Source organism: Periplaneta americana, chromosome 13 (genome assembly GCF_040183065.1).
Source record: "Periplaneta americana isolate PAMFEO1 chromosome 13, P.americana_PAMFEO1_priV1, whole genome shotgun sequence".
Taxonomy (NCBI): domain Eukaryota; kingdom Metazoa; phylum Arthropoda; class Insecta; order Blattodea; family Blattidae; genus Periplaneta; species Periplaneta americana.
Window position 1 is genome coordinate 100903335 of NC_091129.1, and position 144179 is coordinate 101047513.

The window sequence follows — 144179 nt, forward strand, 5'->3', positions numbered from 1 at the left end:
AGAACAAAGATACATATTGATTTTTTTAATATAAGAACTCTCTAGAAACCCCAGAAAGAGTAAGTTACATACTCGTGCTCAGGGGGCATTCCACATAAGTTAATGTTAACACATTTTATTGAATAACAGAGTAAAAAGTAATAAAAGAAAAAAAGAAGAAGAAGAAACACATATCACAATAATTGAACTTTAAATTTTCTCTGTTAACAGTAATTTTTAAATAGATTTTTTCAAATAAGGAGCATTAGCAAATTGTATGTTTGGGAATTTATCTATTGTCATGTTATAAAGTCTTGGTTATATGCTACAGTTGTAGTACATTTAGGAACTGTCAAGCATATGTTGTCTGATCTTTTGGTTTTGTATGTATGTGAATATAAATTAAATATGTTTTGGGTTTCCATGAAAGAAATCCAGTAATACATTGTTAAAAATTTCATGGAGATAAAATTAAAAATGAAAATGTAAACTAGTTTTCACTCACACACAAATTAACAATTTACACAACAACTTTGCTTGATTAATCATAAATACACAACAAAAAAGTGCTTATTACATAAGTGAAAGCTCGTAATATTTAAAAATGTTTTTAATGTTTTAATTTTTTACTTTTAACCTAATTTGAGCTATTACTGATTAATATCTGCTCTACTTATAACTTGAGTTAATATATTATAAATTGTATGTATCTGATGATGTTGCAAGTGCGACGAAAACGTTTATACAAATCATAAAATATGTAATATAAAAGGATTTAATCCTTGAATATTGTATAAGTCATTGACTGGGACCAGAAAGCGTTGTTATGGGTATTATATGATTTTTATCTATTAAAATGTTTGTAGTATTACATATGGACAATGTTGTAAGTTTGAAAATAAACTTTCTTTATAACCTATGATGGAATTATTGTTCTAGTTTTTAACTTGAGATGTCTTCTATCTCAGAAATTTAATCTGGTAACCCTATTAGTCTCAAACTTGTTAACTAACAGGAAATTCTGTCCACCTTCAAGCTGGCAGAAGTAACTTTGAATAATATCACATTAGAATATAGCTAAAGAAATATTTTCAGTTTCAATGCGCCCCAGTTGTAAACTGTAGTTTGAGGGGTTTAATTGAGTTGATTTTTGTTTAGTTATTATTAAAATGGGAAGAAACTTAAAATTGGTTTTTATTTTTTCCATGAAATATGAACTCAAATCGTATTTTATTAAAAATTTGGATTTCGCCACTGATGAAATTGCTTTTACGTGTCCGTAATATAACTGGTTTTGCTTGTAAGAAAAGAGAAAATTACTTTCCCTCTCGAATTATTATTCCCAAGGGCTGCTCTAAGCATATTTTCTTCAAAATATTGTTGAATTTTTTATTTATTTATTTATTTATTTATTTATTTCTTTCTTTCTTTCTTTCTTTCTTTCTTTCGTTCTTTCTTTCTTTCTTTCTTTCTTTCTTTCTTTCTTTCTTTCTTTCTTTCTTTCTTTCTTTCTTTCTTTCTTTCTTTCTTTCTTGTATATCGTGATTTGATGACATAACTAATCCATCGGAACCGCCTTGTTTTATTTTGTCTACAGTACCTATCTGACTTTTTTACATAATCGGAAAATGTCTTCATATCTTAAAAAATTTAAAATCATGATTTATTTAACGACGCTCGCAACTGCAGAGGTAATTTTGTCCCGCAGGAGTTCTTTTACATGCCAGTAAATCTACTGACATGAGGCTGTCGCATTTAAACACACTTAAATGCCGTCGACCTTGGTCGGGGTCGAACCCGCAACCTCGAGCACAGAAGAGCAGCGCTATACCAACTACGCTACCGAGGCCGACTTCATATCTTAATATTGTCCATTTTTTCATTAGCAAATCTTTCATTACTCCAAAAATATTTCGTAATATTTTCTTTTCTAAGGTTTCTTTTACAATTTTAGTTGAAGTCTATATCTCAGAAACGGAAGTCATAAGTTCTAAGAAGGAAAAAGAGCATTTCCGAACTTACATTTGTAAGCTGTAACGCATTTTCATGCTTTAGATGTTTCCGCAAAGTTTTAACGTGCCAGTACATTTTAGTTACATTCCATATTTTTCTTCTTAATCCCTTCAGTCCGGAATTTAGGGAAGAGTCGGGTAGTATCGGACATCGGGTAATATCGGACAGTGCGTTTCTTTCATCTACCACCATATGGTAGTACCCGAACGACATGGTTATGTTTCTCTATGCGACATCACAGAAACGTAACCATGTCAATCAGGTACTATCATCGTGTGGTAGATGAAAGAAACTCACTGTCCGATACCACCCGACACTCCCCTATATTTAAAAAAAATTGAAAAAAAAACTGGTCACATAATCATTCTGGGGATCCAAAAATCTCAAATAAAATCTTCACAGAAAATTAAAATTTTGGAACAATTTTGACTCCTGGGGCCCCAAAATTTAAAATGCTATTTTTAATTCAGGTGTATAAATGTTTTAAAAATAGTTTTCTCCATTTTTATCACGTTTAATTGTTCATGCTATTAAAAAATAATCGAAGACATTCCAAAAAAGACACTATAATGTACATTAGGCCTGAAGGGGTAAAATTGTTTTCTTTCATAATCGGCCCGGATAATCTGGACTGGCCTGTAATTCAGGTTGTAGGCCTACTGTAACAGAAACAAACATTGTTCTTAAAACTGATGTTCTGCTTAAGATTACTTCACTTTAAAACCATATAAATTTGTGGTGGAATTTTACGAGGCTTTTACTAGTGTTCCTCCCGCCTCGTACCCCTCCCTCCCCAGGCGCAGTACCCCAGGCAGTATCCCTCTCTTTCTGTCGCTCTCGCTGCTCCAGAGTGAGCATCTCCGCTCGCTCCAGAGTATATGCGCAGCTGTCTGAGTGTGTGAGTGTGTTGGTGAGCTCTCTGATCGTTCTCTTCGATTATAGACCATCGGGGCCGTCTTGGTTTCGTCTAATAAATTCATTCATTAATTTGTCCTCACTCCAATAATACGCAAGGAAATGGCTGCCCACAGTTTCGCCATTGGGATATTTACTGTGTTAGTATGTATACAAACAGGTAAGTCCAACTGTTCTCATTTACATAATATTGTACATGTCATTTATACGTTCGATTTATGAACTGAAACCAAAGCACCAATGCTTACATTTCATTGTGAATGATATAAATATTACACGATTATTTTCGTTATGTGACTTACTCTGTGTGTAATTGAATTACTGAACAGTGTTCCGAAATTGATTGATTTGTTACACTGTATAACACAATTTTACTTTGTAATTATGCGAAGTACACGGGAAAATTTGTGGTGGCACAAAAATCGATCTCATAATTTTGTAGGAAAGAGAATATAATATAATTTTTTTTGCACCCATCACATCAAATTTTTTTTCTGCATGTTGCCCCTCTTGTCTTTGCACAGCGATTTCTCGTGAAGTATTTGACGGATTACTTTTGTATTGATTTTCTACAATAGTCGACTTCTTTTGGAATTATGCACATAAAATAACGTTTTAAATATATAAATAAATAACATAACTATAAAAATGCAAAATAGCGATCTACTCTGATTAACTGCAAATATTTCAGTACCTGCTGGACACAAATGACCACATGAACGCAGAAACTGGAATTTTATTCACTTTTTATTTAAATTTCCTTTTCGTCAAGTTAAAAAAATAAGAATAGTGTGTAGCAGTGAATTCTCAATCGAGAGGACGGAAGAGCAGCTAATTGGGGACCGCGAATAAATTATTATTATTATTATTATTATTATTATTATTATTATTATTATTATTATTATTATTATTATTATTGTTTTAAAGATAGTTCTATAAACATTTAACATCCGATTATTTTTCGTTAAATAAAAACATAATTACATTGTTTTCTTTTGAAATTGGTACAAAATTCCACATTACCAGGTTCTACAGTCTACTCCACATCTTAGGCCAGAGGACCGCACTAAAATAATGTGAGGAAAAGAGAGGACTCGTCATCAAAAACGTTGAGAAACACTGCTTTATCTAACATGTTTTCTTTCCTAAATGTCTTGCATTTATTTAGTAGGATTGCAAAGGTGGTACCATATTTTTTAACATTATTTCACTTCTTCACAATAAGAAATACATAAACGGAACAACAATGTGATGTTATGAACATGTCGATTTCAAAATCCTCATTAAAATAAACTGTCAAGGTAGAGTATTGACCGGCCATTGAAGGAATATTGTACTATATATATGGAATTATCAATACATTAACACATTTAAATGACGTTATTATGAAAGTCGCCATATTTTCTTCCTGCTATTACGATGAAATACGATCCACTTCCACTAGATGGTTCACGACACGAGTAGCAGGGTTGATAACACCGTGCAAACGAAATAATACTAAACGTGAGGAATTTTACTACAGATGTGTAGTATTATGTGACAGGTTAGGTTAGATTAGGTGTGTATTATGTGAAAAGTTAGGTTTGATTAAGTGTGCAGTATTAGGGCCTATATGAGAGGTTAGGTTAGGTTTGATTAGGTGTATAGTATTATTACTATGTTGGCAACATTGAAACCCACTGTCACATTAAGGAAATATGGCCGTATTCTTAATTCACGTACGACATTTTCGTATATAAGTAAGGTACGTATTTAAGGCGGGTTGGGTGGCCTTACAGGTCTCCCAGTGATCACATCAATTTCTAATAATCAATACTATAAATCCAAGGCATTTTCAAGGTATTTTAGCAAGTTCCTATAGTGGTCGGAACATAAGTAACCTTCACCCTCTTCTTTACGTATCAGACATAGTAACGTCTTCAAACATCAAAATTAGCCTGTATTCTTTTCCTGGACCGTCAAATTACTCCTTGTGCACTAGGTTTATAAAAAAAACTGTCCCCTTTAGACGCCAGATGGTGTACTGTAGTCAGCACCCTCTCCGATCGGTTTTGTACCCCCGGGAAAGACCCAGTACTAAATTTGACAGGATACGTTCTGGATGTTTCGTAACGAGAAAAATCGCCCTGCATCTGGAGTTGAATACATGAATTTCCAGTCTGTACTTAGTTGCTCTGTCAACTGAGCTACTCCACCGCCCTGCTTTATGATAGCAATCCACACCTGTGGAGTAACGGTCAGCGCGTCTGGCCGCGAAGCCAGGTGGACTGGGTTCGAATCCCGGCCGAGGCAAGTTACCTGGTTGAGGTTTTTCCGGGGTTTTCCCAATACGAGCAAATGCTGGGTAACTTTCGGTGCTGGACCCCGGACTCATTTCACCGGCATTATCACCTTCATTTCACTCAGATGCTAAATAACCTGAGATGTTGAACAGCGTCGTAAAATAACCCAATAAAAAAATGATAGCAATTTTTTGGTAGTCGTGTTCCATTTGGTACTTCATACTTTGAATCAGGATGAAGACTGCAACAAATTTATGGAACGATATTTATGTAGAACGTCCCATTTAAAAATTATAACTTTGTGTTACTATGAATTTCTGTAACTACCAGTTTAATTGCCAACTATACCAGACGGTAGCCTTGGCAACCCTATAACGAAAATACTTTTACAGAACTACCTATATGTACTCTAATTCAGTATACTGAAAAAAACTGACACACTATTATCATTTTTCTTTCTCTTATTAGCTTTCATTGCTTCTTTACTTGTAACTTTATTCTGTAAACTGCCATGGTTTGTTTTTTTGTGTACTTGTTTACTTTTTTCTTACTGTGTTATCTTTCATCATCTATTTGTTCTTGTATTGTTTTGTATGCTTTGTCTAATAGCAGCCTCTAATTTGAGGAAGCTCTAGTAAATAAAAAAAATAAAATAGATACAGTACACTAAAATACTTACACTTGTTATGGGAAAGTCTCAAAGGTTATGGAACACACAGTGTATATGCAGATATGTGTATATATGTGTGTACACTGTATATAGAAAAAAGGTATGTCAAAATTTGTAGGGGATGAAAATATGTTCTATGAACATAGGTCAGGAAACGTTTTATTTTTTGTTAGAGTTTTTTTTTTTTTTTTTTTTTTTTTTTTTTTTTTTTTTTTTTTTTTTTACCTTGTATGATGCGCAAGGTATTTGGTGTAGAATATCATAGCTATCGCAGGCTGTAACATCCCTAAACCAGAACATTCTGATTACTGTAGACGCTCGTATTTGGCTATGATTACAATGCAATTACAAATGGAAGTAGGATGGTGTGGAGAGTGAGGGTGGGGTGGAGGTAATGTTATAACTCGTAGTTCTTAAGTTCACAGCCAGTATTTTTTATTCGATCTGTACGACATCGTAATCTTGTCATGCAACTCAATTGTTAGACATTCTACAGAAAAATAAAATAGCTTGCGCATCATACAATGTAAGCAGAGTTTAGAAAAATAATTCTAACAAGGAAGTAAAGCGTTTCCAAACTGTAGTCAATATAACGTATTTTCACTTTCTTCAGGCGAGAAATGTTTCTCTAAAGTTTTGACATTCTTATTACATCCCATATAATGATGATGATGATGATAATAATAATAATAATAATAATAATAATAATATTTATTTATTTATTTATATTTAATGTGCTGTACAACAGCCAGTGGCCAATTACAGTTCAGCACAAAGAATATAACAAAAAACATAATACAAAAGTAATTATTACACATAAATACAGTTACAATTAATTACAATAATGACGATGAATGGATAAATAATGGATGACTTTAAAATACATAATAATAATAATAATAATAATAATAATAATAATAATAATAATAATAATAATAATGAAAGTATCAATTTCGTACGAAAAGATTTAAATGACTTACCAGTATTTGAAATTAAATGTATACTCGTACTATAAAATTCTTATGACTGCCTTTTTTAAGAAAGAATTTTGCAGAAATAATGACATTCAGGCGCAATAGGTTTTATTAGGCATTTCAGCCATGTGCCTAAGCATTGTACATAGGCCTTATATCCCGCGCTGCTTCGAAGTATAAAATGTCCCACCTCACATTTCTCACGATCAATAACTTGTGAGAACCACCTGCTTGGAATGAAAATAAATTGGACGACTTCAGTAACGTCACTTATCCATACATATTTCACTATGCCCGTGCCTGTACAGCATAGTCCAAGATGTTCACGAGTATCTCCATATTGGACAGCTTATTATTATTATTTTTATCATTATTATTATTACTAGGCCTACTACTACTACTACTACTACTGTTACTACTACTACTACTACTACTACTACTACTACTACTACTGTTAGTACTACTATTGCTGCTGCTACTACTACTACTACTACTACTACTACTACTACTACTACTACTACTACTACTACTACTACTACTACTACTACCAAATACCTTACTATAATAATACCGGACAGCTGTATACTAGCAGCATTGACGTGAGTGCGAAATATCACGGACTTGACATCTAGCGGGGTGGAGTGGAATTACGTCCACAAATACAAATATTAATTGAATAGTACCGTATTTAATGTAAAATTATTTTATATCAAAGCTGCATATTATGAGAAATATTGCGTATTTTTTCTTTGCTTTAGTGAGACAAAATTAATTCTAGCATTAAGAATGAATTTACAATAACGCTTTATAAACCCATTGCTGACAACTGCAAAGATAAAAATGGTAGTAATATGATGCTTGTAATAATTAGTAAAGGCATGTGGACAACAGTAAAACTTAATTTGCTAAAACCTTAAAATTTCCAGTATATTTTAACTTCTATTCACTTATTAGGTTTAAATAAAAAAAAGCTAATCTTTATTGTTCTATGAACACAGAGACAAAGGCATTAGGCCTAACAAAGAATTTTGATAACTCACATTTTATGACCTCTCGGAAATCGAAAGTACAATTTGAAGCAATTTGTAATACTGTAATTGTAGCAATTATAAACAGCAGATATACACCCTGACATTTTAACACAGCACCAATTAATAAAACTATTAACTAGCGCAGCAACAATATACATTGCAGTTGATTACAGCTTGTTTCGCGAGTATCTCCACACCGGCCGCCTAGGTAGCAGCACCAGCGTCGTTCGCGCGCAGAACTGCTAGCTGTCCGGTATTATTATATTAAGGTATTTGCTACTACTGTTACTACTACTGCTACTGCTAATGCTTCTGCTACTACTACTACTACTACTACTACTACTACTACTACTACTACTACTACTACTACTACTACTACTATTACTAGAACTTTAATAACAATGTAAATTATTTGCTATTATTAAACAAGTAGTATAGAAACATATTTAATCCATCACTGAAAACAACTCTAAATCGAATCAACAAAAAAACGCTAGACAATAAGGAATAATACGTATCTAAATCAAAATGTAATAATATTTCTCATATTGAACATACGTTGCTTTTACACAGGTTTTACCAGTTACATGCGTCTAATAGCTTTTAGATATTTTTTCATAAACGTCTGATCTCGATCTTGGTCTTGTCTTGCCTCTCTTTTAGGATTAAATTAATTTTCGTTTCTTTTGAATTGTCAACATGTTGCTTAATCTTTTATATTAATTTTTTAAACCCAGAATCTGCTTGTTTAGCATAATCTGTAAATATCCATCACCTTTCAGGGTCTCTATTTTTCGCTAACGGTGTCCTGTAATTCTGGATAAATAAATAAATAAACGAGTGAGCGAGTGAGTGAGTAAATAAATAAATAAATAAATAAATAAATAAATAAATAAATACATAAAGTACATAATTAAACAAATAAATAATTAAATAAATAAATAATTAAATAAATACATAATTAAATAAATAAATACATAATTAAATGAATGAATGAATGAATGAATGAATGAATGAATGAATGAATGAATGAATGAATGAATGAATGAATGAATGAATGAATGAATGAATGAAAGTCCAAGAGTGGTACAGACTTTCGACATTAATAAAGATGACCAGAATTCTATTAATCTGTTCTAGTTGAAATAATTTGTACTGAAAGACCACATCTTGTAGAGTGTAAATACAGATGATGTATCTCTTTTGACATTAATTAAAGGGCGTGACATGAACTGTGAACTGTATTATATAAAGTACCGAGCAATACTAACAGTTGTTTAATTGTTTTCATATTCTATCTGTCCTTGATGATAAGATAATAATGTGTTATTTAAGTAATTTAATTTTTTTAAGGTTAATGCCTCTGATACATAAGAATTTCCAGAATAATATTTTTATAAACATGTTGGCCTAGTAACTCAATTGGTAGAACAACTTTCTGTGGATTAGTAAGCCTTGGGTTCATAAACCCGATTCATGTAGGAATTATTTTTTTCTCTTTATCGAAACTTCCATCACGGCCCCAGGATTTACTAAGCCTCCTGTCAATTTGAATATCAGTCTTTCCCGAGGGCTGAAGACGGAGCGTGGTGCCGACCACCTCATTCTCGTGTCGAGGTTATGAAAGCATGGTGTTATGCACCTTCGTGGTGTCGAAAAATTGACCCGAAGTACAATCCGCGTTTTAACAAGTGGATATATAGCGAGATATTTATTTAGTAGACTTTAACAGTTTTGTCTTACACAGTGTTACAGCTGATCAGTCAGTTTATTGTTAGTAAAATAACATATACAAAAATACAGTCTTAATTCTTCCCTGAAGGAGTAAAAGCTCGTGCTCAGGGGTTATCTAAACATATACTTAACACAAATAACGTTAATTATTTGGCACAAAGTGGGCAAGGAAAAAAAATTATAGGAATAAATTAACTTTAAAAAATACAATTTTAATTTTAACAATTTAATTAATACAAATAAATATACATATTAAACCTATATAAATATATATATATATATATTCTTTAAAAATTAAATTCCTGACGCTATTTTTGAAATTTCTGATACTAAAATTTTCCAAATTTGGGTATTTTTCAATTATTTTATTATATAATCTTGGACCAAAGTAGGTACCATGGCTAAGAGCTGTGCTTGTGAAACACTTTGGTTCCTCTAGTTGTATAAAATCGGATCTTTTAGTTCCATATTTACGATGATACAATTTGAATTTATTATACAATTGTTCTATGTATGTGATAAATAGGGATAGAAGTTCGGACACCGAACTTATGAAGTTAACTACGTCGTGTGTTATACAAGTCATGTTGTTTACATCAGCTCAGGGTAGTACAGAGAATTCTACAGGGCACTGCTATGCTTGAATCAAACATTGCTCAGTGTAACCATACGACTAAAACAAATAGGGTGATAACCAGACTTCGGTCCTGGGCACAGAAACGCATGAAGTTGAGAACGTACGGATGATAGTGCTGTGTTGGTCGAGTGGAGTGGGAGATGGAGCGCGCCGTTACTTCGTATCTCAACATGTAAACAGTCCGTCACAGTACGGCACAGAATATATTTCACCCTGTACAGATGCAATATACTGTATACAGTACATTCCTAGTGTAGACAATAAATGTGTATCATTAAAGTATTAACGTGAGTTGTAACCTTCAATGAGGTGTCCCTAGGCAGAAGCCTGTTACACGTACCGCAGCCAAGCAGCAATACACACAATGATAGTGCACACTACGGACCCACCTGTGCTGTTGTAGTCACTCCTCCACACGGGTCATGACGTCATTTATACTCCGTGTACTCTAAACCTCATACTGGTTACTCTGTGTCCCTAGACCGAAGCCTGGTTATAACATACATTTACGAAAGAGACTTATTTCCAGTGGCGTAGCATGAAATTTTGAGCAGGGGAAGCTAACTCAAGTTGTCTTTCATGTACATATGAGAAAACGTATTACAAAAATATAGTTTTCAAATAAATAGTAGTCAATGTCAAGTCAGCAGTCTAAGATTGGTTGGAACATCGTAACATCAATAAGGCATGACCTGAAATGGTACGTAGTAAAATATGATTTCACTGTTTACACATACAGTATCTCTAACAAATAGACACGTTTACGTATAACATTAGCTCACTCCCTGTCATACTTAGAGAAATCACAATATTAACGGTCAATAGATGCAGTATTACTATCATTACGTAAGTATGCGTCTGTGTTTTGGTTATGTCCTTCATTGACAGCAAGGGAGTCGGTCATTTGTTTTCTAACTCACACTTTTGTTCGTAAGTCAGTCTTGATAATAGAATTATCCTAAAAAATTCAAGTAAATCGGTGTCAGGAACTGTTATTTCACTCATTATTTATTATATCAGCCACAGTGCAAACTAACACTTCAACTGAACACAACTCACGAAAGGGATAACTCGGAAACTAAATTATTTTTAATGTAAAAGCTAGCTTTTGCGAGCCTTGCGACCAGGGTGGTTTAGTTAGAAAGGGATGGAAAATCTGCGGGGTGGATTACACAGAAGAATGAATGAAAGAAACCGGTCTGCTTGGAAGCTGGTGTGTGCAGGCTTCTTGTTTACTGCTGCATCACGAATCATCTTGAGCTGCCGCATCACAATATTTAACGCGTAAATATAAACTCTATTAAAATTAATAAATAATTTTGTTCATATACTGCAGGTTATTATGAAATTATTATTAACTGGGGAAGCTGAGCTTTTTAGCTTACATTGACGCTACGCCACTGCTTATTTCATTCTCTTTGCAGGAAATGGTGATACATTTTTAATAAAAATTAATTGTGTACTTTAAGTCCTGCAATGTACAACTGTGTACATTCGTAAATTGTCAAATATAAACCTGTTTCGATTGTCACTCAAGCAAGAAAATGTTCTTTCGACATCACACGATGTTATTGATGCGAATTTGAAGTCGTTTTTATTTATTATAATGTTGTGTATTACCTTGTGTCTGTTCCCTATTTAATTCATATTGCACTTCACAGCGTTTCGAATATGCAGGATTTTTTTTCAAAACATTCTTCAGTCTTACTTTAACTCTTTTATTGTTACCAACAGCTAATCGTATACAATTTAAAGTTATTTCATAACACGAAGGTAAGTATTGTGTACGCATGGTTGTTGGAGTAGGCAATTATCTAGACATGGCCCCATACGTTTCAGTGATGTGTTTAAAATGTGGATTCTCAAGTTTTTTGGAACGCAATATTTGCACATATCAGCATCAAACTCAAGTCATAATAAAAAGTAGACTGATCCGAAAACGAATCACTAAAGAATTTAGACGTTCGAATGTCTTTTAAAGTTACAATCTTTTCATAAATCATGACGTTTATTAACTTTTTGTCTAACTTACACACTTTACACAATATTATATTTTTGTCCTTGGCTAAAAAATAATCATCTCCGAACTCTTTTACAATCAGAGGCAAAGTTGCAGATTTTATTGGCGGCATTTTAATACACCTTCACAGTACCTTCACTAGATCAAAACTGAATTCCTTACTAAAAGTTTACTTTTTAAACAGAAAATAGGCGGCATGCTGTAACGAAATAACCTGTTAGAATGCAGTAAATAATAGAAATCCCGCACCCATTATACTTCGAATGAACAGAACTCCCTTCATGTGACATATTTCATTTTGCATACGAACCTGAAAGTACATCAGTAACGTAACTAACTAACATCATCCTATTATAACTTGGCCAAGGCCAGTGGAGTCCTGCAGTCTGGAACCGTGGCGCTACTGCTCCTGCGTTCGTAATACCGCATCGCGATAGTTCACATTACGCCCGCGGCTCCACTCGCCTTGGTCGAGTAATACTAGTGCAATGTTTCGGTGTCCAGACTTGGTTCCCTTGTGATAAAAGAATTTGAGTGTCCTTGGATTTGAGGTTACTTTGTGAAGGTTTGCAGCTAAGTTCTTGAGGTACCGATATCTGTTGTGCTCCTGAATTATGCATGTGGTGAGATGTTCGGCTTTCTGGTTATCTTCTTCGCATGGACATTGTGGGGAAAGCGTTGTGCCAAGTTGGTGCAGATATTGCTGGAATTTGCCGAGGTTTGTTAGAAATTGAGTGAGGAGTGAGTTGGGAGGTTTGTTCCCTGGAGTGAAAGTTCGGAAAGAATAATTTAGTGTGGAAGGCTTTAGGAGCGAATGTGTACGACTGATTCCAGAGCTTTTAGTACTCGCAGATTTTCTTTTTACACAGCTTGCGCCATAGACGTGGCAAACCATCTGTTTAATGCTGCCTGTCTTATTTGCTGTTGATTCGTATCCCGTAGTTATCCACTCCTACAAAAACGTGGGACTTCCAAAAATTTTTATTTTCTAAATAAATCATTGTAATTAGAACAAAATATCATACTTTATGTCCAATGCACTGTGATATCACTTGTAAAAATACGGAAATTTTTTCACTGTATATACTGAAGGTCGCCATCTCTATCTCTGTCTGTGAAAAAACCCTTTGAACAGAATATTTGTATCGCAATTTTTTTACGAGTATAGGCCAGAGCGGATTAATGTGTCAGTATTCCGGATCAATAACACTGTCATTTTGCTACATTGACATCAGGTCTCTGTGGTCCAGATTTGATGGCCTCTGTGTATAAACCCCTTCCCCTTTTTCGTCTCCCCTTAACTCTCTTTATTTACCTACAACGTTATTACAGACCGCAGTACTCTGCTGTGTTGTACAATGAAACCAGCTCTTCATTTATTGTTTACATACTGAAATTTGTAGACTATACTGAACATGACTCGAGCGTCAGCTACAGAAACAGCGGACAGAGTTCGATTCCTGACAGGCTGATCACACCTCCATGGGGGCTAGGTGTGTATCCTTGATTTATGATTTCTCTGTGTAATTCCCAGGCGGTAGTCGTACACTATGCTAATCAAGTGATGAACGAGGTGTGCTATCGTGAGTGTCTGTATCTATTGGATTGATAACCTCGAGAGAGCAGAATTCGAATCGTTGAACATGCTTGTTGATGAAACGTGAATTGATGTTGAAATGGAAAATTTCATGCCGACTTTTTACAACATTTCAGTGGTTTACCGTCGTGTTCATCGGGCACAGCTTTGTCGAGTGCGCTACTCCGTCGGAAAGGTGGCAAACCTACTGCAGGGAGATGGTAGGATGACCTGAGAAATGTTGACGGATTAGTGTGGATTGAGAAGGAGTTGGGTCGTAGCCCTTGAAATTGGTAGACACCGCGGATAAGAGAAGGACTAGCGCAGCGGTCATCAGCATAGTGCACCCTCCGGCTAGCGTCCCTTACCCGCGGATAAGAGAGAGACTAGCGCAGAGGTCATTAGCACAGTGCGTCCTCGAGCTAGCGTTTCTTACCCGCGGATAAGAGAGACACTAGCGCAGCGGTCATCAGCATAGTGCACCCTCCGGCTAGCGTCTCTTACCCGCGGATAAGAGAGAGACTAGCGCAGCGGTCATTAGCACAGTGCATCCTCGGGCTAGCGTTCCTTACCCGCGGATAAGAGAGGCACTAGCGCAGCTGTCATCAGCACAGTGCACCCTCGGGCTAGCGTCACTTACCCGCGGATAAGAGAAGCAGTAGCGCAGCGGTTATCAGTACAGTGCACCCTCGGGCTAGCGTCTCTTACCCGCGGATGAGAGAGGCACTACCGCAGCGGTCATCAGCACAGTGCAACTTCGGGCTAGCGTCTCTTGCCCACGGATAAGAAGGCATTAGCGAAGCGGTCATTGGCACAGTGCATCCTTGGGCTAGCGTCTCTTACCCGCGGATAAGAAGGCACTAGCTCAGCGGTTATCAGTACAGTGCACCCTCGGGCTAGCGTCTCTTACCCGCGGATGACAGAGGCACTAACGCAGCGGTCATCAGCACAGTGCAACCTCGGGCTAGCGTCTCTTACCCGCGGATAAGAAGGCACTAGCGAAGCGGTCATTAGCACAGTGCACCATTCGGCTAGCGTCTCTTACCCGCGGATAAGAGAGGCACTAGCTCAGCGGTCATTAGCACAGTGCGTCCTCGGGCTAGAGTCTCTTACCCGCGGATAAGAAGGCACTAGCTCAGCGGTCATTAGCACAGTGCGTCCTCGGGCTAGCGTGTCTTACCCGCTGATAAGAAGGCACTAGCGAAGCGGTCATTAGCACAGTGCACCATTCGGCTAGCGTCTCTTACCCGCGGATAAGAGAGGCACTAGCTCAGCATTCATTAGCACAGTGCGTCCTCGGGCTAGAGTCTCTTACCCGCGGATAAGAAGGCACTAGCTCAGCGGTCATTAGCACAGTGCGTCCTCGGGCTAGCGTCTCTTACCCGCGGATAACAGAGGCACTAGCGCAACGTTTATGATCACAGTGCACCTTCGGGCTAGCATCTCTTACCCGCGGATAACAGAGGCACTAGCGCAACGTTTATGATCACAGTGCACCTTCGGGCTAGCGTCCCTTACCCGCGGATAACAGAGGCACTAGCGCAACGTTTATGATCACAGTGCACCTTCGGGCTAGCGTCTCTTACCCGCGGATAACAGAGGCACTAGCGCAACGTTTATGATCACAGTGCACCTTCGGGCTAGCGTCTCTTACCCGCGGATAACAGAGGCACTAGCGCAACGTTTATGATCACAGTGCACCTTCGGGCTAGCGTCTCTTACCCGCGGATAACAGAGGCACTAGCGCAACGTTTATGATCACAGTGCACCTTCGGGCTAGCGTCTCTTACCCGCGGATAAGAGAAGCACTGGCGCAGCGGTCATAGGCACATTGCACCCTCCGGTTAACGTCTCTTGCCCGCGGATAAAGGAGGCACTAGCGCAGCGGTCATTAGCACATTGCGCCCTCGGGCTAGCGTCTCTTACCCGCGGATAAGAGTCTGCACTATGGTATATCCATGGCTGCTGGCAGGTATCCTCGCTCCCTCTTCCTACTGCACAACGAGGCATATTACAATGCACTGCCTACCCATTATCCATTTCAGTGAGTGCTGATGACCACTGCACTAGCGTGCACTCGTGACTGCTGACGGGTACGCTTCCTACCTCTCTCTTCTGCACGACGGTGATTATTGCGATACAATCCTTACCCGTTACCCACTTCAGCGAGTTCTGACGACTACTGTTATAGAGTTACGAAATTGTTAGGATTCTTTTCATCTATATACAGTATGTTATACGTGGTGATGTCAGAGGTTTTGAATACTCCATGAATTCGGTGTCTGTCCAGCATATCGATCGGTGTTGTATTATTCAGGCCTTAAAACTGTCCTTGTGTTTTCTCTGCCTATTCTTAGCTCAAACACGCTAGTTTTTACGAAGATAACTTCTCTGTTATTATTGACGATGCAGCTAAGATTTACATAATAATGTCTTCTCTAGCCCGACATTTATTGGTTTTCTAACGAAGTACACAGATGATTAAAAGAGCTATAAATGTCTTCTACCTTACGATTTGTACAAAGGGTTTGCGTCGCATTTTGTCAGAATAAAGTAAGTAGAGGGATACCAAAATAAATGCAGCTAGACTTTCTGGCTCCAAAACAGTAGGCTATTCCGTGAGTAAAAGATATGATAAAAATTAAATTAGCCTCCATTTTTAGCACTGTGTTCGGCTGTATTTCTTTTACAAAGGTAAAAGACTTTAACATAATAATGATTATATTATATTATGTTATATTATATTATATTATATTATATTATATTATATTATATTATATTATATTATATTATATTATATTATATTATATCATATTATATTATATTAATATTATATTAATATTATAATAATAATATTAATACTAATAAATCACACGTTACCTCCGCTGAGCTGTTCCGTCCGAAATAAACTCATTTCATCTTCTTGGTGGTAGTACAAAGTTTAAAAATTCTGTCGACTTGAAGTTCATTATATTTCATGAAAATTAAGTTTACATATATTAATTTTTGCCAGTTAGAATATAGTTTTCTTCTCATGCCTACATCACTAACTTTTTTTTCTGAGGGTGTATTTAGAAACAAATCTTATGAATTTAGCTTCTGCGGTTGCCGCCTGTCTCTTGTCCGTTATGTTTATTTCCTAGTTTGTAATGTTATTAAGCATTTCATTCTTACTGACTCATTTCTTGAGAATCTTCATAAGGTCGGAAATGATCTCAATTTTGAGCAACTTCTCGGTTAGTCTTCAGGATTTTTTTTAACTATTTGTTCTCTATTTATAATAATCTACGAGTCTACTGACGTTTACCGTAAAAAAACACACAGTCTGTTATGTTTTAATACTTTTAAATTATTATTTTATTTCTTTAGATAGCAAAATAGTCGATAGTAATAAATCATCTTAGAATTTTACTAGAACTATTTAGTCCTCAGCAAATAGCATTCAAATCACCTTTTTTAATATCCAGGCCTAGTATTAGCAACGCTTCACGTATGTATTTCAAATGTTATGCAATAGTGCTTCATACAACCTATTGTTTTAACACTAATTTGATAACGTAGCATTTAAAAATGCGAAGTGTCATCCATCAATACCACATCCTACTCTGGCAAAATGCATGTATTCTAAGCTGACGGAATTTCAAATACGTATAAAGCATTGCAGATCAGACATTGGTAATATAGTTTTGATTTTACAGTATGGATGAAGACCGTTGACATGTTTTTTTTTTCTCTCATATGAATTAATTTTGTCCGAGTCAAGTCATAACATTTTAGACTATATATATTGAAAGATATTCCTTGTATTGTACAGTACTTCACACTATGGATGTGGGAATAAAAAAAATTATCGTGTTCTTCTTATCTAGCAATCGTAGTGACATGATTGTGGAGTAACAATTAGCACACCTGACCGTAAAACGAGTGGGCCCGGGTTAAAATCCTGGTTGGGACAATTTACTTGGTTGATGTTTTTTCCGAGGATTTCCCTCAACCAACTAAAGTAGAATTGCAGGGTAACTTTCGGCTTTGAGCCTAGGATTCATTTCGTCATCATGATTACACTTCTCCGCTACCGAACTTGGACCCCGTGGATATGTGGTCATTCGTTGTTGGTGGTAGTGCTATGGACCGTGGGCTCTCCACTGGGCTCATGGTAACTCGTGGGACCGGAGATAGGTTAGGCCTACGCGGACAGCTAGAGATATCATGTAAGCCGCAGGCGAATTTGGAGATGGCGCACAGGGGGTTCTATAGCTCGGTGGCCTCTGAACACGCTGAACGTCCGATTTGTAATCACTAGGGATGGAACTTCGGACACCGAACATAATATGAGCTTAACTACGTCGAGTGTTATACAAGTCGTGTTGTTCACATCAACTCAGAGTAGTACAGGAACTTCTACTAAGCACTGCTATGCTTGAATCAAAATATTGCTCCGTATAGTTAGGTGACTAAAATAAATAGATCATAACACATTTACGAAATCGATTTACCTCTTTCTCTTTGTTGCAGAAAATTGTAATAGATTTTAAATAAATATGAATTGTGTACTTCAAGTGTTACTAATTTTGTTGCAATGTACAACTGTGTACATTCGTTAATTGTCAAATATGAACATATTCCATTGTCACTGAAATAATGTTTGTACAAAAAAAAAATATTCTTGCGACGTCACATGATGTCAGTGATGCGAATTTGAAATAGTTTATACTCCCTCTGTTCCAAAATATGGTATAGAAAGATATAATTAATTCTGTTCCAAAATATGGCATACATTTGTTAAAGTTCTCAGTAATATAATGTAACTTTAATACATCTTATACAGGGACATCATTTTATTTTTACTAACATTTTTAATATTAACCTGTCTATCCCTTTAGAGATCCGGAAACACCGCTTGCTCCCCCCTCCAAGACTGGAGTTCGATGATACTGGCGTAAAACACAAATCACTCTACTAGGTATAGGAAGGAAGAAAAGTAGTTCATCCATTTACGTAAACTAGGAAATATCGCGATTTTGAGTTTGATAATTTTCATTAGGTTTTTCTTTAATCAAAGTACAGCACTGTATTAAGAATAAGTGTTTTTACTCACGAAGTGAGTTATCCATGCGAACGTATTCATTATGCGGTGTATATTATACTGTCTACAGCACATTAGCGTACAATATAGAGAAAGAAGTTAAATTGAAAAATAATCATAATATGAATATTTAAACACAATTTTGAAAATGGTGGCCGTTCATTTCGATACAGGCTTCAGTTCTTTTGTGCATATTATCGCACTATAGACTATTGCATCTAATTCCAATTGCCAGTTTCGTCCTTCGTACTAGTAACTCATGTTGAAATAATTATGTACCTACTCTACGTACTGTGAATTCAATCTTCACTTCTGCCCGACCCGAAAATATAAAATTACTCAGACATGCTATCTACTGTCCGTCCAAGTGGTTATGCCGCAGGATTGTAGAAAGGGAGGAAATCACGTGACAATTAATTACTTAACGAGGCCCTTTTATTTTAGTTAAATTAAACAGCTGTATAATATTACGTAGACGTCCAATTCCTAAGAGAAATTAATGTTTTCAGATAAGAGCTAAGACAGCCCAGCTTTTACAGAGGGGCGAGCAGAAGCAGGTGGGGGAAATCGGGATGCGACGTAGGCAAACGGACAGTACCTGTGCGAAAATATGATTCAATATTGAAAGCTCTTTCGTCACTGGAAAACGCGAACATATTTCTGGAACGTACTATACTCAGTAACTCAGTACTGCTTACTATCTGCGGTCTTGCTTCTGTGTGGAGTTGGGACTTCCTTAGTAGAAGGGGTGGGAGTGAATTACATTCAAAAACTCAGGTACAATAAAAATTGAAGTAAAAATAAAATGATGTCCCTGTAGATACTTACTTATTTGATAAATTAACGTAAGAAAATAATAAAAATTAGGTACATTTCATTCTGTGTGATGTCAAATTAATAAAATAAAAAAAAAAACAAACATTGTTTTGAGAGAGGCAAATTAACATTAAAACTGCAAATAATTACAACCCTTGACTGTTGACTCTTAGATGTTTCTGTTCAAAATTGGCTGGGTTGATGCTACATTTTCTGCAACAGAAACACCATTTGATTTTTGTTCATAACGAACTATTTAAATATTATAGTTTGATGCACTACAGAAGATTATAAAATTCACAACTGCAATGTCTGATAGTCTCTTCACTACTGAACAGAATACCACACCGCGAAACATTTCGTTCGCGCATGCGCAATAATCAAACTTGTTTTGTTTGTTACTATACAGTACCTTTTTTTTTTTTTTTTTTTTTTTTTTTTGAACGGAGGGAGTATTTATTATAATGTTGTGTTTTATCTTGTGCCTGTTCACAGTGCTTCGAATATGCGGATTTTTTTTTTCAAGGACACTCTTCAATCTTAGTTTAACCCTTTTATTGTTATCAACAGCTGGTCGTATATAATTTAAAATTCTTTCATAACACGAGGATAAGTACTGTGTGCGCATGGTTGTTGGAGTCGGCAATTTTCTAGACGTATTCTTTTCAATCATATGTTTACAATGTGGATTCTCAAGTTTATGGAACGGAATATTCGCACGTATCAACATCAGATACAAATCATAATAAAAAGTGGACTGATCCGAAATCAAAGCACTAAACAATTTCAGATGTTTCATGTGTCTTTTAGAGTCACAATGTTTTTGTAAATCACGACGCTTTATATCGTACTATATCTTCATCCTTGGCTGAAAAATAATAATATCCGGACTCTTTTACAAGCACAGGCAGAGTTACAGGTTTTGTTGGCAGCATTTTAATATATCTTCACAGTACCTACCTTCACTAGATCACAACTGAATTCCTAACGAGAGGTTTATTTTTTAAACAGTAAATAGGCATGCTGTGTCGAAATAACCTACCTATTATAATGCAGTAAACAATACAAAACCCGCACCCATTAAACTTCGAATGAACAGAACTCCCTTCACGTGACGTCTTTCATTTTGCATACGAACCTGAAGGTACATTAGTACAGTAAACAGCTAACGTCATCCTATATCCAGAGATTCTTAAACCTGTAGCCGCCTCTAGACAATGTTTTGGTGTCTCAACTTCGTTCCCTAGTAATCACTCAACCGTTTATAACGATAATCCTGCAGGTTTGTTTTAGTTGGCTTGCAAAGCACAGAATAAATGAAGGGTTCAGAACCATAGTGGGCCAAGCGCCATTTACTAAACAAGGATTAAAATGAAGTTATTACCATAATTCAATGGAAAAATATAGTAGGTAATATAAAGTATAAACATTCAAACTAAATTATATGTGAATCTTCATTAAACTATTTATTTATTTATTTATTTATTTATTTATTTATTTATTTATTTATTTATTTATTTATTTATTTATTTATTCTGGTGTAGTTAAGGCCATCAGGCCTTCTCTTCCACAACACCAGGAATACAAATACAATAATAGAAATAAACAGAAAAAATACACTATATACTAAGTAAAGCTACACAAGAAATAAAGAGAGAGAGAGAGAGAGAAAACACTATAAACAAAGTAAAGCTACACAAAAATATACACAGGTTGCAGTCACACAAACTATGGTATTCACTTAACTTTAACTCTTTCTTTCTCCGTTTTTAATAAATGGCGCTTGATCCACTATGGCTCTGAACCCTTCAAATACACATTACAATACAACACCATTTGAGTTTAGTAATTTATCTGTTGCAAATACTTCACGTTGACATAAATATATCATATTTTTAGAAAGCCCTGCAGGCTTGTAACACAATATTCTCTGCTCTCTGCAGCCAACTTTATTTTCTGTTCTTTTATAATTTATTATATTTTTACGTTTGCACACAGAGTAAAAATTGTATAAAATAACTTCTGATTAATATAATCAAATAATTTGCTAAATATGAGATTCAGTGGCTGGAGGAAGTGGATAAAACAATGATAAAAGCCACTAGTACTAATTAAGACTGTTATTTCCATGTACAACTATCACGACCTCGAGGCACGTTATCTGCTGACATGGATGAATGAGTCTAGCGAGCTCTATAAATGTTCAGATAAACTCAGTTTAATGTTTGACCGCCTTGCTTAAAATATTCATACATTTCCAGTGCCATAATGACAGTTCATACTCTGATATAGAAATGAGTGAAATGAAATTATTTCAATTACGTAACTTTACGCCATTATTTATTTTTTTTTTTTGTTGTAGAGTCTATCGCATTTCAATACTCTCTTTCACTCTTAGAATGCGTGTCAATGTAAACAAAAAAACAATTGTATCCATCCGCCAAAACCAGACACATCAGCCAAAAAATAAATAATGATCCTTCGTATGTGTATTGTTTAACACATTGTTATGGTTAGGCCTATTTTTTTTTTTAATATTTCAAGACAGCTCTTAATTAATCTGTAAGTCAAAATATACTGTATAATCTCCGTCATTAATAATAGATTTTCGATTTCGTTTCATGTATTCAAACCCTTTTGTCCGGTTTCTTCAACCTTTGTTAAAATGCACATAACATAGCGTTAATTAACTGTAAATTAAAGGTATAAAATCCTGTTAAAATATTACGTTTCTTCAACTTTACATTTCACATTTTAACATTCTGTTTGTTAACTCTCTGTTAGGACCAGAGATTCTAGAGTTTAACCATAACCTAACTAAGTATAGACTCAATTCTGTTTTCTGAACTCTGACAATTTTGATTCTCACTCTTTTCCGTTGTTTGATTCAGAGAGGATAGAAGACTTTCTATTCTCTCAGGTTTGATTTCTGCTTCTTTCCGTCGTCTGTATCACAGTAGCGTGGAGTGGCGTATTGGTATTGCTGTTGTGAAATGGAAAACACTGGAACAAAAAGAAATCGTGGGACTAATTTCGCTTCGTTCGAGAGAAGATTTCTGCTGGAAATAATTTCGCAGTATAAATCAATTAGGTATTGAGAATAAACAAACAAACGGATGTACGTCGAAAGCGAAATTGAAGCTTGACAGAAAATAGCCTATACCTTTTGTATAAACTTCTGTTCAGTCAAATCATTGAAATCATCCGCTCTGTTTATGTATTCATGGATATAATTTCCTAAACAATCAAATATAGAAGTTCAGCATTTAACGCACCAGCCATATTGAATACTTCTAGGTTAACAGAGGGTTAAATGATTTAACTGCATGAAATTGAGTTGTTAAATTAACATGGGTTTTAACAGCCTGTTAGTACCAAGAGTAGTTGAAGAAATGCTGCAACTGTTAATTTTACAGTTAAAATGGAATAACACACTGTTATAATTTAACAAAGATAGAAGAAACCGGGCTTTTCTCTTTCAAAATATTTTTACTGAAAGGTGGTTTCTAATTCCAGTTTTTACAAGATCCATGCAACTAAATCCTCGCTCACAATTTACAGTATGCGATGGAATTATATAAATCAATTAGAAGAAATTGTTCACTTAACTTACATGAATTGCACCAACGCTTTGAAATCCATTCCTGAACATCTATTGTTCAATACCTTTTTGAACATTGTTCACGCCATTAGCATTTCATTTAAATTCAGATTATAGTTCAAGCACATTTCTGATTTCATTTTCTTCATTACCATCTTCGTTTCAGAAGTCCAATGTGGTTGCCGCATTTTTACACATTTACATTCAAAGTTTGTTGCATTTTTAGAAGTCGAGTAGCAAAATGCGACAAACGCGACTGTGGCTTAAACCCTGGTCTGAGGTTAGCTTATCAGTGATTACAGAAAACCTCCTGGAAGGAAGATTTTCTTAGCTGGAGTGAAGAAGCCTTCGCAGAGGGAGGTTACCACGAAAGAAATCTAGATATACGGGTTTAACAAAATACTGACAACTCTTCAGTGAAAACGTCTTTGCTGAAATCCCCATAATAGACTCCTAAATTTAATGTTTAAATTTTATCAGTCATATTAGTAAAACAGTTTCAAATGTATCACTAAGTTGATTAATGTTGTATTTACTTGTATGGTTTAGTTTCTATGATCAAAGATCAGAGGCCCGTATATGGCGCAGCTGTGCTGTGACGCCATTCTTAACCGGATAGTTGTGGAAACCACCTAACCGAGTCGGTTATAACCCGCTCACACCGATAGACTTGCCTGTCGAATATCTTGTTATGCGATGTGATTGTAACGCAAGCTACAAATCCGTAACATGTAACGTCCACAATACTTCAAGTCCCCCCCCCCCCGCTCCCGATATCATTTTTTTTTTAAATTGAGGACTTTAGTTTGAAGTGAATTTATAATGGCAGACAGATTAACTATTTCATGTTCCCACGTTTTATGTTTGCTACTATTGCACTTCATTAGAACCAGGTACCCAGCTTCGAAGCCGTTAGCCCTATGAATTTACAGCGTATTTATTATCCCCTATTATCATATTACAAGATTATCTAATAAATTAGCAATTTGTTTGTGATAGTGGAAGACAAAGTGTGGGGAAAGGGAAGAGGTCCGTGGCCCATTTCTTTTAGGGCTCATCCCGACATTTGTCTTATTACTCAAGGGAAACCACGAAAAAACCTTGAGCAGGATGAGGTGTCGTACGAGCCAATTGACTTCATTGGGATCTGTATATAGCCTATTCAGGAGGAAGGTTGGCTTTTAATCATAATTTAAAAATACAAATACATAAAAATCAATAAAAATATTTACAATAAAACATTTACAGTACATTTAGGCAGCCAATAACGTGATGACGCTGAAACAGAGAAATAACATTATTAGTGCAGCAGTTTACTTATGTCTGTCTGTCGAGTCATGTCGTTGTCAATTTTCAATTTGATTTGCGTCTTCTACGTTGTCATTCCAAGCTAGAGGGTGTAATACGCTCTTAGGTCTTTTGTGCTTATCTAAAGCAGGGTTGTAGTTACCCAGGGAAGAAATTAATGGGTTGTTGCTGCTGTACGACTTGGTGTACGTGCAGAAGGCTTGATTAGAAATGTATTCTTTAATTGTCCAAATTTCGAGTTCTTTATGAATCAATCTAACGGGTGTTACTCTGAGAAGTCCTGTAATGAATCTTAGAAATTTGTTTTGGAAAAACCTGTAATTTTTTAAGAACTGTAATAGGTGCATGTCCCCAAGCAGGACAAGCATACAGTATTACTGATCTAATTAATGCTTAATATGCATACAACCACTACATACAGTAATTAATATCTTTTAATGATTTTTCCAAATTCCATCTCCATGTATTAATATTGAACCTGTCTCCATCCTGTGAATTCCTTTGGAACATGTTGTCCCAAATGCCACTTATCCACGACGGCCTTGGAAAGGAGGCACTTTTCCTCACCTCATTGAGCTGTCGATTTAATGAGTCCATTCACGTAAGTCTAGTGTAGCACTCAGTTTCGTAGAAATACAAATCTGCACGTAATAAACCTGCATACATATAAACAAACTTAGGAAATCATTTAAAATTACGTCCTCAAAAGACAATGCGTTGAAGCGTGTGTAAGAGAGAAAGTGGGAATCGACAATGGGTTAAATAGTTGGTCGCAATTACCACATACAGATTGGATTTGACACTGAGCTAAACTCTGCTTTTTCAAGTGCATTAGAAGAAGCGCAATGGAGGACGGCATATTTCTTACTCTTGAACATACATACATACATACATACATACATACATACATACATACATACATACATACATACATACATACATACATACATACATACATACATACATACATACATACATACATACATACATACATACATACATACATACATACATAGTGTTCTGCCAAATATGGCAGGTCTTTCACTGTAAACCCAGTATTCTCCGATCTTTCCGATTTTCTGCCTTCCTCTTTGACTCCGCATAATATGATACGTGTATGCAATTTTTCTTGGAAAAGGTAAATGCGGTAGCTTCCTGTTGCTTTCCACCAGTGCAGATAAATAAATTATGAAGTTCGTTAAGAAACAGGATGTGAAGGCGCTTTTTTACATATATAATTTACGTCTTTGTAATCATCAACAAATTGTAACAAGGAATTTAATAGCCGTAATTAAAATAATCTGTATTCGCATATTTTAAATACCTTGATTTATTTCATGAAATGAAGGGCTACATTGTAACGCCTATACCAATTGGAATTATCTGGTGCTGTAAAGTTGACTCGCCGACTAAACTGCAAATCCCGTCTCATCCGAAGTAAAACACAAACATGGCTGGAATTATGGAATTTGTGTGTATGCTCTGACAGCGAAAGGCTGAATAATGGTTAAGTGTAATACTATGTAAATTGAGTTACCCGTGCATCCGCAGTCACGTGACTCTCTCATTTGTTGGAATGGAAAAGTGCAGTAATATTCACCGCGGATAATGGAACAGGCTTAATTAAGCATAAGGAAGGAGTAAACCTGATGTTATCCATTTCCTTTTCCTCGTTACATGAAGTTGTAGCGACATTTCGTTGTTAAATGTCACCTACAAAATTCTGTCAAAGATAATTGCTAGCAAACCTACCCCTTCTGCAGGAGAGAGAAATGGTGGAGATGAGTCGAAGTTCCTTCGAATCGTGTCGACCATTGGGTCGTACAGGGCGAGCCATAACTCACCGTACCCTTAGATATACAGGATGTTAAAAAAGTATCCAATATTTTAGGATGTGCTAGTATGTATAAAAACAAGAAAATAATGTCTAATAAACATGGGTCCTACAACACATACTTTCACTTGTTCATAGGAGATGCTCAATGTGACGTCCATTCATGGCAATGCATTCCTCTGCCCTTCGGCGTAAGGAATTATTCACTCTTTGAAATTTACCATAACCAAAAATCTAGGGAATTTAGGTTTGGGCAACGAGCAGGCCAAGGTGTGGGGCCTCCCCATCAATTCAGCAGTCCTGAAATGTCAGCCTCGATTGCCAATATCATAAACATTAATCAAAATCTATAATTAGTTACATAAACACAAGCCATTTACAACATACAATAGAAACAGGAACTCAACAATAGAAAAATGGTCCATTGGTATACCCACAGATCCTAAACACGCGATATGACCACAGGTGTTAAAGCGTGTATAAATAATGAAGGATGGATAGAACAGAGAAGAATTCTCTCCGGCACCGGGACTCGAACCCGGGTCTTCAGCTCTACGTGCTGACGCTTTATCCACTAAGCCACACCGGATTCCAGTCTCGATCCCGGATCGAGTCTCCTCGTTTAAGTTCTACCTCTCAGTTTTCCCTTTGGTGGCCTACCCTCATGTACTGTGTCACAGAATATGTGACAGTGGTAGAATGTCCAACGCACTATGTACAGAGGTGTACTCATTACGAGTGACTAAATGGCCGGGATCCGACGGGATGAGCGCCGTCTTGAATCACTAAGTGATTACTTACGCTTATCATATTATTGTGATGTACCGAAGTACATATGATATTTCCGTGCAGGAATTCTGCGTTATCATATGATGAAGAATGGACAGAACAGAGAAAAATTCTCTCTCGTAATGAGTGCATCTCTGTACATAGTGTGTTGGACATCGTGCCACTGTCACATATTCTGTGACACAGTGCATGAGGATAGGCCACCAAAGAGAAAACTGAGAGGTAGAACTTAAACTGAGGGGATTCGATTCGGTATCGGGACTGGAATCCGGTGTGGCTTAGTGGATAAAGCGTTAGTACGTAGAGCTGAAAACCCGGGTTCGAGTCCCGGTGCCGGAGAGAATTTTTCTCTGTTCTGTCCATCCTTCATCATATGATAACGCAGAATTCCTGCACGGAAATATTATACATACTAGGTTCAAAAAGTTCCCGGAATTTGTTAGCATCATAGAAACAACGTACCTTAAACACTATTCTACAGAATTCCCTTCAAAATAGTTGCCTTCCGCAACTACACACTTTTGGCAACGCGTGTAGAGTTCCTGGAAGCAGGCCTGGAAGCCATTTTGTGAAACCCGTCTTAGTGCTCTCGTCGCGTTTGCGATAACCTCTTCAGCATTGAATCTCCGTCCTTTCAGATGACTTTTCAGACGGGGAAACAGAAAGTAATCAGGTGGTGAGAGATCAGGAGAGTATGGTGGGTGATCCAAAGCAGTTATGTTGTGCCTGGCAAGAAAATTCTTTACAATAATTGCGCGATGAGCAGGTGCATTGTCACATGCATAAGGAACCAGTTTTTTTCTACCCACTTTTCTGGACGTTTCCTTCTCACTGCGTCCCAGAGGCGACGGAGGGTTTCTACGTACAATTCTTTCGTTACAGTACGACCTTCTGGAATGAACTCATGGTGCATGAGACCCTGAGAGTCGAAGAAAACTTCCAACATAACTTTGCTTTAAGTGTGCTTAAATGCGACAGGCTCATGTCAGTAGATTTACTGGCATGTGAAAGAACTCCTGCGGGACAAAATTCCGGCACATCCGGCGATGCTGATATAACCTCTGCAGTTGCGAGCGTCGTTAAATAAAACATAACATTTAAAATAACTTTGCCTTTGGAAGTGTCCCTAGGAAATTTTTGCTTCCGAGGAGATGTTTTCGATTTCCACTCAGATGACTGTCGTTTAGGGACTGGGTCGTACAAGTAGCACCAGTTTCATTTTGTTTAAGAAATCACCATCTTCATCAGCCATACTGATCATGTCCCCAGCAAAACACAGAACTTGATGTTTGTACTTTGCTCTGTGGACATAATTACAAAATGCGACGAACAAACAAAACACTATGATAAACAATTGCCTACAACTCAAAACCAATAATTGCCATTATCAACAAACTTTAAGGAAATGACATCATGAATGTTACCAACAAAACAAATGTATAATATCCCTTGTTATATATTAATACGAAAAATGGTAGTAAAATTCCGGGAACTTTTTGAACCTAGTAGTATGTACTTCGGTACATCACAATAATGCGTATAAATAAACTTAACAAAAGAAGGAAAAACTATAGAGTGTCATATAAAAATGTTCTCGATAACGTCATAACTCGCACAAGACTAGTCTCAAAACATTTTGTTTCCAAAAAATATTTCTTGCTAAATATAAAGTATTACGTGTCTGAGTTTCTTGTCCAAAATCCCATCATTCAATTTTAGTTTCAATTATGCGTTACTTTTGAAACATTCTATATTCTATATTCTGTATATAGGCTATTATAATTTATAATATTTACCGTTTAAAAAAATCTACTTTTAAAAGTGATATAAATGGAAACTGGCCCTATATCTTGCTTTCTAGTGCTTTTCTTTTACAGGTATGAGGAACATAACCCTAATTTTTTTCGTGCACTTCACTTACAACTTGTTTACGAGATAGGTAATGTTATTATATGTGTTACATAAGACGGTCACCAATAAGCGTCACTGCTTAAGCAGCTGAACTGTGAAGCGTTTCGTATGCCAAGCATGAGCAATCGCTCCTTACATAATTCTACTGACACCTAACATGTGTGAATTTTGTTCTTAGGTGTGAATTTCTGAAGCGTTTTAGTACACAGATCTTAATTGTTTGTTGCATCATGTGTTTACAACTAAATGTTTTGCAACCCATGTTCTGAAACTACATCATAGGCCTACATTTTTTTTTTCCAATTGTGCCGCTGTTTGAGCCATTCGTTCTCTTGCAACCCAATATAATTTTGTTTTCCTTGAATAGAGCCCAACGTCATTTGTAAAATTCTGCTAATATTCTGTATTACAGAACGTAAGTTCAAATCATCTCCGGTTATTTTGCCGTCACAACATAGAATACAATGAGAACTGTCTGCTATACAATTCTACGTAAGTGCTCCTGGAGATAGTCTAGTCCGGTAAAATCAACCTGGAGAATGCCACTGATTGTTCGCGTGGTAGGTGTGGAGCTACTCGTCTGTCTTCCCTCAGCAGAATTTCCCGTTGCTTCCCTTCGGTCTTCTGACATAATCTCGCCTGAGACAACCACAAAATGTTCCCTTCACTTTTGTTAGCCTTCGAAAATACATTTTGACACACTTTTTTTGGTGTATTTATTTTATATTGATCGCTCCATTAACATAGAAAGATAATTGTTAAAAATCTCTCCGCTGTATCAAGGATACACCAACACGTAGAACACTTCACCCAGTTTCGGGAATGAAACTTCAGTTGTGTTGGTTTGAATGTTTTATTTTTGTTTCTATTTACAAATGAAGCGTATGAATCTATGATAAGAGAAGTAATTAATTAAGGTCATGCAATATATTTTTTCTCCGTATGAAGCGGCATTTCGAAATTAGTCCCAGCACACAATGCATTTTTCACTATGGTTCGCACAAAATGTATCGTACGTATGTTATCAACAGTAATCTCACTAGAAGTTTTGATTTATCTAAAGAAAATCAAAATTCGAGTGGCATTTAATTGATTGTTACACGATTAGAAGCAAGTATATAAAGATTAGAAGAAATAAAGTATTCTAATACAATAAAATAGGTATCAATTGACTTAATAAAATTCTATTTCACTAATGTTAGCTTCACCAAAACGTTTGAACGGAGTCGCCATTCTCCGTTGACTATCTATGCGTGTGTGTGAAGGCAGAGGACTACCTTGCCTGTTGCTTTATAAACACTGTTTTATCCTGTGAACACATAAAGTAAGAGATAATGTACTTCAACTTCGAAGTCGAGTTATAACCATTCAACCACCGATCACAGTTTGCGGAGAGTGAAGTCTGGGAAACTAGAAATGATGGTCAAGTATTAACGAGCATTTGAACTTCCATGAATGTAACAGTTGGTGGAGAGAGAATGTGGAAAAAGTGCTAGCAACACGTGTTGGGGAAAAAAGTAATAAAAGTTCAAAGTGACTTCTTTCCAGAAAAAGTTAATGGAGTTGGTAGAGAAGATTCTTCCCGTTTAGAAAAACTAGCATCACCATTAGGAAAAAAAATGTGCAATAAGAAAAGTCTTGGCGTGGTCTGCAAAACAGAGACTCGACTACGAACCAGGGACGTCTCTATTTGCAGTTGAATACTCTACAATTGAGTACCACTTCTTGGTTTTAATGTGATAAAGTTTCACCATTACAATGAGGGGAATACAGCATTGGAGTAGTAGAGGAACTTGTCTCTTATACCAACACAGACGAAATGCTGTCTAAAAAGTAGTCTACTCAAATATGTTAAAATTATTTTATTTGGTTCGTAGCGTTGCTTCACTCGGCCTGCAGCCTCGATTCGCAGACATCCTTACTCACAATATAAAGTACATTTTTAACACTAATAACCATTTTAAACTTGTTAATACTTTTTTCTTTATTACAGTTCAATTTCTTGTTTTCAAGGGAACTTACAGCGAAACACTCATACCAGTTAAACATTGTACTATGCTAACAATGCCATATCATGAGCAAATCTTATGCACTTTATTCTTCTTCCTCCTACTTTTACCCCTCCCATGTTCTGAAAACAGTTCTTCACCAAATCCTCCAAGTAGATGTTAAACAGGGTAGATGATAAAGGGCATCCTTGTCATATTCCTCTCTCTATTTCACTTCATTCTGACATTTCTTCTCCTATCCTGACTTTGAGTCGTTGTTTCATATAAAGGTTACTGAACAGCCTCCTGTCTTTCCGGTCGACACCTATTTTCTTCAGGATGCCCATCAGTTTGTTCCAATCCACTCTGTCAAACGCCTTTTCTAAGTCCACAAATACTATGTACACTTCTTTATTCTTCTCTAGGTATCTTTCGCCGATTGTTCGTAGTAGTCAAATTGCAACCCTTGTACCTTTTCCTTTCCTGAAGCCAAATTGCTATTCTTCCAACTGGGATCTTTTAAGATGCGAAAGAAAGCACCGGGAAGCTACCGCATTTATCCTTCCCAAGAAAAACTGCAAACATGCATGATAAGTCTTATATGTGTGAGAGGTCCTAATTCATAAACCTGTAGGTTTACTTTGTACAATACAGGCTGCAGAAGACACTAAAAACTTCATATAAACATATTCAGTAGTTTCAGAGAAAAATGCACTTAAGTTTAAAAGGTTTTAAATTTTTTTTAACTAATGGCGGGTACTTGACTTACGTCATTCACCCATATGAAGCCAGTTATGTAGACTAATTTACCGTTGCCAGAGTGCGTCATAGTAGGTGGTTTACGCTACATCTGTGATGAGATGAGATATTATGGGGATTTTTTGGTATGCCACAAGGGAACCGGAGCTCCCAGAGAAAACCCCTGTGTTACCTGGACCAAGGGCTTGCCCAACACAAGTTATAAGTCGGGGGTACACTGGGGATCGAACCTGGGCCCACAGAATTTTAAGTCCAGCGCTCTAGCCACTAGATCACAGAGGCGAATAGTTTAAAAAATCTCAACTCAGGGAAAATTGCTTTAAAAATTAGATGTATAAATTTCATGCGCCTCCATATTTAAAGAGTTTATAGTTTTCAAGAGCAACTTCTGTACATTTTTTTAAACAAAACAAATATTGGGGTTTTCACCCCAAATCACTACCCAGTTCTCTGAAAATGTGTTATTTCCGCCAAAATCTATAATCAATTCTTTGGTAACATGATAGCACTTTCTCTTTACTTTGTGTAATGAGAAAGACGCTATTATCTCTGCTGCGGTAGTGTCCTTAGCTAGAAATCCACTCTAACTAGATAGGCTACTTTTGCCGAGGTCGCACTATCTGCGATGACAGAAAGTACTTTTCCACAGGCCAAGTAATAAGTTTCCGCCGTACGCTCATTAAGCAATTTATGTCTAATCCGATTGCAATTTTCCTCGAAGCTGGACATGTTGATGGAGAGTCTCACCTTTTTACCCTTTACCTTTGACCTATCGAGTAAACTGCGACACAGCTCGGCGCCATAAACACGAAAGCTTCACAGATTCACTAAAATTCAGAACAATAAAACAGAGTTGTTGTCTTCTACTGTATGAAGAATTACTATACTAATGCTAATGTTCAATATAATTGTATTATTATTATTATTATTATTATTATCATTATTATTATCATCATCATCATTTCCATTAAACATACTTCAATAATACTTTTCATCGAAATGATTTGATCCATAACCTATCAGGATGAGGCTAGTAGGATGATGATTATGACATAGTAAGATTGGTGAAAGATGGTAGGCTAAGGTTTGTAAGTTCGATGATAATGGGATAAGGATAATGACGGAACCATTATAATAAAATAATCACAATAGTAAGATGATAATATTAGGTTAAGAATGACGATATAATAAGGATGATGTCAGGACTATGACGACAGAATGAGGATGATAACAAGACGACGATTGAATGAAGGCGATGACAGGACGATGATACAAGAAAGACAGGACGAGGATGACAATACAAGGATTACAGGACGATGATACAAGAAAGACAGGACGAGGATGACAATACAAGGATTACAGGACGATGATACAAGAAAGACAGGACGAGGATGACAATACAAGGATTACAGGACGAAGATACAAGAAAGACAGGACGAGGATGACAATACAGGGATTACAGGACGATGATACAAGAAAGACAGGACGAGGATGACAATACAAGGATTACAGGACGATGATACAAGAAAGACAGGACGAGGATGACAATACAAGGATTACAGGACGATGATACAAGAAAGACAGGACGAGGATGACAATACAAAGATGACAGGACGATGATACAAGGAAGACAGGACGAGAATGACAATAGAAGGATGACAGGACGAGGATGACAGTACAAGGAAGACAGGATGATGATACAAGGAACATAGGACAAGGATGACAGGAGGATGACAATACAAGGAAGACAGGACGAGGATGACAAGAGGATGACAGGACGAGGATGACAATGCAAGGATAACAGGAGGATGATACATGGAAGACAGGATGAATGTGAAAGGAGGATGACAATACAAGAAAGACAGGACGAGGATGACAATACAAGGATGACAGGATGATGACACAAGAAAGACACGACGAGGATGACAATACAAGAAAGACAGGACGAGGATGACAATACAAGGATGACAGGACGATGACACAAGAAATACAGGACGAGGATGACAGGAGGATGATAATACAAGAAAGACAGGACGAGGATGACAATACAAGGATGACGGGACGATGACACAAGAAAGACACGACGAGGATGACAGGAGGATGATAATACAGGAAGACAGGACGAGGATAACAATACAAGGATGACAGGACGATGACACAAGAAAGACAGGACGAGGATGACAGGAGGATGATAATACAAGAAAGACAGGACGAGGATGACAATACAAGGATGACAGGACGATGACACAAGAAAGACACGACGAGGATGACAGGAGGATGATAATACAAGGAAGACGAGACGAGGATAACAATACAAGTAAGACGAGACGAGGATGACAATACGAGAATGACAGAACGATGACGATTAGATGCGGATAGTGTCAGGACGATGATAGTGTGATGAAAGAATGATAGGTCGATGATAATACGAAGATGACAGATGAATGACGATTATAGCCTATGAGGTTGTTAACGGAACAATGAGGGTGGTGATAAGATGATAATATAGATAATAATGATAAAAGAACGATTTTAGTAGCATAATAATTGGCAGCACAGTGGTGTGCATTGATGATTCGACCACGGAACTTCGTGCACTAAAAATCCTGAAAATATGCATGCAACTATACAGTAAAAAACTGTTAAAATATGCGCTAGAAATGGAAATATATCCTGTAAGAAATATACTTTAGAGGTTTATTTAGTTTAATAATACGATATAAATGAAAATAAATTAAAATAATAGTCATCGGGCCATTTTCATTTTTATTAAATATACTAGCCGTACCCGTGCGCTCCGCTGCACGTGTTAGAAATAAATATAAAGTAATTACATAATTAAAATAGGACGTTTGATCCAGGGAACAACTTTTACAACAGCGCAAGATAATCTGCTTCGCTCATTACCCAATTTTTTTTGCATTGCATTTATTGCATATATATTTTATGTATTTTAACACGATTCAATTGAGCATAGTTAAAATTTGAATTATAAAATAATGGAATGCTAAGCTAACGTACTATTACTGCATACTAAATCAATACATTCTCGTTGTTCGTTAATTCTCTGAGATTAAAATGAGTATACATAAATTATATTATTTTAAGAAATACAGAAAACGAATGTACAAAATAGCCTATCAAATTTTCTGTGCATAAGAAGCTATTTTAATCTTACCTGTCCTCGATTTACTCAGACGTTACTGTAATAACATTATAGCATTATGTCCATCTAGAGAAACTACACTTTCCAATGGTGAAATAATAATTAATTATACAAATCGGTTAATTTAGCTTCTGATATTACTTCATACAAACACAGAAACATTCTCTGTAGGCTATGTTTAATAGCTTTCGATTGTTGATGTCCAAGGCCCCTGTTTCGATTGTTGTTGTCCAAGGCCCCTTATAGACGAAGTCATTTGTTCTTAATTCATTGCACCGTCTTAGATGGCGTTATTTTAATTTTAAAACTCATTTATCTCATTAAATATCAGTCCTATCAAAATTTTGTAAAGAGTGAAACTTATCGGAAATCATTTTTAAAGAAACTTTTGTTATGTAACACTTTTCACAAAAATCAATAATAAGCGAGATATTTCGATTTATTTAATTCAGGCCCCCTTATAACCCCCCTTTTAAATAAAGTATTTTGAATGCCATATAGCCTAAAATCTAAGTTGCAACGAACGTAATTTATATTCAAATTTTCATATAAATCGGTTCAGCCATTATCGCGTGGAAAGGTAACAAACATACAGACATACAAATAAAAATTTCAAAAATGCGATTTTCGGTTTCAGAGTGGTTAATTATATATGTTAGGACCAATTATTTTTGGAAAATCCAAAATTACCAGAAAAATTTCGGCTACAGATTTATTATTAGTATAGATTTTCTCTAGAATAAATGTACAGTATTAATTACTCATTTACCTACATTTTTGGATTGGTACATCCATAATTTTCTAACTTTCCAAATTTTTTTTTAACTTTCTTTGCTTTTCACGCAGTTATTATGGCATAAAGAACCAACGATTTCTCCAGGTTCTCTGCTGTGAAACTTCTCTTATATGTCGGAATTAGTTTAAATGCCGAGAACGATCTCTCTACATCACGTAATGTGACTCTTGCATATTTGTAAGCAGAAATGTTCCGAATTTTTGTGACTGTTTCACATTTTCCAGTCAGAATGTCAGCAATTTGAAGTATTTCTTTATAGCCAGAATTATTCTCTAACACATGCTTAAATTTTGCAGATACTGCTTTACCTGTAATCCAGGAACTGCTTCCAGTGAGTCTTTTACCTTTTCAGCAGTTTCATGATACCAACAATAGTGACTTTATTGTCGCAGATGTCTAAATGCATTTACTTTCGGTTCGATGAAATTAGAATAAAAATCTGAATGACATATAGGCGACGAGTATTTTCTACCTGACTTCTGAAATATTACACAGACATGGTTATTATGTACACAGAGCTAGCCTTAAGTTAAAGAGGAAAGCAACCCAACTCATACACTAGGAAAAAGTATCCATTGTCATCGCTGTAATTTAATGTCCTCAACAGTAATTAATTAATTATTGGTTTCATTTCTCACATAATTTTTATATTTCTTAGAAATTGTTCTTATTTTCAACACAGAAAAATTTCGAAATTAGATAATAAATGAAGCAAAACAAGGAAACATGTTAATATATGCATTTAAGTATGCAAATGAAAATATATATGCATTTAAAAGGAAAACCCCTCGAAATATGCATTTATGCAAAATAAAGTTTTTTTCATACGAATGTGAAAACCATGACTGGTAAATATCCACTTTTACTTTCTTCAATATGCCAAATCAATTAAAAAAAACAGACAACATGAAGTTCCGCGGTCTAATGATGATACTCATTTTATGAGAAAGATGATAGGGCGTAATTGTAGGATAAAGATAAAGGATGATATGACGGTTATCATAGGATAAGAACAACGATAAGACGGCGATATAAGGATGAGAGGACAATGATTAGGAAAGAATGATTGTCTGTGACGATATGGCGGTGATGATAAGATAACCACGATAGCACATCGATGATGGTGGTAGGATGACTGATCGAATAAGAATGATGGTGTCTGAAAACCACTTTGAAGATGGTTATGAGTAGACTTGTAATGTTGGGGACCGATTACAAATGTTGACTAACATGGTACATAGGTCTGGGACGTGAGTTAGTACGAGGACATTGACTTGTTTCTGCGATCGATTACGAGAATAACAAGGTGTACATAAACAAATCTGGACAGCTGTAAAAATAAATATAAGCTACGTAGCATTACGAAGATATATTTTACGTACCTTGGTTATGTGCAGAAGAATTATCATAGAATTATTCGTGGGTTTGAGTTTCCTCCTTTCCTTCAGGAGTCGACCTGGTTGGCGAGTTGGTATAGCGCTGGCCTTCTATACCCAAGGTTGCGGGTTCGATCCCGGGCCAGGTCGATGGCATTTAAGTGTGCTTAAATGCCACAGGCTCATGTTAGTATATTTACTGGCATGTAAAAGAACTCCTGCGGGACAAAATTCCGGCACATCCGGCGACGCTGATATGACCTCTGCAGTTGCGAGCGTCGTTAAATAAAACATAACATTTTTTTAACTTTCCTTCAGGATCCGTACAATTACAATGCACAACTCACATCTTCAGTGCCTCACCAAAATCCGCTGCAAAAATGTGTGCCTGAGTACCTTTAACCTTCGGCATTATTATTCAGCAGGTACACTGTTGACGCATGCTACGGTAGTGACTGGCAAACGGATATAAACTTGAAACCACCGTAACGCTCCTTACCGGTTCCCAACTTTACAAGCCTAGTTATAAGTATCAGTTACTTATTAGTTACTAAGGGCCGTATTAATAAACATTCTTAGCGCGGGCTTCGGTGGATGATCAGCGAAGTAACGTTTTTCGTATTGATAAACTAGTGTTAGCGATGTGATATGATATGAATCCCATACAAGTAACCAGTCGATAGCCGGGGCTAGTTTAGCACGCTCGTAGCGCGGGCTAGCGAAATGCCTGTGAATAGCACCCTAAGAGGTTAGATCTTTCATCGGGTAATCGTGGCAGTATTGAGACAACATATTACAAAGTATCTCCGTCTGCTCGCTTCAAATCTCACTGTCAGTAATCTTGTTTATTTTATCACAAAACTTTTATGGCGCACTTCCAGGGCAGTCCATCGGGTTTTATAGCGAACACTACACAAGTTTGCTACTCCTACATTACTCCTCACTTTTTATACGTTACGAGGCTGCCTGAAGCTCTTGTTTAATCCATAAATATGCCAGAATCACAGTTCAGTATAGGCTGAGTAAAAGTTAGCGGAGTTATCTCTGTTAACAGACCATATATATTCCTAGGGCAGCTGGATGTTAAAGCTTTCACATTTGCAGTTAATCGGAATTAATAGCAGTAGGGATAGTATTTCATGTTTGCCACGTTACTCATTTCTGTTGGAGGCTGAGCGAACTCCAAGGGCATAGTACGTCCGGAAGGATTAGAGCAGTCGTCGGCAAAACGTCAATGTAGGTGACGTCATACAGTATGAAACGCAGTCTGCCTTGCAAGACGAGGGGTGGTAGAAAGCAGAAGGCTGGGGGGAGAAGAGGACTGAAGCTCGCCCGTATAGTCCGGAAATAATTAACCGAACTACGGTTAATCGGGTTCTCCATCATAAGTTGTAATTTGTAATTGCTCAAATAAATGTTGATCCGTCAATCGGGAGCGCGTTTTACATTTAACGGGTTCCATTTTTAAATAAAATTGCTCACATATATGTTGAGCCGAACATTGAATAAACCTAGCACAAAATGATCTAAGGAGTGGATATTTTGAATTGTAGTGAATTTTCGGGAAATTTTTAGATCTGAGAAATTTTCCCTTATTTAGGCTTCTTTGAAAAGTTTCAAAATTTTACAGTATCAAAAAATTATATTCGACAACGCTTTTTTCTTAATTATTATTATTATTATTATTATTATTATTATTATTATTACGGCAAAGTACAGCCCGATTATTTAATCCTGACAGCTCAGCGACGCGAAAGAGGGGAAGTAATAGGAGTAGTGGGGAGAGTTCCGGAGTAGAGATAAGGGCGAGCGGTCGGTAAAGGAATGCAGTACAGCTTAACTGTACTGGAAACACAAAGCTAGACCGCATGCGTGACATCCGATCGCTCTGACTGCAGGCAACAGATTTACCTAAACATCCCTTGGCGTAACTTAATGGACTCGCCTGACCAAGGCGCATATTGCCGGCGATTGTCAGGACTAAACAATCATACTGTACACGTGACAATGGAGTTTTGTATAATGCGTTTTTATGGCGGTAATATGAAACCCTTTAAGTGGTTCAGAACATAACAAACATATTACATTTTCTTCTTGTGCACAACAAAAGAATTTATACTCGACCATGCCGAAATGTAGTAATTATACACCTGGTAGCAGTCCTTTAATGCATGTCATTAAAGTACACCTATTCATTAAACTTCAGGTTTTCGATTGTTCTCGGATATGCAATCGAAAGACAACTAGGGAAATGTCACGGAGGCTGGAAATCCAATACTTTCGCAGAAGGTTATGTTCTGTTACTATAATAATTAGCGTTAATTGTAAATAATATTCAAATAAATTCAATTTGTCATCTCGTTTTTCAATTCTAAATCAATTTCCAGGTTATATCAAGACTAATGTTCTCTAGGTTGTATCAAGGTCAATGACATTCGGCCTCGGAAAAAATCAATACTTTCGCGTTTGCGCACATCTCACAATTCAGGTCAGTTCCGTTCATCACTTAACATAACCATAACATGAAAACTTATGAATAATTTCAAGTTAAAAATATGGTCGAGCATAAAAAGTCGTATGAAACTTGCCTATAATGGTAATTAAGGCGCTCGTATGAAAATTATGAAACTCGCTTGTGCTCGTTTCATAAACAAACATACTTGCGTCTTAATTACTACCATTATAGGCTCGTTGCATAATGTACTATTATCTTCCCATTCTTCTATAAATATTAATTTTGCTGCACTCTTTACGTTTAATGGTTTGAAAACAGACATGCTGATCGCTATTTACAACTATTTGTCTATCCTGGAACTGTCCCTGCAGAAGTATGATGTAAGCTGCCGCTTGCTGCAAGAAATGCCGACCGCTAGATTAGAGATTTATATCAATGGAGAAAATCCATCACGACATCAGAAACTGAACCTGTTGCCTTCCAACTTGCAGCTTAACTCCTTTACAGCGATGCTACTGCGCGACCCCAGAGTGTATATTGAGTAAATATATTAATACTCTGCCCTATCCGTTTCGTTGCCACAGCAGTACTCGGAAATAAATACGAGTATACTATGGTTTCAAACATGCAAATGACGCTGCCTTCATATATATATTTTTTTTAGCGTTTATGGACTTGCAGCGCACGTTTTATCAGGAACACAAAATTTATCTGTAGCTTGATGTGGTTAACACCTCTTCCGGAAGAGGAAATCTTTTATGTAACTCTTTCTGCAGAATTACATTATCGCTTTGTATTTCTTACTTATATGCATGTACAGAGTAAACAGTAAGTATGGAATATTGTTAATAACTTCTTAAATTTTAATTAAAAAAAAGTTTTATACAAAAACTGTTGGAGATAAACCATACAATATTATGCCAGTGTTGGAACAGTTGGTTATACAGACATACAAAGTGTGACATTAAACTATTTTTAATGACACCCTAAATAAAAATTTACATATTCCGAATCACCACTAAATTTTACGTATGAATGCGTAGAAACTTTACCCATTCACCCGTTTCATGTCTTTCAACAGTTTATTAAGGGGTTAGGTACATCTTACAGCAGTAAAATTGTGGAAATATTCAACATTTTTTTCCTCCATTACTGTATCTAGTACAATAATGAAAATTAGTGCGTATAAACACTGTCCTTCTGCTATATAAAAATACTTTTACGATTAAAAAAAAAATATTTATATTTCTTTTCCCAAAATTCAGTTCACTGTGCAGTGATGAAGCGTTTCTCACATAACTCAAAAACTATCCAACATTCTGTGATGATTTTTTTTGTGTGTATTTATGCATGTCATATCTACAAAATGGTGCAAGAGCACTTTCCTACCTTTGATAGACTGTCTGATAAAAAATAAATTTATTTTTTAAAAAATGGTAAAATATCAGTATTTTCTTCGAACACAAAATAAAAATATATATATTATTTATTGAGGAATATAGTTTAAAGAGCATGATATTGTGAACATGAGTTTCAGCAATAAAATAAAAGAGAGAGAACATGAAGTTAACAAGTTTATGAGTTATGAGGGAAACGCTTCATCACTGCACAGTAAACTGCCACCATTTTGAGTTAAAAAAAAAAGTATTTTTTTAAATCATAAAAATATTTTTTTCATATAGCAGAAGGACAGTGTTTTACACATACCAATTTTCATTATTGTACAAGATACAGTAATGGAGGAAAAGAATGTTGAATATTTCGAAAAATTTTACTGCTGTAAGCTGTACATAACCCCTTAAACTTGTTTCGTGGATTGGATTGCATCTAATCCTTTATGGCCGTATACATGAGTGAAGAAATAAGTAAATAAAATTAATAAATTAATTAATTAAAAATAGGCCTATAGACTAGACGTAATTTTTAAATGTTCCTGTCCACACCTGTGGAGTAACGGTCAGCGCGTCTGGCCGCGAAACCAGGTGGCCTGGATTCGAATCCCGGTCGGGGCAAGTTACCTGGTTGAGGTTTTTTCCTGGATTTTCCCTCAACCCATTACGAGCAAATGCTGGGTAACTTTCGGTGCTGGACCCCGGACTCATTTCACCGGCATTATCACCTTCATATCATTCAGACGCTAAATAACCTAGATGTTGATACAGCGTCGTAAAATAACCCAATAAGGAAATGTTCCTTGATGTGCTAGTTTATAAGTCAGAGCACGAAAAGTGGACGAAACTCGTAATTATCCCTTATTACTTCAATGCTAAGGAAAGGAGCACGTGGAGCTTCCGTTTAATATTTACAGAATTCTGACGTCTCGTCACTGCTCTGCGTCTCGTGAGATCGCAGAGTCCTCTGACAGAAAAAGTTGGAATCAAACTAAAAAAGTGAGACTCCATATTGTTTCAAAAACCGCAGTCGTTAAGGGACAGTTATTATACAGAGTGGCGCAAAAGTTACTTTATATGTACATGTAGTAAGATCATAAAAACAATGCATGTAATTTAGCACCATCATAAATAATCGACAGTAGAAGAAAAAATCAACAGATACAAATTAAATTGGCTAGATCATGTAAGAAGAATGGAAAATTCAAGAATCCCAAAAATTATGATGCAATATAAACCTAGAGGACATCGTCGACCAGGAAGACCTTTTAGAAGACTGCTAGATGGGGCCAAAACAGGTCTACAGAGCCTAATTCGTGAAGGATGATGATGATGATGATGATGATGATGATTATGATAATGATAAATAATCGAAGTTGGTTGGTTGGTAATGGAACAAAAGGTGAACATTTAGTTTTGTATCATAGATAATCGTAGTTTTGCATGATAGTAACGAAACAAAATACAAACAGAACCAACGAAACACTGTTGCCGAGCGTAGTAGACAGTTGGTATGCGGATAATGTTAGTATCTGTTTTTTTTACACGTGCTACCAGAACTCATGATGCATGTGGACAACGTTGATGATTTCTACTCCCCATTACGCTAGAAATGTTCATGTTTATGTTCATGTTTACTTAGGTAACGTCTTTAATTATTAACCTTGCATTCATAGGACGGCGTACAGCCATTGAAATACCACCACGTTCACCCGATCTCAACCCAATGATCTTCTTGTTCTCTGTGGAGTGCGGTGAAGCACTCATTGTATGAGAGGAAACTAGAAGCTCTTGAACAGTTGAAGAGTTACACTGAGGAAGCCTTCGAGTTTTTGGACGGGAATATTGAGATGGGTCAGAGTATTCCACACAGACTCCAACTACGTCCTAATATAGGAGGGAAACAATTTGAACACAAAAAGTAGTGAAATCAATTGAGTAACTATGACAGGAAATAAATGTAATAAAAAGTGTAAAGTGACTTACGTCACTCGGAATATAAAATCAAAATAAATATAAGGAAAAATAATAAATTTAAATATTAAATTTACTCAAAGCGACTCTACTTAACTACACAGCGTCCGACTATAAGATTTAACATTTTTGTTTCGTTGTGTGAACAAATTCACGACATTTCGGATCCACGTGATGATTGTAATTTTTTATTTTCTTCCTGTGACAGCTTACAGGATGTTACACCGCCGTTGGCCATGACATTTTTTAACACTATGGAAAAAAATGAGAACTGACATTTTGTGGTGTCGTGCAGGCACTCTGAGATCGATGAACCGACAAGTTGCAGAGGTGGATGAAGTCTCGCCCTTGAGGAAAAAATTGCAGTGAATGTATCGACCACATGGAATACATTGTATTTAATTTCGAAATGAAGATGTTGGAACTGAGGCCCTACTCATCGTTATCATTCAGATAATGGATTCGGCCTATTTGCCCGTTCCGGTTACAAGTAGCGAATGAAATGTCCATATGGTATAACATATTACGGCAGTGGAAAGTAGGCCTATAGTTCGTATTCCTGAAATATCTGTTCGATCAAGTTTTGGTATAGGACTTACATGCAGTAGAGACCAGTACAGATCCGGAAAAACTAAACAAATCGTAAACATTTATGAAATGAAAACTACGGACTATTCAATGAGAAGCATTACTTGACAGAACACACAATACAGAAATTAGAGGAAATAGTAATACTCAATATAATGCTGAATTCATTAAAGACAGAAGGAAATATTGGAAAGAATATATAAAAAGAATGTAGGAAATTCGATTAGTGACAAGAGTTAAAGAGGACTGACCCTTAAGTGGGGAAAGACAAAGAGGAAACCCCTAAAGAGTGGCTGAATATCGTCAGATGAAGGTTAAACTCTGGGAAAGAAATAGGATGCACATCATACGACAGAAGTAGTAATAGAAGGGGTCCACCGCTGTGGAATAACGGTTAGCATGTCCAACCGTGAAACGAACGGGCCTGGGTTCGAATTTAGCTTCTGATCAGTACTGATATATAACAAAAAACAAACCTCCTCTAGGACGGTCTTGAACTGCAGAGAGTCATTGATAAAATGTAGCTTCGTTTGAGTTTTCAATTATTATTTGCTCCTACATATAGCATAACAGTATTGTACTGTATATGCATGTACATGTTATTGCCACACATTATGTAATACATTATTGTTTTTGTTACATTTTAAGATGGGCCATTTTCAATTGATGAAATAAAAAAGTTAACATTCATTTCATTTAGTGTTCTGCCTAAGGTCAGGTCTTTCACTGCAAACCCAGCTTTCTCCAATCTTTCCTATTTTCTGCCTTCCTCTTTGTTTCCTCAAATGATTCATATATCTTAATGTCGTCTATCATCTGATAACTTCTTCTACCCCGAACTCTTCTCCCGTTCACCATACCTCCCAGTGCATCCTTCAGTAGGAAGTTTCTTCTCAGCCAGTGACGTAACCAATTCGTTTTACTCTTTCTGGTCAGTTTCAGCATCATTCTTTCTTCACCCACTCTTTGTAACACACCTTCATTTATTATTCCCATGTCCTCTTCACATGTTCAATTCTTCTCCATATCCACATTTCAGTCGACCTGGTTGGCAAGTTGGTATAGCGCTGGCCTTCTATGCCCAAGGTTGCGGGTTCGATCCCGGACCAGGTCGATGGCATTTAACTGTGCTTAAATGCTACAGGATCATGTCAGTAGATTTACTGGCATGTAAAAGAACTCCTGCGGGACAAAATTCCGGCACATCCGGCGACGCTGATATAACCTCTGCAGTAGCGAGCGTCGTTAAATAAAACATAACATTTCCACATTTCAAATGCTTCTATTCGCTTCTCTTCACTTTGTCATAATGTCCATGTTTCTGTCCCATACAATGCCACATTCCATGCAAAGCACTTCACTAGTCTCTTTCTTAGTTCTTTTTCCAGAGGTCCACAGAAGACGCTCCTTCTTTTATTAAAAGCTTCCTTGGCCATAGCTATCCTCCTTTTGACTTCCTGGCAGCAGCTCATTTTACTGATTATAGTACACCCCAAGTATTTGAAGCTGTCCACTTGCTCTACTGCCTCATTTAGAATTCGCAAGTTTATCTTCTGTATTTTTCTATGATCATGCTCTCCTTCTTCTTTGCATTTATCTTCACCCCATACTGCTCGCAGCTGTCATTTAGCTCCAGTAGCATATCCTTTAGTATCGTCTCCTCTTCTGCTAACAACGCCGTATCATCAGCAAATCTTTTGCATTTTATTCTTCTTCCTAAAGTAGCAGGTAACAACATACTAAAATGAATTGAGTCTTGCACAAAACTAAACGCAAGTGCAAGATAAAACAAAACTTTTTTTTTGTTATATTAAATATTTAAATTGTAGAAATTGTATTTAAATAATAGTATATATGTGTGTGTAAAATTATAAAGTGTGAAATGTAAGGGTTTAAATGATTACTTGTATGTACTTTGTCTGTGAACTACAATATAATAAATATCAAAATATCAAATATCAAATATTCTTCTTCCTCCTACTATCACTTCTCCCATGTTCCTAAAAACAGTTCTTTACTAAATCCTCCAAGTAGAGTTGAACAGGTATTCATTCTTTTTTTGTTTGTGAATTTGTATTAATAGAGAATTATTTTTCAGACGTTTGAGATGGTCAGGACATGTAGCACGTATGGGTGAATCCGGAAATGCATATAGAGTGTTAGTTGGGAGGCCGGAGGGAAAAAGACCTTTGGGGAGGCCGAGACGTAGGTGGGAAGATAATATTAAAATGGATTTGAGGGAGGTGGGATATGATGGTAGGGACTGGATTAATCTTGCTCAGGATAGGGACCGATGGCGGGCTTGTGTGAGGGCGGCAATGAACCTCCGGGTTCCTTAAAAGCCAGTAAGTAAGTACGTATGTAAGTGAAACAGAGACAAGCTACTAATTTTGATTTATCTTAAAAACTATCCGCAGTTTTATGTTTATCTTCCATATACAGTCCCTTGCCTGTAATTCATTAACTTCCAAGATTTTTTTTTAACTTTTAGGCGGTTTTATGTAAATATAAATGCATTTTATTCGTCATTTTCTAGCTATTTTTAGATCATGAACATCTCCCCCCTAGAGTTAAGTGATGAGAGTGTAAGTGATGTGAGTGATAAGTGACCTAAGAACCAAACTGTGGAACATAGGAACTGAATTTGAAACAAGTGTGCGAGTTTGGTCGGCGGCGCGATGGAAGTTGTGCTCTGGCGTAGACAGCAATCTCGCCGTGCGCGCTGCTTGGGAGGGAAGTATTGATTTTACAACTCCATCCATCCCTTCTGGTCCAGCTGCAGCCTGCTCGTAGCGCCACCCGGCGCGGCGGTGCTCCTGTTCTTATACGACTGTATCAATCGCAGCATCCAACACATTCCGTCGGTCATCGATCTGATCACCAACTTCACAATTATTTGTTGAGCTGGAATTTTCATTAACATCAAAACTATTAGACGACTTCTCTTTGTGCAACAGATTTTTTCTTAAATTTGGACCACCGATCTTGACAACCCTGTTTCTGATGACTGTTTCGTTTATATGCCATTCCATTTTCTGCCAATGAAGTGTAATGCAATTTTGAATTTCAACCAGTCACAGTCATAAAAAAATTTCTTGGCTTAAAAATCGATAATGTGTTAAATTGGAAAATCATATTAAAGAAATTACCCCCAAACTAAATTCAGCTTGTTTTGCTATTAGATCTATGCAAAAGGTAGTAAATGTCAATACCTTGAAAACAATATACTTTGCATACTTCCACTCGGTAATGAGTTTTGGAATAATATTCTGGGAAAATTCCACAGATAGTAACAGTATATTTCTATTACAAAAAAGAGTATAGAATAATAGTAGGTGCCAAATCTAGGGAATCTTGTAGGACTATTTTAAAAAAACTACAAATAATGCCCATGGATTGTCAGTATATCTTTTCATTAATAGTCTTCCTCGTATGTAATCGTGAAAACTTTGTAACTAATTCAACAGTTCATAGCATAAATACACGTCAAAAATGACTTTCATACTCCAACGGCAAGTCTATCGTGCTATCAAAAAGGAGTGCGTTATATGGCAGTAAAAATTTTAATAGTCTCACTATCGATATAAAAAATAAAACTCAAAACATAAGATTATTTAGGGGCCAAATTAAAGAAGTACCTAATTTCTCACGCCTTCTATTCTGTAGGTGAATTCATGACATTCAATAACGCTTCATGAAATTGATACTAAAACTATGTATTGTACTAGTAGATTATATTGTAAATCTCGTATATATATATATATATATATATATATATATATATATATATATATATATATATATATATATATATTTCATCTAGACTGTGACTATAAATTAAGACTTTATAATAGTATTAAGTTTTTTGACTTGTTCCATATTCTAGTTTTAAAGCAATGTATGAATACCATGGAATGTTAATAAATACAATACAATACATCGCGATAAATTCTGCAGCTCGATTTATCACTATCAATTTATCACATGGTCGTTCTTTTGTTTAATCAGTGTCGCCAACTGTTTCCATGTAAATCGATGAGCATGAATCCACTGTACTAAATAAAATGTGAAATTCTACTTCCACATCTACATCTTCACTTTCTAATTCCATGTCCATTATATCTAAAGAAAATGACACTCCTTCATAACAATTGTTCGTTTAATTAATGTATTAATCAGGTTATTTGTAATTATACTATAAGATGTTTAAATTAAATTATGATTTCAGCAGATAATGAAAACGTATTTCTGTTATAACAACAAGAGAAAAGCGCAGTACATGTAATTAACATTTTAAACCTGTATTTCGCTTTTCTCAATTGGTATTACTGAATAACATTCAATTTCTTTATTGCAGTAATCGTTATTAATCTGACTTATTTCGACTTCACAATGTCTGAATAGGTTAAGTATTCATAAATATACAATTATTAACATGTCGCGAGCGAATTTTAGGGATATATTATTTTCATTTTTATTTTATTCACGAAATAGTCCTAATAATATCACTCGAGGTCTGAGATTACTATAGAAAATTGAATCATGTAGCATAGCCAAATTGCCAAATAACTTCAACGCTGGCAATCTTTTTGTCCACTGTGGTAAGGAGCGAAGAATAGCACAGTCTTTACCTATTCTGCAGTATTTAGGATATTACTCACTTCTACTCCAAAATATCTGATAACTTGCATTGAATACCTTATAATGTAGGATTTGTTAGGGATAGGGTAAACTAGGGTCTGTTGGACAGTCGGGCATGTTGGACACTCCGTAGTTTAACGTGTTACCACGCCACTTGTGGGCACCACATTCTGCTAGAAGTCAATGACGGAAGTAGTCCCACTCGTGGCTACTTCCGTCATTGATGTCTAGCTGAATGTGGTGCCCACAAGTGGCGTGGTAACACGTTAAAGTACGGAGTGTCCAACATGCCCGACTGTCCAACAGACCCTAGTTTACCCTATCGCCTTTCCATTTTCCTTTTTTTTATTTATTTTATTCAAAATGTACCCGGGTACAGTTCAGTAGATAAAAAGTTAGAACTTGCCTAAATTTTATGGAGACGTCAGTAATATTAGATAATAATAACTATATTAGAATAATATTGACGAAAAATAATACCAATAAGTATAGTAATAATATCAATTAATAATAATAATAATAATAATAACAATAATAATGGTGGCGTCCACACCTGTGGAGTAACGGTTAGAACGTCTAGCCGCGAAACCAGGTGGCCCGGGTTCGATTCCCGGTCGGGGCAAGTTACCTGGTTGAGGTTTTTTTCCGGGGTTTTCCCTCAACCCAATATGAGCAAATGCTGGGTAACTTTCGGTGCTGGACCCCGGACTCATTTCGCCGGCATTATCACCTTCATCTCATTCAGACGCTAAATAATCTAAATGTTGATAAAGCGTCGTAAAATAACTTACTAAAAATAATAATAATAATAATAATAATAATAATAATAATAATAATGGTGATAAAATAGATATGAAACATTATCATGCGAGAGAAAGCTAACACACTATTCGTATAAGCATATTGTAACCAGAAAAAGCTGGAAGTCCACGAAGAAGGTCATTGTGTTGCAAACGACAGCAACCTTCGTATTGATATTGTACGCCTAATGAATTTCTTCTTCTTCTTCTTCCCTTCAAGTATTAGGCCAAATGGCCTGTTACGATCCCACAGTTGAATTTTCAATCTAGCGCTTCTTTGGACGACCGAGAGATCTCTTCTCGTTTGGACGATAGTGGAGCATGACTTGGGATTCTATCTCTATGCATGCGATGCAGATGATTTATCCAGTTGTTCTGATAATGTTTTGCGTGATTAATTACAGGTTCTAGTTGTAATTCTTCCATTACGTCTTCATTGCGTTTGTGATCCCATTTCGTATATTCCGCTGTATATCTCATAAATTTCATTTCATTAGCCGTTATTCTGCTTTCGTCTTTCTTCCTCAATGTCCATGCCTCACTGCCGTAACAAAGTACAGGTCTCGCCAATGTCTTGTAAAGGCGAATTCGAGTATGCCTTTGTACTAGGAAAGGTTTCATAATGGTGTTAATTATTCCCATTGTTTTGATGTATTTAGAAATTTTCTGTGAAATGTCTACTTCATCGAAAAAACATAATGTGTATCCGAGATATGTAAAATAATTTATCCTTTCTAATATTTTTGAATCTAAACATATTTTGCTAGGTATTTTTCGCAGAAGGCCATAATTTTAGTTTTTTTTATTGATTTTCATATCATATTTAATTCCAATTTTGTTAAAACTAAAAATTGAACGTTGTAATTCATCTTCTGAGGATGCCACCAGTGCTAAATCGTCTGCAAAAAGTAATGAATCTAGTTGTAAATGTCTATTGAGTTGTATATATATATATGAGGCAATTGTTTCCATTCTCTAATTATTTGATTCATATAAATAATAAATAGCAACGGTGAAAGGCCGCAGCCTTGTCTTACTCTTTAAGAGTTATTCTTGAGGAGTCAGGTGTTATAATTGTCCATGCCTCGCATCTGTAAGACAGAACTGATCGGAAAAGTGTGAATTCACTCTTGTGAATTATTGAAGATTGTACATTAGGACGCAAAATTAAACTGTAAAGAATAAAATTCCTAAAGTCGTATGATTTGTAACAATTTTTGTGATAAGTGCGTAAGAATAATGTAATTTTTAGTTAAAAATTGAAAAACAAAACTGTACAAAGCAATTAACAACACATTTTTAGCTTCAGGATACTAGCCAATTAAAGAAATGATACTTCTGAATAGTTCATTCTCTATTTGTAATATTATTTTACTCTTAAAACTAAACAAAAACTGTATTTTACTAGCAACGACAAATTAATGTAACTCTGAAAATATTGAGATTAGGGCACATGTTTATATGACATTTTTTGCTCGGAATGTCTTCGGAAATAAGCTCTGTAAGTGGCGGTAAATCCTCGTGAATCACCCTGAATAATGCTAAAAGCATCGACGCGGTACCAACAGTAATAAACATAATGCAGCACCTTCAGACAGTGAAAAACATTGAGACGCTACTATGCTGGAGAAGGACTAATGAATCTCACTACCGATAACATTCTTGTTAACAACTTCGTAATTCCCATAGGAGTACATAGCACAGACTTCTCTGCACGATTTGAATGAAATCACTATTGATCGTCGCTTTATCTTTCCCCAGTAAGGAAATGGGCGTGGCTACAACAACTATGAAGGAAAGATGGAGAATACCGATTGGGTTGGTCGCAGTAATAGGCCTACTGCATACAAGTATGAATATTCGCGTCCTTTGCTGAGGGACTGAAAGTCACAATTTATTTCTAAGAGCGTGACGATGATGATGATGATGGTGATTATTATTTTATAACAGGAAAAATAAATTCGACGGCATAAATATCTGATTTTGAAGATTGAAATGTGTTCTCGAACTTTGTAAATAAACCTAGTAATTCCGAGATCTATAATAGAATTTCTTTTTTTTTTAATTAAAGCCTTTAAAGCTACTACTTGTACTTTTCTTCCAATTCAAAACTTTACAAGGAAACTTGTCAAAGATTAATCAATATTGGAAAAGATTTGTCAAATATTATTTCATATTGATAAAGATTTGAAAAAATTTGAAACTTGTGCTTCAAGTTCATTGCAACCTATCTAGGCCTTACTTACTTACTTACTTACTTACTTACTTACTTACTTACTTACTTGCTTGCTTGCTTGCTTGCTTGCTTCCTTACTTACTTACGGCTTAAGGAACCCGGAGGTTCATTGCCGCCTTCACATAAGTCCGCCATTGGTCCCTATCCCGTGCAAGATTAATCCAGTCCTTACCATCATTTCCCACCTCCCTCAAATACATTTTAATATTAACCTCCCATCTGCTTCTCGGTCTCCCCAAAGGTCTTTTTCCCTCCGGTCTCACAACTAAGACTCTATATACATTTCTGGATTCGCCCTTAAGTGCGACATGCCCTGCCCATCTCAAACGTCTGGATTTAATGTTCCTAATTATGTCAGTTGAAGGACACAATGCGTGCAGTTCTGCGTTGTGTAACTTTCTTCATTCTCCTGTAACTTCACCCCTCTTAGCCCCAAATATTTTCCTAAGAACCTTATTCTCAAACACCCTTAGCCTCTGTTTCTCAAGTGAGAGTCCAAGTATCACAACCATACAGAATAACTCGTAATATAACTGTTTTATAAATTCTAACTTTCAGATTTTTTTGACAGCAGACTAGATGACAAAATCTTCTCGACCGAATAATAACAGACATTTCCCATATTTATTCTACGTTTAATTTCTTCACAAGTGTCATTTATATTTGTTACTGTTTCTCCAAGATACTTGAATTTTTCCACCTGTTCGAAAGATAAATTTTCAATTTTTATATTTCCATTCCGTACAATATTCTGGTCACGAGACATAACCATATACTTTGTATTTTCGAGATTTACTTCCAAACCTATCGCTTTAGTTGCATCAAGTAAAATTTCCGTGTTTTCCTTAATAGTTTGTGGATTTTCTCATAACATATTCACGTCATCCGCATAGGCAAGAAGCTTATGTAACCCGTTCAATTCCAAACCCTCTCGGTTATCCTGAACTTTTCTAACGGCATATTCTAGAGCGAAGTTAAAAAGTATTGGCCTACCAAATATTACAACATTAATACGAGTATCTAAATTCTTTGGAGAATAATTAGACTACACAAAACAATACTTTTATTAGGTCCTACTTAACTGTACGGTATCCCAAAATGACGAATATTACAATTGCAATTTTTTTTAAAACAAAACATTTACAGATTAATATTCGCTTGAATCTTCTTCATTGAAATAAGCATGTGTTGGTAATTAACTCCAGATATCCGTCTTCCTTACATGCATCATTTTTCTTCATCTTATTGCGGTACTCCAGAGAACTCACAGTTTACAGGCATGAGTTTAATTCATATAATTGAATTCATTCACAAACAACTTCTCTCGGCCTGGACGCCCTATTTTTGTGCGGTTTTTAGCGCCATAATATTTTGGAATCCCATTGGTCAATTTCTTCAAAGAATTGTCAAGTCTTTGATTAATTATACATGTTCTTATTTACTTTCAAGACAATCGAAGACTTATCAATTATTGTAAGTGATTTGACAATAAAACTTATAAGTAATGACAAATCTTTAAAAGTCTTGTGAAGCATTAATTTGATCGTGTACAAGCAGCTTCAGTCAATATATAAATGCTTTCACCCGATAAAGTAGTACAGGGTTTCCATAGCAACACGCATAATAGCTGGATCGTCACACTCCTAAATGCAAGGACGGTCATTAGACCACCGGATATCCCCTATTTTTCCGCCTAACCTAATTCGCTCATTGTAAAATGACGTAACGCGTTCTATTAGTACCTACTTGAAAACGCCCATTATTGGTTAACTCTATTCAGCCAACGATTCACACATCACGCAATCTCTGATTTGTATTGTAGTATGGAAAGAGCTGAAGCAGTCGTGCCAACACAACAGAATCCTGTTCTTACTTCATCAGTCTGGCTGTTCTTATTCCTTGTATAAATTATTCCTTCAAAATTTACAATTTTGTGTACTCTCCCAAATTAAACTGTCTTCGAAAAAAAAAAGCTCTCTCACCACAAGCGATAAGAGCTGACACCACTAAAAAATTGTACTGTGACTATCACACATAAACATTGATGTGTCATTTAGGAGAGCCTTATAAGTTATCATGACGCTGATTCAGGACGCAATTATAATTTCATAAACATCAGCCGCCTCTGTTTTCGTTTCCAATCATAAACATGTCTCTAGGGAGTGCATGTTGTTTCTCAATGGCTAGGGCGTTCTTTTTCTCAGTAGAAGGCAGTGATCCGCGATAATCGTCAGTCATTTGTGATGGACAACTGGAGTATGAATCTCATTGTGTACTGTAAGAAATTTGCTCGAATATCTAATCTGTTCGTTTACTATGTTTAGGCCTGTTATGATTGCTATTATCTTTCCTGTACTTACTTTCCCTTTTGTTCGTTCCCTTCCTTTCTCTTTTATGGTCTCTTTTTTTTTTTTTTTTTGTTTTCACTCAATATGTTTATTATGCTTTGTCCAATGAGGCAGTCCCGTCATTGGGAAAGCTGTTTATAAAAAAAAATGATTCAGCAGTTGACAAGATTGCATAATTTATACAGGTTAGTACTGCATATTGTTTATATTCACATAAAATCATTGAAACATAATTAAATATTTTTTTCTTTTTTGGGACATATTTTCTCGATTTTAGCACATAAAAAATAAATATTTTCCCGATTTTTAGCATCTAAAAATGCGAGCCATAGTAATGATGCCTACAGTACTGTCACGATACACTTGTCTTAGACAGGTAATGGATCTCAATTGATACTACTTTCTCTACAGAGAGGAATTCAGTCGGAGTTCTTTGTTTTGTACGGATATGCGTTTAGAATCTATCACGTGACGTATCGCATCATTCCCAGTCGTGGTCACTAAACGTAATTCTCAACATTAAAGGTCTCCAGGTTTGGGGAGGAGGAAGAGGCATTACTTTCCTACCAATCCTTGTAAAATTAAGGTGCTTAATTTGTAACAAGCACTCCATAAAACGAATTTTGTTTTAAAATGTGATTTACTGTTTCTAACGAAACCCTTCCCCTAATGCACAGAACTTTCCGCGTCTTCTTGTATACACACAAACTGGGTCGGAAAAGAATCTTGAATAGTCGCACACAATGTAGGTCGGATCTAATAGACGACTACACTTAATTGAAAAGTCTGCGAAATGTTCCTTTGCCTCCACTTGGCCTTCATGCCTCCTCGTGGAGCTCCAGCACTCCCCTCCTGCAGTTCAAATGTCTCCTACAGCAAACATTCTCAAGGCGCCGTTGAGGAAGAGTTCATTTTCTTAGGAATTTTATGAAGAATTTAATAAACCTCAATGCAGTCTGCCCCTTCCGCCAATTGTGTGTTTTGTTGATATTTCATTAGTCAGTGAATTAATGCGACTTTGCCTTCCATAAACATATTCTACTTACATAGTGGACTTCTCCGTAAATAATTAATTGCAGCTGGCGAGTAGCAAGCCATTCAAAAATAATTCCATTAACCTGAAAATAAATATTCTTAACGTGAAACGTTCATGCTCTTCACATTCGAGAAATTTGGTTACAATTTCTGTTGATAAGGTGACGTCATTAATTACAGTAGGCCCTAAATGACTGATAAAACATAAAGGGGAACCAAATTAATGTAATTAAATTCAGTTCTTTATTCCTATCATCAACACCAAACAATGCTACTGGAGCTAAATTACAGCTGTGAGCAGTATGGAATGAAGATAAATGCCAACAAGACGAAGACCATGGTCATGGGAAGAAAAGTAAAGAAGGTAAACTTGCGAATTCTAAATGAAGCAGTAGAGCAAGTGGACAGCTTCAGATACTTGGAGTGTACCATAAGCAGTGACATGAGCTGCTGCCAGGAAGTCAAAAGGAGGGTAGTAATTTCCAAGAAAGCTTTTAATAGAAAAAGAAGGATCTTCTGCAGACCTCTGGGAAAATAATTAAGGAAGAGATTAGTGAAGTGCTTTGTATGGAGTTTGGCATTGTATGGGGCAGAAATATGAACATTACGACGAAGTGAAGAAAAGCGAAGCATTTTAAATGTTGATATGGAGAATAATGGAACGTGTGAAGTGGAGAGACAGAATAAGAAATAAAGCTGTGTTGGAAAGAGTGGGTGAAGAAAGAACGATGCTGAAACTGATTAGGAAGAAGAAAAGAAATTGTTTGGGTCGCTGGTTGAGAAAAAACTGCCTACTGAAGGATGCACTGAAAAGAATGGTGAACGGGAGAATAGTTCGGAGTAGAAGAAGATATTAGAAATAGACGACATTAAGATATATGGATCATATGAGGAGGCAAAAAGGAAGGCAGAAAATAAGTAAGATTGGCATGACAATCGCAGGAAAGAAACATTAAACTTTTACCCACAAAACTAAGCTCATAGAAGCAAGTGAAATTCAGAAGCAATCTATTCAACAAATAGAGGAATCTGCATTAACCGCAAATAATTAACTGCTGCTGCTGCTGCTTCATCAATAAAAAGTGTATCTGAAAAGGCTTTAGAATCCGGAAAATTTATTAAACAAAAAACATTGCAGAACGTTTGCAAAAAAAATAATATTGTACAGTTTTATATCATTGAAGTGTCTGTGACTTTTCAATAAATGTTTTCATATTTTACTGTGTTGTATGTTGTAATTATCTGTATAATGTTACTTTATACAACTACGTTTAAACTAAGTTTCAATTTAGAATAGTTTAATCCGTGATTTAAGCTACAATTGGTTTTATCCAAGGAAGTTTAAAGTCTTGGTTTTGTTTAATCTTTGAAAATAGTTAAACCTTTAAGTAGATAAATTCAAACCCTCGTTTAATTTACTCCATTTGAGTAATAACAAAAATGTAGGTTGAGTAAAGAAGTTACACAACAAAAATATTATTTTTTCGCACACCTACATGGAAACTGCTGTTTTTTATAACACATTATTGGTTATAAAGTTCTTCTTTGCTGTACGCGTACGACAAAAACAATGGTACAATTCACTTTTCCATACGAATACCGCAAAGTTATCTGTAGTAATGTCACGAGAGGTCTGAGATTTATCTGGGAAATCTCAGATCTCGAGTGGCATTTATTAGGACTATTTCGTGAATAAAATAAAAAATTTAAATAATATATCCCTAAAATTCGATCACAAAATGTTAATAATTGTTTATTAACGGATACTTAATCTATTCAGACATTGTGAAGTTGAAATACTCGTAGATGAATATCGATTACTGCAGTAAAGAAATTCGATGTTATTATTCAGTAATGCCAATTGCGAAATACAGATTTAACAATGTTAATTACATGTACTGCACTTTTCTCTTATTATTATAACATAAATACATTTTCATTATCTGCCGAAATCATAATTTAATTTAACAGTAACAGTGGGGACAGCTTTATACCAATGCTTATGTATTCACAGCGAGACATGTTGCTACACAGTGAAGTCATCTCTGAATAGGTAGGCCTAATTAAAACACGAATTTTATTACGCCATACGGAAGGCAGTTTGATGAAAAGACCTTATTATTACTATGCAAGGTCTTTGGGTTTGATATGCGATGATGTTACATAAATTTGAACATCTGACTTTCTATTAATTGTTTCATTTCATTCCCAAAATACAAATTTTATAGGCTACTTATAGGTTATGTTACCTGTGGGAGCAGGACCAATGTCAGCTGTGTCTTATTTCGACCGTTACAATCAGTGCTACCCGAAAGCATTTTTTATAGCTCGACAAACGCATTCTCGCTGTAGTGTGTAACGGAACTAAGGCTGCATCTATACAGTTCAATATTGCAATCGCGTATGCGTGCAATCTGGGAAGAATATTGAAAGAATCAAGTTTAAAGGTACGTTCAATTAAGATGCATGAAGATTTTGTGTCTACATGGTGCGCCGTTTTGAACGTCGTCTTCACTGCGTAAATATATTAATTAATATTAAATATCAATCTTGCATTCATTGCTTTAAAGTTGAAAGAAAAGTTTAACCGATGTAGTTGCATCTTAATGTATTCATGATCATCAATTCACGGGGAAACAGTTGGCGACAATGACTAAACAAAAGAACGACCATGCGATAAATTGATAGCGATAAATCTAGCTGCAAAAATTATGGCAAAGTCTGACTGTGATTGGTTGGAATTCAAAATTTCATTACACTTCATTGGTCGAAAATGGAATGACGTCATATAAACGAAATAGTCGTAGTAATATAAACATATGACGAAACATTATGAAAACTAGGAAAAATATCACGTCACAATATCGACACATCGTCAATTATAAACACAGAAATTGTAGTCAATACCTCCTAGTGACCAGGGATGTCAAAGCGCCTGCATTGCGTGCTCATACTACAAGCAATACAAATTCAACAAGGTTCATTTTTCAGCAAGATAAAATACAGTCCCAGAAACAAAATATGGGCCACTTGAATTTTGTTCTGTACAATCATCTGTACATCCTTAAGGAAATGTTATGCGGGTTCTTGAGACCACGCAGTGCAGGCGCTTTTATATCCCTAATCTAGTCTACTAAAAATCTAACAGATAATCATTTTATTTAGCTTTACTTACAGGAACAGAAATAATATACAAACAACTTAATGACGTTAAAACTAGACCTGGTCTCCTATAAAGACAATACTATAGCTACACAACAATCATGACGTTGTAACTAGACTTAAAGCACTCTATTATACAAGTAGAACAACCCGCTATTTCTAATCCCACTGTCAAAGCGACATAATTTTAACATGAGATTGTGTACAAGGACAAAATTATATATATGCATGTTTGAGGTTGGGAGACATTAAGCTTTCATTATAGTTGCCCGTGAAATAAGTAAATACTATGGTAAAGTAAATCCATGTGTAAGAATTAAAGTTTGAAAGAATATTGAAAGTAGAAAGCAAAGTAAATCCTGTGTGCATTAATTTAAGTGAAAAATAATAAAGTAATTAATTTAAAAATACATAACATAACATAAATCTTATCATATATATCATAAATATAATTATGTTTTATTTTATCATGTTTCGGTGCTGTAAATCGTTAGTTTCGTAAGATTTGCATTCTATAAATATTTATCTACCCTCGTTACCTAAAGTTCGACCTAGGATATTGGGAATTTGTTACCGTGTCTCGTGAAGTTCTGAGTCCAACATCATACCCATGTTATGGAACAGCTTGAGAGATTTCTACGAGCGATTCCGTATGGACAACAGCATTGGGACGGCTGCAGGGTGGCGGCAATTGCTTCTGAAAGCCTCACAGCTTTCTATCGAGTTAGCCGTGATTAATAAATTGAGTGTAATCTAATGACATAAACCCGGTCGTCACAGCATGCAAATGTTAGACCGTCTGTGCATGGGTAATACGTACGTCTCATCATAAATGATGCATGTTACACATCATCACAATCCATGAACTCTAGTGGCTTGGTCCAGCTTCTTTTTGCCTGTCATCTCTCTTAGGCTCTGGACTGCATTAAAGGGGGTGACGAGTGAAATTTCTATTAAATTTTGAAGGTAGAGACCATATTTTGAACACTTCACCATCTCGCTATAAAGAAATATTTTTGTTTTTAAGAAAATATTTTAGGTTTTAAGGGCATATTTCTGTTTTTAAGATAATATTTTTTGTTCTTAAGGGAATATGTTTTGTTCTTAAAGGAATATCTTTGTTTTTAAGGATTTTTTTTGTTTTTAAGGGAATATTTCTGTTTTTAAGATATTATTTTTGTTCTTAAGGGAATACGTTTTATTCTTAAAGGATTATGTTTTGTTCTTAAGGGAATATTTTTGTTTTTAAGGATTTTTTTAGTTTTTAAGGGAATAATTCTGTTTTTAAGATAATAATTTTTTGTTCTTAAGGGAATATGTTTTGTTCTAAAGGGAATATTTTTGTTTTTAAGGATTTGTTTTGTTTTTAAGGGAATATTTCTGTTTTTAAGATATTATTTTTGTTCTTAAGGGAATACATTTTATTCTTAAGGGAATATGTTTTGTTCTTAAGGGAATATTTTTGTTTTTAAGAGTTTTTAAGGGAATATTTCTGTTTTTAAGATATTATTTTTGTTCTTAAGGGACTACTTTTATTCTTAAGGGAATATGTTTTGTTCTTAAGGGAATATTTTTATTTTTAAGAATTTTTTTTTTAGTTTTAATGGAATATTTCTTTTTTTAAGAGAATATTTTTCTCCGTCGTTAAACAGAATATTTTTATTTTAAAGGGAATATTTGTTTTTAAGGGATTATTTTTGTTTCTTAAGTTAATACTTTTGCTTGTTTTTAAATAATGCTTTTATTTTAAAGAATATTTTTGTTTATAACAAAATATGTTTTTCTCTTTTCTAAAGAGAAAACATATTTGTACTTTTAAGAGAATATTTTTTGTTTTTAACAGAATATCTTTGTTTTTTTAAGAGATTATTTTTCTTTTAAGGAAATAGTTTTGTATTTAAGAGAATGTTTAGATGAATATTTGACATAACATAAAATTATGAACTGTAATCATCATTATTGTTATTTTTATTTTATTCTTACTATTATTGTTTTCGTTATTTTGATCACGTATTATCGCTCAATTTCTTTTTAGTGCGTATAAATGGGATCCAGAGAAGTGGAAGTCATTTGAACTTAATTTGTTCTGTGTTGCAGGTTGGGCAATCAAGTGCTACGAATGCAACAGCCACAATGATTCGCGCTGCAGCCAGGACCCCTTGTCCGATTCACTCAAGAAGGACTGCTCGGAACATTCCAACGGACTCATGTACACCATGTGCCGCAAGATCGTTCAGAACATAGACTTCGAAGTAAACGGAAGTAGGTGGCTCTGTTGTCATACAAACATCGATATGATTAAGCGTGAACTATTCAGAATTGAACTGCGGAAAAATGCATAATTCATTATGCTCTGAAAAATATGGTAACTGAAGGAAAATCGAAGTGTTAGAAGTTAACGAAACAACTTCTAATTTAATTAATTGATCGAGTGGTCGATGTTTTTCTCACAGGAAATCATTTATACGTACCGTTCGAGAAAACGAAAGTGGCCGTTTTTCTAATACCTTAGTGTGAATCGAATACTTGCGCGGTTATTCGGCAGAGCAAAGCTACAGAGACACAAAATACTTTCCTACTCTACCTCCTTGAGTTCTTTCTCCATTTCTTTATGTCACTATTTCTTTCTTCATTTTTTCTCCCTTTCTTCATTTTTCTTATTCCTCTTTTCTTTTTCGAGTCTCCTTTCTTTTTCCATTTCTTGATTTCTCTAATTTTTCTTTTCTAGTTTTTATTTCTCCTTTCTTGGTTCATTTCTTGTTGTTTCTTTCTTCTTTTCTAGATTTCTTGACTCCTCTATTTCTTCTTTTCTCTTTTCTTTTCTTTCTGCATTTCTCTATTTCTTCTTTTTCTTTATATTGTTTCCTATTCTTCTCCATTTCTTGATGTTTTCTTTTGTCTTTCCATTTTCCTCTCTTCTCTCCATTTCTTGATTTTTTTCTTTTGTCTTTCCATTTTCCTCTCTTTTCTCCATTTCTTGCTTTCTCTGTTTCCTATTTTCTTTTTCGGTGCTTCCTTTCTACATTTCTTAATTGCATTAGTTCTTCTTTTCTCGTTTCTTCTTTCTTTTCCCATTTCTTGACTTCTCTATTATAATATGAAAGAGAAACAAGAATGAATGGCTAGAAAATGACATTTGACTACTATTATACGTATTGGAGAAATGTAATGCAGATGGAAGAAAAATAAAAAGAAATATATATTAACTAATGGCAGACGAATTATTCATATGTGGAGGGCAATAGAAGTTCGCTAAATGATGTTTCATTTCAATAAATAATGGATTACAAACTGGAACTGATTTGTCTTTCAGATTTTTAATTTCAGTCTCCATTATGATGATATCGTTGAGGTTAGGGATCATTTTAAAAATATGATTTATTACAAAATGATATAAATTTAGTTAGGAGGTCAACAACAGACCGAAACATGTTAACCAGGTACGATAGAATTTAACACAAGAAAGACATATAATACATATTCCGGAATGATATAGTGTTAAAAGTTGTGTAATCAAGATGTATAAATTTTAGGCTTAATGATATAAATTACATAGGTTGTAAAATCCCTTTCCAAAATGATATAAATAATAATTGTATAAATTGTATCAGTTTAGATTATAAGACATGTAAAATTTTTAACAAATAAACTCCCATATCAAACTGCAAGAAACAACTAAAAAAGAAGGAAAAACAATGAACAAACATCAAAACAAGGTGTGAACTTCAGAAATTGTCCTGAGGTAAACAAACATATAAGCACAGTCTCGTATATATAGGCCTAGTCACGAAGCTTGAGTTGTTGAGGATACTAGGAACAACAGACTGTGCCGGTACTATTTCGCATTGTCTGTGATGTGGCGATAGTAGCGATCCTAGTGGTTAGCAACTATCTATGGATGCATATTTTCTACGTATTGAGCTTCGTGACTGTGATATAAGTATGTAGATAGAGACAATTGTTTCCTTTATGGTAATTCAGCTGTTGACCAGGCGGGACCAAGCGTGACCTAGTGTGTCCACACATTTTCGGTAATCGCGATTAGCGACTGTAGTCTGTCACCAGTACTACATTCTAGTGTTTATAAACGATTAACAAACGTCTGCTTCCCACAGATCCACCCGATCTGCGTGTGATCCGTAGCTGTGGATGGGATGACTCCAACTACAAAGGCCGTTGTTACCAAAGGTCTGGATTCGGGGGTCGCCAGGAAGTGTGTTCCTGTCTAGATGACTTCTGCAACGGTTCAGTGGCTGTGTCGACCTCTGTAGCATTGTTCACATGCACAGGACTATTACTGGCGTTGAGTCGACTGCTGCTCTTCTGAGCCCTTCCTTTCCGCCTCGATACGCTCCCGTCCATCCCCCATGTAACACACAAGAGTAAAGGTGAGACTTAACCAATTTTTATACTGGTGGATGTGAACGATGGCGATCTAATTTATAACTACTATTGATGACAAAGGAGGAATTGTTACTGTTGGAAGATATTTATAAAATACTAAATGATTCTTCAGGTGTTAAGACACTTTTGAGAGATTATGAGGAATAGGACAACAGGAATGACATTAAAATTTACCGGCTTGCATATAATCTTGTAAATAATGAAATCTACCTTATACACAGTTAGGGGTATACTTGCAAATGTTTGTAATTCAGTGTAATATAATATACTGAAGCATTTTATGCAAAAAAAAATATTCATCTTCGAAGTTATTCTTATGACATGAAAAAATGTCAGATTTTTTGATTAGATAATATTTTCAGCCGATTTGTTTTTCCTACGAACACAAGGCTAGTTACATAGATGTCCAGGCTTACCATGAAGATCTTACTAATGTAACAGATAACCAAACAATTTAACGTGTATCCAAACAGAAATAGATTTATGCAAATCTAGTTTTTCAGGTAAAGCACCCTGTAAAGCAGATTTGAATAATTTCAAGGGAAAATTGTTCCGAGGTCGGGTATCGATTCCGGGACCTCTGGTTGAACGTACCAGCGCTCTACCAACTGAGCTACCCAGGAACTCCACCCGACACCGTCTCAATTTTATCCCTTTATAATCACACAACTCGCTTGGGCTGATGAGACGCCAGAAATTATTCAGAAACAGGTTTTGTGATACACTTTTACATTAAAACATGGGATTGAATTCATTATTTATCTTTCACTGTAAGACGTTCGAATTTCGAACACAGTTACATTTTTATTCCCGTAAGGATAGTATACTGCTATACCAAAAGAAAAATATTGAACATAACGTTATCCAAATCATCAATATGCTTTTAAAATACTTTATAAAATATGTGGTATTCATTTCCAAACTATCTAAAATATTAAAAAAAAAAACAATTAAAATTTGTTATTGAAAGGAAAGGAGCACACGAAAATAGATTTACCTCACAATTATTAACAGGAAGTATTATTCTTTAACTGATGTACAAATTATTAGAAAATTTGTATTACATTACGAAAGAAGTCAGCATCATGTTACGATCCGCAACCCTCTATGTGAGGATGAAGAGATCCTGTATCACTGAGTCTTTGGTTCACAGCAATGAATAGGCCTATTCGTATACTTTGAATCTCACGATTAATCTTTGACTGTAAAGCTTCCTCGCCACGTTTGCAGAGATCGAAAGACGTGCGTGTAGTCTAAACTAACAGGCGTTTTATAGTACGATTATTCATAAACCATCAGACTGTAAAATACGTGACACATGAATGGAAAAGCTATTAGAGCTAGGGAAAAAATAAAGAGAGCGTTATTTTACATGCATTTTTCCTAAATAAATATCAAAATATTTGCACGTATATCACTAACATTCTGTATAATGATTGCATGTGTGTAAAATATGCTGAGTTAACTTGTACACAGAAGTTCCAGAAGTGATGAAAGGTACAGCATGTACAGCTGACGTTTATAAAAATTCATGAGCTTTTTTTGTCGTTATGAGAGATTACATGTACAGAACAGTTGAATTGTTGGCGCATTCCTGTCATAATTATATTACAACAAAGATTAAGGGCAGTTTTCTATAGTTGTATATGATAATATGCGTACACGAAAAATTCTACTACTATTTTAATAAAGGTTTGCTATTTAAATTTCATTTTTTTTTATAAAATAACGTGATTTAATAATTAAGTCTGTTTACCTGATGTACAACAATCTAACTTGAACAAAATAATATGTGATAATCGTCACTCTTTGGTTTAGTAACTTAGGTGATGGTACATTACAGTCTATTATATACAGTCACGAAGCTCAATATGTAGGGAATATGCATCCATAGATAGTTGCTTATCACTAGGATCGCTACTATCGCCTCATTACAGACAATGGGAAATAGTACCGGCACAGTCTATTGTTCCTAGTACCCTCAACAACTCAAGTTTCGTGACTGTATATACTAGACTGCGGTACATCTATGCGTCATATTGTTTGGGAGTGTAACACATTATTTCGTTTGAAATATAATCAATAGACATTAAATTTTGTTCAAAAACCAAATACGATGATAGATAAGTGTGATCGTTTTTGTATTTAGTGACGTTAAAGTGAAAGAAAATATAAATAAATGACTTACGTCACATCAGAGATTGTACCTTTGTTTTAATCGTGGCATACGTAATGAAATAACGTGAACCACAGTATTAATACAAATCATATAAATAAACAATGCTAAAGACCGTGACATTAACCAACTCTGGACTTTCAAAATATTTGACTACTTACAACGTAAAGAAGGAACTCAGTTATGGAAATATAAATAACATTTAAGGCTGGTTCACAATAAACTGGGAACGGAAACGAGAACGAGAACGGAAATAATATTAAAATGTATCTAAATGTGAGCATTCATAATAGTCAATTATTGTGAATGCTTACATTTAAATACATTTATTTTAACAATATTTCAGTTATCGTTATCGTTTCCGTTCCCGGTGTATTGTGAACCAGCCTTAACTAGTAGAGTTCCCCCAGTTAGGAACTCTTTCACTCCATTCAAGCTACTTCATGGCGCCAGTCGTCATAAAATAATTATAACTCTGTTGTTTTTTCCGTAATTAATTACTAAGTATGGAAGCATTAATCTTGGAAGATATTCTTAACAATAAAAATAACGTATTGAGAAACACAGAAAAACAAACAATCATCATTGTTTCTATTTTCACTACATTATAACTTCCCCTGTTTAATTTTGAATGGGAGCTTCTGACATTCCTTTCTGTATATCCGTGAAGTTATCACGGAGCGAGTTTAATTCTCAAGGCATAGATAAACTATGTAGGCCATGTCTGTTGTTGATATTGAGTATTTTTTGTCAATAAATGAATGCAGCCGTGTGTTAAGAATAATAAATAAATATCATCCAAGTTATTATTACAACCAATTATTTTTTAGTATACCTTAAGGACGAAATGAATGTTACACAGAGCATCACAAATGTATTCTTGAAACTTACTTCCGCACAGGAGTTTTAGTTGGAGAGCAGTATGGTTATGATGTAGATAACTGCATTAATGAATTTCTGGCCAGTTGGTCACTGTTCCAGTAACTTTCTCGACGAAACGTTATCAGTATTGTTAACAAGCAAATTCAATATATTCTTCTTACATAACAAAGTAATACAGGTTTTCAGAAATTGGCACAATTTTAAAAATATTAAAATATGACGTGGACATAATTTAAAAAAATTAAAATATTAAATGCGAAACTCAGACATTCTAAGTACCACAAATCAGTAAATCAGTAAAATCGTCTGTCTTTGGTTAGGCTCGGAAAACAAACCTATGATGTCGTGAACGCAAAAAGAAATGCTGGAAGCTTCCATTCAAAATTGAACACGGGGTGTACACTGAGCAGGGATCCACATTCAGGTTGATCAAAAGTATACAAATAATTTTATATGTTTAGAATACCAAATGAAAATGACAGAAATTTTGGAGTAAAAGTTGATACAAAACCTGGTATTTTGAAGATAGCAAAAAGGAGAGACAGACGATTCGTTATCACACTACATTCGTCGATATCATTCACAATTAAAGCTGCATTTGTGAAACATGTTTGTGGCCGACTTGACACCAGTCGATTTTTTCTTTTGGAGTGCTATGAGGAACGCAACTTACGATACACAAATTGTGGATGAAGAAACCTTAGTGCAGCACATTATGTAGCATAAATGATGCAGTCCACTCCTGGCATCTCTCGGAGAATGCGTCATTCCCAATTGCACATCTGTTTTGCTTGTCATAATGTCAGTGCAGCTAATTCTAAAATTTTTAAAATTATGTTGTGTATTAAACACATACATTTATAAAATAATTATTTTTTCCACCATTTAACTAACCACAACACATTTCGCAGATTTATTGTAGCTTTAAAGATGATTCATGTTGATACACGTAGAAATAACGAGGCACCTTTAACCCTTTGTTCCTATTTCAGAAATATTTAGCTTGGTATCTCTTTTTACTAGTAAATTTTGCGTAATCTTCTTTCGCATCTATATATTATTTATTATACGGTACAATTAATACTAGAGAATAATATTTTTGTTCTATATGTTTTTTATTTTCATTCAGTTTTTATATGATAATTAAGATTGTTTTAATCAGATTCCTACAAAATATTGTTGCAGAATTCACATTTTTAAAAGAGAAGTTTATCTAAAAGTTATTAAATGGACTGGAATGTTGTCAACTCTACAATAAAAAAGAATAATATAGATCATTACTAAAACGACTATGAAATGAAACCAGCTTCCTGTATTATGAAAATTTTAAAGAAATTAACAAGTCTACGAAATAAAAACAACAATTTGAATTATTGCATATCAGACTCTGAGATTTAACAAATTTACTTCCAGAAATAAGTTCTGCCCCGAGTCATTTCCACGCAAGCTCAGATTAATCGTCCTTCACTTGAATGGATTCGAAATTCAAGCTTGGGAATATAAGTATTTCAGATTAATTGATACTTCTTTAGTAACAAGAATTGTTGTCCACCGCTGTGGAGTAACGGTTAGCCTTCAGATGTGACACGATCGGGCCCGGGTTCAAATCCTGGTCCAGACAAGTCACCTGGTTGGTATTTTTTTCTGAGATATTTCCTCAACCACTCGAAGCAGAATTGCTGAGTAACTTTCGGCGTTGGACCTCGGACTCATTTCGCCTCCATTAGTATCATTCCATTAATCATCTTAATAGTTACAGGTCAACCAGGAGGACATGGCGGACGTGGTTCTAGGATCTGCCTGTAGGCGGCATCTGTCTGCGGGAGCTGCACATATCCAGCGAAGACGCAGGGGCTTTAAAGCAGACTGTTCGTGACCGAGATAGTGTAGCTCCTCAGGACAGACGGCGCCTTGGCGAGTCGTGACCAGTGAGCTCTATAGTAAACTAGAGACACCACCGCAATGCTCTTTCCTGTCTGAAAGCGTGACTGTAGACGCCATATTGGAGAGGGTATTGCTCTCTCTCTTTCTAACTAATGTGTTTCAATCAGTCTTTCGTGAGGTTCATGTTGCACATGCGCAGTAAGCAATAAAAATACCGTTATTGTGTACGATAGCATTCACTGCAAGAGAGACAAGGACAACACTATGTTAGAAAGAGAGAGCAATACGCTTAGGCGCTCAGCATTCGCGTCACGCTTTTAAAGCATTGAGTTGTGCCTCCAGTTTAGTATAGAGCTCACTGGTCGTGACTACGACATGTTCTTCTGCTTAAGGATGCATCAGATTCAAGCACATGAATTGCGAACAGATGCCATCGATCTGAGGAGGCCGCACAACAACATCACAGGCAGGCGTAGGATAAGGTCTCCAGTCAGAACTGAATGCTGTGGCTGAATCGATGTGATGACACCATGCAGTGAATCATGCGCTTGAAGAGCGATCCTAAATGGACTTCAACAATTATTCCAACATAAGGAGGTTGCACAATAAGCCTAAGGCTGCGGTGCTTGTCTGCGGGCCTTCCTCCGGGAAGAAAAAAAAACAAGTTGTTAAACTCCTAAAACAAGAAATAAACTATATTTTCAAGTTTTTTTATTACAGATGTTAAATGACCATTTAATACTTTAATACGATACTTCAATTTTATACGTATGGTTATTCAGTAAACAAAAAGCTGTAAGTTTCAATGAAAAAAAAAATTATAATTTCCAATATCCCCTTTCCTTTACAAAGAGTATTTTAAAAAGGTTATCTATCTATTCCCAAAGTTTATAGGTCTAACTCAGTGGTCGTCAGCACTCGCTGAAATGTGCAATGGGTACGCGGTGCCGTCCCGTGCGCACTGTCGTGCAACAGGGAGAGAGAGAGAGCATACCCGCTAGCAGCTACGAGAGCACTATAGTGCACTGCGTTTTCCGCGGGTAAGAGAGGCTAGCCCCAGTGTGCTCTGTGCTGACGACCCCTGGTATAACTTATAAACATGCTGTATAATTAAATTATTACTAATCACTAATTCGTTCTAGGTGTTTCTAATGGCGAAATCTTGTCTCTTACTCAGAACTGCTTACTTTCAGTTTATCTATTAATATTTTATGATAATTTTTTGTGTGATAAACAGTTTTCATTAGTACGACATCAGAATCGTGCACCTTCTATATCCTCAAAATAGCACAACTCAATGTTCTGCTCGTAGAAATGTCATCTAACAGATAGAATCATCCTAACTTCTTGTATAAATGCAATCTGGTAAGTTGAAGATCATGTACCAATACGTTTATGAAGATTAAGTCCAGAACGTGTTTTAAGAAAATCACACTGAATATGATACAAGTGCTTAAAATTAATATTTTGCCACATATATGTGGTTAATATTACAGAGATATTAATGACAATAGCTAAATATACCTACATTAACTCTTTATGTGCCAGGACCAACTAGTCAGCTGTGGAATTTCGACACAGTTGACTTTGAGGAAAAGAAATATAAATCGTAAAATGCAAAAATTAAATCTATCTATATAATATTGTCCTAGTGTCGATATAAGAAACCCTGGCATGCAAAGGGTTAATAAGTCATATCAGTGACTGGCGTATACTGTAATGAATGATGTTAATGAGATGTATAAATCTGTTAAATTTGAAACATAAAAAGAGATACGAATGGTTTCAGTTTTAAAACAAATATTAGAAATATGCTTAATGTAGATCTGTTTGTTATGCATTTCATCATCTGTGGATGCCATGGTTATTACATGTATATACTAAATATCTTGCTTTAGTAACCAGGATCAGTGTGAGAGCTTGGCATCCAGTGTTTTGAGATAGACAAGAAAATACAGCTGCACAAAACTTTCTTGAAATCCAAATTGCAAATCCAACCACACTGCTTCGATGTCTTTACCGGTAATAAAAATATTAGAAGAGTAAAATAGTGTGTTATCCTAGAATAGGGGAGTGGCGCGGACTTACCATAGTAGTTGCTGATCTTGAAATAAATTGCAATAGGCCTACATCTTTTGACTAAATACACTAAAAAATGTCTTGACAGAACAGTGTTCTCAAAATTATTTTAAAAGCTGCGAAGGTTAAAATACATATAATTTGGAAGTTTAACTACAGGGTGTCCGGGAAAATCTAGTGGAAAAGAAGAAATCATATTTCAGAAATTACTACATTAGTTTTATTGATGTTCACACTTTTTGAAAGAGAAATTCAAAACGTTTCATTTATATCCTAGTGCATCTCGATATGACTGCCATGTGTGACGCGACTATATCCAGACGAAACTCAATCTTCTTCCACACGAGCGACAGCATTTCTGGTCACCACTGTTATCACTTCTACGATTCAGCAGACATAAATCTGCCAAACCTGCCACAGAGTGTGATGCATTCGATCCTTGATAAATCCACACAAAAAGACATCTATTGGGGACAAGTCCGGCGACTTTGGTGGCCATGGTATACGTCCGCCTCGGCCGATACAGGAGTTAGGAAACCTTTCGTTAAGAAGGCGTTGTCCCTTTTTTCCCCACTTTCACATACAACACTAATCTGTCTCCCGCATATCAGCCAGCCACAAAACGCACTGGGTCTTCTCCTGTAGAGTCCACATCCCCAGATGAAGGTCAAATTGCAATGAAGCAAGATTCATAGCAGAAATTTCGACAATAGCGACTCAAGGGTATGCTCATGAGCATAGCTCGCTGCGAGTGCAAGAAAACGTTTTGAATTTCTCTTTCTAAACGTGTAAACATCGAGATAATGCAATAGTTTATCTTAGATGATTTTTGTCTTCTGGGTTTTCCCGGACACAGTATATTGTACAGGAGCTAACATTCGGACATAAAGTAGAAAACTTGTGTAGAATTCCAGTTCTGAAATGGTGGCTTCCAGTCAGAAACCTATTTTCGTTTTTTGGAGCGATCCTTTTTGGGTTAGAAAAGAGGTGTATGGATTAGTATGAAGGTGGTTATTGTGCTGTAAAATTGTCTCTTGGATTTTGTTACTACCTGACCGCAATATATCAGTTGGTTAGCTTTTTAGTATTATTATACTAATATGATTTTACAATTCTCAATTATTGCTCTTTTATTATTTACTTAATTTCATTACAAAATAAATTTTGCTATTTGAAACTGCAAGTTAGGTTTAGGGAAGTAGTCGGCCTAGATGGCGCAGTTGGTATAGCCTTGGCCTTCTGTGCCCGAGGTTGCGGGTTCGATCCCGGCCCAGGTCGATGGCATTTAAGTGTGTTTAAATACGACAGGCTCATGTTAGTAGATTTACTGGCATGTAAAAGAACTCCTGCGGGACAAAATTCCTGCACACCAGCGACGCTGATATAACCTCGGTAGTTGCGAGCGTCGTTAAATAAACCATAATTTATTTTAATTAAAGCAATTAATGAAAAGAACTCTGGTGAGTACAGCTCTGCTTGATTTATCAAATTCACTATATTTATTGATGCTACCGTTTGCGCTGTCGACAGGGATTGGTGCCTTCGAGAATGTTTATCAAATTTCCACTGTCTTATCGAGATCAGATTTTTACGTATTATGTTTCATGGCTCGATGCGTTATCTTCCTGTTAGCTATCGATGACACAGATCAAGTACACGCCACACCCCTATTACAGTAGCTAAAGTCCTCACAAGGCTAAAATCCTCACAAGTCTGACGTGGAGACTATGCTGTAAAACCATTTTATTCTTCCATAATGGGTCCAACGAAAGACTTTCATAATAGGAATCATAAATTGGTTGATAATTATAGATAATATATAAACTGTAAATTCAAACTTTGTTGTCTGTGTAAATTTTTGTTGTAGATTATAGGAGTTTAGCAGAAATCTTAGAGTAGTTTGAATAATAGAGTGTGATATTAATTTAAGAAGAAGAGTTTGATGTATAGTTATATATAAAAGAAAATAGAAAGATGTTCTTTTTAATTTGTTATATCAAAGAGATGAATTTATCGATATGTTACTAAAACATGTGTGTTGATGTTAAAGTTACACCTATAGAAATTATGTCATAACTTTTAATACATAAGTATATAAATAGATAAACAAATGTTAATACAGTTCGATTGCTGCTATGATACTTGATCTGTAGATGTAGTGATTGAAAATAGTTCCTGGAAGCTACGAGAAAATGGTACTATTGCACCTGCAAATATGTTTCAAGAATCAGTACGTCTCTTTATTAGTTCTGATGTGATTGCTTCATATAATGCTTTTCGAATAGGCCGTCAAGAAAAATTGGACGAAATTACCTCACCTGTTTCAAAATTTTGTTTCCCTGTGTGCAATTAGGTGTACGTGTGAAAACGTGTGCTAAAATTTCATTTTTTAACTGCGAAAGAAAATGGAGAACATGTAGTTTGTGTTACAAAAACCTTTACAGTAAATAATTGTTGTCAGTGATATTTCCTCTATTTGTGCAAAGACATTATGAGCTCTGATTTCTAAGAAGACATGGAGAGTTACGAAGTACTCAATGTAAAAACTAAAAGAAGAGTATCAAAGAAACATACACGTGCATCAAGAAGTATCCCTACACATGCGTGATTAAAACGTGTTCGTTGTTAATCCGAAAGGAAGGTTAGAAATGTCAAGAACACTTTATAAGCACTACTACCATCTACTTCACACCATTCTCGCAATTTTTGACACAAGCTCTTTCAGTAATAGTACAGTAAAATTGAGTCTATGGATCTTTTTTAGAATTTTGTTAATAATTTCTAATTATTTATGATTCAAATCATTTGTAGGTAAGAGTGAATATAATATCTGTTGTCAGTTGATGTGATTTAAGTGATGGATTATTCTCTTTTATAACAAATTTATGCGAATTATAAACTAAAAGCAGCCAAATAGGCAAGGTTTTGTGTTATGTTACCACATTCTCTATGAAATGTAAATCTTTGTTAAATATTAATTTTGATGATATTATAAGAAAGTGTTTCATATTTTTGTAATTTCACCAAAAACAACTCATTCCTTGCTCCCATTTTCCTGAGTATGTTATAGTCAGTGAATAGTACATGATATAGGCCCATGTACACTGACGTTCAAAGTTATCCAACCTACGATTTTATGATCGTGTAAAGGCTGGTTCACAATAAACCGGGAACGAAAACGACAACTAGAACGAAAACGGAAATATTGTTAAAATAAATGTATTTAAATGTGAGCATTCACAGTAGTTAATTGTGAATGCTCACATATAAACACATTTATTTTAACAATATTTCCATTCTCGTTCTCATTGTTCCCGTTCCCGGTTTATTGTGAACCAGCCTTAAGCGAACTTTCCAACCACGGGATAAGTCAGAACCAAACATAAAAAATTGACAAACTTTGAAAGTTCCCCTAGTTCTCAATAGGTGGCACCATTATTGAGACAGTTAAAAAAAGTGTCAGAGAAAATGATTATGTAGATTAAGCATTAATTATTATCACAATTGACAATATCGGCGGTTTCCAGCTAAACCCAGTGTTGTTTTACAATGAGTTGAGGGGGGTGAAAAATTGAATTCCATAATGCGGGAATATTTATCTGCAATTGGCAACAGTGACTATTATCTTCGCCATCTATTCATAGAAGTAATAACTAAAGAATCCACATTTACATCAAATTATCGATCGTTATCGATTAGTCGGATCAGATATCTTTGAATGTCAGTGTACACGGGTAGATGGATCTTCAATATTAGAAGAAGGAATACCAAGCACAGATTATTACTGCCACAATTTATAGTGATTATATTTCACCAATACACTAGAGGTGAAGAAGGGAACAAGATCTGCAGTCTCTTAAGGGGAGTTTGTTGTTATCGCATGCAAAATAATAGTAAAAATAGCCTATCTTCAAGTAGTCATAAATATAATAGTATTTATCAGAGTTCTATAGTGATGTGTGTATGTTCCGGGGACTGCAATTATGCATTGTAGGCGATGGAGTGCATTTCCAGCATCCCCTGAATGGAAACCAGTTAATAAATAAGGTAAGTCTGCTTTTTCTTGCCATGGTTACGGGACCGATTTAACTGGGGAAAACGCTCGTTTCGGCAGAGACAGAGCGCGTTATACACTGTATGTACAGGGACATCATTTTATTTTTACTAACATTTCTAATATTAACCTGGCTATACCTTTGGATCAACGATTAAAAACAGGACACACCATTTGCTACCCCCTTCCACGACTGGAGTTCGATGATACTGGTGTAATATACAAACAAATCACTTTACTAGGTATAGGAGGAAAGAAAAGCAGTTCATCCATTTATGTAAACTAGGAAATATCGCGATTTTGAGTTTGATCATTTTCATTAGGTTTTTCTTTAATCAAAATACAGTACAGTATTAACAATGAGTGTTTTTACTCACTAACTCAGCTTTCCATGCGGACGTATACATCATGCAGTGTATATTATACTGTCTGAAGCACATTAGCATACACTATAGAGAATGAAGTTAAATTGAAAAATAATCATAATATGGATATTTAAACACATTTTTGAAATTGGTGGCCGTTCATTTCGATACAGGCTTCAGTTCTAATGTGCATATTATCACACTATAGACTATTGAACGTAATTCCAATTGCCAGGTTCATACTTCGTATCAGTAACTCATATCGAAATAATTCTGTACCTTCTCTATAAAAGAGACCTTACGCACTGTAAATTCAATCTTCACTTCTGCTCGATCCGAAAAGATAAAATTTCTCAGGCATGCTATCTACTATCCATCCAAGTGGTTACGTCGCAGCGTCATAGAAAGGGAGGAAATCACGTGACAGTTAATTACTTAACTAGGCCCTTTTATTTAAGTTATTTTAAACAATTGTATGGGTAGAATATTACATAGAGGTCCAATTCCTAACAGAAATAAATGTTCTCAGAAAAGAGCTAAGACAGCCCAGCCACTAGCATTTACAGAGAGGCGAATAGAAGCAGGTGGGGGAAACCGGGATGCGACGTAGGCAAATGGAAAATGATGCAATATTGAAAGCTCTTTCGTCACTGGAAAACGCGAACATATTTTTGGAACGTACTGTTTACTATAACCGTAAGGCTACTATGACTGGATCTGTGTGGAGGACGGTTGAACTTCATTAGTAGAAGGGGTGGGAGTGAAGTACATTAAAAAACTCAGGTACAATAAAAATTGAAGTAAAAATAAAATGATGTCCCTGTATAAGTTTCATGTATTATTCGTCAAAATCTTGTTATTGAATTTGTTATTTTGATACAGTAATTGTGGCGATTATACCGAGGTATGTGTACATACCTTGTTATTGCAGAGTGCCACTCAATTATTCCAAGATTTATTCCGCGATCGTACAACTGGACCTTAGGCATACAACACGGAAGAATTAGTCGATAAATTTATTTAAAAAATACACAGAAGTAGACTGACTAGGAGGAGAGAGGGTCACCTAGTTGTTCCACATTCCTTAGCTGGTACACTTCAGATACTATTGCAGAAGAGAATTCAATAGAATGTTCTTGATAGACTTTATTACTTAGCCAGAAAATGTCCACTAATTAATAAACACGAAATACGTACAGATACTAATCGTACGAGGCCTAGGCCCTATTTCATAAAACTTGAAAATTGTAAATTTGTCATTCTGTCAAGTAACAAATGACGACTCTACAAATTGTCAAATTTCTGATTCATAAAATATTCTGCGTGTCAGGAAAACCGTGACAATTTGTCCGATTCCTGTTTCTTAAAAGTTTTACCATGACTGGCAAAATTTTACAATTTGTCAAGACTTTTCTGACATATTTCATTTTATGAAAGAGAAAAGTAGACTAATCAATTCATATGTTGACAATTCTACATATTTGTATAATAATATTATCATGAAATTCTGACACCTCATGTTTCGTATGTCATAGAAACTTGACAATTTATTGTTGCAGTAGTTGGGCTATATTGTAATTGAGACAATTGAATATTGGTATGGATTTTAGACAAAATACTTATTTTAAGTAAGTCATGTTCAGTACTAGCAGCAGTAGAGACAGTAATGATTAGGCTCCGTATTCCAGCTACCTAAAGACTGAAGTTAAAGACACATCGGGTATATAGTACGCGCACGCCGAACACAGATAAGGATATAACAACACATCGTCGCTGCGTCAACTCCCTACATTCTGAAGCTATAGTAGTAAACGCATGCTTGAGCCGTGATGTTCATTTTCGTCGTGATCTTTGCAGTGAGTACAACGTGCATTCGTAAATTACGGAACTTGAACACATGCGGATGTCACTTAAAATTATTTTATATTGCAAGAAATTCATTCAATAACAAATTACGTAATTGGTGCATGATGTAGTACAAGATATTCCTATTGCATGACTTTTTTTTTCGTGTTTCATTAGGATATTGCATTTCGCTCATTACTGAATTTTCTATGTACTTTCCTAGAAATTCCCTAAAATGGAGATTATTTAATTTATTAATTGGGATGTTGGCATTGAACATAATGGTAGGCTACACAAATCCATGCTAAACTTTGAGTTAATATCTTCATAATTTTGAGATTTTTATGGTACTGATTCTTTTTTTAATACGTTCAACACACTTTCTGAGACTTTTGGTATTTCAGTGTCTTTTAGTGCCCTGTTTTTTTGTCACTTTTACGTTATTTTAGCTATACAATTTATATGTAATGTTGTCTATATTGACAGTAAAAAGTTTAAATATCCTCAACTATGTCCCACAATATTACACGCTCTGCAATGAACTTTCAATCAGCCACAAAGTTGTAGTTATTTAAATAGCCCTAATACGACTAGTATTACTCACTATGGCTGCGTCCCGATTTTCATTTTCTAGAGGAAAAGGGCAGAGGATGCGTAACTATTTTGTATACCAACGTGCTTGTATCTGCACTGTGACGTCACATATACTTTGAATCAGGCAACGTCATTCCAGTTTATAGGTAGCTGGAATACGGAGCCTAGTAATGATTATAGGAAGAACCACCACAGGATAAAGGTTTTTAAAGAAAGGATAAATCTAAATTTTACATTTTCAGTGAGTTTGTATTCATGTATAAATTTCGTATTAGCAAAATGTCAGCTGAAAATATAATGAGCAAAATAGGAGAACTGCGGCACAAAAATAAATAAATAAAACACTTGAACCAAAATAATTCTTATGTGTTCTTACATTGGATGGGAAATGGAACTCAGTATCACTTAACTGCTGATGTATATCGCTTATCGAAATCATTCCATAGCTCTTCCTGAGAGTAACCAATTTGGCAAGAGTTGATGGAATTATCGATCGGATGCTTTCTTTGAAAATGAGCCTACATTTGTTGATAGAAATGTCGTTGCTTTCATAGTCAAATTTAGAATTAATTGTAATTTTCTCGCTGTTCATAATTGAATTTATAACTGTGGTTAATAATTTAAACAAATTCAATAATAGCGTGCATTACAGATTATTCAATCAGCTTGTCTCATATCGATTACTTTTATAAAAATATAAAATGAATAAGAAGAAATAATTTGCTATCGATCTTACATGTTTACACATACTTTATCTGTCATTATCATTGTTTATGAAACGCTGTTGACAATTCACAAATTGTATTTGTCAAAGCACGTAAGAATTGTCAGAAAACAAATGCTACAATATTGTGACGTATTTGTAGAATTGTCATGATTGTAAGACTTGTCAGCTTTATGAAACAGGGCCCTAGTTTATATTACAAGAAGTGTGCGTTTGCTTTTAACAAGTACTGTATACCACGTAATTAAAAAACATACGAATTTGTTGTCTGCTTGTCATTGGCTAAACTCCTCTCAATTCCCAACTACCCTCTCCACCAGTTACTAAAAGTAGCTTCACTGGTGTTGAAGTACGGACTCTGTTTAGTACGTCTTAGAGCGCGGAGCGGACTCGCTCAGGTAATGTAACAAACTACTGATTACGGAATAAATGGGCCACGTGAAATTAAAAATTTTAAGTAGTTTTATCACTCATACAGGCAGACCGACTAAGTAAATAGGATCGCGTTTTGAAGTAAACGTATAGGCCTAATAATGTATGCTTTACGCGTGACGAAATATGATGAAGTTCTGATTAAATAATTGTGTGTCTTAACACTGATTTTTCTGGTCATGATCGCATTTTACAGTGAAAATTAAGTTTTGGAATGTTCACAGAGCTTGAAAAATTAATTCTGAAACCAAAATGAAGTCAGAAACCGGATATATAGCAATGGTTTCCAACCTTTTGAGTGTCACAGATCCCTTGAAGTTCATATTTCATTTTGACGGACGCTTCAATATAGTTTCTATAATTTAGGCCGGTAATCATGCTCTACATATTAAATATTTGTCTATTGCAGTGAATTAAACATCCTTATTAAATTGACAACTATATTGAATTTCCGTTTTAGCTTTTGAATATGATCTGAAAATATAAGTACAAAGTTATGTTACGTTATCATGTCTTTGCTGTGAAAAATGAAACCAGTTTTTTAGACGATTATCAGTAGGATGGTTCATGTTTTTGTTGCGAAAAATTAAACCAACTTTTTTAACTTGCCATAAGGTTATCAGTGGTATGGTTGATGTTGCTTTGTGAAGTCTGGCTCAATTGAGGGATGCTCTGCAATAACAAGGTACAGTGGCTCCCATTAATATTCGGTTTGACTGGCATGTAAGATTAAAATAAATACACTAATTATTTTTAAAAAAATTAATGAAAATAAAAATGTGCACTATAATAAACTTAAAAGTATACTCTCTGTTAAATTACATAGAATGACAACAAAATGAAAAAATCTTCTCTGTTACATAAATAAAAAATTATAAACATTATTACATTATTTGTGATAGAACATAGTGCCTCATTAATATTCGGTTTGTTCAATTCAGTATTTTGTTGAAACCCCTTTTGCCTCAAAACAGCCCTCCAACGCCTTGGCATGCTCCTGGATAACTTCGTAGTAAATTGGGGACTAATTTTTCTCCATTCTTCCGTTAATCTCCGTTTCAGTTTTGTCTTGGAAGTGATAGGAGTTTGTCTGATCTTGCGATTAAGTTCCTCTCACAAATTCTCAATCAGATTTAAATTCGGTGATTTGTGTTGGGGTTCGGACAGTTGTATAGAAGCCATAAACGCACTTTCTCAGCTATGTGTTTAGGATCATTGTCCTGATAGTACTTGAAACTGTCTTTAATCCATAGACTCTCTGCACTTCGTTTTAAGTTATTTCTCATAATGTCCAAATACACATGCTGATCCATCCTTTTTCTATGAAAACAAGTTCACCAACTCCACCTACAGCCATACAACTCCATACCATGTCGTTGTCCCCACCGTGTTTCACTGTTGGCAACAGATTCTTTTTTTTCGAGATCTTCATCTTCCTTACGCCACACATACTGTTGTCGATTCGACCCGAAGACGTTAAATTGGTTTTCATCAGCAAATATCACATCGTCCCCCAGTTTTCCTCTTTATGGACATGTTCCCTTGCGAACTGAAGCCGCCTTCTTTTATTTATTTCATTTATGTAAGGTTTCCTCCTACATACTCTCCCATTAAACTCCTCTTTCCCCAAAACTCTTCGAATTGTTTCGGCACCTACCTGCTTGCTAAACTCTTCACGAACACATGCTGCAAGTTTCGTACACTTAGTCGAGGATTTTCTTTTATTTTCTTCAGGGTGGAGCGTTCTTCACGTTCAGTTACTTTTTTTGGCTGCCCTTTTTTTGGTATGGACTCGATTCCACCTTCGTTTCTGTATCTTCTCGCTATATCCCCAACTGTACTCTTACTCACACTAATATTTTGGCTATTTTTGCGTATTTTAGCCCCTCTTCGTCATGATAGATCACAAAAGTTGTGTTGTTTCCTTTGCGACCCATTTGACGACCTGTAGACTAATCCAACCTCGCCTGGGCTGTGCACAACGTGTAGACAGAATGATTGCGCGTTCGCTACTGAACCCTACAATTCTGTCAGCAGAAAACGTGCATTAGATTGAAAGCAAATAATTCAAAACCGAATATTAAAGAGAGTGAACTTTGATGTTACTTACCGATTATTTGTTATTACATCGTAAATATTAAACTTTCGCTGTAAATTCTTTAACGTTATGTACAAAATGTTTAAATGATCAATCTGCAACGAAATGCAGGTTCGCTTGAACACACAACAAAACAACAATAGAAAAATACTGTAAAATCAACCACAAACCGAATATTTATGGGAGCCACTGTATGTGTAAGAAGTGGGTTTTTGGCAGTAAATAAAAGTAACATTGTTTTCATTAACAAAGAAAGGCCTTTGAGAATCTGCGTTTTTGAATTAGTATTTTTGAGAGTTTACTGGTATAAGTTTCATGTATTATTCGTCAAAATCTCGTTATTCAATTTGTTATTTTGATACATTAACAGTAAAGTATTCCGATTTACTTTGTTATTGCATTCATACGATACAACTTGCCTTGTTATTGCCGACGTAAGATACAACTTGCCTTATTATTGCCGACGTAAGATACAACTTGCCTTGTTATTGCAGTCATATGTCGTAGGGAACGCAATTTTTAAGCTCGAATCAGAAGATAATAATTCTAACATTCCCTCTTCTTTTTTGACTGGCAAGCTATTGTAATCCCAAGAAGGGATTTTTCATAGAATTGTTTTTTTTTTTTTTCATTTCAGAAAGGATAACATTCCATTAACTTCAATGTTACTCAATGAACATGTTTTTTATACTTCCAAAGACACCGGACGAGAGTTTATTATGTGTTGCTAGAAAGACTCTGAGAGTGGGAAATGGATCTAATTGTCGATTGATACAGTAGAGGAGCCAAGATCTGTCCTATGACCGTACCATGTATCGTGGCTATATCACCAAAAGGTATAGAGGGGGGAAGTCTGAGATGAACTTCAGTCTCGGTAGATTCGTATAATATTAATCATCATGAAAAAAACTCTCTTTCTGATGGCTCATTCTATTTTCTGTCACACAGCTCACACGCCAGGTCTCGTCTCCTCATCTATACATAACTCATAAAAACCACATGTCTTATTCCGAACGGTGAACACAGAGTTCGACCCTGAAGACTGAAATTTAAATAGCTAAAAATATCGGGTAGGTATGCAAGACTTGCAAGCGAAGAGAAGTTTCTCAGGATAATTTATTCCCGTTAAACTCTGTCTTAAAAATCTAAGATAAACAAAAAATATTCCAGCAGGCTGATAAAACTGAGAGAACATGATAAAATTAAGCTTAGTTAAAATACATTTGAAAACACATCTTGGTTCCGCGAACCCCTTTCAAATCATTCCGCGGACTATAGGTTGGGAACCGCTGATATATACTCGTAGGAAGTTCAGTTTAATTGGGCTTCACGTTTTATGGACTCGTTAAAGGCGTGTTGTTACTTAAAAACTCGAGACTATATAAGCCTATATTTTTCAGAAGAATCGTGGTGTATCTTTATTTTATTTACATTTGGGCAACCATATTTTCTACAGCGATATTGCGAAATTTCCGAGAAATAAAATATTAACCTACTGGGCGCCTAAATTTATTAAAACAAGTAGGTACCCCACTGTAGATATAGGACTACGCTAAGTAAGTTATTTACGTTCATTTTAACTTCATTAATTTAATCATCATAAATAACAATAATTAAGTACAGCTGTCAAAAAAAGTGGTCGCACTCGTGAACAGCGAATATTTTCTAAGTCCACTTCGGATCACGGTGATGTTACATGATGCAATGCACTTGTAGAAGCAGTTTCGAAACTATGGAGTTATTCGATATCTGCGTCTCGTAGAACAGCGGTAGAGTGCTCGTTTAATGATTCGAAGATTGTGAATTCGAGTCTTGTTCAAGTTATCACTTTATTTTGTTATCGTTCGTTAGCGATATAAATAATGTTAAAGTTATAATTTGTATTCTGTTATGGTTATTTAGCTTTAGAAATAACATTCAAGTTATCATATGTATTCTGTTATCATTCTTTAGCGATATAAATAATATTCAAGCTATCATTTTATTCTGTTATCGTTTTTAGCGATATAAATAATATTCAAGTTATCATTTATATTCTATTATTGTTCTTTAGCAATATAAATAATATTGAATTATCATTTATATTCTGTTATCGTTCTTTAATGATGTAAATAATATTCAAGTTATCATTTATGCTCTATTATCGTTCTTTAGCGTTATAAATAATATTCAAACTATAATCTTATTCCGTTATCGTTCTTTGGCGATATAAATAATATTCAAATTATCATTTATAAATAATATTGAAACTATAATTTTATTCCGTTATCGTTCTTTAGCGATATAAATAATATTCAAGTTATCATTTATATTCTGTTATAGTTCTTTAGCGATGTAAGTAAAATAAATTTTATGTTAGATTTGAAACAATACAGTTACATAATACTAGTGTTAGTTTTTTCTTCTTATATTATTATTATACTAGTCGTACCCGTGCGCTTCGCTGCACGTCTTTTTATAAATACATATCATTGACTTAAATCTGTTATATTTCCAGATACAGTTTTGTTATTATTAATGAATAGGCCTAATTAGTTTACTTTAAGTTATAAGTCGCTTGTTCCTGAATTATTTTCAAAGTTGTATTTACAGTAGAAGTATGAATGAAACTGTTAATACCATGCAACACACTCTGGAGTTGTTCAATTAATTCTACTTTTAAGCTTGGTATTACGACCTAACAGCGTCTGAACCAGAATATATTTGTAAGAACAGAGGATTGTTCTCTCAACTGGAAGAAGACTTTGTCACCAAACGGCACCACTTGAAATAAGATGTTGCATTGTCTTGTATTATTTAAAACATGTGTTGATAACGGATGTATTACTGTAAGTTTTTAAATGGTTGTGGGGGATCTTGAGTCTCAAAAATAACATATCCAGCAGCACAACATAATCCGTTTGCCTCATTACCCCATTTTTGAGTTTCATTTGATCTATTTTACCTATTTAAATATCATTAAAATGAGCATAATCGATATTTAGATCGTAATGGAATGCTAACATACGTATTAACATGCATATTAACTCTCGACTACGCTGTCCAGTTCTAGCAATACGCTCTCGTTGTTCGTTAATTCTCTGAGAACGTTCACTATTGTTAGTAAAGTTAGTCACTGTTTCAAATATTTAAATTTCATACACATTACATTGCAATTGATTAGAAAATCATAAATAAACAAGATATATTGCTTTAAAATGATAAAAAAAGGCATTTATTAGTAAGAAAAACCTTAAAAGGGTAAAATAAAAATTGGCCCTATCACTTTGATTTACTCCAAATCACATTTATATCTATGCAAATAATGATTTACTTCCACCCAGTAAAAAAAAAGGCATTTTGCCAAACTCAGGGCTCTAATGATAACTGTCGCTATCATGTTCATCACCTTCAATATACTCTTCTTCATCTTCATTATTTCACTTGATGATATGTGTCAGAGGAAGAAAAATTGTTTGTATGCATCTGAAATCTGATTAGTGGAATATGTAGCTAATCGGCATTGGAGGGGAAAAGGAGCTGGCCACCCTACCCCATTGTCTCCTGGCCTGGTTGCCTCGCGAATGATCCCTTATTGGTTCAAACCCGTCTTCGGACAACAACAACAACAACAACAAAAACAAGCCAATTATTATTAATTTGCCGAAATTCTGGGCCTTGTTCTGTCATTGACTTGAAAGTATGGGTGTAAAGACAGCCCCTAATCTGTTATACTCTGAGGGTTTTTAGAGTGAAATTTGACTTCGCGTGTATACGCTCGTGGGGTAAAAATTCACTCCAACGATGCTTACACCTTAGAAAATAAAATTAAACTAAATCAATAATATGCCACAACAATAGACTATATTTGTTTAAGAGGTACTATAAATATGAAAATAATACAAGCATTTAGCCATTGTTGAAAACGCTTTTGAATATTGTTGGGGTAAAATTTATCCCGACGTGTGTGCTGAAGGATTAAGGAGTAGCAGGTTTGAAATGTTGTTCTAAACATATTCTTGGAAGTTTAGGTTATATGAGAAAGGATTTTGTACATTACCATTTTGGTGATTTCAAAACGACATTTTCTTGGAAGTTGTAGGTTTTAGGTTCACTATAACCGAGGTGAGGGTTCACTATGAACGGAAATATTAATGCGGGTCGGGACCAACGATTTAGATTCACTATAGCCTAAAGTTCACTACAACCAAGTTCACTATGTCCAGAGTTGACTGTAAAACTTTCACTGCTTCAGTTACTAATCTTAAAGCCTGATATTGAAGCTGATTAAGTTTTTCTAGTTATTAGGGCTTCACCACAATATAAAAATCTTTGTACAATGAGGAATAACACTTCCAAATTAATCAGCCAGGTAATTTCCTAAAAAGTTAACACGGTAAAAAAAGTTGTAAAGTTAATCAATGATAAAAGTATTGTCGGTAATTTTAAAGATACGATGGAAAGGTAAGATGTGATACAATTTCTCGGCCTCACATCATTTAAATAATCCCCTCAACTAACCCATTAACCTTGTCGCATACCGCGGCATGATGTAATTTAGCTATCCCCTCATTTAACCCATCTAACCTATAAAGAAACTTAGATCAGACATTGCCCCTCTCTCTTCCATGACATCATTCCTTTCCACCGTATCTTTAAAATTATTGTATTGTCAAACAGCGCGATAGATTCATTAACCTAAAAAAAAAATCATCCGCGCTATTAAAAAGCTGTTGCCTATAGTAGTCTACACTTTGCTTTCTATATTTGAAATCAGGAGGTCGAAACAAGTAGGACTGGTGGCTTTTGTATAACAGTGTTGTTACTGATATATTTGAAGGGTATATGTCTCGCAAGCAGGGATTACCGACGACAGGAATGCGAACGAAACAATTCGATAAGGAAGAGCGGGCGATAGGAAAGGTCACGAGATAACTTGAATGATATCAAGAGTACAGTCGGAAGAGAAACGACATCGATAGAATCCGTCTTGCATTGAGATGGTTATATTAAGGTTTTAGTTTCAATAATTCTACTGCATGTGAATACGTGTCTTGTTCCAAATGCGTTTATTTTATTTCGTAGTGATGGAGCATTCCCCTCGCAGAGTATCATTATTTTATTCGTAAACATAATGTTGCGCGTTTAATTCGCTTCGAATTTTTCTCTTGCTACGCTCTTCATTTCCACAGACGATGTCCCTATCTGTTCATCTTCTTGGAAGAGGCAGTACTTCCATCGGCCCGCACCTCTCGTTCCCTCGACGTGTCAACGTCAAAACAGGCAGTAACGCCACCACTGTTTTTCGGTAATCGTTCCTTGCACGAGCTATACACGGAAAGAACAAACTCCAAAAATTATAAAAATGAGATTTTGGTAGCATATTGTAAAAGAGGTTCTGGGCTACCATTCTGACAGGTTTATGCGTGAAAAAATTCAATCGTATGTAGTTCACTTTAATGAGGCGTCAAAATTTAGGGTCCTTGTGAAGAACAATCAAAGTTCATTGGTTCAAGGAAAGAACAATCAAAGTCCAAATGCAGCTGAAATGTAGCGAATATTAATTCCTTTCCATTACAGTACAGATGTGCCATAACCAAAACCATTAATTTATTTATAGCACCGCATTGTTGATGTTCAGTCTGTAATAGGAAATCATGGTGCAAGTCATAGTGAGTGTGACACGTCCAAAAATGTGAAGAAACCAAGAATTGGCAGATTATCTGATGCTAATAAGATCCGTGCCATGAGTCATATTGAGGGTGAAAACTGCTTATTGCCGACACTTGAAATGTTTCGAAAATGTTACACAAGCTGAATGAAGAAGTATATTGTAACTTTCATTACAAAACAATAATGTAATTTTATTGTTACACCAATAATAATCACTTTCTACAATTTAATTCTACTCCTGTCAACAATGGGAATTCCACTCCACACAGTAACACAGTATTCGTTGCACTCCACATACGACAATGACAATTTACTTGGATTATTGAGAACAACAATGAACTGTTTATCTTAACTAATGTTCACAAAGCACTATTTACAAAACAGAACTGTCAGTTCTCAGTTTACAGTTCGTTTCCCTTGGCTAGTTCTTCTAGCTCCGTCACTCGAGTTCCCGTATCTCGAACCCCAGACCTTCAGAGACAATCCGCTGAACTTCGAACTCAGGTCCCCCAACTGCGGTCCACTGCACTCAAACTCAGGACTTCCGGCTCCCACAGTTACGGACACAACTCAAGTCGAACTCCGGTCTCGAAGCTGGCTTCACTGCTATACAAGGCTGGCTTGCTGTCCAACGATTACAACAACTAACTAACTGCTCAAGTTCACTCGCGTGTCGTATTTTATAACCAAACCATAGTTTCTGGAGAGTACGATGCTAGAAATTTCCACGACGCCTATCCAGACTTCTCTGAATTTCTCCCCTCAGTCACCAGCTGCTTACTTCCCCCTCACCCTTCGTCGCGTCCGCGCCTCCACCTCGTGCCCCCTCTTACGTCTGTCCCCTCCAGACCCGAGCGGCCGCAACCTTCTTCATCGCGTTTTCTCGTGCGCCCCCGACCTCTGTGGGACGCGATCGACTCCCGACTGTTACAATATTAACACAGTTTAACCTGTTAGGTTCTAAAGACAAACAATCAATCAATCAATCTGGAATCTTATTATAAGAAATCCCCATTTGCAACACGTCCAATAACTGAGATTTTTATTGAAAAGAATACTTGCACTATTACTATGAGAGGATGTGCATACAACGCAGCCAGGGTGTCACACATTATTGTTGACAGAAAGCAGAACATTCCATCCTCTGAAAGTGATCCAGGGCCGGAAATAAGCTATCATACTCATCTTCCAGTATCGATGACAAAGTTCAGTGACCTTCTGGTGTTAAGTCAGTTCTGTGGTTCGTTAGCTAAAGCATTCTACAAGAACATCAAGACCCAACCCGACATCGAAGATTATGATTAATTCAACTATTGTGAAAGAGGAGCAATAAATAGTGTTAATAACATTGTGAATCATTATAGTTCAATCGTTATGTCGGGCATTTCGTTTACTCTTTCTTGTTTCTTAGGACTTTGATTACAGTGATTTATTTAATTATTGTGATTATGATGATTAATTCAACTATTATGAAAGAGCAGCAAGGAATAATGTGTTAATAACACTGTGCATCATTATAGTTTAATTATTGTTGTCATGTCAGACTTTGCTTATTCTTTCATCGTTTCTCAGAACTTGATTATGATGTTTAATTCAATATTTTGATTATGATGATTAACTCAACTATTGTGATTATGATTAATTCTACTATTATGATTATGATTAACTGAACTATTATGGTTATGATGATTAATTCAACTATTGTGATTATGGTGATTAATTGAACTATTATGATTATGATGATTAATTCAACTATTATGATTATGATGATTAATTCAACTATTTTGATTATGATGATTAATCCAACTATTGTGATTATGATGATTAATTCAACTATTGTGATTATGATTAATTTTACTGTTGTGATTATGATGATTAATTGAACTATTATGATTATGATAATTAATTCAAATATTGTGATTTTTAATTCAACTATTGTGAAAGTGCAGCAAGAAATATTGTGTTAATAACACTGTGAATCATTATAGTTTAATTGTTATATAGGAACTTTGATTATTCTTTGTTTCTCAGGACTTTGTTATATCATTGTAAAAAGTTACATTAACGTGCATTGTTGAAAAATTGAGCAACAAAAACTGGTTTAAAGTAAATTTTTGGTTCATATGTTCAAGGCAGATACCAATGCAACATTTGTACATTGAAATAACTTTTCCAAATATTAATTTTAAAAAATGGCAGCGTTTTGAACACGTAATTTACTCAAAACTTAAAAAATGTGACTGATTGTTCTTTCCGTGTACCCTTCATTTAATAACACCACTTTCGTCTGTAATAAAAAATAGTAATAAACTAATAATTACTATTTAAGTCTACAGTGTTGTATTTTCTTGCTATACTGAAGCTCTGCAATGTTGAATACTTCAAGCAATGCTTTCTTTCTCAAAGAACACATTGGAATGGCATTCCGGCACTTTTTCTTTTATTTTTCATCATGTAACCGAGAAATGCTAATAGCTAATAATTATGGTTTTAATATAATTTTTCTTTCAACTCCATTTAGACCTGAAAAGTCTTAGTTGGACGAAAATGAGGTTAAAACCGACAAAATTCCCTTGCACTGGACAGTAATCATCTCCCCATCTGCTATAATAAGGCACTTATCTGCCAATCCGGAGTTAACCTAGTCCTTGATTCAGTGTTGTTAAATAACCAAGTAAAAAAAATATATTCTACACAGTTGGGTGCAAAATAAAAATCCTTTCCCTAGTCGTGTGAGCCAGACACTGTCCGAAGTGGACTTACACAAATTTGCACTGCAGATCCGTCATTTTTTGTGTCTAAGGCTGTACAATACTAAGAAGTATTCAGTACTACAAAGCACCAGTATTAATGTAGTAAGAATATACAACATTGTAAAATCAAATACATGAAAATTAAATATCGATACTAAATTTTAATTAATTGAATGACAAACACTGGATTGTTAAGTATCAGATTTATTTCCTTGTATGCAGGTGACAACTACAAGTGTTTCACATTCTTAAGCTATTCATTCACATACGCACCATTATAATCTTCCTAGGAAATGAGAACTAAGAGATGTTTCCTGCAAACTGCTGGTGCATGTCTTCTGTGGCAGAAAATTTCATGGTACAGCGGTTTGATTTCAGACATATCAAAATATCAAGGAAAAGTATAATACCTGACTTGTGGAAGCCACAAAATTCACCAAAGATCTAGTGCACAAATTCAGTAAAATACTTCATTTCCAACAATTTGATTTTAATTCTCAAAGGTATTACATAATTTTGCACAAACTGAAAATAAAAACCATTAAATAAAATTATAAAAGTGGCATCTAGAAAAAAAGATTACAAAAGAATATTCTGATAGAAAGTAGCATTAATTCCATACATCAAAACTGTTCTCAATGTGAGAAACTGAAATATGAACTTCAGTTACATACATTTGTATTTTTCTAATAAATTTCATAAAACAGCTTAATATTATAGACATAATTACCGCATGCTCGAATGCATCCATGCATTCGATGGCTGCTTGTAATGTCTGCTCATTCAATGGTCCAACATGTAACATGAATAGGAAAAAATTATAGCTATATGACAACTCCAAACAGCTAAGTGAAATCGCTTGTGGATATAGGTCATACGGTTTATGTTTGTAGTATGTGATTAAAATATTACTTTGTTAAGCAACTCTAATAGCTTCTTCTTCCTCTTCGTTAATAAATTATATTGTTTGCTCTTGAAAGGACAAGAAAACCAGAAAACTTTTTCTGTGCAGAACTTTCTTACATTACTCTAAGCATGCTAAGTAAAAGTTTCACGAATTTATCCACAAGAGTTTCTGATGGTTATTATTTCTAACACACTTCAATATGTCACACTGGCACAAAATAGATAGAACAACATTGTTTTTTTTCATAGTTTAGAGCAGACATACGGATGAACTTAGTATATTTGGTGCTGTCACCTACCATTTCAGCAAAAGCATTGTTAAAATGATCTTATGAGCAGGCAGTATAAGTAGTCACCAGATGTGTTCATGCAGACGGTGGACATAATACATTACAATTAAGTATATTTGAAAGACAAATGAAGGCTAAACAAAATTCAATACATTAAATTCTGATTGTTTTATGGCATATAAGCAATCAAGAATTACTAACAAGCAAACATTCTGATGGGGGCAGATAAAAAAAGTTTTTTTTTTTCTTTCACCATGTTAATAATGCCAAAAGAAATGCTTATACAAATTTTGGCCACTTGACTGCAATTACAGGGCCGTCCAGAAAGTGATTTTCTCTGGGGCCATTTACAGAAAAAAGCACAATTACTTGAAAAGAATTATTGAAACAGGTACAGCAATCATTGCGCTATTTGTTAACATATTCCCACATTTGTCATACCATGGGATCAATTTTTGTATCCTTGTCGTAGAAGTCAGCCACCTGGGATCAGCGTCTGCACCTCTCTGTTGATCCCATGATATGACAAATGTCTCAATTCTGGTGGGGAATAGGCCTATGTCGAAAAATAGCTCAACAATTGCTGTACAGTATATGTTTCAATAAATTTTTCAAATGAAAATGTGTTTTCTTACTGTTAACGGCCCCTGGCAAACTTATTTTTTTACGGGCCTCATAATTGCAGTCTAGTGGCCAAAATTTGTATAAACATTTCTTTTGACATTATTAAAATGGTGAGAGGAAAAAAATTAACTTTTTTATCTGCTCCCATCAGAATGTTTGCTTGTAAGTTTTAAACTCAGGTTGATGAAAGAATGGCTCTGACAGCTGCCATAAAAGTGTAAATGAAGTTCTAGAGCTGAACTTGTCTATCCCATTAGAGGATTCTAAGTACCGGTAACCGTAAAACTTCCAACATTGTTGCATTTCTACGGAACAGAAGCACATGCTACAGTCACCTTGTTGGAAGTATAAAAAGCCAACTTTTGGTGTGCTATTATCTTTATCTCTGGAAGATTTTAATATTATTTATATATAGTGTAGTCTACTTTGCTTTAAGTGCGACTTAGGCATAATGCTAAATATAAAGTTTTCTGCAATCGCATATAGCACTGCCTGGTGTTTGTTGCCAACACACAGAGCTGTTCTCCTGATGATGCTAATATAAAATACATATCACACCTTAGCCAATCAGAGAATATGAAGGGGATGAGAATGATATAATTCTAAGCCACAGATACAAAATTTTATAGAAGAGACTGTTAAAGGTTTAGAGTCCAATGCTATTAAGTGCGGTATATAATTTCTTCAACATTCTAGTTACGATATTTGTTGCGTAAATTTTATATTATTCTACTACGAGCTTCCCCATATTTTTGTTACAAGTGTGGCTTTGGACAATCTCATTCTCATCCCTTGATATGGCTAACAGTTACCATATAGGACACTTACAATTGGCAAATATACTTAATAGAAACTGATGTTATATTGATAGAAATTTGGCAATGCTGATGAACCCCGGGATTTGTTGCAAGTCATTTCTGTTTCACTTGCACAGTGGAATGAAATTAAAATACAATTGCTGGGATCATGAAACTACGAGACAGGTTATCTGGTTGGTAGATTTTTTCCAGAATATAGACATAAACTGAATAGATAAAGGTTTATGAAAAAGAATATATTTACAAACATGATTGAGGTGCTGAGATCGAAAACGGGCATTGTCATCAATTTCGGGCGTTCTGGGTTAAGAGTTCACCCGTATTATATAAGCAACCCTTCATCATGTAATGTAAAAATAGAAGTTGTTGCTTGTGTGGAACATTGTATAATTCCAGTATTAAGCTGAAAAATAGGACTTGTCAAATACTAGTTCTCTTTTTCTAACAAAGTGTTTCACGAGCATCGAGATTTAGTATTAAACATTTGTGGGACAGTGAAGATGATCCAATTGAATAGTGTGTTACTGAGATGTCAACTTTGGTTTATAAATATAATTTTGTGCTTTAACATTTATATAACAATAGTAATGTACCGGTAATATAATACCAAAAAAGATTACCATTTTTAATTTACTATGTTTTTATGAAAGTGTTTCTTTAGATCAAAAAGGGGACATCCCAGCAGTTTTCAAATCTATTTTTCTGTACGTTTTGCTTCCAAGAAAAAAAAAAGTACTTGTGGTACAAGTAGATGTGGCCAAATGCAAAATAACAATACTAAAAACAAGGGGTTAAAGCAGGGATGTAGAACTGGCAAGAGAGGGGTGAAAGCATGGGGAAAGCGTTGGTTCCCCATCCACAGTCCACCGGCATTTTAATGACGTCTCTGTGACCCGTACGCAATCACATAACACAGACACTGAATACCTCTTCCCCTACCAAATCAATGATGCGGGGGTAGGAGGGAATGAGTGGCGTATTCCATCGTATGACGTATGCCACAATTGGCACTCACTTCTGCAAGCCTGGATTAAAGCAAGTACAAAGCAGTTTGTGAAGTTTTTTTTTTTCTCAAAATTACAGTTGCATAACTAGTCCCGTTTTTTAATTTCAGTGCATCAATTAATGTGCAAGGATTCATGAACGTGAAAAATCGTAAGTTGTGGATTTCAATCAATCAACCAGTCTGTCGATCAAACTATTAACATGTGATCATCTCCCTAATTTATGCATATATCCCTCTTCTTTATATTTATATATTTAGAATTATACAATCGCATAATATGTTTAATTCACTACTGTTGTCTTCATAAAATAAAACTAAAGATGGAATGTGTCGCAAAGTCACGTAATATCTACTGTCCAGTTCAGAAAATCTGTCAGGGCCGGCTTTAAGCCGATTGGGTCGATTTATCCCAATTAAGCCCCATGCCTAAGGAGGCCCCACACTAGGATAATCCACTTCAATCATATCAAATACACAAAATAAAATATTATTGCAATGTACACCTAACATCATAATATTGTCGTTTTACGGAAAACAGAAACGATTTTAAATTTCGGTAGTACATACATTGTCACCAGGAAGTAGGGTGCACGCAACTATTTCACGGTTACCTTGATCATTCTTACAACCCTTATTCCAAGAGTAGCAAACGTTAACTAGGTGGCTTTAATTTAGCCCCTGGAGAGACGAAGCGGTGCATGGAGCATAGTGATGTAAACAATTGCACAGTCAATCAAATATACGATTTTCTAGCTGTTTTGACTATCTAAAGATAGTAATCAACATAATTATTTTGTTTGTTTATTACTTGTATGCTTACTTTGCATTAAATCACATACACTTTCTAAATGCATATCCTAATTCATTTCTTTGTATAATAAAGACATAAGTCTGTAATAAACTATGTTTACCGGTATTGGTATAGATTTTGCAGACCCTGTCTGTGAACATGGGACCCCCAAATAATTTTTCGAATTGGGCCACGCAATTCCTAAGACTGGCCCTGAAACCTGTAACATATTATAGAAGCCATCACTCAGTTACGAAAACTACATTCATTCATTCATTCACTCTCTCTCCCCCCCTCGCTTATATATATATATATAAAAAGAACTCAAGTCAAACATAAATTCATCTTGGTCCATTCTTAACTTTATTTTCCTTCCTGAAGTGTACACAATTACTACAGTAAACAAACTGCAATATTTATGAATTTTATTTTTAATTTCTGATATTTAACCACAGATAGTATATTTATCACGTAAGTTCAAGAGACGAACCATTCTGCTAGCACTTCTACATTAGTGCTTAATCTTAAAAAATTTCATTCCAACTTTCACATCTACAGAAGCCATTCTTGATAATTTAATGCAAACGTTTCTTTTGTGTATGCGGTAGATGGTGTAGATGATACCATACTCCATTCTCAGGAAAAAAAAGAAAAGCAACAAATTACTGTCAGCTTTTCCACTTTTTTCAAGCTTGATATTATCAATTCTGATCAACATATGGGCATATAATGTTTTGTTGTTACGTAATGTGAATGGAAAAGATTTTATTGTAATCTTTTTAGTCAAAAGCTTTCAACGCAGTAAAGAAAGTATGCGAACACAAAAATACAAACACACACAGATTCCATAGACCAGCAAATCTAGTACAATGCAAGTTCTGAAACTAATTTCGTATTCAAAGAAGACATTTTTACATCATATAAAGACAAAAACGAATCTCTGATTCCTCTTCTTTAAAAACTTAGCAAAAAAAAAGTTCAATATTGAATCATATTTAGAGATGTGTATCATAACATTGTACAGTATTTACATTCTCTACAGTAACTGTGAAATATGGCATAAGGAAATAATTTCACTGCCTTTGGATCATTATTGATTACATAGGTAGAAGGAAAAATCAAAATGTTTTTGAAAATGCTCACTTAGATCTACAAGCAAACTGTCATAGAAGCTTTCATACAATCTGCAGTGGTTGGGATCCACATATCTGAAAATATCCTCCTAGATCGATGCACAGACACAACAGCTTTAACTTCAGAGCTCATATACATTGGCAAGTCAATTGGAATAGCCAACAGATATTCTCTTCCTCTCAAGACGAACATAGTTTCTCATTTTTACAACATTGAAAACTATTTGTAAATACTTATAACTCGCAGAATGCTCAACAGTGTACAACACCTGTTTATTTCCTCCCATACATTGAAACAGTACTTATGTTGCAGAGGCATACTATGTTAAGAATTTCACAAGAGGTTAGCAGTTATATATCTGTATTTATAAATCTCTCTGCTCACACGGTGTTTTATGCTTCAACTACTAAGCCTGTTGCAGCCAGCAGCGCCTGTACTTCAACTCTGCTTCCCTCCCCCCAAATTTCCCGACAATTCAATTCATGTCTGAACCTATTTCCCTATATTCTCATAGCAGTATACATTCACTTGCGAAGACGGTTAGACAGTTGACTCTTGATCAACACACTGTTCTGTGTAAATGTTATTTTAAATTTTAAACGGTTTATTGTGAGTGGGAGAAATTTATTCAGACCTTTCCTGATCAATTACCTCCTTCCACAACTGTAATTTACGATATCGTGTAAAAGTTTGAATCTACTGGTTCAGTAAAAAAAAAAATTGAAAAAACATAGTTTTAACAAAGGAATAACTAGACGAAATTGGCGCAAGTTGTCGTTGTGTCTGTAGTTAGTACTATTTTTCACCACAGTGTATTTAGTGTACAAATTATTAAAACAACAATAATAAAATGTTTGGTAAAAGTGCAGAATCCGAGGTTATGCATAATATATCTTTTTTTTTATCACCTCATCTCACAAAAGTGTGTAACTCTTAACTTGTTCCACATTTTAAAGCTTCAAAGCTGATGTAAAATCCATGGAATGTGATAAATGCAATGAAAAAATTTAATGGAAACAAGACGAAAAAAATAATCTCACAAACTTCCTACTGGATGCTTCTTTCCCTTTCCTCAATCTTTCTCTCACCCATCTTTTCCACTTTCATCTTATTTCTATCACTTTAACCACACTTTCATTTATATTTAATTAATTTTAATACTTTTTTTTACCAATGGATATACTCGAACCAATAAGTTGACCTTTATAACATGACACCTTAAGGATCTCAAATGCTGAGGTACGTAAAGGAAATAAATCTGAGATGTTCCAAAGCATATATGTGACACAAAATTACGCATGATATGAAAATCTTTACTTTATTTAAGGGTATATGTATGTGAACGACCACAAATATTATCAGAAAATGCAGGCTCTAAATTTCTAAAATTTTAAAAGGAAATGAACTCACAATTAGACAAAAATTACAAGGTACCACAACAAGACTTATTAGAACTTAAATATCTGATAAAAGTATAAAAAAAGGTTATTAATAATTTTTTTAGAATTCACTTTTTACTTTAAATTAAATTGTCCAAAATTTGAACATTTTCGCACATATCATTTTATAACGCCACAACCATTAGAGATAGAATTCTGAAATTTTGTACACTGATTTAACATGCATTTATGCAAAAGGTAGACTACAATAATACCCATTTCTTTGAAAATATAAAAATTAGGTCACAAAACATTATGTAAATTTTAATATATTTTATATAGGACAAATAAAACATTAATTGTATTAAAATAAACAACTCTACATGTCTGAGAGTAGTCTAATTTTCGGAAATAAGTGTTTATTACATGCAGGAAAAATATTAAAGCTGCCAGAGAGAGACCATAACAATGTTATGGTTACCAAATAGTGTAACTGGAGAATTTTTTTTTTTTTTTCATACTTTGATAAAACTGATTCGAAAAATATTATTAGTAACCTTTTTTATACTTTTATCAGACATTTAAGTTCTAATAAGTCTTGTTGTGGTATCTTGTAATTTTTGTCCAATTGTGAGTTCATTTTCTTATAAAATTTTAGAAATTTAGAGCTTGCATTTTCTGATAATATTTGTGGTCGTTCATGTATATATAGCCTTAAATTGTAATTAAATAGAAAATTGAAGCTTTTAATCATGGAAAATGATAAAATATTATAAAACAATAAATGAAAAGGCACTTCCACATAGAGTTGTTACCATGCCAATACAATAAAAAAAGGAGAAAAAAGTCTATAACAGGAATGCAAAATTCTAATTCCTTAATTGTGGTCGACATTAATGAGTTGGGAAATCTGTCCTCAGAAAATGTCCAATTTTTTCAAAGAAGTTTGTGAAGTAATCATGTAACATTCAAATATTAAGGAAGGTTGTGGAAGTACCATAAAGAGAGAGATGTTGAAGGACAAAGTCAACTGTACTACCATACATTTTCTTTGGCACAGGAAAAATACTCTTCCATTCATAATAATTCATAGTACAGTGTGTCCGCAGAAACGTTCTGGTGTTATAAACTGCTATAGCATCACTGTCAGTTGCTGGATTTATACGAAACTGTTATCATTAGAAAGAGAAACTAAAAAATTTTTGTACCTACCTCAAAGACACTCGATGTGTGCTCCATGTGTCATGCTGCAGACATCAAGGTGATATTCCCACTCATGCCACACATATTCCAACATCATCCGCCATTAGTTTTGATAAATTTTCACAGAAAACACGTCGTTTTGCATGGTCATCAGATTTCAACTTATGCACTAATTGCAGTTTGTAGAGTGAAATCGCAGATGAAAACGTAGGACCTTGGATTTAGAAATGTTTAACTGCAGGCTAGCTCTACACACAGACTTTCGAGGACTATGTACAAATGCCTCCCACGTCTGTTCTACAGTTTCTAAACTGACAGGCCATTTCCCTGAATGACCTTTCCTTTTATCACCTACGAATCCATGCTCTACAAAATCTCTACACCACTTCAGAATTGTTTTGTCGGTAGGTATCTCATGATGAAAATTTCGTCTGAAAGCACGCTGTACTCTTACTACACTCAGAGTACGATATTCCAGTACACACAAACTACGTTCCTGTGGATTCGCCATAACCTAAATAACCTTCTAAATATCGCAGAATTTATAAAGACTTGAAAATTTAACATTAAGATCATTTATCACAATTTGCTTATATCCAACAATGTCTTAATGACAAGCCAAAAAGCAGAAACGGCGTATTTTTTTTCCTTTCTTCTTGTGCTGCCATCTGTTGTTATGCATTCCCTGAAATTCTTTGAGCTGTTCTTTCTAATGACACCGGTATAAATTTCGTAAAACACATAGTGCAGTTTATAACCCCAGAATGTTTCTGCGGGCACACTGTATAAGGGAGTAAAATTCGATTTTATATGCAAGTGGAAAGTTTAGTGCTCGAGACGAAGCCAAGGATGATAATTTTCATGAGTGCACAAAAATCTGTTTACTCTCATGTGCTGTACAATATTTTATCCATTACTGGTCTCTAAATTCAATTTTAAATTGTACACCTTTTCTTTGTAATGTGTTGTTTGTAAAAAAATTATACAAATTGACTGTATGGATTTTATTTATTATTTATTTTCCGATGGCAAGAATTGACGATCAAGTCATTTTCTCTCTAGCTTCCCAGTACAAGCTAACAAGCTTCTCAGTTTGTTGTGCAGTTAGGTTTAAGGCAGGACAGAACAGGTGGTGTTGTTTGTCCATCATTTGGTTAGGGTTGTTGCACAAAACACATCTGTTGGATTGGTATATGCCTATCCTGTGTAGACAGTCACGTCCTGACATTAACCTAAATTTTGGTACAACTTCCTTGTGGCCTTTATAATTTACTTCCGTTGATAGTTCACCAATTTTTTCCCATGACTTTCATCTGACGGCTGTAATATTTTTTTGCGTGTTTTCCATTTGAAATGATTTCTTGATTTCTTCAATCTTTTTTGCAGAGGTTTGATTTGGAGTGAGTTATTGTTTGAGTTTTAGTGCCTTTTTTGGCAAGTTGATCTGCCATTTCATTGCCAAATAGTCAAATGTGTAAAGGTAACCACTAAAAAACTATTGACTTATTTTGATGTCCTAGGTGCTTTAGAAGTTTGCAGCATTCCAAGATGGTTTCATTTTCTGGGGTTTGGTTGAAAGTTATTGCCTGGATTTTATTGTTGCTGTTGTGTTGGTTGCCATTGAGAGAGTGATTAAAAAAAAAATAATTCACACTGTTGTGAATAAAGCCATTGCTTAAGTTGCTAAGGATGGTGAAAGAAAAATCAGTTCAGATAGCAATTATGGACAAATACAATTTTTGGGTCAAGGGAAATACTCATCTTTATTTGCTGATCTTTTATATTTTTTTATGTTTGTTTCCATAGTTACTTTAGAACAGAAATGACATGGTGGTGTTCGGGTAAAGGGGGTTAAGTCAATTTTTGTCCAGATTGAATTTTGTTCCCCAGATGAACACACAAGTTAAATTATACAAGTGGGTGTATAAAAATCAAAAGAATACTAGCATTTGATGTGTTTTATTTGTGTAGAAAATTATTTGCAATAAGAGTTCGAAGCTTAATTTTCATTTATCTCAAAACTCATTTTTATGACATCTCCTTTTACCCAAACACAAATATAATATGTAACATGTCGGATTCTGAACTTTAACCAATCTTGCGTAAGTGCACAAGTTTGCAGCCTTTTCAAAGGTTCAAGCCCGTGCCATCTACAAAACGTAGATCAATAAGTAACTAGAGTACAAAAGTGTAATTAATCTACATCAGGAGCCCATGTAGTTGCCAAAATTTTATAGACACAATTCAGATACACTAGTCATATTATAAAAAAATTCGTAAGTATCCGAAGAATTTAAAAAAAGACGAAGACCTTTAGATAGTTCTTGACTAAGATATAAGAACAATTTATAGAATTATTTTAAAATTCTTCAAATTAAATTATTGGGCAATGACATGTGAAGACAGACTTAACTTGAAACTACAATGCAAACTCAGCTAAGATCATTTATAGCTAATAAGGCTTAATAATAACAATGAAGAAATTCAATACTAGTTCGAGGCACTCATAAAATGCATTACGTGCCAAAATATACATACTTCATAACCTATACATATACACACAAAATGAATCTCTTATTACCCCAAGTTCCCATTGTACAGCACGTAAAGCAGTAACTTGAAATAAAATCATTGCCAGGTACACAGAATGCATAATTTTCATTCAGTGAGCTTACTAGGTAAGTAGTCGGTACAATATAAGCGTACATACAATGCTATTATAAATACGAGTCAGCAAAACACAGTACAGTAGGTTATCGCTTTAAGTAATGTTATTGCAAAAGATGAATTCACTTCTGGAGATAAATAAGCTTGATTAAAAAGGCTAGAGGCTATAATACTGAAATCTTATCCTTAAATGTGTACACATATTAGGAAAAAGCTAAAAATAATTATCTTAACTGAGAAAATACAAAGATATATTTTAAAAAATTACTGGTTCCAACATTTACAGAATATGCCAGAAATTAGCTTCCACAAATTTGTTTCAATTTATAAACCAACAAGATACAGATTCAGAGGTCGTCCCATATCAAGAAGGATGTATCAAATTGAAAGCTCTTGAAAACAAGACCAAATGATCTGAATCGTGATGAAAAAGATATATATCCATAAAACGTAAATCTAATGAATTCTGCACAAAAAAAAAAAAAAAAAAAAAAAAAAAAATTAAAATTGGTGATTTTTACGCAGCCCTGAGAACCCACGCATATTTTCAAATCAAGCTTTCAGGTATAACTCCCTGTACAGTTGATTTGAATAATTTCCAGGAAAAAATTGTTCCTGGGCCGGATATCGAACCCGGGACCTTTGGTTAAATGTACCAACACTCTAACAACTGAGCTACCTGGGAACTTTACCAGACACTGATCCAATTTTTCCCTCTGTAACCACAGATCTCAAAGTAGGCTGACAACCGTCAAGCAACTAACATTGAGTGTACACTAACTCTGTGTGACTTAAATTGTGGTTTTCTGTTAACGAACAGTGACGTGAATTATGCAGATCAACCTTTCAAGTGTAACTCCCTGTAAAGTTGATTCATTATCCACGCACAGTTCCTTTACAAACTTTTTTTTTATTTAAGATGTCATAGTAAAGAGTGTGTTACATAAAAAAACACCTCTTTGAGTGTACCATAGTTACTGAACATTACAGGAGCGTGTTTTGTAAATATGTGATATATACCCATATACCTGACATGTCTTCCTGTGCGAAGTCTCCAAAGCTGCCTATTAGTTGAATATGTGAAGTCCAGAGGACGAACCTAATTAGTCGAATCCATTCTCCTCACTTCCACGTTGGGGCCCCCTGGAATCTTTTAAGATGCGAAAAAAAGAGAGAGTGGTGTGCAGAAAGCAATGGGAAGCTACCGCATTTATTTCTCCCAAGAAAAACTGCAGGCGTGATGGATCATATGCGGAGATTAAGAGGAATACAGAAAACTATGAATGAATAAATGAATGTGATATACTATTACCATTAGATCAACAATGAACATATCATATTCATGCAATGTGTTATGCTTTTGACGTACAATACCTAAGTCTTTCCCCACATTGAGTATAGACACCTGTTTCAGTATCCAAAATATGGCAGAAGTTCAAATGCTTATTGTGACAAGACTATGAGCTACAGCCGAATACTAATGTTATTAGTAAGGCATTACCATATGTATCCAATGCCTACTCACTTCACTTGCGTGATTCGGGTTCCACATTTTGTGGATAGATGACAGGACTGTGACCTCTTTTCAAGTTGCACACCATTTCAGCAGGCCATGATGTGTGTCTGTGGAGAGTTATGTCTTGTATTAAAGTGGGTGTATGTGTAAGTGTTCGCCATGACGAAATGTAACTTGTGTGTTAACACCCAACGACACCACCTCCCCTTGCTAAGGGCATGGGAGCGCCAAAGTTGCGTCTAAAATTAGCTGTGCTGTACGGATTCCCCCAATAACATCTTAGCATCGAGAGCAACTAGAGACTTGTGCGACCACCTCATACAGCACAGAACTTTAACCTCTATAAGGTGCGTCCCCTAAGTGACAGATGGTGGATCACACCAGATATGAAGGGGTGATCCAAACAGTTATAGTAACAACCACCTGTGCCCTATTCCTGAAGCCTTTAAAACGTCAGGAACCTCTCTCCAATGACTATAAATATGGAGGTTTCGGCCCAAGATTATGGGTGGATAAAACTCGGAAAGTCCAGGAACACAAATCAACTAGGAGAAGGCTACCATCTAGGAAAAGGAAAATCCTAAAAAAGAAGAACCCTAGCCTCATGGTTATTGGTTATGTGAAGTGTTGCTAACTCCCCCTTGTAAAAATTTAAATGCAGGGTTTCAAAGTTTATTTTATTTATTTATTTACTTTTTGGCATTTAGTAGATTTCAATATGCACTCTGTTCGTAGCTCTGCATACATCCAAATGATATTCAGTCGCTGCCCTATGCATGCCAGCATGTTGGGAGTTATGTAAAAAAAAACAAATGCATGTACATTTCTACTCCAGGTATGCCAATTAATGATCCATTCATACTATACCAAACTGCTTGAGCTGTTGAACATGCGTGAAAAATAAGATGCTTTCATCTCATTTATTTCTTCTGTTATGATTTTTTAAAACCCCGGAGTTCTTTTGTAGGAACCCTGTACTTCGTTGCTTCACAGACAAATTCCTTGGTATTTAATTCTAGCATGTTAAAAGGACAAGATCTGAAATTTTGGATATATATAAATTAGCCAATTGGAATGTAAGCAGTATAAATATAAAAGAATACGAATTAGAGAACTGAAGAGAAAACATACAAAATATAGCAAATGTAATGAATAAGAGACAGATAAAGGGTATGTAAGACAACAAATGTGTATATAATAATACATAATGAATTCGAGCAACATGAAAGAGTTCAATGTAGTGTAGCCATGTAACTTGATAAGAAATGGAAAAACAGAAAGAATTGTATTTACAAGATCCAAAATTGAATAAATGCACCTTATATACCTGGCCATAATTATAATGGTTTTAAATGCATCTGAAGGGAAAATAGAGGAAACAAAGGTATGAAGCAGTACAGTCTCTGGTTTACAAATATTCGAAGAGTGATTATCTGATAAATGAAGTTCTAAATGCACAAGTGGAAAACTTACCTTAAGCATTATGATAATAATATCGTTTCTGCGCCTTCAAAACCCCACTATGTGTATTTAAAAAGATTTTTCAGGACAAAAAAATATTCCCTTGATTTTCAAAAGTGGCAATGCTTTTTTCTTTGTCCTGCAAAATCTTTTTAAAAACACACAGCGGACTTTGGAGGCACAGTGATGATACGCTTTTGTTTTTCGTTTTTAATCTTAATTTTTTTACTATTTGAAACTGGAATAGCATTTTTATTGAACTTGTTATTTTCCTATGCACAAACTCATCAATTATCCCTTAGCTTATCTTTTACTATTGAAAACTAGGATAATATTTTTATTGAACTTATTCCTTAAGTTGCTTGTACATGATCAAATTTTGTTCCAATTCAATACTTTACAAGAAAACTTGTCAAAGATTGATCAATACTGAAAAAGATTTGTCAAAGTCCGTTTCATATTGCTAAAGATTTGAAAAGGGGTTAAACATGTGCAAGTTTATTGTAACCTATGTAGGCCTACCCACCAAATATTGCAATGTGTAAATTCTTTGGAGATTAATGAAGCTATACAAAAAAATATTTGTATTACCCTACAACTAGAAATATTAAGATTACATGTTGTTTTAAAACGTCAATGCCAATCAATCCGTACTATCATTTTTCTCGTGGTATATGGCATTCAAATCATTCTAACCTATCTGAAATTATATGTAATACGCTTTGTCAAATCTGGCAACCTTTTTATAAGGGAAGCTAAATTTATTATTATTAATTATTATTATTATTATTATTATTATTATTATTATTATTATTATTATTATTATTATTAGTATTAATATTATTATATTCGCCTATGTTATAGGTTATAATTTTATTCATTCACCTAGGTCAGGCATGCCAAAATCTGCACATTGTGCATCTGTCTCTGTGCGATTTGGACTTTCTATTCCCCTACCTGGAAGGAGTGAATCGCCTTGGAGGGAGTGCGATAGGGCTATACAGTACCTGCAGAGCATATTATATCACCTTTTGTTTCAGTAACACAGTTTCAGTACGGGTGCTGATTTGGCTGTGTCTGTGAATGAGTTATGATAAAGTGAGGAGTTCACAGATAACGAAGAAGAGAAATTACGAATCATTTAACATCAAATTTTTCATCTCACGTCACTATATTAATTTAATATACTTACATTAATAAATCTTTAAACCTGACATAAGGAGAATATTGTAGCTTCACAGCTTGTGAACTACACTTTTAATTTCTTTCAGTAACGCTCCCAACTTGTTGATACTTGCTCTCAACATTTTCAAAATAAACTATATGTGAATTTAAATTCTAAGCTTAATTTATATCATTTATTAATATTAATGTTAATTTATATTGATATACAGTAAGGAAGTGATTTCTTACTGCATGTAATTAATTGAGAGTATAATATTTTCTTCAACATTTGTGTACCAATGGCCCAAATAAATAATAATGCTTAATGAACAATGAAAGAGTAGGGTCTATTACTTTAAAATAATTAGTACCTACTACGTAAAATAAAATACTTGTTCGTTTTTTGTTGTTTCGAAATTACTGCATTTTTTTTTCTTCAAATACTATATAAAAATCATATTAATAAGTTATGCTTTACAAACCACTACTTTGTGAAGTATAACTGAGCAAGCCTAAAGTTTCTTGTATTAGAATTGTCAAATATGGACACTGATAATAACTCTGTTTTTTTTTTTTTCCTTCTGCTAAGTGTGTTTATAATGTCCAAATGTCTATTTAATCCAACACTAGAAGCACAGAATAGATTATTGTACACCCCTCCAGCTAAGAACTGGTAAGAGCAATGCTTGTATGATGCAGTCCGCACAGACCAGCAATCCGCGCACAAAACTGCACATTTAGGGTCTGATTTCTGGCATGCCTGACCTAGGTTATAGATTGGAATTTTTTCGTTCAAAAAGTACATGGCATGTATTGGTATTTAATTCGAGATATCTGCCTTACAATTTTCTCACACACATTTTTCTTCATGTTGTGGCATTCTACAGAATCCATGGCATACAAGGATGAGTTTAATTCGTATAATTGAATTAACCCGCAAACAACTTTTCTCGCCCAGGACACCATATTTTTTTTTTTTTTTTCATTCTTGAAGCCATAATATTTTCCAATCACAATGGCCAATTCTTTGAAAGAACTGTCACATCATTGATCAATTACATTTGATCATATTTACTTTCAAGACAATCGAAGACTTCTGTTGTGATTTGACAATAAAACTTATACAGTATTTGCAAGTCTTGAAAAGTCTTGTGAAGCATTAAATTTGACGAAAATTTGATAGTATACAAGCAGTTTTATGCATTCGTTATGTGAATGCGAGAACTTAACATGACGAAGAGTTTATATTTGGGAAACTACCGATATTTTATGATTTCGATTGAATTCACGTGTTACTGTATGCACAATAGAAAGTTGCAGTGTAAGAGGTTAATTAATATGGATTTCACCAGTATAATCTGACCATATTTAATCTGACTTATTGTAGAACACACACAAAGTGTTGTAAGTGAAATGACTGTATTAATTTAAATAGCACTAACATAAATTCTTGATATCTTACCATTTTAATTATTGACAGGTGTATCCATATAGGTGAAAATTGTACCTTTAGGAAATGCTAAGGAACCTGGGATGAAACTAATTCATTTTGATTAAACTGCACAGAGAGAAGTCTTTGTGCCAATGTTTCTATCAAGTTAGATGTGCCTAGAGGATAGTCTTAACCTTAAGCGATCACTTACTGTACCTCTCCATAATGTACACATTTCCTTTTCAAAAGTAATAGATACACTCATCTTTAACAGTACTTGGCCCCCTGGAATATACAATCTTAAAATAGTTTGGGGACTCTATAGACCTGAGGTTAAACTGTATAATTATTCCTTATTTTGCATTTTTAATGAAACCTCACAACAAAATGGTGTAACAACCATAAAACGTCTGGAGATTTGCACTTCAAAATGCAATAGTTATATATATTGCTAACATCACGTTCATTTTTCTTTTCTGATACTAAGAACTTTGAAGAGAAGAACTAGAAACTGTATCTACTGTCATACAATACTTTTACAGTGTGGCAGTACCAAAGGCCTATAGAAAACTCAGCTGTTCAAGTTGTATTCTATGTACAATTGTTAACCCATAGTTTCCTTATGTGGAACTATTGTCAACTTAATCTTGCTCCCAGAGCAACAGGTCTATTCATCTTGAGCTGCTCTCGTTCCTGACGCTTCTGCTGCTGTTCTGCCAGTCTTCTTTGTCTCTCAAGCCGTCGTTTTTCTTTCAGTATTGTATCTGGATCCCAGTCTTCTTGGGCCTGATCCTCCCATCCAGGGGTCTCCTCCCAAGTGCCAAGATCAGGAGACTAAACATGAACCAAAACAAACAAAAATATGTACAGTTGCAAATCTTCCACGATATGTACAAGGCATATCCTATCCAAAGTGAGAGCGCAAAGTGAATGTGAAAAGTACATAATACAAGGCACATCCATAAAGTAACTTTCCCACTCGTCCCACAGCTAGCAAACCATATGTTGCGCGAAGCGACTGTGTGTACATGATAGAGTAATGTCCTGGCATGGCACATGCGCTAGCGGAACTTCCCGAGTGCTCTCAGTAGCTTTGTTTCATTAGTTGAAGATGGACGCTCCTATTTCAGCTCCCACCGAGTGTGAAGTGCGATCAGTGATAAAGTTTTTTAATGCATAGGATATAACCAATTGAAATTTATCGTCAGCTATGCCAGGTCTATGGGCCTGACATCATGAGCAAGCAGATGGTGCGTTGCTGCTGTAGACAATTTTCAGCAGGACAACAAAATGTGCATGATGAAGAGTGCAGTGGGAGGCCAACCACCATCACAGACGACCTTGTGGAGCAACGCACCATCTGCTTGCTCATGACATTAGGCCCATAGACCTGGCTGACGATAAATTTCAATCAGCGCTATTCCCTGTGCATTAAAAAACTTTATCACTGATAGCACTTCACATGCAGCGAGAGCTGGAATAGGAGCGTCCATCTTCAACCAATGAAACGAAGCTACTGAGAGCACTCGGGAAGTTCCACTAGCGCATGCGCTAGTGCTGCTTATGATTAGGTTTTCTCCGGAGCGGTTGTTTGCGTGCTTTCAATCGGAGACCTCCGGTTATCTCCGATTGATGCAGCGCAGGTTGTATATGTGCTGTGGCACAGACATACACTTTCCGCTGAGCATTCCTTTAATCGGATCAGGTAGTGATTCGAGTCCGCTGACGTCCGCGCATCTTTTAAAATAAGTTCTAATTTGTTGTTGTTTAATCTCTCTTTTATGTTAATCTCTCTCTCTCTTTCTTCGGCTCTTTTTTTGTGTTGCTTAAAGTGCTACGTTAGCTGACAGATTTTTTTTCTAGTTTTGAAATTCATAGTATATGTGGAAAGCCGTATTAGTTTTATGTCATTGATCAAATTAATAACATTCAATCTAACTGCAAAACTAATGCAGAAGTAAAGCTTTTCAGTAGCTAATGTAAACATTTATACTTTAATTCTCCTAGAAACTCTCGTTTAATCGCAAACATGGTTTGTCAATTATTATTCTAATCGGTTTAGTTAACGTAAAATATATTAAGGGAGCTTCAGAATGAAACAAAAGAAACGTGGGCTATCAATGGAATAAAGTTTACTGTCCAACATAATTTATTCAGATTCTTCACCGGACAGGATTGTGATTATTGTGTTAAAGGGTGTCAGTATTTGAACTGCCTCTTCTAAAACGCGCCACTCCTGCTCTGTAATAAAAATATAAGTGGATATCAACTTAAGGATAATTGTAATTATATTATTACCAGATGTTTCTTTAGTTTCATTCAGAAATATTTTAATCCAAACAGTAAAATATAACTCAAGTTGTCTAAACAGTAAAATATAACTCAAGTCATCTTGTAAATATTTAATTTGTTTTTTATTGCCTCGAAAGTTACGTTTTAGAGAAATTTCAAGGCTTTTTCATAGACTTGAGCATTTGGGAACAGTAGCACTAAAACAATTTAAAAAGAAATATTATCAAATGTTTTGCGTAATTGTTTTCATCAAGTTCGCGATTGTGCAATCGCTTCAAATGGTCTAACAAATTCGAAGTTCCACCACCCTTAGAGTAAATTCGCCCACAAAGTTTACAGTGTGCGTCTTCATTATTACCTTCAACTAAATTAAAGAATTTCCATGCGACAGATATCCGATTTGGTGCCATTTTATTCCCCTCACAACTACCGTCAGTCTGTACACGCCGGTCGTCCTTGAGCTAACTGTCGCTTCGCTCCGAACCCCCATATCCCTCCATATGCCCCCTGTTCCACCTACGGTAGTATCGGATATCACCGGTGGAGAGCTTTATTCGTAATCTCTGATTCCTCCACGGTAGTAGTCACTCCGATGAGCAGCACTGGTATGCGCCATGCCAGGACATTACTCTATCACATACACGCAGGCGCTTCGCTCAACATATGGTTTGCTAGCTGTGGGACGAGTGGGAAAGTTACTTTATGTACGTGCCTCGTAGTAAAAACAAATAAGTCTCAATAAACATGGGTTTGCAAAATAGGGTTACGATTCTAACTGACTTGATTATTTGTACACATGGTCCCACCATATGCTTTTCACTTCTGGACACTAAGGGCCATATTCATAGACATTCTTAGCGCTGGCTTCCGGTGGATGATCTGCGAATTAATGTTTTTCGTATACATAAATCAGTGTTAGTGATATGATATGATATGAATCCTGTACAAGTAATCAGTCTATACCTGGGGCTAGTTCAGCATGCTCGTAGCGTGGGTTAGCGAAATGTCTATGCATAGCACCCTAGGTGTCATAGTCCTAGTTAATACCGGTAATATCTGTGGTGGCTGAGTGGTCAGATCTTCAATACTGATACTTCTGGCAAACAAGGTCGCAGTTGATTTCTTTGAGGTCTCTCGTTTCTCCATATTAGACATTTACATCATTCCATAACATTCTCCGAATACCAGCTGGCAATGCACGGAGAGTACTGACTTAAGGACAAGTAGGGTTTCCTTCTCGAAACATGAGTACATAGTGAACCTTAGTGTAGTCAGCTCATGTGGGTTTGGGAATGTGCCTAGCTTGAGGGTTAGCGCTAGTAATATTAAACATAAGATATTTCTGTTCCACTGCTGTTAAAAAGGCAATCATGTTACATGTTACAGTACACTCGTATGCTCAAAATGTTGTCCTTGCATCTAGATGCTCAGCATGGAGTTCCTAATTCTTTTGAACACTTCTGCTTGATTTCGGAACTGTCAACAAGCAAAGACAATTCACTACTCCAATTCTTTCACTGTGCCAATGAAGTTGCTGTAAAGTATGCTGTCCAGATGACCCAAAACAAAAATTCAATGGACTTAAATCAGGTGATTGTGGAAAAAACTACGGATGGCTTCTAGTGTGTAAGGAGACAAGTATACAATGTATATCAACACTTAAGTCGGTGGTAGATTGTAAATCCTACATACACAATTATCTTTTCGTCATGTTTATCTAGACTTTCTTGCTACTATTTGCGTGTATAAGTCACAAATTTAGTTTGCACTTCTGATTCCCCTTGTGTATGTTTATTTCAATTTACAAATATATGTTCATTAAAACATTACACTGTAAGCTGAAAGGCAAATGCATCTGTTTTTTATACCAAAGATCCAGATTCAAAATTCAGTTGTTCCAGTTAAAGAAGACTGATTGGGGTAGGTTTTCACTGGTTACTGCTGTTTCCCCTGGCAGCATTAAATAATGATGATGGCCTAATATGCTCTCACTTTTCATAGCATACCATGGGCAATATCCATGACAGCACTGTGATCTAGAGTTTTGGCACGTTACTCCTGAATCGTAGTACTTACCATTAAGAAAGATACTTAACCTTTAAGAGATGAGGGTCCATTATAGCGGACAGTTTGTACTACAGTTGTGGCATGATACAGTATAATATGTTATAAATTGTATATTATTTATAAGGTAGGTTTATATTCTTTAATTTCCTGTAACATAAGGACATTACACTTAATTAAAACAATTCATTTATTTATTTTATTTTTTTGAAGATGCAAAATCATTGCAGCTGCAGTCAACTGAAACCTCGTCGGCTTCCATGTGTACCATTACATCAATTGTTTCACATGGGTTCTCCCATTGTCTACCACAGGCTCAATTAAATGCAGTGGCTGGGACGCGAACCTGCGATCTTAGGCATAATATGCTGGCCAGACATATCTCGTGTGCCTTAAACCACTTGGCTAACGAACCCAACATGAATTTACTCGATTATGCAGGTATACGAACTCTGCATTAAAAGTTAGAAATCTGCATGCAATAGTGGTAAAGGTTAAACCAGCAGTATATAAAAGCCAGGAAGATGTATCTATATTGTATATGTCTGGGTAAGAATCTAGTTATGCAAACAAAAATTATATAATTCTGATCACATTGGAACGCTGAAAGCAGTGTTACATTTGATGCTACCAAATTAAATTTATATGGTAAGACTTTCCTGTGTTAAATTTCAACGTACCTCGTTTACATGTTTCGACCTATTTATGGGTCATCTTCAGAACTGGTCGTTGTTGGTCTTGGCGCCATTTGTTCTGTTCCCTGTGAGGGTATGTTCCTGTGGTATAGTGTAGAGTCAAAGAGTGTATGTGTTTTGAAGTTGAGTTGTGTGTTGAGAATTTCGTTGGGGTGTGTTAAATTTATAAGTAATGAAACACTTTATACGACATTTCTCATGATAATATTATGTTTACAATCTTTTGTTGTTTTTGACAAAAAGGCAACGTTATGTGAAATATAAATATGAACAAAATAACACATCATAAAAATATTTTCCCCTCTGTTCCTACACATTTCTCTGTTGAAAACGGTATTTTTCTCTCTCTTGACGGACTTTCCATGTCATGTGACTCTCCTAACTTCCAGTATGTATCGCACATTGTTCTCTACAGCAAATTTTGTCCTTTCAGCAATAAAGTTTATGACCTGCTAATGATTCTGTTCTTAATCCTGGTCATATACCATGTTACTATTTGATAGACTACAATTATTCAGGCTTTGCAGTCAGTTCAGAGCTCAATTTTGTCACGTGTCATACTTTTAAGTGCAAAAAAAGCTGCAAGAGTGAAATATGTTCTGTGTTAGTTGGTAATCTGGAAAATTTTAACAAACAAATAATTTAGTTTTTGCTACAATACTCACAGTATAAGTCACTGGATCCACAGTTAACGTCAGACGAGAAGCAGCATTGTCATTCCAGACAGGTGTATCTGCTTCTTTATCTTTTACAAGGAATTTGGTTTGCTTTGTGATTCGAGGGGTCATATCCTGGAAAGTAACAATAACACAAAGGCTGGTTGATATTCAATATTCTGGTCAATTTTCATTGATACTTAGAGATGAAAAAGTGCTGGTATCTTCTGTACTAATTTCTTTTGGTTATTTACCTAAAATCTCCAATCTATATCGGAGTTTTACATGGTAATCATGTTCAGTCACAAGATTAAGTTTTGCAACTGCAGATCTTCTACAATACTTTGGAATTACATTTTGATCACAAAGAAGTTTTTTTCTATTCTGAGTATTTATTTCTAGCAGTTTTAATTTTAAATCTCTTCTCAGATTTTAAATTTATGGAATGTTTTACTGGTGCATACTTACCAACTTCAAGGGGGCTATATTTAATAAGTTATAATTAAATATGTACCAAACCTATACGCACATAGACTTATTCCAATTCAGAAACAACTCAGTAAACTAAAAAAACTCCAAAAGGAAATAACACTTCAATGGATACCCAGCCATTGTGGTATACCTGGAAACGAGAAAGTCGATAATATTGCAAACGAGGCAACATATTTGCATCCAAAACCTCTTCAAGTGATATCTCTATCCAGTGCTTTTGCTTCAGTAAAGTCTCATTTTACAAACCTATGGATCAACAATTGACTCTCTTCTGACAACGGAAAAATTTTACAGTCTGTACAAAAGAAACCAAATGACCTGAACATGTACAAAAACTTGCCCAGACATGTTCAAACATTTTTAACAAGAGCCAGAACAGTTCACATTGTCACTCAATTGTACCTACACCGATTTCACATTTCTGATAATCCTACTTGTCTGTGGTGTAATAATCATGATGAAGATCTGGAACACATTCTTCTATACTGTCCATCCATAAACCACAAAAGAAGTAAATTAAAATCATCAGTACCAGTTGCAGAAGACACAGCCCTGCAGTATATATTGACTACACCCCAACTCTGGCTACTAGCAACAGGCATCTATGATGAACATCGATCAAAATACCCCCTCATTTCTCGTGAAAAACAACAACTGGATAGACTACAGTGGACTATAGTGGACTTCATGTTGTCAGCAAACAGCTGGATACATTAAGAAGATTGATTTACTGATGCATAAAATATATGAGGGCAAATCGAAAAGTCTTTGAACCTATTTTGTTTCAGCCAAATCGTATTAGTGTGACTCAGTAACCAAGATACAGATTTGATACAACAGGGTATGCTTGGACCTGCCCAGCATTAACTCTCAGCACCACTATCAGTCAATGAAGATGGCTGGTGTGCTTAATACGTGCACGTCGTATGAGCAGTGAAGTATTATTTGTTTTCTACAGAGCAAGGGACGAATGCCCATCAAAATCCATAGGGAAATGCAGCTGACATATGGGGATAAGTGTCTTTCTTTGAGAAGTGTGCAGTGGTGGTGTTGTGAGTTCACTAATGGCTGAGAAGACCTTAATGACAACGAGCGGTCGAGGCAGCCTCACACCTCTCCCACACTGGACAACATTGCCCACGTAGATGAAATGGTGAAAGCAGATCGGCGTGTCCACCTGAAGATCATTTCCAAGAAGCTTGGCATTTCGTAAGGCATTGTTTACGATATCGTTCACGATTCCTTGGGGTATCACAAGGTTTCATCACAGTCTAGTATATACAGTCGCGAAGCTCAATACATAGTAAATATGCAAACATTAGGTAGTTGCTCACCACTAGGATCGCTAATATCGCCTCATTACAGGCAATGCAAAATAGTACCGTCACAGTCTATTGTTTCTAGCACCCTCAAAACTCAAGCTTCGTGACTGTATATAGTAGACTGTGGTTTCATGTCAGTGGAAGCCTAAGCAATTGGATGAAGTGTACAAGGTCAAGAGAATGATGACGTTATTGCAACATTTGCAGCGTTACTCTGATGAGGGTGAAAGGTTCCTGGATCTCATTGTCACCAGAAATGAAATGTGAGCATTGCATTTCACTCCAGAATCCAAGCAGGAGAGCATGGTGTGGAAACATCCTGGTTCGCCCGTCATGAAGAAATTCTGCACAATGCCATCAGTTGGGAAGTTGATGCTCACGGTCTGGGATTGCCGAGAACCACTCCTGCTGGATTTCATGACATGAGGTGACACCATCAACGCAGACAGATATTGCAGCACACTCACATGTCTGCGAGCTGCCATCAGAAAAAAGCACCTGGGGATTCTCGTGGACAATGTGGTTTTTCTCCATGACAACGCTAGGCATCATGTGGCAAATAGGACCACCGCCCAACTCATTCGGATGGGAGATTATGGAGTATCCACTTTATAGTCCAGACCACTCCCCCAGTGATTACCATGTGTTCAGTCCACTGAAGAAGTTCCTGCCAAGCCAGAGGTTCATTTCAGACGATGACACGAAGACTGCTGTCTGGCAGTGGTTTCACACTCGACCGGCCGAATTCTACAACAGCAACATCTCCATACTAGTGGTACAATGGGATAAATGCCTGAACAGCGGTGGTGACTATGTGAAAAAATAGTCAAAGGTAATAGAACACTACCTCTATTTTGATTTTCCTCTATGTTTATTATTGTGACTTAGAAAAAGGGGGGCAAAGACTTGTTGATTCGTCCTCGTATTTTTTATGAAATAAAGATTGTGGACTCGATCCAGGACGGATCCTCACACTTACAGTGATCACACAGAAAGATACAACTTCTGACATTTGTAGTAAACAGAATCAGAGAGTGATGTTCCAACTAAACAGGATTGCCCCTTTCTTCACCCTGATGGCAGACAGTCAACTGGAGGGCAGGTGGGTGGGCAGGCAGATAAACGCAGAAGGAAAGTTTGGGGAATATATCTATGGGGCAATGTCATGTCCATTTTGTGTGTGGCACCAGACAGTCAAGTGCATATCCAGTACTGACTGAGGGATTCGGGGAGCAGATAAAAGGAGTTCAGAAATAAAATATACATTACAGAGCTGTCAAAAGTTGCTTCTTTCCTTGCACGAGCTTCAGGCTTGCTTTGGCTCATTGTGTACCCTATATATTGACAGGACCAAGTCCCATCCTCCAATAATATGTAAGTCCCAGAGCCTGGAGCCCCAAGACCTTCGTAGGAAGACAATGTGGCTAGGAAGAAGAAACTTCTTCCAAAACCACTCTACTACATCCTCATCTTTCCTCTAAATTTCAACACATGTCTACCTCAAAGAAATCAGGTTGTGGTTCCTCTGATTCAGAACCATGCCTTGCTGCCTGTTGTCGGTACATTTCTATCTGCTGTTGTACTGCATTCTGGGAGCGGTCTGTTATTACAGAGACTGGGTTCTCATCCCAAGAATTCCAACTTTGAAGATCTGGTGCCTGAAATTAAAATAACCATGCCAGTATGAAATTACTTGACTGCTGACATTCATTAGATAAACTTGAAATTAAATATTGGTATTGAAAAATAGTAATTGGAACCTGTTTACTTTACAGTTCTGAGTTGTAACATCTCTACAGAAGAGTTATGAAATATAAAACTTAAAAAAAAAATAAAATAAAATAAAACTTTAAAAGTGTTACAATTATTATTAAAAAGGTAATTTATCCTATAAGACAGACAGCACCATTTCGATATTGATATTGTTTCTTCATCATCGTCTCCTGCATCAGCTCATCTTGCTTCTAGTTTCGGTGTTTCCTATCATCTACAGTAGCGTGCAAATTAATCCGAACACGACATATTTTTACATTTACTGTCATTGTTGGCCTCACAGCTGCTCATACTGCTTTAATTGACATCTGTAGTACATGTAATTTCATTGTTGAAGGTCTGTCATTATTTTTTTTTATAATGTGTGACATTTTGCCTGTCGTTTTGTACTTATAATCATTTCAGTTGTGTTGAAGACTTAATACTGCAATCCTGTGTACATTCTGTCGTCTTCACAAATGGATACAACTCCACGAAAACGGTCTAAAATTATAACATTAGCAGAGCATTCTTCTATGTTACAGAGGCAAATTGCTGCAGAATGTCACATCGGTTTGGCTAATGTTAATTCGATCATAAAACGATACAGGGAGACTGGATCCATCACACCCCAGAAAAAAGGAAACTGTGGCCGGAAAAGGAAGACTTCACCTGCAGATGATCGTTTGTCAGAAAAAGTAAATTAAATCCTAGACTAACTGCTGTCGACTTAACCCGCGAGTTAATGCTACCACTGGGGCGAATATTCACGTCACAACAGTGCGGCTAGGCTTTTGGAAGCTGGACGAAGGGCTCGTAAGCCTATTAAGAAGCAACTGCTAACCCCTGTTATGTGCAAAAAAACGCTTAATGTGGGCAAAATTACATCAACACTGGACAGTGAATGACTGGAAGAATGTATTTTTTTCCGACGAGTCTCACTGCGAGGTCCACGGCCATCGTGTTTCTTACGTACGGAAAGGATCCGAAAAAGTAACAGCAGCTCATCTCCAACAAGCACCCAAATACCCCCCTAAAGTAATGTTTTGGGGTTGTTTTACACATGAAGGGCCTGGAGCATTAATACCTATCAAGGGAATGATGAATTCTGACAAATATATTCACTTATTGGAAACCAGAATCGTACCCCAGCTGCAAAAATCATTTCCGGATGGCAGAGGTGTGTTCCAACAAGACCTGGCACCATGCCATACGTCTCGAAAAACTACAGAATTCTTCAACAAGAAGAATATTCAGGTACTCCCCTGGCCAGGCAACTCACCCGACATCAACCCCATTGAGAACTTGTGGCAAAAGAAGAATGCAAAAAATGGATTGTTCTACAAAGGAGAAGATGATTTCTGCCCTCATTGGTGTATGGTTTCGAGATGAAGAAATGAAGAATATTTGTGGGAAATTAGTGGAATCCATGCCAAATCGTCTCAGAGCTGTTATTAGGAACAAGGGAGGCCACATAGATTACTGAGGTATGTCTTAGATCCTTTTTTTATCCCGTTTGAGTGTTTTTGCATAAGTAATTACGTTGTTCGGATTAATTTGCACGCTACTGTATGCTTGGAGTGATCAGACGTCCTCTTTTGTCCGGACATGTCCTCTTTTTTTTTTTTTTAGGCCTTTGTCCAGGCAGATTTTTTAAAAATCAAGAAATATCCTCCTTTTCGTAACTAGTATGCAAGATATTTTGAAATTATCTGATTTGACGCCTTTTTCAAGTAATCTGCCTGTACATGGCAGCAGCATCGACAGAATATACTCTTTGCCAACGATCATAAATCTCTTTGCTTATAAAATAATATTAAATTCACACTTTGTGCGGCCTTTCCATGTATTTTGATAATAATTATAGTTCCCTTGGTTTTAATAAGTAGATAATTGTAAAACCATTTTATATTATTAACTTTTATCATATGTAATGCTGTAATAAAATACATATTGATATAATTTTAAGTATAATATATACCTGAGCCTAAATCTAAATAGATATTTTCTGTCTTCTTTAATAATTATAATTCCCTGTAAAATCATCATCACTATTATTATTATTATTATTATTATTATTATTATTATTATTATTATTATTATTATTAATAAGTTTTATCATAATTATTTTGTGATATTAACATACTTTTAAGTATGATATAAACCTAAATCTGTACTGTAAATATTTTGTAATAAAATAGATATTGACGTAATTTATAATATAATATAAGGCCTAGCCTAAATATAAGTACATATTTTGTCCTCTTTTTTTTTTTTTTCTAACAATGTCTTCCTTTTTGAAGCTTTGTGTCCTCATTTTTATCGATGTGAATCTGGTCACCCTATCTATGGTGGGGGTATGCTGTTTTTATGTTTGTATGTTATACACTATTATATTAGATCGAATAATGTGTGTGTCTGAATTGTAATTGTGTATTAAGTGTATAAATGATTGGTTGATTGGCAAACTTACTCGTGTTAAATTACATAAGCAACTGTGGCTTACAGCTGTTTCGGTGCTTCTTCACACCATCCTCAGAGCCTACTAGATCTTGGCGTCATCTCGAACTTCGCTACCTGTTGTGAGGGTGCGTAGAAAAGTAGAGTCAAATAGCGTGTGTGTAATGAAATTGATCTGTGTGTTGAGAATTTGATCGGTATGTGTTTTAGTGTGTGTGTGTATATTTCATATTGTTCTAATGTGTTGAGTTTTTGGTTTTTGCGTTGTATGTGTAGGATTTCCATGTCTGTATTTATGTTATTGTATGTATGGTTAGCATTAGTTATGTGTTCGGCGTATGTGGATGTATTGTGTCCTCTGGTTATTGCTTTAATGTGTTCTTTGTAGCATGTTTGGAATGATCTGCCTGTCTGTCCAATGTAGAACTTTTCGCAACTATTAAATGTGAGTTTTTATACGTCTGTGTGGTTGTATTTATTTGTTTGTGTGTTGAGATGTCTTTGTAGTGTTTTTTCTGTTCTGTATGCTATGTTGTATTTCTGCTTTCTGAATGAAGATGCTATCTTATGTGTGCTTTTGTTTTCATATGTTAGTGTGATGTATTTCTTGTGTTCTTGTGATTGTGTTGTTTTGCGTGTTTTTGTGTTTGTTAAGTTTTTGTTTTGTCTTTCTTATGATATTGTCTATTATGTTTGGATTGTAAGCGTTTTCTTGTGCAATGTATTTGTGTTCACTTCTTCATTGTAGTGTTGTTGGCTCATGGGTATGTTGAGTAATCTGTGTACCTTACCATTGTCACATAAGATCGCATTTGATTTTGTTAACTTTTAAGGTCATATTTTTAATTTAGAACATTTTTATGTAAATATAAGGTCATTTTATTGGCCATTTTCAGCTATTCTTAGGTCATTAACATTCACCCCCTAGTTATTAGCAATAGAGTTTTTAAAGTTATATACTTAGTTCTGACAATTCATCAGAAAAAATGAATATAGGACATGCATGTTCATTACAACAGAAGTTGCAACACTGAAAATGAAAGTATTTTCACCCTTCATTGCAATATTTTACGTCAGTTCGAAGAAACATTTTTATCGTATATTTCGTGTTACACTAACTCCAATGTCCATATCATATCTATTTCCCAAGATCTTGCATTCCTATAGCGTACATTTACATGATAAGTCTAAATCTAAATAGGCCTATCTTGATTTTATCTTCAAATATTGCAACTGGGTTGACATAGGCTACTTATTTTCATTATTTATGGTATCTTAGGTATTTCTCCAGAAAAGCTACACTGAAGGCAGAATTTTCTTCAGCGTCATTGGCTTTTTTGAGATGTAAGCCTGTATTAATGTTAATGGCGTGGTTTTAGCTTGTAGGCTAATCACAAATACTTTGAACATACAAATCGTTTGAGAGGTCTACTGACCGTACTTGCATATTTTAATACACTGTTGTAGCATCCTTTTTTCCTCCCTGCTTGTTACCAATATCAACCTAACACTTGAGAGATCTATAATACATCCAGTGAAGCCAAAAAAAAAAAAAAAAAATCAGTGTAGTTTTTCTGGAGAAATAAGTTAGTGAATCTTACTACATGTGAACTTCGTGATTGCTGGTATGCAGCAGAGAAATCTGTTTTCAATAGGCTCAAATTAGAATAGCACGTTGAATCTCTGGAAAGAAATAAAACGAATGAAGAATGAAGGGGATAAAAATTCTGACTATAACTTAGCTATTAAAAAACCAAGACCTGTGCAGAAATTAAAAAGATACGCCTACATGATGTGACAGGTAGCCTATTAAATAAGTAAAAAGTCTATCTGAATAGAAGTCAAATAATACGGATTTAAATGATTTCCGTGTAGATTGCATTGAAGATATTATAGCTTCAGATTGACACGAGCTAAAATTTGGAACAAGTTAAGCAAAAGTGTATTACTTCAATTGGGCAACTACTGCTTTCTAAGAAAGTATAAAGAGCAAATGTTCTCGAGATACTTTACAATTACTTACACTTCTGTCTTCTGATGAAGTAACATTATTGGGTACAATTCCCACACCTGTCAATGGAATTGGATCACCAGAAGCACGTCTTCGCCGTCGAAAACAACATAAAGCTCGTTTTACAACTCCAAGCAAGAGCAGGAACAATGCTTTTAATCGATTAACCATAAAAGCGATTGCCATTGCCTGAAATGTAAAAGTAATAGTGATTCTTGATCAATTAAAATTACGCGTGTTGCAAGACGAAACACAGTAATATCCCATTTACGTATGTCTTGCACAGGGTCCCGATTTCTTGAACTCATAACCTACTTCAAAAACATATTGATTGACCTACCAAGGTATTTCAAGATGACAGTTTTAAATAAAGTCTTAATTCATATTAAAGTAACATAAAGAATTTCACATAATCTTAGAAACAAGTTATGATTAAATTAAATTTATGTTAACATCCCGGTCCGTATTGTGGACGTAAACAAATATGATACACCCACATAACCTCAGATAACATCACATCCGCTGACCTATACTCTCTGACAGAACTACCAACATATTCCATTATGAATTTCTTTGTTCAGTGCTCACCAGCGATCTATTATTTATTTATTTTAATTTTATTATTTATTTATTTATTTATTTTTTTTTTGCGGAGCGATGTTACTAAAAGCATATTTTATACTGCAATTTTTCTGTACTTCTGTTTCATTTGAAGACATGCTTTCAAATCTAAGGAGTCTCAGCATAACAATCTGTTAAATATTTGATCAATTACTTACCTAACTTACCTATGCTAGTACATTCATGGAGGTTAAAGATGTCCGAAGAGCTCAATAGTTTAAAATCAAACATAGCCTACTAATTTTAGTATAAAAACTGAAATAAAACAATATTATCAAAACATATATTTTATTATGTCAGTACTATTGCCCAATAATAAATAACAGAAATCTTGAGTAACTTAACATCCTGAAGAAAATATATGCTTTGAATAAAATCAGAAAACCAGCACCAATTTCTGTACATTGTAGCCATTACATAACACTCCTTTTATTAAACTTATCATAAATCCATCAAATCAAACAAGACACTTTTACTTTTACACAAGCACTTCCGTTATTACTTCTGACATTATTTTTTATTACTGGTATGATGAAATTTCTATTAGGCCTGTATTTTTTTTTTTATTTGGAGCAATCATTTTTGTTTTTAACTTAAAGCAGAAGCACACATTTACTTTACATAGAGAAAAATTTTAATTATTCAAGCTTAATTTTTCTTCCCAAGATACCCTTTTTCTTATGCACTGATACTAACAATACCAACTCAGTACTGACAAGCCTTCAATATTCTGCATAATCATAAGGCACAACATGCATATGAATCTAAATTTTATGTTGATGTAACAAAGTGTAGATAAATACACTCGTAACACAATATAAGCTAGTTGGGCCCCCAAAATATATGACATACCGTATCTTGCACAATACACTACTTGAAATTATTTTTGAACATGCAAGGAGAGGAAAAAGAAGAATGTAAATTACATAAAGTTTACACAGGCTATAGCATTAAGTTTAAACTGCACATTTCTTGGAGAACCAACTTGAGTTTACTTATTAGCACTATTAACACGTTTAATTTTAAACACAATTTCCAGTTATCTTGGTCCCATTTAGCTTGAATAATGATTAACACACAAATTATCTTTTTTTTTTTTTTTTTTTTTGTATTAGCACTACATTAAATGCTTCACACTAAAAACATGTATCACAACGGGTCCCTAAACTGGAGAACTTTGCAACATTTTAAAAGAAAATAGGTACATAATTCACAGTCATGTACAGAGAATGAGGTTATTCATTTTTCGATTGTTCCCAGCAATATTCAAAAGGATAATCTTTTTCCCCCTGTTCGTGAGTTAGTAACTCTTCATTTCGCTCAAAATCTTGCACTTGCCCCAGTACACCAACACCACCTTCAGACACAGGTAAACCTGTGATATCAAAAAACAGTTCTTCTGCAGATTTGGCTTCCTCAGTACCCTTCTTCTTAAAAAAGTTTGATACGTTGACACAGTCCCTGTACAGAAAATCCAGAGCTTTGGGATGATTTCGATCAACAGACTGGCTGACATCAATGAACCAACACTGTTTATTATGCCACAGGATATTGTACTCGGATAAGTCTGCGTGGACAAGTTGAGCATCCTCATACATCTTTTTCATCGCTGCAGCGGTCTGCAGATATGCTTCAGTCATTTCTGTGGGTTTTAGAAATGCTTCCTTTAACTTTTCAGCGGGTTTATGACTTTCTCCAATGAAGGACATAACCAAAATATGTTTCTTCAAGACTACAACATCTGGACAAAGAATACCAAACTTTCTCATTCTCATCAGATTGTGCATTTCTTTCTCTGCCCACATGTGTATAATTTTTCTTGGATTTTGTTTCGAAAACCTATCTTTGAATCTGTAGTCATCTTGAATGTATTTATCTCGTGTTTTGAATTCATTTAAAGTGGTCTTGAAAATTTTGACAGCACACTCCTTCGGTATAACACAATCTCGACCAGCTCCACCTTCTGCATGAAGAACGACAGCTTCCTTACCGGTGCTGAGGATACCATTCACCCTTTCCAGTACTTCCTGATTCACCAAACGATACAGAAGTAAGCGAGTGCGGGAATCAACACACATTTCTGCTGTTGCTTGCTCGCTCTTATCGTGCAAACGATGCCTACGAGATTGTTCACTACGTGAATAAACTTTCAGGCTGTTGAATACTTTGTTTGATAGCTGCATATCAAAGCCACCACCGTCTCCGGTTTGAAACTCGGGAGGGAATTCCATAACACGACATGCATTCCTACGGCCATTCATTGTCATATCATGTTTAGTTACCATTGCATCACCTTCTTTCTTGTATCCACATTTAGGCATAGCTTTAAAAGCTTTTTCTGTACTCACAAAACTGTCCCATTCACGATGTTTGTCATCGACGTCTTCATCTTCAGAATCACTATCATATACCAGATTTTCAGGAAGGACACGATAATTTGAATACGATATGCACACTTTTGACGAACCATTAAATTTATTCTCAGTTCTTTTCAGCATGTCATCATATTCTTTGTCAAACTGTACCTGTAACATCTGAGCTATCATATGATCACTGTCACAACCAGGAGCACTTTCGATGACAGTCACGGGTTCCGGTTCTGCAGCGAAGTTCTTGACGAGACGTTCTTCTTCTTTTACTTGGAGATCCTTCGCTAATTCCTCGGACATAATATCTGCAAGGCATACTGGTTCAGTTGGTTGTTGCAACTTTCCCCACGGAGAAGTTGGAACACTTGCTGTCGCACCCAAATCCATACTACTGTAGTTGTGTAAAAATGTATGTATTTATAACGTTACACGTTATATGAAGTATTTCTTACCAACGGATTGCAACGTACTTGGCAACAGATGTCGAAAACTTGCACAATACAATCACGAATCTCAGTCCTAACCCCTCCCCCTCCTCCACAGCTGGATGGGAAGACCATAGATAAAGAAGTTGCGAACATAAACTGTTGAGCAAAGATTACGCAGAATGTTCTATAATCAGAGTCAATTCCAAAGAGAATTGTATTGAAGTACTGAGAACAATGCGGAGAATAAAATGAGAATTACAGCAACACTTAATGTTATATATTATAGCATGAGGCTAACGATTAAGAACATAAGCAACATTCTAATTACACATTAAATGCCTATTACTGTTGAAACTAATTCAAAGAAAAATTTCATATTCCAAACTATATTAAAATGATTTTCGTAACTACTACTTTTCAAGTATATGTCCATACCAAAGACGTTATAATAGCATACTTTTATAATATTTGCATAAGCAGGATCAAATTTAATGCTGTAGTAATTGATATGTTGTTATCTAATGTAATATGTTTGTAATATTGATTTATGAACTATGTAATGTGAAGAAATCCGGAAACAAAAAAGTTACTATAATTTTGCCATGCAAAGCTTCGCTAACTAACAAGACGCTAGAATGTTGGTAGCACTGTGTGTTGCCGATTGCATTGTGGGATGAATTCGTCAGCGCTACTGAACCTAGCGCATAAAGAAGGAACTAATCATAAGTGTAGGTTGTGTTGGTTTGTGGTGTCGGGTGAATGTCCAAGTGGGAAGTGCGTGGAGTGACAATGGCAGGTCTGGTGTTTGGGGAAGTGAACAGCTGATTATTATTTTGATCGTTTATATATGAATCGTGATCTAAATGTGGCCAAAATGCCTGTTCGTAAGTACAGAAGAGACACTAGTGAAGTTAGCTGCTGTTTGAAGTATGTTATATTTGGATTTAACGTGATGTTTTGGGTAAGTATTAAACATTTATGAAAGAAACAGTGTCATTGTTCATGTTGAATTGCAGTACGTTTTATTTGAATATTCTTTCAGTTTGCAGTTGAAATAATTTGAAGAATTATTTATGCATCGAGACAGATTTTATGATAATTTTGCTATACGTAAATGGTACATATAACTAAGTTTTCTGGAAGTTTGTGTTTTGTATTTAATATGAATTTTATATTTAAGTGCGGTGTAGTAATATTTCGTAAAAATTTGGACTTCGTTTGTTCTGAACATTGTTTCACGTGAATTAGCATTATACTTGCCATTGTGTGCAGAGAACATGGAACTGTACCAATTTAACTGTCGTAATTGGCGCACATGTGGATGTCACAGTGACGTTATTTACGTCACATATCATCTTTCTCCATTGTAGTGACTTATTGTTTACTTAAATAAGCTCACTCTTTTGTTCAAATAATATATTAAATATTACATAATTTACATTCATCGGGAGTTTTAGTTGACATTTAGTATGCGTGTGTGTTGTGGTAGCTCTTCTCAGAAATGGTTTAACTTCTCCGTTCTATTAGTGAATTATGAGACACGAGGGAAAATTATTAGTGATAAAGGAAGTTAAAACGTATTACACTCAATTAACGGGAATGTTGAGTTGTATTTCTTTGTTTGGTAGTTGTGCAATAAAATGAGTTTGAATTTTTAGTAAAGAACATTTCATGAATCATATTCATTCCTTAACTAAAAGTTATCATGTAGAGTAGCTAATACAAATACCGTTGAGGGTTTTTATCCACTGTCAGGAAATATCTCTAACTTTTTTTTATCTAAATGTACACGGGGATTTCCGCGATAGGAATTGGCATAACTCTGGATCTAGGTTTTTAACATAGTTTATTTTTTATACTCCGATTCATTTGTTTACCTCGGTCAAGATAGTTGTATGGTTAGCCATATCAAATGCTGATAGCAAGATATCGTTTTCTAAATATAGCCTAGTTGTAACAGAGGGACAACACTATGACGAACGAAAATGTCACAACTTCTTGTATGTTGCAGTTTGGTGATATGCCTGATGATACTGATATGTTTTAAAATAAATGTTTCAATTTGACGATAAAGGTTTTGAACATCACTCATCAGTGTTACCTTACCGTTAACCTAATTAATATTTGTTAATTTTTATTTAAGTCATTATTAAATTAGTTTTATCCGAAAATTAGTGCGATATTAATGCGAATTTGTAGTATAATTTTCAACAAAAAAACTCCACTATACTGTTAGACATGATGGGGGTTCCGTCTTTGTGTGGGGCTATAGTAGGATCCCATATTTCATCAATGGGACAGTGGATCATCATCGTTTCATCAGTAATATACTATATAATGAAAGAGAATTGTGATCTAGTGCTGAATAAATTGACCCTAAATAATCTTGCGTTTTTACACTACAGTGATTCCAAATATTCCGTTTGAAACACAACGATGCTACTTAGGCCTATATTCAAAATTCCAAAGTATAATTTGAGACATTTCTACAAGGCCAGATATTAATCCCATTGAACATTTTTGGGCCTTTCTGGGGCAGAAAATCAGAATTCATCCACATTTTTTAAAACATCTGAAATGTGCTTTTTCAGATGAATGCAGAAAATACCAGCCAGATATAACGTATCGTATCATTTAGTCCATTCAATGCGTAGAAAATTACAATAATTTTGAAGTAAAGGACAATCCCACCAAATATTAAAGGAGTTTCATTAATGGACAAAATTGTTTTCTGTACTTTAGATAACCTGCAACATTTTATTCATTTGTATGCCGGTTTATATCGGAAAACTCCAACATTATGTAGCAATGTGGTGTCATACCCATAGTTTCTTTCTAGATATAGGCCCATTTATAGGCCTAATTCGTTCACAGCTGCGGAGTAACGGTTAGCGCGTTTGACCCGTCTGACAGTGTAACGAGCGGGCCCGGGTTCAAATCCTGATTGGGGCATGTTATCTGGTTGGGTTTTTTCCCGGGCTTTTCCCTCAACCAATTGAAGCAGAATTGGTGAGTAACGTCCTCACGTGTGGAGTAACGGTTAGCGCGTTTGGCCGTGAAACCAGGTGGCCCGGATTCGATTCCCGGTCGGGGCAAGTTACCTGGTTGAGGTTTTTTCCGGGGTTTTCCCTCAACCCAATATGAGCAAATGCTGGGTAACTTTCGGTGCTGGACCCCGGATTCATTTCACCGGCATTATCACCTTCACCTCATTCAGACGCTAAATAAACTAAGCTGTTGATAAAGCGTCGTAAAATAGCCTATTAAAAAATTGCTGGGTAACTTTCGGCGTTGGACCTTGGACTCATTTCGCCATTTTTAATTCACATATCATCATCATCCTCATCATCCATACCATAGCTCGGGTTGAGTTCACGGTGCGGCGTGCTGTATTTGTACAAGAGCGCTGCCTTTCAGCTACCCAATCATTCGCAGCATAATAAGCCTCATGCTGCAGTGCAAGCCTTCGTGCCCCTCTTCCGTACAAGAGAAAAAAAATAGGCCTAATTCAGCTGATAGCGTCTCAACCAAAATACCCGGATTCGATTCCTGGCAGATTCGTAAGATTTCTGTAATTTCAATGCTGTATGATGATGATACTTCTTTATTTATACTGGCAAAGTTAAGGCCATAGGGCCTTCCCTTACACTCTACCAGGTCAACAAAGTATACAAGCAGTTAAAATTTAACAAAAAGTTAAAGAACAGAATACTAACATAGGCTATTACAAAAAAATAATAATAGTATAATAAAATCGACACTAAACAACATGAAAATAATACCATAATAGAAAAAAAAAAGTAAAATACATTGGAATATAATGAAAGCAACTCATTTAGTACAAATGGTTGATATGGAAAAACGTAAGGAAGAATATATCAAAATGGAATGTAATAAATTAATAATAAAAAAGAAAAGAAATACGAAAATTAAGTAAAATTCACGATAAAAAGGCTATGATAATAAATTCATCGGCTGATAAAGAGAACAGAAAGTGGAAAGGAAGGAAAAAGAAATATATAGCCTATATTTTTACAAAACTATGACACAGAAAAGGGCTTATAACTGAAAGGAATTTAATTCATAAAGTGCAATTTTAATTTATTTTTTAAACTAGACAATGTCCGACAGTCTCTGACATGTTGTGGTAGAGAGTTCCAGAGATGAGCTGCAGAGACGGTGAAAGATGAAGAGTAGAAGGATGTTCTGTGTTTAGGAATGGAGAGTGTGATATGGTGTTGTGAGCGAGTATCTATTTCGTGATACGAGGACAAATGTTGAAAACGATAAGCTAGGTAGTTAGGATTAAAGGTTTGAAGAATATTGAAGAGTAGAGTGAGAGAGTGAAATTGTTACCATATAATTTTTTTGTTTATTTTACAACGCTTTATCAACTGCAGTGGTTATCTAGCGTCTGAGTGAAATTAAGGGAATAATGCCAGCGAAATTAACCCAGGGTCCAGCATCGAAAGTTACCCAGGATTTGTTCTTAATGAGTTGAGGAAAAACTCTGGAAAATCCTCAACCAGGTAACTTATCCCAACCAGGATTTGAATCCAGGTCCTCTAGTTTCGTGGTCAGACATGCCAACGTGCAGTTTGGAAAAGGGGCGTTATAGGAATTAGTATTGATATCTTTCATTATCTCATACACTAACTTCTCCTACTTCATTTTGTGAACTATCAGTACAACATTAGCTTTTACTCTTCATTTCGTAGCTCTGTGGCACCGGCTCATTTGTAACGTCAGGCAGTATCGAGCAGACCGCAAAGAGTGGGATGGTAGCTGAATGTGAAATGGGGTGTTTTTTTGCAGACACTGTTAATGAAAGAAACATATGTTGCGTTGCCTTTTCGAATACCGTCGATGAAGCTTCTCCTTGCGATCGCTCTTAATGCTGCTAAAAGCTAGTTTGATCAGGGGTTGTGAACGTGAAGCAAAATATTAATTTAATGTTTTGCACTAACAGAAAATTAAGAAAGCACTCAAATGATTTCAATTGTGGCAGCTTTAGGCTGAATTTTTATTTTTTAAGTATAAGTGGTTCACTTCATAATACATTTAGTTTTATTACAAGAATTGAAACTGTATCTCAGTTTAGGCTAAACGTAAGATAAAAAAGACGGAAGTAAATAAAAAGCGAGAGTTCTGTTTTCGTATAAATACAGAGAGCTATGGAAACGCAAGTGCAAGAAAAAGACACGTAGCAACAATTTTTATATTTGTTTTATGCTGAAAAGACAGAAATTACAAGAAATATCAGACTTTTATTCCATTTCCTGACCATGCTCACAATAGCAATCAACAAGCAGAAAATGTTGGCATTTAAGTGTGTTTAAATGCGACAGGCTCATGTCAGTAGATTTACTGGCGGGACAAAATTCTGGCACACTGGTGACGCTGATATAACCTCTGTAGTTGCGAGCGTCGTTAAATAAACCATAATTTTTTTTATATTATAGTGTGTTCGGAGTTTAGGAAATACCATTCATATATATATATATATATATATATATATATATATATATATATATATATATATATATAGAGAGAGAGAGAGAGAGAGAGAGAGAGAGAGAGGGAGAGGCGTCTTAATGGACATTCCCCCTCCTTGTAATATAACCAAAATAAGTTACCGGTATTTACGTATTTTCCGACCTATATAAAATAGCAGAAGTAAATCTAAATAGTGTAACTAATCATCGCTTCAAATATAAACGCTTTATATTGCTTATAAATAACATAATATATTAGTTTATTTGTACGTTCAATAACGGAATAAGTGGAATTGATTTAGGCCTACTTCTGTTATTTTATATGTATGTATTTATTTACACTGCAAGTGACAAACACCCGGTAGCAGTGGTAACTTAATTACACACAATAAAAATAATACACAATACAAATAATACACAATAATTACATTAATGATAATACTTACTTACTTATGGCTTTTAAGGAACCGGAGGTTCATTGCCGCCCTCACATAAGCCCGCCATAGGTCCCTATCCTGAGCAAGATTAATCCAGTCCCTACCATCATATCCCACCTCCCACAAATCCATTTTAATATTATCTCGGCCTTCCCAAAGGTCTTATTCCCTCCGGCCTTCCAACTAACACGCTATATGCATTTCTGGATTCGCCCATCATTAATGATAATAAATAAAATAATCTAATTAATAAGTGAACCTAATTTTCTATTACAACCCACATGTGTATTAGGCTCTACATAAGTTTCACTTTGATACTGATAACCTTTCACTTCATTCTCATCTCACTGCACTGGCACTACGGCATATCTCACTCACTGCACTGGCACTATGACACATTTCACTGACATTTTAGAATACATTTCACTGACACTATAGGACACACTATAAATTCTCACTGATCGAAACTATTCACTGCCATTGTAAACCATAATTTCACTGACTCACCACGCTTCACTGATACAACAGTTCAAATAAAGAAAACAATTACAACCTTATTCATACTTATAAACAGAACTACATTAAACTGAACATTTGTAGTCTAAGACCCTCTTACAAGCTATTTTAAAATAAGTTACAAGTCAAACCAAGGGAATAACTCGTCAGGCTAAGTAAATAACTTACATGTCATCTTAAGTCAGTGATGTCAAAGCAAGCGCATTTTTCTGACCTTGACGTAGTGCACGGGCATCAAGTGCTACTTGTACAGGGACATCATTTTATTTTTACTTCAATTTTTATTGTACCTGAGTTTTTGAATGTACTTCACTCCCATCCCTTCTACTAAGGAAGTTCCAACTCCACACAGAACCAAGACCGCAGATAGTAAGCAGTACTGAGTTACTGAGTATAGTACGTTCCAGAAATATGTTCGCGTTTTCCAGTGACGAAAGAGCTTTCAATATTGAATCATATTTTCGCACAGGTACTGTCCGTTTGCCTACATCGCATCCCGATTTCCCCCACCTGCTTCTGCTCGCCCCTCTGTAAAAGCTGGGCTGTCTTAGCTCTTTTCTGAAAACATTAATTTCTCATAGGAATTGGACGTTTACGTAATATTATACAGCTGTTTAATTTAACTTAAATAAAAGGGCCTCGTTAAGTAATTAACTGTCACGTGATTTCCTCCCTTTCTACAATCCTGCGGCATAACCACTTGGACGGACAGTAGATAGCATGTCTGAGTAATTTTATATTTTCGGGTCGGGCAGAAGTGAAGATTGAATTCACAGTACGTAGAGTAGGTACAGAATTATTTCAACATGAGTTACTAGTACGAAGGACGAAACTGGCAATTGGAATTAGATGCAATAGTCTATAGTGCGATAATATGCACAAAAGAACTGAAGCCTGTATCGAAATGAACGGCCACCATTTTCAAAATTGTGTTCAAATATTCATATTATGATTATTTTTCAATTTAACTTCTTTCTCTATATTGTACGCTAATGTGCTGTAGACAGTAGGCCTATACACTGCATAATGAATACGTTCGCATGGATAACTCACTTCGTGAGTAAAAACACTTATTCTTAATACAGTACTGTACTTTGATTAAAGAAAAACCTGATGAAAATTATCAAACTCAAAATCGCTATATTTCCTAGTTTACGTAAATGGATGAACTACTTTTCTTCCATCCTATACCTAGTAGAGTGATTTGTGTTTTACGCCAGTATCATCGAACTCCAGTCTTGTAGGGGGGAGCAAGCGGTGTTTCCGGTTCTCTAAAAGTATAGACATGTTAATATTAAAAATGTTAGTAAAAATAAAATGATGTCCCTGTAGAAGGAGGAATAAGCAGCCTGTTTGGATTAAGAAAACAGTGGTGCACAAACTTAAAACGGAACGTGAAATTTTATGTTGTTATTTTTTATTTGGCTTCTTTCTATTTGATATTATCTATATTGTCTGTAAAATAAAGTATTTACACCAATTTCTTAATATTGCAGTTGTGTTTTAAACGTTAATAACATAATAAAGAGTTAAGGAATATTCACATAAATTCCATAGTAGTACAACTATACTGTACTAAGTGAATGAAACATATCATTCATAAAGAAAGTGATATCCTAAAAAAAGAGATTGAATATGCCATGATAAGTTGGAATTGATCTTGGTGGTATCTTTAGCCTTATAAAAGTAATCAATGAACTAATCAAAACAATATTATAGAACAAAGAAAAGTTACATAGGTATTGTATATGTTTGAAGTGTAACTAATATTCCATAACAAAACTCTTATCGCATTTAAGATGATATTGGTGAGCAACTTCATATCATCAGAATATTAAATTATTTTCTCGAAACCTGCTGAAGCTATAGAGCTGAAATTTTTACAACACATTGGCACATATCTTTTGCTTATGATGTAACAGTAGTTGCTTTGTTAATTCATTTCCTTACAAACATTAATTTTCCATGCGAATATTTTTCATTTGTAATACACTATCTTCAGTAATACGTATTTACGGTATATGAGATTTACAACATTGTTTCAGTACCTGTAAGGCTACTAAATAAATAGGCCTATATCTGAAAATTTCACTTTTCTATAAAAAAAATGAAATATATATATATATATATATATATATATATATATATATATATATATATATTTTAATAAAAAAAAACAAACTTGTGAAAAATGAGCATTAAAATTAAAACTTACATTCTTATAATGCACTTATACTTCTCAGACAAATTTAAAACTTAACATGGATACAATTTTAATAAGTTCTGTTCCCTTTATCCATTGAATGAGTGCTGGCCATCCCTGTATATAGCTCGACCAAGAGGCATACACTACCTCACTCCTCTGTCTCTCTCCTTTCCGTTGCAAAGCGCTCAGGCTCTCCTGAGCTCTAAAGCGCGCGCTTGTGCCTATGGACATCAATTGACATGACTGCCTTAAGTAACATACGTTAGAAAATAAGTAAATAACTTATTTAAGTTATAATAGAGGGGAGGATATCCGCTAATAAGACTCCTAGGCCTGTATACCTACCCAATAGTAATTTCTAAACTCCGAAAGCTCTGTACTACAGAGTCTGTAGGGATTCATCTGTCACTTTTCATTTCGATTTATAAATCGAATTAATTCAATATTGTTTATATATATTATCGAACAGTGCGTTAGTTCAGTACTTTTAACTTCACTTTAATGAACTTTTACATGTTGGTAGCAATGAAAGTTCATTGTTCTGTGCAATTTCGTAATAACTGGTGTATGAAACTCTGAGTTCACGGATCGTCTTGCGTCTTCCGGTCCAAGTAACCGCAGCACGAAGCCCGGTAATGTACTGGCTGGAATTAATCTCTTGGCTGATCTCATTATTATTATTGTGTGAGTAGATTATGATCGGAGCTGATACAAGTCTGTTGGCATTAGAGTGCTTGTTGGTCGATGTATGCATAAAGCTGTTTAGAAATGCATGGGTGGAGGGGGAATACTCAATTTCTATGCATAGATGAAATGGCCTTGTTTACAGCTTAGGAGGCGCGCCCCCTCCTGTAACACAGCTCCTTGGCTTCCAACAGTTGATTGCGGCTTACGAACAGTTTCCATGGTAACAAACCCACTCATGCACGTTACGTCTTTTAAAAGGTAAATTTAAACAAAGTCGGGAATTAGTGCCTATCAAAACAGAGTTGTTTTGCTTAATAATGTTTCGTCAAGCTACGTTTCTACGTAGCTTCAAATCCAGTAGACAAAGAGTTTCGATTCTCCCGCGTGTTAAGCTGTGGCCTTCCGCTATGCTGGTTATATGAATCGAGAAATCCCGTTATCTTTAATGTGGTAATACAGTAAAACGCGGGTTGTAGGCCTACGTAATTGAAGGGCATTGATTTAAATTACACTCATGTCAGAACGTATAAATAGGCCTAAGCTTTGAATATAGGATAACTTCCAAATGACTAGGAATTGTTTAATAGAACATTGTCCACACCTGTGGAGTAACAGCGCGTCTGGCCGCGAAACCAGGTGGCCCGGGTTCGATTCCCGGTCGGGCCAAGTTACCTGGTTGAGGTTTTTATCGGTGTTTTCCCTCAATCCAAAATGAGCAAATGCTGGGTAACTTTCGGCGCTGGACCCCGAACTAATTTCACCGGCATTATCACATCCATCTCATTCAGACGCTAAATAGCCTAAGATGTTGATAAAGAGTCGTAAAATAACCTGCTGAAATACTAATTAAAAAACATTGAGTTGGGAGCATTTAAAGATACGTTTAACTTATCTAAATTTGTTTTACTCAACAGAAATAAACTAAACATTTTATTTTGCAATTCATTTTGAATAATTTTTCAGAAGTCTATGATATACAATACAAAGATTTATTTTCAGTCAATGACTTTACTTTCTATATGTGTAAGGTACAAGTCCTGATATTACATAATTTAATACTGTATTAACGTTTACGTCGGTCATGCCGACATCATCAGATACAACTTTTTATGCTGCAATATCACCTATAAATAAGTACATGTACCTCTACGATCAAAAATGCAATATACATTGATAATCATAAAACATATTAAAATCAACATGGTTTGGCGACATCAGAAAAGAAATATTAATGTCCCCAAACCATGTTGATTTTAATATGTTTTATGTTTATCAATGTATATTGTATTTTTGTTCGTAGAGGCACATGTATTTATTTAGATATGATATTGCAGCATAAAAAGTTGTATCTGATGATGTCGGCATGACCGACGAAAACGTTAATACAGTATTAAATTATGTAATACAGGGACATCATTTTATTTTTACTTTAATTTTTATTGTACCTGAGTTTTTTAATGTACTTCACTCCCACCCCTTCTACTAATGAAGTTCAACCGTTCTCCACACAGATCCAAGACCGCGTATACAGTCATAGTAGCCTCACCGTCACAGTATCACAGTCCTATCTTCCGTATTCTTTAGTCCACATACAGTACGATCCACGTATCTTAATGTTGTCTATCACCTGATATCTTCGTCTGTCCCGAACTTTTCTTCCGTTCACCATTTATTCCAGTGCATTCTTCAGTAGGCAGTTTCTTCTATAGTTCGGATACTTGAGTGTTCGGATAACCGAACCTCGAACCTGAAAACTAAAATTTTAAGGTTTCTCTAAGAAAATGTCATTAAAATTCATACAAACACAGTACAGTACATTATTGCGTGAAGTAATCGCCGGTTTTTCGTTGTTGAAATGTAGACCTTTGTTTTCTAACGAGATATCTCTAATTCTCTTGAGTAGAAAAAGTTGAGTTGGACAGCATTCACGTTTGTCTCTCATACCTCATCTTCGCCGGTTTCAAGGCAGCAAACGGAATCATTTGCGTTTCTCATAGTTTTCTTTTTCTTCCTCCCTCCTAAACCATCCTCGGAGTCAAGTTTGGACTCAAATTGTAAAATATTTTCTTGATTTCGTTTTATATCAGAGATAGTGGATTTGCCTATGTTATATTTTCTTGCTATAGAAGATCCACTTTCTTATTTTGCTATACGGTTTAAAATTCCTCAGTTTGTATCTGTCGTTAACACATTGGGATTTCGTTGAATATAAGACTCCTTGCCTCGCAATGTATACAGCACGCCCCACAAAGCACAAGGTCACAAAACTTCACAATAGAACACGACACGACACTTCAACTAACTTTTTCAAACTGAAAATTTTGTTCGCGTTTATTCAAGATTAAATATAGGCTACACAAATAGTAAGGCTAAGTTCTGTAAATTAGTCTTTTTGCACTAAAAGATTGTGTAGTGAACTTAAATTATTCGCTGACAATAGACATTCAGAGAGCGAAAGAACCAGGTTTATTGACATCAAATGATTGACAATAGGGAACATGAGAACTTGAATGTGGAGTTTCCGAGAAGGGACTATTAATAGATTATACAAAGCCCTACATACGGTTAAAATCCATAACTTTCACGTTTTAATTGATTATTTTACGGTGCTTTATCAACTGCTATGGTTATCTAGCGTCTCAATAAGATGAAGGTGATAATGCGAGCGAAATGAGTCCAGGGTCCAGCACCGAAAGTTACTCAGAATTTGCTAGTAATGGATAGAGGGAAAACCCCGAGAAAAACTCAACTGGGTAACTTTTTCCAACCAAGATTTGAACCCGGGCCCGCTCTTTTCACAGTCAAACATGCTAACCGTTATTCCACAGCAGTGAACCATAACTGTTATTCCTGTCAGCTGGGGTCATTCTGGCTCTCTTATAAAGTGATATAAACATAAATACTATACTACATTATTTAAAAAAAAATATTAGACTAAAATTTAAACGGAGAAAATGTCGATTCGGATAGTTGATGTTTCAGATGACTGTCGTTGATATAATCGACATCTGCTGTACTTTGAAATGTTTTGTTCAATAATAAACTCAGACTTTAAAATATCTTAATTATTATTTATTTATAACTAAGTAAGGTTTGATTAATGGAATTCCCGCAGGCCAATATAACATCTAGATCAGGGATGTCAAAACGCCTGTATTACGTGCTCATACTACAGACAATGCAAATCCAACAAGGTTCACTTTTTAGCAAGATAAAAATGCAGCCATCGCTCTTAAGGAAAGGTGCGGTAGTGCAGAAATTTTGACATCCCTCATCTAGATTCACATTAGTAGCACAGTCTAGTATATGCAGTCACGAAGCTCAATACGTAGTAAATATGCATCCATAGATAGTTGCTAACCATTAGGATCGCTAATATCGCCTCATTATAGACAATATGAAATAGTACCGGCACCGTCTGTTTTTCCTAGCACCCTCACAATTCAAGCTTCGTGACTGTATTATACTAGACTGTGTTAGTAGTTAAAACACTTGAATATCCGGAAGCTGATTAAATACTAAGCTATTTAGCGCGGATGAAATTGGTAGTAGTGGGTTATTTTACGACGCTTTATCAACATCTTAGGTTATTTAGCGTCTGAATGATATGAAGGTGATAATGCCGGAGAAATGAGTCCGGGGTCCAGCACCGAAAGTTACCCAGCATTTGTTCGTATTGGGTTGAGGGAAAACCCCGGTAAAACCTCAACCAGGTAACTTGCCCCGACCGGGAATCGAACCCGGGCACCTGGTTTTGCCGCCAGACGCGCTAACCACAGGTGTGGCCGATGGAATTAGTGATAGCGAGATATTTAGCGAGATGAGGCCGAGGATTCGTCATAAATTACCTAGCATTCGTCGTGCGGTTGAGGAAAATCTCGGAAAAAACCCAACCAGGTAATCGGCTCAAGCGGGAATGGAATCTATGCCCGAGCGCAACAGGTAGCTCATATTTTGTTTTGTTATAACATAACATAACATAACATAACATAACATAACATAACATAACATAACATAACATAACATAACATAACATGAATTACTGTATTGAAAGGCTTTTTTTTTTTTAATCAAAAGAAAAAATAATGACATTTTGTCAATATGCGCAGCCTATTGCCTAATAAAGTACATAATAATAATAATAATAATAATAATAATAATAATAATAATAATAATAATAATAATAATAATAAATTTAGCTTCCCTTATGTAAAGGTTGCCAGATTTGACAAAGCGTATTACATATAATTTGGAAACACACCTAAAAGGTAAAATTATATCCATTTGAAACGATTAGGGAATCGAATATACAAAATGTCTGACAAATTTACACCTAAGTGGCGTTTGTGCTCATTTACAGTTAAGAAAGGGGGGAAAAATATCATCAGATAGGTTAGAATGGTTTGAATGCCATATACCGCGAGAAAAATAATAGTACGGATTTATTGGCATTGATATCTAAACCAATCAACAGCCATCGGTTAAGATAACTTGAAATTTCCATTATCACTCCCATACAAATGATTTCTCAATATCTGAACCGATCCTTTGAGGGCACTAATGGCTATTTCCTTCACAATGCTGTGTGTTAGGCCCAGGTTTTTACATTTGTTGGCAGAGAAGGAGGGTATGGTACCTCGTGCTCCCACCATCAAACCTATTACATCAATGTGGGACAGGTTATATTTATCTTTATAGAACGGGATTGTTGGTTCATAGATCCGTTTCTTTTCACTGTCCACCTCATGCGGTTGTTCTGCATGTGTCTCAAATCTGATGGTGAGGTCGAGAATGTATGCCGAGTTGTTCTTAATGGTAATGATATCAATTCGCCGAACACTTCCTTGTGTGGCTAGTCCCTGCACCTCTTGATGGACTGTAAATCCTACTTCCTTCAGTGCCTCGGCCAGCATAGAACGGACGGATATTGCGAAGGGCCTCACTATAGGGGCAGAAGCCAAGGATATGGGGAAGAGTTTCAATCTCGCTGAGACAGCGCCTACAGTGGGCACCATCCCGACTTCTACCCGCTACAGCTCGGACCGGAGCGACATAGCCTACCATTTTAAGGGCGTCTATCCATTCCGAAAGGGTTAGACCTTTGTGATTTCTTATCCAGCTGTTTGCTGGGGGAAACTCTTTGTTAAGAATCACTCCTTTACCCTTTTGTTGCAATGTACACCAATTTTAAAATTCTTTTTCTCTTAAAGCGTCTCTGACTCTTCGAGATTCCACAAAAATTTCACGATTATTTAAAAAAGAATTTGCAAGAGTTAATTTAAGGCTCTCTAAACATGTTTTACTCTCCTCAATAAGGTCCCTAGTGGAAGTAATGTAAGGATCGTTAGTTTTGTGTAATACTCTTAAGCCGTTAATGTGTTGTAGCGTTGATTCCCAGCGTACCCTAAAAAGACCAAGACCTTTAGATTTACGATGTGTATATACCATAGAATCGGGTGTGTCGGCTGGTAGGTGCAAAATTTCTTTAAGAGTGCTTTTAATAATTTTATCAGCGTTATCTAAAAATGTATTCGGTATTGTTTTCAAGGACATTGTCTGAAATGTGTAGATTAATGATGGGCAAATTGAGGAATTTAATATACAAAACTTTTGATCAGGATGTACCATACCATCATGAGGTACCATACCCGCCTTCTTTACCAACAAATGTAAAAACCTGGGGCTAACACACAGCATTGTGAAGGAAATAGCCATTAGTGCCCTCAAAGGATCGTTTCAGATACTGAGAAATCACTTGTATGGGAGTGATAATGGAAATTTCAAGTTATCTTAACCGATGGCTGTTGATTGGTTTAGATATCAATGCCAATAAATCCGTACTATTATTTTTCTCGCGGTATATGGCATTCAAATCATTCTAACCTATCTGATGATATTTTTTCCCCCCTTTCTTAACTGTAAATGAGCACAAACGCTATTTAGGTGTAAATTTTTCTGGCATTTTGATATTCGATTCCCTAACCGTTTCAAATGTATATAATTTTACCTTTTAGGTGTGTTTCCAAATTATATGTAATACGCTTTGTCAAATCTGGCAACCTTTTCATAGAAGAAGAAGAAGAAGAAGAAAGTTAGCTTCCCTTATGAAAAGGTTGCCAGATTTGACAAAGGGTATTACATATAATTTGGAAACAGACCTAAAAGGTAAAATGATATGCATTTGAAACGATGAGGGAATCGAATATACAAAATGTCAGAAAAATTTACACCTAAGTAGCGTTTGTGCTCATTTACAGTTAAGAAAGGGGGAAAAAAATATCATCAGATAGGTTAGAATGATATGAATGCCATGTACCGCGAGAAAAATAATAGTACGGATTTATTGGCATTGATATCTAAACCAATCAACAGCCATCGGTTAAGATAACTTGAAATTTCCATTATCACTCCCATACAAATGATTTCTCAATATCTGAACCGATCCTTTGAGGGCACTAATGGCTATTTCCTTCACAATGCTGTTTTTACATTTGTTGAAGCTAAATCTATTTATATTAGGCATGAAAATAAATAAATAATAATAAATTGGCAAAACTTCTTTCCTCACACTAGTTTATTAAACCGTGTCGGACTGTAAAGAAAACAACTATCGCAATGTGCATATTTTATATGTTGTGCAATATTGTAGTATTGTGAAATTTTAGTTTCCCTAGCAATTTTTTTCTATTCTATTAAAATTATAGCATATAGCCTATTAACCTGTTGTCCCTATAGGATACATTGCCAATTTAAGGGTTAACCCTTTCTAACCCAAATTAAATTTACAAGCAATCCATGTTGAAACAAATAGCTGTATTAGGACCAATTCAGTGACCAAGTTACGGGAGTGGCAACATTTGAAACAAAACTATATTGATGAAAATGTATTGAAATAGAAGTTATCCAGCAAAATTTACCTTCATATGTAACACACAAGTATATAAATGCTATAAAGTTGATTATTGCCATATGGTATCTGTAGGTAAGAAAGGGTTAAGTGGCTCAGTGCCAGAGTTGCCTAAGCCACAATTACACTGAAAAAATTATTGAAGTGCAAACTCAGACCTGATTTTATAAAACTCTATGCTCTCAATTGGAAATTATTTCTCATTTGCTCTAATCTAATATTTATCTAGTACATCTACTTTGGAACAAATATAAATGATAATTTACAGTCATTTTATGCAGAAATCTGCGGCTAAAAAAGTTGGTTTAGGCCACTCAATTATTCAGTAGCACCGTGCAGAACAGGAAACACCACAAGAATTCACCGTGTAGGAGACAGCTTCCGCGTCAATGGAACGTGCCTTCCTGTTACTCATTTTGTTTATAATTCTCTTCTATCGAATAGGAGAGATTAAATATACATTGAAGTAGAGGATAAAGCTTTGATAGAATAACCGAAAGCAGTCTTCATACGGAGTGGGATTAGTTTCCGTGATGAATCACAATCAGGAAACCTCTAGGCACGATCGGTAAACCCAGTCCGTACTTACGGGGTGGGGAGCGTTATCCCTCATGATCACTTAATTCTCATTCACTTGAAGATGGAGGTGAATTTTCTGCCTCCGAGAGTACAGTGTTTCTTACCCCGCATTAAAACACACATGGTACGTGAAATGGATCCATAAAACTCAGCAGTTATCTTGCGATATAGATCTTCCGGAGTGTGCAACCAGGCGTTTTTATGTGACTCGTGGATCCTAACCGTGGTTCCCTATGTTGTTTTCAACACTGATATTAAAGTGTTGTACGCTTTTTTAGGGCGTCTGTATAAAAAGCGACGGCGTAATAAATATAGCCTACGACATCGAATAGTTATGAATTTTATACCGATATATTGTGAGGCATGACAGAGCATTTGAGGGAAAGAAACAGCAAGGACAAAAATATTCTTCTCCATGAGAGTCTCAAATTGTGGGTCGCGATGTGCTAAAGGATCTGAAGGAGATGATAGCTTTTATATGTGTTAGTATTAGTACAGTAGTGGCAAAAAAACCGGACCGACCCTTGTAGCTGATTTCAGAGCCTTGTTCACTCCAGAGCACGATAGACTGGTAACTAAAGGCTGGTTCACAATAAACCGGGAACTAGAACCAGAATGAAAACGAGAAGCAGAGGACCTGAATATGAAAATTTTTGATTCACAATAAACCGAGAACGTAGACGACTATACATATCGATATGTATGTCAATAACGATATGTAAAGTCGATATTACGCATTCTGATGTTATGTGTGTATAATTGACCAATGGCGTTCTCTCATGAGTACAAGGCAGCCAACATAAACACAGGTTAACCAACTTCGAAATTTCAACTGAAACATTCCATTAGATACGGGACTATAAATATACCCATGCATCTTTATTGTCATAACCTATTTTAAGTCTACCATAACGTAAAATAATTAGAGAAGAAACATTTGTAATATAACAAAAATGAACACAACAGTAGTTATTGAATTGAAGCATGAATATGTAGTGTGTAATACAACCAATACAGTAATAAAATATGATTCGCTTCCGATCGGTGTTCAAAGATGCAGCTATTGAAAGCCACGTATTCTCCTTCATTTTCTCTTCTTTATACGAGGCGCGCCGCTTATCGTAAACGTGAGGATTTTCCTCAACACTCAATATTAGAATCTCCTCAAATAAAACTTGCTCCATGATACACAGCACAGAACAAAGTAATGCATAGGTTATGTCACGGTCTTCTTGCTACAAAATGTACGACGACATAATAGCTTTTAGATGGCAATAGAATGAATCTAGTGGATTGTGATCGGAAACGTGAACGCCAAAGTTGAAACTTGGCCAACTCTCCGTTCCCAATCCCGGGCTCCGGCAAGCTTTTCGTTAATTGTGAATGCTCACATTTAAATGTAAACATTTTAACAATTTTACCGTTTTCGTTTTCGTTCCGATTCTCGTTTCCGGTTTATTGTGAACCAGCCTTAAGACTTTCGTGGTTCGAATCCTGCCTGGGAAGGAAACTTTGTTTTGTTCCTTATTCAAATTTATTCCAAATACTTTTCGATTGCTGGTAAAATTCATGTTCTGGGAATAATAAGTTAATCAAGTAGTACAATATCGCTGCAATTGAAAAGTATTATGGTTATGGCGAGATTAAAAATCCAATCTCCAACTAGGCTTGAATCCAGGTTCTTCCACTGCGTAGTCTCTCGCTCTACAGAAAGATAAAATTTTAAATTTAAAAATCTAAGGTAACGAGTGCGACAATTAGGATAGCCTTGACGTTATATAAATCAAGTTGAGTTTTATGGCATCCTGTGTTGTCTCAAGCGAAAGTCTGACGATCGCAACTGTATTTCTGTCCAGCTTTAGTCCGAACATCGATTTGGGACAAGGTTGTTAAAAGTTTGTCAACACTCCCCTATAATCATGTTTTTTTTTTTTAATATTTTCTCACAATCCTATGCTCGTGGTTGGATCATAAACTTTTATGTCACTTTTTTCCCCTCCCACTTTAAATCGAGTGTGACAGGAATGTACAGCATTCAAAAACAGATCTCCGCATTGAAAAATATGAAGCTCAATAAATGCTACAATAAATATAAAAGTTGATATTCGTTTTATGTCGCCTCCACGTTCTCGTGTAATACCAGGAAGAGAGTTCAGCAAACAATACCTAGATATATAAAATAGTGATTTGATATAAATGTAGGGTATACAAATAAATTTAGACCGGATAACATGCATCGATTTTATTTTCCATTTAATATTCACTCCTTTTTTGAAGGGAATGTTGTGATGTATTTTTTTTTCCGGAGGAGGGCCGTAAGGCTAGCACCTCAGCCTGAGTGTGTAACCTCCTTATGGGATGATTGTTGGAATCCTTAGGATCGCATTCCTGTGAATAAGTGATTTATTGCTGGTGCCATCTTATCAAGTCAGCTACTGCATCCAGTTTTGACAGAGTCCGCGGAACCAGTAAGTCCTCTCCGTCTCCCTGTGACGTTCTGCCGTCTCCTCAGCTCGATGTAATCTGTTCGCAGTTCACGTAATATGTCTTGCTGTATCCTATATTGACCTGAAGATCGCAGCACCGTAGATACTGCGACTCGCCAAGGCGCCATCTGTCCGAGGGAGCTACACTGATCTACCGTAGTCAGCTATGAAAGCCCCTACGCATCCACGGACGTTTAGCGGGAGACGAGGATGCGAAAACCCTATTGGATTCATTGCTACGCTCCCTCCGTACGCCAAGGGACGTGACGTCTTGCCGCTGTGTAGGGACCGAAAATCCGCTGTCTACTTATCATTGAACAAAGCAATAACAGGGAACAGGGAACTTGTTGGCACATCGCTCCACCCTGTGGCGAAAGTCTGCAGGGAGCAACGTCTGAACCCTCTGTCTATGGTATAGTGCTGCATCTATAATTCTGAGAAAGTACCTCAGATTGCAGCAAATGTGAAAGGAATGATATCACGAGAATGCATCGCACTTACAATGTTGGGCGTGGTTCGAATTACCACCCAGGCTGTCATGAAGCGGCCCACGAGATACTTTACAGACTTGAAGAGGTTCTCGTAAATCAGGTTCTGTAGATGTTCCTAAAAGCAGAAGTCGGGGGATTTCAGTACTTTACTTTTACCTATTCCCAGGTAACATGCAAGGGTGAAAGGATAGCAAAATTACAATGACGTAGTGTCAACAGGAGGCTTCAGTGGATATACAGTATGTCTCGGAAGTTCGTATACTCCTATAACTTACTAGTTTCTTATTAGCGTATCGTTATATTAATTCATTCATAGTGTTCTGCCCAAGGGCAGGTCTTTCACTGCAAACCCAACAATCTCCAGTCTTTCCTATTTTCTGCCTTCTTCTTTGTCTCCGCATATGATCCATATATATCTTAATGTCGTCTATCATCTGATACTTTCTTCTGCCTCGAATTCTTCTCCCGTTCAGCATTCCTTCTAGTGCATCCTTCAGTAGGCAGTTTCTTCTCAACCAGTGACCCAGCCAATTCCTTTTCCTCTTTCTGATCAGTTTCAGCTTCATTCTTTCTTCATCCATTCTTTCCAGCACAGCTTCGTTTCTTAATCTGTCTGACCATTTCACACACTGCATTCTTCTCCATATCCACATTTAAAATGCTTCTATTCGCTTCTCTTCACTTCGTCGTAATATCCATGTTTCTGTCTCATATAATGCTACACTCCGCACAAAGCATTTCACTTAAATTGTAATTATTATTTATTATTATTATTATTATTATTATTATTATTATTATTATTATTATTATTATTATTATTAGGGGAAAGGTCCCTATATTGAACTGTGTCTTAAATTGAAACACTCGGTTATTTCCCAAACTGTTAGACAAAGTGCACCACAATTCAAGCAGAAGAGTGCTGTGTAGCGCAGTGAATGCTGGGATCAGTTGACCTTGCGTTCGGAGCAATGGTTTCAGCTGTAAGAAGTGTTGTGTGATTATGGTGCTTCTGATGTAATATTTGACTCTCCTAGCTAAGCTTGTACGACATATCAGGTAAGAATGTGATAATCTTAATCTATTGCATGTTGTGAAGTAGTTACATAGCAACAATATCCATGCGTAAACTTTTTCAATCAACACGTTTCCGTGTTTCACAGTTACTAAATAATCTGAAATGGCATTGCCCGTTATTTGAACCACCGTCTGAACCCTATATTGAACTGGTCCAATTCAGGAAACCTTGTTTTGTTTTAGGAGTTTCCAACTGTGAATATCTCGTGCAAATAGATATACCTGACAAGTGGTTAAAGGAAACAAAAAACCACATCATTTTCAATCGTCACAAGCAGACCATACAAGAATGAGTTGTAGGAAAAACAAAACAAGAATGTAGCAGGTAAGCCTACATCGACACCAAGAAATAAACCGTTAAAAAGAAAGATCCAATATGGTCAACCAGAAAATGAAGACAAGAATTGATACTGCAAAATTTGTGAATCGTCGGAAATTATGGATATGATCCAGTGCATGAAATGTAGGATATAGCTTCACTCAAAATGTGCAAACGTTAGTGCTAAACGGAAAATGTTTTACTGTGAAGACTGTGGATAATGGCCTCTTTTATATAACAATGAAAGCCCTGTATTTGTAATTCATGTTCTAAAAAGAAAGTGTTTTTATTATTATTTAAAAACTCCAGTTTTCAAGGAAATTGACATTATAATCAAAAACTTCTTTTGTACTTTTGTTGCTAATTAAATAATTGCTTTAAGTATAGGACAAAAATATTTATATTTTATATTAATAAATATGTTTCTGAATTTAAAATTGATGTGGTTCATTTTAAGATAAGGCTGGTCCAATTTAACGACCATGTTCCTAATTTGGACCATTTCGCACCTTCTCAGTTTTATTTGTTTATTTAAATAATGATAACAATAATTAGCAATTGTGTTGTGGCTATGTATAGCCAAAGAGTCTGCAAATGTAATACAAATTTTCCTGATAACTTTGATTTGAGATTATTGTCACAGCTTAGTGTAAAAGGCTAAGTGGTTCAATATAGGGGCCTTTCCCCTACTTACTTACTTACTGGCTTTTAAGGAACCCGGAGGTTCATTGCCGCCCTCACGTAAGCCCGCCATTGGTCCTTGCCATTGGTCCTTATCCTGAGCAAGATTAATCCATTCTCTATCATCATATCCCACCTCCCTCAAATCCATTTTAATATTATCTTCCCATCTACGTCTCGACCTCCCTAAATGTCTTTTTCCCTCCGGCCTCCCAACTGACACTTATATGCATTTCTGGATTCGCCCATACGTGCTACATGCCCTGCCCATCTCAAACGTCTGGATTTAATGTTCCTAATTATGTCAGGTGAAGAATACAATGCGTGCAGTTCTGTGTTGTGTAACTTTCTCCATTCTCCTGTAACTTCATCCCTCTTAGCCCCAAATATTTTCCTAAGCACCTTATTCTCAAACACCCTTAACCTATGTTCCTCTCTTAAAGTGAGAGTCCAAGTTTCACAACCATAAAGAACAACCGGTCATATAACTGTTTTATAAATTCTAACTTTCAGATTTTTTGACAGCAGACTGGATGATAAAAGCTTCTCAACCGAATAATAACAGGCATTTCCCATATTTATTCTGTGTTTAATTTCCTCTCGAGTATCATTTATATTTGTTACTGTTGCTCCAAGATATTTGAACTTCTCCACCTCTTCAAAAGATAAATTATTATTATTATTATTATTATTATTATTATTATTATAACATTAGTAATTGTTGTTGGTGAATTGTTATGTCGGTGTACCGTTGTTATTGTTGTTTGCGGGTTTGATCCCGGCATTTAAGTGTGCTTAAATGCGACAGGCTCATGTCAGTAGATTTACTGGCATATAAAATAACTCCTTCGGGACAAAATTCCGGCACACCGGCGACGCTGATATAACCTCGGCAGTTGCGAGCGTCGTTAAATAA

General features: G+C 35.5%; 3 protein-coding genes across 5 annotated transcripts; 1 reads left to right on the forward strand and 2 right to left on the reverse strand.

Annotated features, from left to right (window-relative positions):
* The first annotated feature begins 2847 nt into the window (after positions 1-2847).
* LOC138712168 (UPAR/Ly6 domain-containing protein crok-like) lies at positions 2848-72325 on the forward strand. Of its 2 annotated transcripts, XR_011335650.1 has the most exons (4): positions 2848-3067; positions 59989-60153; positions 62007-62279; positions 67630-72325. XR_011335650.1 is itself a non-coding variant. In XM_069843660.1 (3 exons), exons 1-3 carry the CDS (start codon positions 3010-3012, stop codon positions 62216-62218), a joined length of 435 nt encoding a protein of 144 aa, XP_069699761.1. In that variant the 5' UTR covers positions 2848-3009; the 3' UTR covers positions 62219-72325. The 2 variants fall into 2 exon arrangements, 1 of the variants encoding a protein (XP_069699761.1); XM_069843660.1 differs by having other exon boundaries at positions 62007-72325.
* Positions 72326-103431: 31106 nt separating this feature from the next.
* On the reverse strand, positions 103432-118826 carry LOC138712171 (receptor-binding cancer antigen expressed on SiSo cells). 2 transcript variants are annotated; one of them, XM_069843662.1, is made up of 5 exons: positions 118308-118465; positions 117980-118156; positions 113244-113402; positions 109940-110065; positions 103432-105057 (listed from the first exon to the last, which is right to left on the reverse strand). In XM_069843662.1, exons 2-5 carry the CDS (start codon positions 118151-118153, stop codon positions 104860-104862), a joined length of 657 nt encoding a protein of 218 aa, XP_069699763.1. In that variant the 5' UTR covers positions 118154-118156; positions 118308-118465; the 3' UTR covers positions 103432-104859. The 2 variants fall into 2 exon arrangements, with proteins under 2 accessions (XP_069699763.1, XP_069699764.1); XM_069843663.1 differs by lacking the exon at positions 118308-118465 and adding an exon at positions 118747-118826 and having other exon boundaries at positions 104727-105057.
* Positions 118827-119651: 825 nt separating this feature from the next.
* On the reverse strand, positions 119652-121492 carry LOC138712169 (serine/threonine-protein kinase RIO3). The gene has a single exon (XM_069843661.1). It carries the CDS (start codon positions 121342-121344, stop codon positions 119824-119826), a length of 1521 nt encoding a protein of 506 aa, XP_069699762.1. The 5' UTR covers positions 121345-121492; the 3' UTR covers positions 119652-119823.
* Between the last annotated feature and the right edge of the window lie 22687 nt (positions 121493-144179).

Bases quoted from the DNA above. Each gene is read 5' to 3' on its own strand.
- LOC138712171 (XM_069843662.1), bottom strand. From the start codon at position 118,153: ATGGCAATCGCTTTTATGGTTAATCGATTAAAAGCATTGTTCCTGCTC. The intron at 110,066-113,243 runs GTAGACATGTGT...GTTACTTTCCAG, and splicing joins CACAACCTGATTTCTTTGAG to GATATGACCCCTCGAATCAC. The intron at 105,058-109,939 runs GTGAGTATTGTA...GTTCATGTTTAG, and splicing joins TGGATCCAGTGACTTATACT to TCTCCTGATCTTGGCACTTG.
- LOC138712169 (XM_069843661.1), bottom strand. From the start codon at position 121,344: ATGGATTTGGGTGCGACAGCAAGTGTTCCAACTTCTCCGTGGGGAAAG.
- LOC138712168 (XM_069843660.1), top strand. From the start codon at position 3,010: ATGGCTGCCCACAGTTTCGCCATTGGGATATTTACTGTGTTAGTATGT. The intron at 3,068-59,988 runs GTAAGTCCAACT...TCTGTGTTGCAG, and splicing joins GTTAGTATGTATACAAACAG to GTTGGGCAATCAAGTGCTAC. The intron at 60,154-62,006 runs GTAGGTGGCTCT...TGCTTCCCACAG, and splicing joins AGACTTCGAAGTAAACGGAA to ATCCACCCGATCTGCGTGTG.